General features: G+C 48.1%; 4 protein-coding genes and 9 non-coding genes across 16 annotated transcripts; 4 read left to right on the top strand and 9 right to left on the bottom strand.

Annotated features, from left to right (window-relative positions):
- The first annotated feature begins 23084 nt into the window (after nucleotides 1-23084).
- On the top strand, nucleotides 23085-23166 carry TRNAL-AAG (transfer RNA leucine (anticodon AAG)). The gene has a single exon. It is a non-coding gene; the product is annotated as a tRNA-Leu (tRNA).
- A 642-nt stretch (nucleotides 23167-23808) lies between these two features.
- On the bottom strand, nucleotides 23809-23880 carry TRNAP-UGG (transfer RNA proline (anticodon UGG)). The gene has a single exon. It is a non-coding gene; the product is annotated as a tRNA-Pro (tRNA).
- A 2351-nt stretch (nucleotides 23881-26231) lies between these two features.
- Nucleotides 26232-26304, bottom strand: TRNAT-UGU (transfer RNA threonine (anticodon UGU)). The gene has a single exon. It is a non-coding gene; the product is annotated as a tRNA-Thr (tRNA).
- Nucleotides 26305-28291: 1987 nt separating this feature from the next.
- Nucleotides 28292-38141, bottom strand: TRIM7 (tripartite motif containing 7). Its single transcript, XM_046665672.1, has 7 exons — nucleotides 37053-38141; nucleotides 36027-36122; nucleotides 32973-33203; nucleotides 32223-32245; nucleotides 31819-31934; nucleotides 31315-31350; nucleotides 28292-29896 (listed from the first exon to the last, which is right to left on the bottom strand). Exons 1-7 carry the CDS (start codon nucleotides 37557-37559, stop codon nucleotides 29385-29387), a joined length of 1521 nt encoding a protein of 506 aa, XP_046521628.1. The 5' UTR covers nucleotides 37560-38141; the 3' UTR covers nucleotides 28292-29384.
- A 1834-nt stretch (nucleotides 38142-39975) lies between these two features.
- On the top strand, nucleotides 39976-40047 carry TRNAA-UGC (transfer RNA alanine (anticodon UGC)). Its single transcript has one exon. It is a non-coding gene; the product is annotated as a tRNA-Ala (tRNA).
- A 465-nt stretch (nucleotides 40048-40512) lies between these two features.
- TRNAK-CUU (transfer RNA lysine (anticodon CUU)) lies at nucleotides 40513-40585 on the top strand. Its single transcript has one exon. It is a non-coding gene; the product is annotated as a tRNA-Lys (tRNA).
- Nucleotides 40586-46692: 6107 nt separating this feature from the next.
- On the bottom strand, nucleotides 46693-46765 carry TRNAV-AAC (transfer RNA valine (anticodon AAC)). The gene has a single exon. It is a non-coding gene; the product is annotated as a tRNA-Val (tRNA).
- Nucleotides 46766-50182: 3417 nt separating this feature from the next.
- Nucleotides 50183-50255, bottom strand: TRNAV-CAC (transfer RNA valine (anticodon CAC)). The gene has a single exon. It is a non-coding gene; the product is annotated as a tRNA-Val (tRNA).
- Nucleotides 50256-50955: 700 nt separating this feature from the next.
- TRIM41 (tripartite motif containing 41) lies at nucleotides 50956-61844 on the top strand. 4 transcript variants are annotated; one of them, XM_046665667.1, is made up of 6 exons: nucleotides 50956-53119; nucleotides 56754-56849; nucleotides 58634-58897; nucleotides 59450-59472; nucleotides 59568-59800; nucleotides 60229-61844. In XM_046665667.1, exons 1-6 carry the CDS (start codon nucleotides 52307-52309, stop codon nucleotides 60831-60833), a joined length of 2034 nt encoding a protein of 677 aa, XP_046521623.1. In that variant the 5' UTR covers nucleotides 50956-52306; the 3' UTR covers nucleotides 60834-61844. The 4 variants fall into 4 exon arrangements, with proteins under 4 accessions (XP_046521623.1, XP_046521624.1, XP_046521626.1 ...); XM_046665668.1 differs by having other exon boundaries at nucleotides 50958-53119; nucleotides 58667-58897; XM_046665670.1 differs by having other exon boundaries at nucleotides 50959-53119; nucleotides 59673-59800.
- Nucleotides 61845-63046: 1202 nt separating this feature from the next.
- Nucleotides 63047-67840, bottom strand: RACK1 (receptor for activated C kinase 1). The gene is made up of 8 exons (XM_046665673.1): nucleotides 67622-67840; nucleotides 66360-66531; nucleotides 65669-65816; nucleotides 65325-65420; nucleotides 64791-64901; nucleotides 64222-64362; nucleotides 63541-63651; nucleotides 63047-63159 (listed from the first exon to the last, which is right to left on the bottom strand). The coding sequence occupies exons 1-8, from the start codon at nucleotides 67728-67730 to the stop codon at nucleotides 63094-63096; spliced, it is 954 nt and encodes a 317-aa protein (XP_046521629.1). The 5' UTR covers nucleotides 67731-67840; the 3' UTR covers nucleotides 63047-63093.
- Nucleotides 65978-66056, bottom strand: LOC124243132 (small nucleolar RNA SNORD96 family). The gene has a single exon (XR_006889627.1). It is a non-coding gene; the product is annotated as a small nucleolar RNA SNORD96 family (small nucleolar RNA).
- Nucleotides 67309-67376, bottom strand: LOC124243138 (small nucleolar RNA SNORD95). Its single transcript, XR_006889633.1, has one exon. It is a non-coding gene; the product is annotated as a small nucleolar RNA SNORD95 (small nucleolar RNA).
- A 91-nt stretch (nucleotides 67841-67931) lies between the features above and the next one.
- On the bottom strand, nucleotides 67932-98086 carry TRIM52 (tripartite motif containing 52). Its single transcript, XM_046667757.1, is given in 8 exon segments — nucleotides 67932-68458; nucleotides 79229-79259; nucleotides 88250-88434; nucleotides 88437-88490; nucleotides 88493-88555; nucleotides 88558-89074; nucleotides 95392-95466; nucleotides 98033-98086. Coding segments are annotated over 8 exon segments (1506 nt in total).
- Between the last annotated feature and the right edge of the window lie 43130 nt (nucleotides 98087-141216).

Raw genomic sequence — 141216 nt, 5'->3', positions numbered from 1 at the left:
GGGATGCTCCAAGCACCTCATTCAACTCCTGTTTTCACAGGATAGGAGGAGATTCTAGAATAGTTCTGACCACACAAGCCTTTCTTTCTCTTCCCTACCTTTCCAAGGTCTTTCCTGCTCCCGTTTCAGGCCCATTTCCTTCAAGGAGATGAAGGTGCACTGGCTTCCCTGCACTGAGAGAGACCCCACTGCTGACCCCACTGCCTGATCAGAGCAGCCCTCCCCAGAAGGTGGAGTCTGTTCACCAAGGACACGTGGCTCCAGTTTGGGATGCGCCCTCTGACTTTCCAGCCCTTCCTGGTGTCATTGATTAGGATGTTTCTGTTAACATTCTTCCTTTCTGAATATGATCATTTACCATCTCTGTCATCAGACATTTAAAAATGTTTATTCATAATTCATTATCATGAAAAACTGGTAAATAACAGGACGAAGTGATCATACATCACTTTTCTGTATAAGCTTGTCAAAGTTTCATTTTTGAAACAGTTGAAAACACAACTCTCAGGGCAGCCCCATGGCCAAGTGCTTAAAGTTCCACAAGTGTTGCTTTGGCTGCCCAGGTTTGCAGGTTCGTATTCCGGTGCAGACCTATTCCACTCCTCAGCCATGCTGTGGAGGCATCCCACACACAAAAAAGAGAGGACGGTGTCCGCCCCGTTGTGTAGCAGTAAAGTGTGCACGTTCCACTTAGATGGCCCGGGGTTCCCTGCTTCAGATCCCGGGTGCAGACATGGCACCACTTGGCAAGCCACGCTGTGGTAGGCATCCTACATATAAAGTAGAGGAAGACGGGCATGGATGTTAGCTCAGGGCCAGTCTTGCTCAGCAAAAAGAGGAGGATTGGCAGCAGATGTCAACTCAGGGCGAATCTTCTTCTCATAAAAAAAAGCTCTCATTCAATATGGCTCATTCATTGATGAAGAAATCAGACAGTAAAGCTAGTTCTTAGAATGATAGTTTTTATATAGGCCATCAGAAAATTAATTTTTATCTTTTTTGTTTTCCAGGGAAGATTCACTCAGAGCTAACATCTGTTGCCAATCTTCCTATTTTTTTCCTCCCCAAAGCTCCACTGCATGGATGTATATCTTAGCTGAAGTCCTAGTTCTTCTATGTGAGCTGCCACCACAGCATGGCTACTGACAGACAGGTGGTGTGGTTCCGCGACTGGGAAACTAACCCAGGCCACCAAAGTGGTGAGAACACCAAAAGTTAACCACTAGGGCATCAGAGCCGGCTCCAGAAAATTTATTTTAGAAATTAAACAATGTTAGAATAAGATTTCTATGATACAAAAGTCATGTGTTCTACTGGACAGAAATCCGCAGGTGGACATGGAACTTCACAGTGCCTGGGCTCAAACCAAACAGTAAATTGCAAACTCAAACATAAAGGATAACTTTTCCCCACTATCCAGCTGACAAGCATCATTAAACAGTCAGACCATGGTTCTCAATCGCTGCTGCCACCAACGGGGATTAATTCTCTGCTGCGCGCAGCACAGAGCCAGAACCATACTTGGCCAAGAACTAGGAACACAAACAAAGGCACAAGCTCAGAACACCAAAAAACAAAATGAAGACTCAATGAAATGAAGTTCTTGGCCCTTTGAGAATCATTCTGGGGGCCAGGAGAACACGAGCTTGGTTTTGAGCAGCCATGATGTACGCTTCTTCAGCAAGGTCGACTTGCTCCCTCAGGCGAGTCCACCCAAGCAACTGGGAAGGACATCCAAAGCCATCAAAATATAATTTTCTGAAAGGTAAAAAACTGATATTCATATAAATATAAAATAAACGTGTCAAAGATCTTATTCAATTTATAGTAATTAATGAAGCAACCAGTAGGATGGTTAAACCGGTTCAAAGAGCACTTGAAGAACGAGGGTTCAGAGGGAATCTAATAAGGAATGACAGGATAAAAGTCTAGGTTTGGTACAAAGCTGGTTAATGACCTACAGGATAATACATTAAATATGTGGGATTATTTTTTCCATCGGACAGAAATTTACAAGTTAATGGTGTAACCTCAGGGTCTGAGCTCTGTTCAAACAGTAAACAGCAGAGTCAAACACAGGTGTGTTATCCTGGAGCATTTATGATCTTTGGATGAGCCTGCGAAACAATGACATGGAAAGGATATGCATTCATCCTTCAGCTTTATTTCCAAATTTTGGACAACTTTTCTTAACTCAGTGTCCAGATGAAATTTAAAGCCCTGAGACTGGATGAGACTGCTTATGAGCCTCGAGTTGCCTGGAAACAGAAATGGTTAAGAAATCTCCCCACCCTTTTGTGTTCCCAGAAAGGGCCAACGGGAGAACCAAGAAAGACCACCCTGCTCTCACACAGTCTGAGACCTGCCTCTGCCCTTGCTCAATGATTCCCTTACTTTATAACCCCCCTACTTTCCTCCTCTTCTTTGAGACTTTCCTCATTACCCAATGTTCTTCCTGCTACAAAAGCCTGAATGAAACCATCTCCTTAACTGTCTGGACATCTCGTCCTTGACAACCACCTAGAGGACAGTTTCAGAGACAGAAGAGTCTTTGGTTTGTCTATGAAACCTACCATTCTTTGCCGACTTTTCTCCAAATTAACTATTAATGCAAAATTTTAAAAGGTAATAAACGCAAAACATAGAAAGAGATACATAGTGAAAAGTATGTCTCCTTGTCACCTCCTCTTCTTGCCCCCTAGTTCGAGTTCAAAGCAACCCCTATTACGAATTTCCCTCATCCTTTTCAAAGGCTGCAGTATTCTCCATTGTGTGGATGGACCACAGTCCATTTCACTGATCCCCCAATAGTCACTTTACATGTTGCCCAATCTACCAAATTAATTTTAAGCTCCAAAATATTAAATCTCTTTCTGGTTATTTTCATTTTTTTTAATAATTTCAAACTATATTTTTTAAGGGTATGCTTTTTTTTTGGTGAGGAAGATTGGCCCTAAGCTAACATCCGTTGTCAATCTTCCTCCTTTTTTTGTCTCCCCAAAGCCCCAATACGTAGTTGTATATCCTAGTTGTAAGGATTTCTACTTCTTCCATGTGGGATGCCGCCACATGACTTGATGAGCCGTGTAAAAGTCCACGCTCAGGACTTGAACCGTGGACCCCGGGTCACTGGGGCAGAGTATGGGAACTTAACCACTACACCACTGGCCGGCCTCTATTCTCATTCTTACCCCCTCTTTTTGCCTTGTCCAAATTTCAGTTTGGTCCAAATTCTCCTCTTCCAGGAAGCATTCTGTGATTAAATCCTTGCCCACTCAGATCTCTCCAGGATTTTACTCCCCTCAACCCATAAATATCTTGAGTGCTTCAACCAGAACTCTTTATCTATAACCACTAAATTGCTGGACTGGAAGAAAATTCAGAGGAAACTTAATCCAGCCAAATCCAGGGAGGCAGGAGTTGTGCTACAATCACCCAAACACGTTTTACCAGTCTTTGCCTTCATCAGCCTAGTGACTGGGGAATTCCTATTTCATTTCATTTGCATTTTTTTGGCGTAGACTTTGTGTCCTTAATGCATTTCCTTGGACAAGGACCAGGTTTTCAATTGACAAATATCTACTGAACACCTACTAGTACCCAGAAATGTGGTGGGTGCTGGGTCACAAAAGATCCCCACAGTGTTGCCCTCATGTCCAGGCACACGATCCTCTTTGTGAAACAAGAGTTGTAATCATCTCATACCTAGTCTCACTGTGCACAGCTCCAAACTTAGAAATCTACTAAAATAAGGAAACGAGAGAGAGAGAGAATGTGCATGAGAGAGGAGGGGAATAGAAGAAACAGGAGTCTGGCCAAGGAGGACAGACATGGTGATACCGACCCTGATATCAGTTTCCCCACATTAAACCCAGGATATATGGGGTTAAAACCAAAACACTCATTGCCTGCTTACTCTCTGGCTTCCTGGCTCCAGAATCCACTATCCTCCATGGAGACAGACACCGTCAAGGACAAGCACCTGGACTATCTCCTCCCGCAAAGAGATATGGGCTGGTGGGAAAGCTGCTGACCAGCAAGGTCATAAGCTCCCTCCTCTCTGCAAGTGTCTGAAGGCCAAAGACAGGCTGGTGGGAAAGCTCCGACCAGCAAGGCCATATGTTCCCCCTCCCCTACCTAAAACCCCAAATAAAAACCCTTCCTTTTAGCTTTTAGGGGAGTTTGGGATTTCAGCGTTAGCTGCCCTCTCTACTTGCTCAGCGCTGTGCAAAAATAAAATTCCTGCTTTCTTCCACCACACCCGGTGTCAGAGATTGGCTTGCTGTGCAACGGGTAAGCGAACTCACTTCAGGTTCGGTAACAATGGGAGTTGGCAATACTTGTTTAACTTTTGTGTATGCTTGAAATTTTCTATAATAAACAACTAAAAATGCTCACAAGTCACTGGGTTTGGCTGAATACGTTACTAAATCCTTTCCTGCCAAATTTCCAGTTAAGTTCATTCAGGATTTTTGTGCATGTGGCAAATTTCCATTGTAATCCAGTAGGTCAATCTTTTTTAATGAATACGAAAAATGGCTTTACACTTGCAGCTGCAAAAACTGTGTATGTGTTTGTGTAGTTTGTTAAACAGTGGGACCGTATCTGTTGTATTCAGTGTCCTGCAGTCTGACCCTCCTAAAGCCAGCATCTGCCATTGTTCATGAGGTGACATCAGAGATCACCCTCCCCTGCCCAGGAAAACAAACAGCCACAGGAGGGCAGCAGAGAGTGTCAAGAGCCTGACCACACAGGGATGTCCCCCATAAAGGATGGACGCTGTGTGTTTGTTTTTGTTTTTTTCCTGAAGAAATGCAAGGCATGGGCCTTTTCCTTTAAAAGGTGAAGGAAAGATTAGACATAAGTAATAGAGTTGTGGGTTTTTTTTAAACTGTTATTATTAAAATGCTACAAGTGGTATCACACGGGTCTGAACTAGCCAGGGAAGGTTTCACAGCCATTTGAGCTGGGCCTGGAAGGGAGGACTAATGTTTGCTGGGACAGAGAGGAGAAAGGAGTCCAGACTCTTCCCTCCTTCCTATCTGCTGCCTTTGACAAGCATCCTGGCCCCTCTGTTCCTCGATGCCCTCATCTGTAAGACAAGGATAGTAGTACCTACTCCAGAAGGCTGCTGTGGCTGTGAACGAGTAGTCTTGAAGGTAAGCACAGGCTGGATCTGTGGCAAGATAAGGTCTCAGTTCTTATATCTAAACTATAGTTACAGTCTGTTATATTTTATAGCTTCTTGTTATTAATCTCAGCAAAGGCACACTGCAAGGACAGGCCTCGGAGGACTAGGTGGAAGGGCACTTTGGAGGGTAGTGGGAAACGCAGGCGGGCACAGAGGCAGGTCACCATTGTAGGGACCCCGAGAACCAGACTCAGGAAGGAGTCTGGCCAGGGTCCACTGGAGAGGAAGGGGCTGGAACAGGGCAGGTGCCGCAGGCTACATCTCCCAAATGCAACCCTAAGCCTCACTTCTCACACTGCGGATGAGTTTCACCTGTTTTTGAGCTCTAGGTGAATGGACTCAGGCAATATGTGGCGTTTTCGTGTGTCTGACATCTCTCCCTCAACATTATGCCCGTGAGACCTATCTATATCCTTGCGTGTAGTTTGCAGAAGTTTTTCATTCTCAATGTTGTGTCATACTGCATTGTATAAATTTACTGTCAAATAAAAAATAAATTCTGTTTTAGATAAGGAGAGGTTTTCTTCAAAAGGACCATTGTAATAAGGGGAGGTGGCTACTGCAGTAGAGGAAGAGTGAGACCGTGAGATCTGTGTCTCAAAGATGAGGCAGAAGGAAGTTCCTCTTATGAGGAGAAGTAAAGAAGGCTAGAAAGGACTGCATGTGGGAAGGGGGTTGAGCAGACGACACGATCAAGCCACTGAACAGACAATATTCTTCTCTGTAGACAGCCTGCCGCTGAGGACTTCTGCAGGGACTGCCCTGGGGGAAAGGAGCCGCCTCACGCATGGTTCTCCGGAATCCCACGTCAGACGCTGGGGCAGAAAGACCCAACCCCTCCACTCCAGCCTCACCTCAACTTGGACATTTCTGCAGCTACCTCTCAGCTCCACAGCTCTCCATGGAACTGCTGAGGCCTCAGGAGTAACTGCCTCACAGCTCAGTTTCTCCCTCTGCCCAATCCTGCCTGCCTCCCTTGTGAGTGTTGATCCCAGGTGCAGTCCTCAGTCAACTTCCTGCCACAAATCTCTACATCATGGTCTATTTGCTGGGAGCCCAACCGAAAAGTCAAGTGTAGATTTCCATCAGGCACATGCCAGGGGTGGCACGGGGTGCCACGTCTGCCTGAGGCCATCTCTAGTAGCCGCTGTGGCAGAGGTAGAGCCAGGCCTGAGTCCCAGGTTGGCCCCAACACACCTGCGGCCTGAGCAGAGTCTCTCGACTGTTGTAAGCCTCTGTATCTTCACAGTGAAACAGAACAGAAGCTCGCCAGCAATGACTGACGATCCCAGCAGTTGATGCCTGTTGACCAGCAGTCCTGATTGCTGTGTGAAACAGTTGACTGCACCATCCAGAGTGCACATGGGTCAGATCCTCTCACCACTTCCTACTTGACTTTAGCCTTTTCCTGTCCCAGTTTCCTCATCTGTAAACTGGAGCTAATAATAGGATTTACTTTTTAAGACTGGTGAGGGGTAAGTGGGATGACCCAAGTAAATGGAGATGGTAAAGAAGTGTGAGGAGGGGGCTGGCCCCGTGGCCGAGTGGTTAAGTTCACATGCTCCACTTCAGTGGCCAAGGGTTCGCAGGTTCAGATCCTGGGCGAGGACCTGCACACCGCTCATCAGGCCACACAGAGGTGGCATCACACGTAGCAGAGCTAGAACAACTTACAACTGGGATATACAACTATGTACGGGGTCTTTGGGGGGAAGGAAAAAAAAGAAAAAGAAAAGAAGAGGAAGACTGGCAATAGATGTTAGCTCAGGGCAGATCTTAAAAAAAAAAATGTGAGGAAATCAGGTGGGCCTATTGAGTCCTCGGTAAAGGGTGGCCTTTATCAGGGCCTAAGGTGTCTCCCTGGACCTGGAGGGCCTCAGAAAGGCAAACTGCCCCCTTAAATCAGGCCATATCTGGATGGACACCTGGATACACCTGTGACAATTAATAAACAGAAACCTCATTAAACAGAGTCAGGAGGCCAGAAAGGGGAACTCTGGTGCTCCACATCATAGCAAAGCAGAACCCAACAGGAAGCAGAAAGACTTCCTCTTCTTGACCGGCAAGAAACTCAGCCAATGAAAAGCCACTACACCTTGTTCAACAAACTCTTTGTTCGCAATAGCCCTCCCAACTTCCTCTTCTCCTCTATGAAAGAGGTTCTCCTCCTTTTGCTGCTCCAGGATTTGCATGTGGTATGCCATGGTTGCAGACTCTGAATTGCAATTCTTTCCTGATCCCAATTAAACCTATTTTTGGTGGAAAACAACTGGCTTTCCATTTGTTTAAGGTCTACATTTTGGTGGTCCATTTAGGGATCCAGAGAAGACCCCTGATGCCTCTGAGGCTGGTGAGCAAACAGGTGTGGCCCCACAATGGAGCCCACTGAGCACGCTGCTTTTCTCACGACCCTGGAGTTGGAGGGTGAGTCTGTCTCCAGGACCTGAGCTTCCACCCTCTTTGCATTTCAGGCCCTCCGGGCTTCATTCAAGGTGTATTTTAAGGCTTCCTCCTTTTCTGGTGAAGGTCTAATTTGTCTGTGAGTACTCAGGTGGCACTTCAGCCTGATTCTGAATCAGGTAGTTGCTTCGAACTGCTCTAGCCTTTCATCTGATTCCTTTCGGAGCTAGACCATTTCTCCTGAAACTGTGCTAGGCTTCAGTCTAACATTCAGACCGTTCATTGGACCTGTGCTGGTCCAGCTTCGATCTGATCCCTTGGGAGCAGACTCTTCCTTGGGACTGTATTGATCAACCTCAGTCTGATTTCATTTGCAACCAAACTGTTCTTTGGAACTGCGTTGATTCGACCGCTCGCTGGGAGACAAAAGCCTGTCGTCAAGAGGCAAGATGGTGGCAGAGAAAGGGCATTTTATTACAGCTTGCTAGCAAGAGGGAAGATGGCCAACTAATGTCCAAAAGAGCTATCTTAAGGGGGCACAGAATCTGGAAGCACTTACATAGGCCAGTGGGTTACAGGGGAGGGGTTAGGAATGTTGACCCGGGAGTCACCACACCAGCTCTTTCAGTTGTCATTGATGATGGTTGTCAGCACAGACTCTCTGTTTGGGGGTCATCACATTCCTAAAGAACTCAAAAAATGAAATCATTGTCTTATCGCAAACGTCTTGTCTACAGAGCAGGTCGATCTCCTGGAGGGTGCAAATCCAACCCGGCTAGTTAGTCAGAGGTCATTCAAAATTAAGACACGGTCTCTTTTCTACAATATGGCTTCCCTTATATCAGTCTTGTGTTGAGCCGGTTTCAAGTCCACCTTAATAAAATCAGACTTTCTATTGGGACTTGTTGGTATTAAGCCTGCAGGCTGTTTGAGCTGTTTGAGAATAATTCCTTTGTTCTAGAGAAAAACCTCTAATAAATGGGATCCCAGTTATCTAAATATTTTGAGAACCCCCACCACAGGGACCTGGCCGATTTTATGTTTAAAAACCTCAATCCTTCCTCATGGAAAAAATCCTTTATTTCTAACTAAATAAACCAAATTAACCAAAAGTAATTTAGAATATCAATGGCCATTATGGGGAACTTTTGAACTCCCCAAACATACTTTTCTCAAAACCACATTGGACAGCCATAACTCTGAAATTTCCGAAACTGAGTGGAACAACTACTTCACTTGGTATTTGGAGGCTTCCAAACATTATCAGGAGCCTAAAATTGCCTCTTTGTAAAATAAATTTTAAGATTAACTGAGGCAAACAGACGACTAAAGAGAGATAAAATGGCTTCTGAAGCTTCATGGTGCTCCTCCCTGGCTTCTTGGTATCGCCGCCTCCAGCACCATCCTCCTCCTTCCCTCCTGTACTGAATGGGGGTAGTCACTCACACCACCTCTCTAGCTGAACTTCCCCCTTTCCCTGACCCTCTCCCCACTCCCTCTTCCTCTGAACCCATCAGAACCTGTCCCTTCATATCCTTCTGAGGAACCAAAAGTAAACCCTTAATTTCTTATATTCCCTGGACTAAAGCTGAACTGTGAGCCAGAATTGGCTGGACCTGACCTTCCACTCACTTAAAGATTTTCCCACAGTAACCGAAGAGCCTCACAGATTTGCTGAGGAACTTAATATAGTCATTCAAACTTAGCAGCTTGGTTTCTCTCACTTATATCAGCTAATTCATATGCACGTCAGTGAAGACCAGGCTCAGCTTTGGATGAAAACTGCTAATTGGGAAAATCCTGAAAGATCTCTAGAATTACAACCAGGAGACCAACCCACTGACCTGCTGTCCAGGCTCCGGCAATCGCTAGATGATGTCATCAGGCAATTAAAGCCTGTTGCTTAGAACAAAGTGCAAGTCTGCCCACAAAAACCTGATGAACCTGTTCATGGCTATTACGACTGACTTGAATTGTTTTTAAAGAAAATTTTAGTCTTCCTTGACGTTGAGTCTACTGGGTAGCTTTTAACTCTATGTTTACTAACGGGCTGAACTGGGACATTTTCCTTTTAGTAAAAAGGACCAGGATAAAATGGAAAACTATATCCATTCCAGATTTAGCCTAATCTAATCTAATCTAGCAAACCAGCTCTCTCACACCCTTGATGAGTCACCGAAAAGAAAGACCACTAAAATTCTGAGTCTTCAAGTCCAGCAAATGAAGGTCCCTAAATGAAACCAAAATTCTCCTAGTTTAAATTATTATTGCAAACAGCCAGGACATTGAAAAAGAGACTGCTACAAATTTAAGGGCGTCAGACACCCTCAGCCCTTTAACCAGCCTTTGCAGTGTCCTCCAAATTACCAATGACAAGTCTCTGAGGAACTTCAGGGGCTCTTCACAATCTTCCCTCTTAATCTGCTTGGAGAAACATGTCTCCAAATTGGAGCTGAAGCTCTTGCCGTCCTAATTGACATCGGAGCAACACTCTTGGCGCTTAACCCCACTACGATAAAGCAGCCCCGCCTCAGAGGACTAAACCAGTTCAGAGAGTGGAGATGTCTAATAAACCTCAACAGATTTCTGTCTCTGAACCTACTCCCTTTTGTTTAGGCCCATTGAGAGACACACACCGTTTTCGTAACTGAACTCAATGGGTTTGCCTCTTGGTGAATGCAGAGCTGAAAAGCACAACCACAGCAGATAAAGGTGAAGAAAGGCATATGGCTTGCACAAGCAATGGAGAACACCAGGGAGAACTCCCAAAGCAGTGCCTTCCTGAGTTCAGTGCTTTGTGCAGACATACAGAGAGAGCAGAAGTTTGGGGTTTATTTTAACAAGTGATGAACCTGTTCACTATTTTCACGATGTAACACTGTATTCACAGTGTAACAACTGCTCTTTTAGGCGTATGCATAGCACATATACATGTTATTACATACATCAAATGATCTAAAAATGGCTGTTCAGACACTCCCAAAGGAGGAGAATTTAAGATGCTAATGAGTTAAGGTAACTTTAGGACATCAGATGCTGGAACAATTTGCAGGGATCTTTCTGCAAATGTGTGATTTCTCTGCAAAACAGCAACATCTGCAAAACAGGGACAGCAACCTCTGCAAAACAGAACACATAGTTTCTTTTTGTCTGAAAAACACTTGACAGATGATGTTAGTTGTTTAACCAGATCCTCAGTTACCCTGTCTTTGCCTCGTTCCCTGTCCACTTTTTCTCCTTAGTTCCTCCACCCCTATTCATTTATTATGCTAAGACTTCTTGGAAAAGTATCACACTGGATTTTCCTTCTCCCAAAAGGGGGAAATAATTCTAGACTGTGACAGTAGTCATCAAAACAGCCAACCAGATGAATTAAATGGCCCTTTGACATCCTTTATTTGCTCCATCTCTGGTGGTACTAGAGCTTATTCTGGAAACTCTGATCCTTTGTCGCTACTGAATCAGCTACCATCCTCCTAATGGGCAACATCTCCAATTGATATGGGTAAAATTCACACCACACCTCCCATGAAGATTCAAATAGATCCCTCAAAACCTCTCCCCAGAATTAATCAATATCCTATAAGTAAAGAAGCTCTTTAAGGTATAAAGGCCATAATAGAAGATTACGAGGCTCCAGGGCTCATTGTCCCTTGTCCTAGCCCTTGGAACACTCCCTTTTTACCCATGAGGAAAACCAAGCGCTGAGTGTGGAGGTTTGTCCAGGACCTCCGAGCAATAAACAACACTGCTATCCCTCGACACCTTGTTGTTCCTAACCCTCATAGGCTGCCAACATCCATTCCCACTGGAAGCAAATCCTTTATGGCAACTGATTCATGCCGTGCATCCGTTAGTATTCCAGTTGATGCAGCTAGTCAGTACCCTTTTGCCTTTACTTGGAAAGGAAGACAATTCACCTGGACAGCAATGCCTCTGGGTTTTACTGAGAGCCCTTCTCATTTCTCACAAGCCCTGAAGGCTGATCTGGATGATATAAAGCTGCCTAGAGGTTCTCCTTCATTGCAATATGTGGACCACTCGCTTCTTTGCTCCTATTCCCAAGCCTCCACCCAGGAAGACAGCCTCCACCTGCTAAAGCTTTTAGCCTTAAAGGGACAAATGGTCACCAAGGAGAAATTTCAGTTAGCCCAAACCCAGGTTCGATATTTAGTGCATCTGATAGAACAAGGGCTACACAAGATCCAGATAGGCTTCGTGGGGTCCTAAGTTTCCCCAAACCCCAAACTAAGTGCCAATGGGAGATTTTTCTTGGGCTACTCGGTTATTGCCAAAATTGGATTCCAAATTTCTCTCTTATGGCCAAACTCTCTTATGTTTATTTAGAAAGAACTACAACCTCAACACGGTTTTCTGGGTGGAACAGGACAACATACCTTTAAGGCCTTAAAGGAGAGTTTGATGAACCCGCCTGCCCTTGGACATCCCAGTTACCAGATTCCCGTTTTTCTTATTGTATATGAAAAGGAAGGGAACGCCCTTGGAATACTCACCCAAAAACATGGGAACCACCATGGACCTATAGAGTATTACAGCCAGCAAGTGGCCCCTGTGGCACAGGAATGTCCCCCCTTGCCTTCGACCTGTTAGTGTCTACAAACATAGGTTCTTTACCCACCACACAAGAAGGGCCAAATAAAAACTGGCACACCAGGCTAATGGCAAGGAAAGGGCTTTTATTTAGGATGACGTCAGCCAGGAGATGAGAGTGAGCCCTCAAATTTGTCTCGTTTCATCTCGTCTCCCCAAAAGAGGGGAGGCGAGGGGTTTTAAAGGTTTTTGAGGAACGTGGCTGTTTGTAGACAGATGGGGGAGTCAGTGGCCTTGGTGGTTGGAGCTTTCCCACCAGCCTGCAGTCGGCCTTGGGAGGAAAACAAGCGGATAAGGAATCCAGGTGGCTGTCCTTGGCTGTGTCTGTCTCCATGGAGGACAGCGGATTCTGGAGCCAGGGAGTAAGCAGGGAAAGAGTGCTTTGGTTTTAACCCCACATATGCTGGGTTTAATGTAGGGGAACTGATATCGGGGCTGACATCAGAGCCATTACTGCCACTACCCTTTGGTTAAGGCCACCAAGAAAATCATTATGGGATACTCTTAACCATTTTTGTACCTCAAGCAGTAGAAACCCTCCTGAATTTTCATCACACTCAACATTTTTCAGCCAGTCAGTCAGTCCCCTCACCTCCTATGAAATCCTTGTGTTCACTGCTCCTCACATAACTTTGTAATGTTGTAATAACCTTAATCCTGCTACTCTTCTCCCCTGCATTTCCAACAAAGCCCCTCACGACTGCTTAATGCTTACTGATCACCTGACTCCTCCTGATGATCTGCAGGAAGCTCCTTGGGTAACGCTGACTTCTCATGGCTCACTGATGGCTCTTATGTAAGGGTGACAATGGCAAGTGTTTGCTGGGTGTGCTATTGCCACTACTTTTGATATCATTGAGGCAGCACTTTTACCTATGGCTACTTCAGCCTAATGGGATGAATTATATGCTCTTATAGGTGCTTGTACTTCAGCCAAGGGCAGAACCACCAACATTTATACTGATGGAGATACACTTTCAGAGTAGCTCATGATTTCTGAAGGTTGTGGAAAAAACATGGCTTCCTTACTTCCAGCAAAATAAAATTAAAAATGATCCCTATATTCACGAATTATTGGATGGTACACACTTACCTGCTGCTTTAGCTATTATTAAGATCTAGGGACATTCTAAACTTGACTCTCTGGAAACTAAAGGAAATCACCTTGCTGACATTTTCGCAAGGAATGCAGACCTTAAGAGAACCAACAACAGCCAAACCTCTGCATGTCCAAAGGGATATTTCCCCAAATGATGACTTAGAAAAACTGGCTAGAGAAGCCCAACAACTGGCCTGAGAAAAGGAAAAACAAGGGTGGAAATTTAATTAGGAGGGACCTTCTTCAACCTCACTGGAAAGACCTCTATCAGGTACTATTAACTAATTCATGTGCAACAAAACTCCAAGGACCAGACTCTTAATTCACGTGACACACCTACGGAAAGCACCAAGCCCTGAGTGGACCTGCACACCGTCTGGTGACTTAAAACCAAAGATTTCCCAGAATTGAAGCAGAGGACTTCTGATGAGACAGCTTCCCCAAGATGTCCAGACCAGGCCTGTTGGAGGTTTGTCTGCAAATTTTTGATGATGACATAATGCTTCAGATGACCTCTGATGCTTACGATCTTGACAACATGTGGACTTTAGAAAAGAGAAATGCCTGAGAGTTCTCCCTCCTACCTCTCCTTGTTACTCAAATGTGACCTCAGTAGGTTTCCAATCTGTGCACTTTCACTCTGACCTGGGACACGACACCCAGGAAAGGTCCTTCCTCACGTTGAGGGGCAAAAGGCTGATGAAACTGGAAAAACCTGGCTCTTGATCAGCAATGCCTTCAGATAAAGATCTTGATCAAAAGGGAAAATGTGGAAATTAATAAACAGAAATCTCATTACATTGGAGTTGGAAGGCCAAAAGGAGTAACTTTCAAGCCCTACGTCAACAGCAGAGCCCAACAGGAGGAGAAATGCTTCCTCTTCTTGACTGCCAGGAAGCCCAACCACTGAGAGACTGTCACAGCTCAGCCAACGAAAAGCCACCACACCTGGGGCTCCCAGTCTCCTCCAGGGGACTCTTTGTTTACAAGAGCCCTCCCAACTTCCTCTTCCCTTCTATAAGAGTTTCACTTCCCTTGGTGCTTGGGGACTCACACGTGGCTCACCAGGGTTGCAGGTCCCAAATAGCAATTCTTCACTAATCCCCAATAAGCCCGTTTTTGCTGGAGAAATACTGGCTGTCTATTTGTTTAAGGTCACAAATACAACTAAGAATGCTTTTATCTAAATGAATGGTTGTATTTTACAAAAGATGTGCATTGAGATAGGAAATTATCCAGAGGGTTTGGAAGGTTTAGTCTGTCCACCCACCTGCCCCAGGCTCTGTCCAGGTAAGAGGGTGCAAAGTGCCTGCTCCCTGCTCACCTATTTCCTTCTGGTTTCCCCTTGTTGCCTAGCACAAATGTCTATTCTGGCTTATATCTCACTGCAAATCTGGGCTTTGTTCATGCATCCCTTTGAGCTTGGTTAATGAAGTGAGCACATAAGAAATGGACACCTTTCTGATGTACTGGCAGAAGGAAGTGTGACTAGAGGGTGAGCAATCCTGGAGGGAGGTGATGGCAGCAGTGGAGTTGTCTGGAACTGCCCAGTGGGCATGTGGGCATGTGCCAGGAGCACGCAGGCACCATTTCCTGAGAGAGGGGGACACACAGGAGGAGCTGGTTGGGGAATAGGGAGGGAATCGGTTCGTTTGGGGGTGGAGCTGGAGCTTGTGTGCCTAGAAAGACTTGGAATGAAAGAGGTGGGGCCGGCCCAGCGGCACAGTAGTTAAGTGCGCACATTCCGCTTCGTAGGCCCGGGGTTTGCCAGTTAGGATCACCGGTTTGGGTCCTGGTGCGGACATGGCACCGCTTGGCAAGCCATGCTGTGGCACGTGTCCCACATATAAAGTAGCAGAAGATGGGCACAGATGCTAAGGGCCAGTCCTCCTCAGCAAAAAGAGGAGGATTGGCAGCAGATGTTAGCTCAGGGCTGATCTTCCTAAAAAGAAAAAAAAAAAGAAAATGAAAGAGAAAACTAGGTGAGAGATGTGGGCTAGAGACAAAACCAAGAGGTGTTGATCATATTGGCAACCACGGCAGTGGTTGAAGAGAGTGGGCATGAGAAGGGCCTCTGGTTCAGGTCCTTCAGAAACATTTACAGCAGGTGGAGGAAGAGAAGGAGAGTCAGACCCTGAGGCTCAGGAGGTGGGAAGAGACTGGATGTGGCATCATATTTCAAATCCAGTGTGTTGATGCTTCAGAGAACTGAGAAAGATGGGGCTGAAAAGTTCTCAAGGCTTTAGCCACAGCAGGAGGTTGCTGGTAACCACAGTGAGAGCTGTGTTGGGTGATTACTCACCATCCAACAGGATGCTGCTGCTTCCACATTGCCTGAAGCTAGGTTACTGTACGATTCAGCACTCCCATGTCTCGGTATATATCCAAAGGAAATATAATAAGTATCTTGAGAGATATCTGCACCCCTAAGTTCATTGCAGCATTAGGCACAATAGCCAAGACATGGAAATAACCTAAGTGTCTATTGATGGATGAATGGGTAAAAAAAATGTGATTGACATATTTATAATGGAATATTATTCAGCCTTAAAAAATAAATAAGGAAATTCTGCCATTTGTGAAAACATGGATGAACCTGGAGGAAATTGTGCTAAATGAAATAAGCCAGACACAGAAAGACAAGTAATGCATGATCTTACTTACGTGTGGAATCTAAAAACGTTAAACTCATAGAGACAAAGCAGAATGGTGGTTACCAGGGGCTGGGGGGTGGGGAAACAGAATCTGTGGATCAAAGAATACAAACTTTCAGTTATAAGACAAATAAGTTCCTGAGACCTATGTACAGCCTGGTGATTATAGTTAATAATAACGTATTGTATACTTGAAATTTGCTGAAAGTAGATCTTAAGTGCTCTCACCACAGCAACAACGAAAAGGTAATTGTGTGAGGTGATGAAGGTGTTGATTAGCTTGATTGTGGTGATTATTTCACAGTATATATGTATATCAAAACATCGTGTGATAAACCTTGAGCATGTACCATTTTTATTTGTAAACCGTTCCTCAGTAAAGCCGGGGGAAAACCTGGGTGACAGAGCAGCGTCCTCTGCAGGGTCTGGGGACACAGGAGCTTACACCCAGGGGAGAGCCACACAATAAAAAAGGAAACAAATAAGTGACCCAGACGATTTCAGCTACTGATCAAGGCCAGGTCAGCATTTGAAAAGTCAATCAATGTAATTTGTGTAATAACAAACTAAAAAAGAAAAAGCATCGATCGTTCCAGTAGATGCAGAAGAATCATTTGACAAAATCTAATATCCATTCTTTTTTTTAGGGACAGCTAATAACAGTATAATAATAAAATAAAATAAATTTTATTTATTCCCCAATAGAAATTTACATAATGTTTATAGTTAAACAGCAAGATATAAAGATTATACAAAACATTTCCTGGATTTGTAAATTTTTATTGAAGTATAATTGACATATATATTCATATGTGTTGCAAAATGATCACCTCAGTAAATCTAGTTAACATCCGTCATCACATATAGTTACAAAAACTTTTTTTACTCTTTTTCTTTTGTCTAATTCTTAATAAAACTCTCAGTGTGAATCTCTACACCCTAGAAAGGGTAACATCACACTCAATGTTGAGAAACTGAAAGCTTTCCCCAAAAGATGAGGAACAAGGACGTCCATTCTCACTACTTCTATTCAACATTGTATTAGAGTTTCTAGCCAGCGCAGCAAGGTGAGGAAAATAATTAAACCCATCTGTACTGGAAAGGAAGAAGTAAAACTTTCATTATTTACAATGACATGATTTCTGTGAGGAAAATGCAATGGAATGTACCAAAAAAAAAAAAAAAACCCTACTAGAACTGATAAGTGAGTTTAGCAAGGTTGTAAGATACAAGATCAATATGCTAAAATAAATTGTATTTCTATATACTAACCATGAACAATTGGAAATAGCTTTGCTTTTAAGAAATAAAAGAAACTTGAATTCTGTTCTGTTGCTTTGGCTGTAGACTTGAATGAAAAACAAAAAGTTACGTGTAATTTCTGAAGAATTATTATGAGGAAAACGGTGCGGTCACAACCTGCATTTTGCAGGCATTACAGAGTCATGATATGCCTCAGCTGGGTGTTCAACATCTTTTGGTAGAAACCAGAAATAACGGATCATTTCCTGATGAGCTCAGCTAGCCCACCCAGGGCAGATGCCAGCCTTACCCTTGTGACAGCCTCCAGCCAACAGCTTACCCGTGAGAAAAAAGACTCATTGTTTCAAGACTGGCTGTGAAATTTCTCTCCTTCCTCTTCTTTTCCATTTATAAATCCCGCATTTGCTTTTACTCAGGAAAATCAGCCAGTCTGTCATGCTCACGTACGTGTGAATCTCAATAATCTCCACAAGTCAGTCTGGGAGCCCTTCCCTGACTCTTGACGCAGCCCCTCACTTTAAATGGCTGCAGCAATTCCTTAGACTGGCCGTCCACGGGTAAAAGGCTCTTGTAAAGCTGTCCGAAGTTTCTTAGGAGCTGTGGACAGCTCCCAAAAAACGTGTTTAAACAAGCTTCTTTGGTTCAGTTATTTAAAGGCTTCTCCTGCCCACCCCCATGGCCTATTGCTTTTTGTTTAAAATTCCAAAAAAGAAGGGAAAAATTATGAAGAAGGAACTTATTGGCATGAAATTATAATAATTGTATTGTTGATATTTTTACAAAACAAACACAATGCAAAGCATTTTTGTTAAAACCATGCCTATGTGCAAGTATGCATGAGAAGAATCTGAAAAGCTCTAGAACAAAACACAAACAATAGGTGTAGCATGGCCAAGGGCAATTTTCATTTTCTGTATGCTTATTTGTGCTAATTTTTCTTCTTATGCCTGTCTAATTTTCCTGTAGTGAGCATATATTAATGGAATAATTTTTAAGCGTCTAAAAATACAAAGTGGAAGTCCTAAGGAACTGAAAGAGCAGGCTGGAGAAAGCAGACTACGTACACAGCACACGCACACACAGCACACACACACACACGCACAGCACACAGGTGCACATGCACACAGCACACAAACACACACGCACGTGTGCACAGCACACACGTGCACAGCAGGGAGAAAACCAAGGTGTGCTTTGGCAGAGGTTGCCACTATTTCCCACCCATCCTGGTGCCCGCTTAGTCTGGTGTTACCAAGTGAAGACAGAAAGCTAGGGTTGCCACACAGGAGGGCAGGAAAGCCGGGACTCCCTCTTACCTCATTCAGGATCTTGTTTTTAACAAGTTACAAAAACAAAAAGGTTTAAGGAACTTGGAAAGGCTGTTCTGCTGGGAGACACTCCCGTTTCTGTTTCGCGTGTCTATAATTGTGGTAGGCAGAATTCAAAGATGCACCCCATCTGGTGTACACACCCTCTATAATCACCTCCCCTTGAGTGAATATGGTGGGATAGCATTCCCATGGACATGTTACATTTTATGGAAAAGGCAATTTTGCAGATATAGTTAAGGTCACTGGTCAGTTGACTTTGAGTTAATCAAAAGGGAAATCATCCTGGGTGGGCCTGACTTAATCAGGTGGTCCCTCTAGAAGAAGGTGAAGTGCCAGAGAGAGGCTATACTGCTGGCCTCACAGGAGAAGTGAACTGGCCTGTTGAGAGAGGGCTGATGAGCCAGCAAGGGGCTCTGAGAGCAGCCTCCAGCCAATAGCCAGCCAGGAAATGGGTATTTCAGCCCTACAACCACAGGGAACAGGATTCTGCCCACAGCTGATGAGGTTAGGAGAGAATCCTGAGCCTCAGTTGACACAGCAGCAATGACCAACACTGCGATTTCACCTGGTGAGACATGGGGGGAGGACCTTGCTAACCTGTCCCCAGACTCCTGAACCACAAAAACTGTACAATAATAAATGTGTGTTGTTTTAAACCACTAAATTTATGCTAATCTGTTATGCAGCAATAAAAACGAATACACAGCCTTTCCAACTAATGAACTCATTTTTCAAATTTTATTTTGCAAAGATATCTTTATTGTGTAGTGATGTTTATATGTGCAAAGATCTTAAGCGCACAACTGAGTACACACACACACGTGTATGTGCCCGTCACCCAGATCAAGATGGAATATTTCCAGCACCCAGAAGAGTTTTCTCACGTCCCTTTGCAGTCAGTGTCTGCACTTCCTTCCCCAGGTAACAGATTAGTTTTGCTCATGCTTGAATATCATATGTATGAAATCAGCAGAATACAGACTCTTTTATGTCTGGCTTCTTTTCATGTAAGTGTCAGTGAAATCCGTCCATTTGTTGCTTGTAGCAGTAAGCTTATCTTAGTCTGTTCTGGCTGCTGTAACAAAGTACTACAGACTGGTTGGTTTATAAACAACAGAAATTTATTTCTCACAGTCCTGGAGGGTGGAAGTCTGAGATCAGGGTGCCCATGTAGCCAGGTTCTCGTGAGGGCCCTCTTTCAGGTTGAGGACTGCCAACTTCTCTCTATGTCCTCATGTGGTGGAAGGGGCAAGGGAGCTTTCTTGGGCCTCTTTCAAAGGGCACTAATCCCATTCATGACCATCACATTGGGTGTTAGGATTCCAAAATGGGGATTTTGGAGGGGACACAAAAATTCAGACCATACAATTATCATTATTGTAACTATTCCATATATGACTATATAAGATTTTATTTATCCAGTATAGGGCTGGCCCCATAGCCAGGGGTTAAGTTCACCCACTCCACTTCAGTGGCCCTGGGCTTCGCCAGTTTGGATGTTGGGCAGACTTAGCCCCGCTCGTCAAGCCATGCTGAGGCGGTGTCCCACACAGCAGAGCCAGAAGGACCCACAGCTAGAATACACAACTATGTGCTGTGGACTTTGAGGAGAAGAAGAAACATAAAAAAAGAAGATTGGCAACAGATGTTAGCTCAGGCGCCAATCTTAAAAAAAAGTTTTATTTATCCAGTATAAAGATGGTGGAAATCTGGACTTTTTCCAGATCTGAGTTACAAGTAAAGCTGCTAGAAACATTTCTGCACGTGAGTCTTGTCATGGCTGCACTTGCATGGATGAAATCGCTCTGTCCCAGGGTGGGATGTACTTTCAGTAAGTCTAAGATTTGGCACTCCTAACATAAACTCTTATATAAACCCTTGTATAAACATGAGTGTGGAGGGTGGAAATGACAGGGAGAGAGGCAGTTTGAGATGCATTCTTCAGTAGATTCTAAGCTCTGACACACAGATAAATGGGTGGTTCTTTCAGGCATCAGGAAGGCCAGGTCGAAGATTGTTGTTTTTGCAAGACTGTCCATGATTATCTAGGTCTTTTGTTTTTACCTTAAAATCTTTTCATTCTCTTAACAGAGTCTTTCACAGAAGAGAAGTTTTCAATTGTGCTGAGGTCCAATTTATCCATTTTTCCTTTTTGGCATCAAGTCTAAGAACTCTTCACCCAGCTCTAGGAACTAAAAAGTTCTCCTATTTTTTCTACAAGTTTTATAGTTTTAATTTTACATTTAAGTCTGTGATCTCTTTTGAATTAACTTTTGTATAAACTGGGAGATTTTGGTTGAGGTTCATTCTTTTGTCTATGGATGCTCCAGCAACAACTGTTGAAAAGGCTATCCTTTCAATTCAGAGGAAATGAATTGCTATTGCACCCTTGTCAAAAATTAATTGGGGAGAAAATATTTGCAAACCACATATTCAACAAAAGACTTGTAGCTGGAGCATATAAAGAACTACAGAAATTCAACATTTAAAAAATCCTCAATACTAACAGCATAAAGTGCCGGGGGGGGGGACCACATAATCATCTCAATTGCTGCAGAAAAAGGATTTGTCAAAATTTAATACCTTTTCATGATAAAAACACTCTACAAAGTAGGAATAAAAGGAAACACATGAATGGTTAAACAAACCTTGGTTCATTTGTACCATGCAATATTACTCAGCAATAAAAAGAAATAACTTTTGATACAGGTGGAATGGATCCTAAAGGAATTATGCTGAATAAAAAAGCCAATCTCTAGAGGCTGCGTACTGTATTATTCCATTTATATAGCGTTCTTGAAGTAACAAGACTCGGGACAGACAACAGATTCGTGGTTGCCAGGGGTTGGGGATGGGGACAGGGGAAATTAGAGGGATGGTGTGGCTATAAAAGAGTAGCTCAAGGGAGGCATGTGGTAATGGCACAGTTCTGTATCTTAATTGTGGTGACAGTTACGGGAAGCTGGGCAGGTGATAAAATAGCTTTCTGGAGAAGTGGAGAAATCTGAATAAACTCTGTGGGTTATACCAGTGTCGGTTTCCAGTTTTGTCACTGTACTACATATAGTCATGCAAGATGCCTTCATTGGGGAGGGTGGGTGAAGGGTGCATGAGACCTTTCTGTACATTTCTTTGAAACTCTGTGAATCTATACTTATTTCAAAATATTGTTTTGTTTTTTTTTTAAGATCTCAGATTCTAAATCAGCATTCTCTTGTGAGAAGTTAATGTTCTAAGTTGGCGAGATGTGTAGACTGTAAGAGCTCTGCCAACTGCAGGAGCTGCGGTCAATTCATGCTTCCTTGTGGTTTTACACACACATTTGCCAATCCACACTAAGGACCTCACTGTGGGGCAAAGATAACTGAGTGAAAGTTCCTGTTATTAAAACGATTGAGTGGAAGGTGACATTATTAAAACAAGCACTCAGCTGAGGCCATCTCTGCAGGCCCATGAGGCCTGAAAGACACACACATTGTCTTAAAAACAGACGGCTACATACAGTTATAAGAACCACGCAGCAGTCTTTACAGAAGAAACCAAGCACCTGCCTGAATCTCCCAGGAGACAGCTGTGATCCCAGTGTGTTCTAGTCCAGCCTGGTTACCCTCCCCTCTTGGAATCTCCCGTTCAGAGTCAGGGCCTCAGGGACAAAAATCAGGCTACTTTCTCTCCTAGAATTTGAGCCAGACATTCAAATGAGGTTTGGGAAGATTTAATGACATAAAATCTAAGTTTAAAAAGCATGATTCAAATTTGTATCCACAGCAAGATCCCAACTAAAAATATAGACATACTGGTGCAAGGGAAAATCAGAAGAAAAACAAACTGGAGATTAGTTCACCAAACGTTGATGGTTATCTCGGAGTTTGGGGCTCCAGGATGAATTTTTTTTCGATATAATGTTTTTTCCTGGATTTTCCTATTTTTTTAATGGATTTTTATAATGGGGGGGGCTTCTCTGTATAGGGTGCAATCAAGCATGTTTTGTCAAGACCCCATACACCTGGTTGGAACACTTGTTTAAAGGATGGAAGCTCAGGCAGCGAAGCTGCACGGACGCAGGCCTCTGAGACCGCGGCCAACCGGCTCAGTAAAGAACCACTTCTGAATGTGTCGGTATTATTGCCAAGAAAATATTATGGGTTTAAAAGAAAAGAATTGGGAAAGAGTGCAGTGTTTCCCCCTCCTTTTTTAATTTGTGAAAACAATACACGCTCACAGTTTAAAAAAAAAAAAAGTGAGAGTGTAGAAGGCTTCCCCTGCGTCCACGCGCACTCCCCAAAGGCGAACGGCGAAGTGACTTCTTGAGTCTCCTTCTGAAAACCAGGGCATGGGGTCTGGGCTTCGCAAATCCTCCTGCCAGGGCGCTGGCGGAGCCCAGCTTCCACGCGCGCGGCTCTGGCTCAGCTGACCTTGGGGGCCGGGGTGCGGTTCTGCACGACCTATAGACTCGCCCCAACACTTGGTTTTCCTGAGAACCTTGGGGACACTATCTAACCTGAAAGGCGACATCTGAAATTGTGCACTGCGTGGGTAGCGTGGCCGAGCGGTCTAAGGCGCTGGATTAAGGCTCCAGTCTCTTCGGGGGCGTGGGTTCGAATCCCACCGCTGCCAACTTGTTAGCGTGCTCTGCGTTTTTTTCACCCCGTAAACCAGGGGGAATGGGACGCAGTTTGGCGGCGGCCCCGAGGTGTGTGGCCTCCTTTCGCCTGTGTCCTTGAGGGCAGGGGGCTGGTCTCAGGTCTTCACCGGTGCCCGTGGCTGAGGCGGAGAAACCAGAGGTGTAGACGCCGTTCTCTCCTCCCCGGAGTCCGCGCATCTCTGTAACCTGGACTGGGACCGAGTTTGTCTCATGGAGTTCCAGATTTACCCCAACGTAATAAATTTCAAACTGTAAGAAACAAAGGAAGCCGCGCCGGTCTCCGCCAGGGACCCTTCCGCTCGCGAGGCGAACGCGCGCCCAGCTGCCCACCGATCGCGCGCGCGACAGGCGCTGCCGACCGTCGGGGAAGCCGCCGCCCGCACGGACGCGCAGTGTCACAGCGGACGAGGACTGCCCTACCGGAGCAGAACCCGCGGAGGCTCTGCGCCCAACATCTCACCTACGACCCTTGGTTCCGGGCGGCTCACTCACTTTCCTACCTGCTTTTCTTCTCGATCCCCTGCCCTCCCGGGACTCTTGGTGATGTCCACTGCCTGCCCAGGACCAAAACTGTCCATGAAACAAAACTTTGTTCCACGGTAAAGGAAGAAGACGGGCTCGTCCGGGATTTGAACCCGGGACCTCTCGCACCCAAAGCGAGAATCATACCCCTAGACCAACGAGCCAGCTGGTAAACCCCAGCCTCGTTTACTCCGTGATCTGATTCTATATGGCGTCGCTTCATCATTGAGAAAGTCATCCTGTTTTCTGGTATGCTGGGACCACAAGCCTCCCAGCTCGCCCTACCCATCTCCGCGTCTGCGGTGAACTCTCAGCGTAAACGCTCCGCATCCCTTGGCCCCTCTGTGATCTGGCATGCGAATGAGGGCCTCATTGCTGGGGCTACTGGGGCAGCAGGCAGGGGCATCCTTCCTCTTTGGGGACCAGGAACCCCCTCCCAAAGAAGCCCAAATAAGATGCAAGCCTGGAGATCCAGGGGCAGGGGGCAGAGTCCCGGAGAACCGGAGGGCTCCTGGAGACGCCGGACGCCGGGCTTGGAGGGGACGTGGTACGGACTGGGTCGTGAACCGCGACAGGCGAGACGAACCCCGGGGAATCCCTTCATGTGGGGCCTCTGGTGAGGGGTGGGGACTTTTCTTTATTGTTTTGTTTATTTATGAAAATACTGAAAACAACATATACTTATTTGGAAATGTTCAGAAAATGTAGGGAAATGAAAGGCGGAAATGAGATGACCAGGAACCCCGCTCCCTCGAGAGTGACGGCCGCGGCGGCGGGTTCGCAGCCCCCAGGTTGGCAGCAGTGCGCGCGCCCAGCCCGTGCCCGGCCCTCCGCCCGCGCCGCGTGCTCCCGGGCCTGCCCAGAGCGGCCCCGCAGCCGGCGCCCCGGAGGCCCGGGCTGTGCGAGCGCTCTCCTCCCGCCTCGTCTCGGACCTGCCGTCTCCCGAAGGGCTTTAGTTGCACTGGGTCATTTAAAAGTAAAACAGTGATTCTGATTCCTTGCTGTAAAATGCAGGAAGATCCACTCAGAGCCGGCCTGAAGGTTTGTTTTTGTGCCACCAGCAGAGAAATTCCCTACCCGGATGGCCGTTACAAAACAGCGTGGGAGACGGGTGGTGGTTAACCTAGTCCAAGGGAAAAGTGCTGATTTCCCACTGCCGGCCTCCGCTCGCTTGCTCAGCTCTCTGCGCCGACCGCTCCACTGGCGGCTCCTCCTCTCGGCTCTTCCTCGGAGACCACGGTGCCGGCGCGCCCGCCGCCCGCCAGCGTTGTCCGGGCTCGCTGCGCGCGCGCTGAGCTTTAGGTGGGCTCTCCTCTGCGCTCGGCGCCCGTGTGTCCTCGGCCCCCGTCGCTATCGCTTCTCTATGGAATTATATAGAGAAAAATACAGACAGACGTCCACGTCTGTGACCCTGGGCTAAAAACTGTAACTTTGTCACATTCTCTTCCAGTCTTTTTTTTTAACAACCATTCAGTTTTTGTTTAAAAAAAAAATTATGCCGACCTTCTGACTTTGATTTATTTTGCTGCTAACGGAAGGCAAGTGGACCAAAGGAGCCTAAATGCTCACGAACAATGGAGGCGCTGCCCGACGAACAATGGAGGCGCTGCCACGCGAGGGTCTCGGGGCGCCCTCCGGCCGCAGCCTTGGCAGGCACGACAGGCCCGCGTGGCCGCGGCCTCGGCAGAGGCTGCCGGTGTCCCAGACCGCAGGAGCCCTCTCTCCAGGCTCTCCTCGGAGAAGCCCGAGCCCATCGCCGCGCCAAGTGGGGACGCGCTGACTGCTGGCAGTGCTCCAGCCCCGCTCGGGGCTCGAAAATAGAGCGAGGGGAGACACGCGCGCGGGGCACCTGCGGAGACGCCGGCGAAGGGGAGAACGGCGTGGGTGGGGAGCGCGGCGGAGGGGAACCGCTGCCCTCCCTCGCACAGGCCTGCTCCCGTCCAAAGAGCCAGGACTTCGTATCAAGACCGACCGCAGCGCGCTCATCCCCGTCGGCCAGGAGCTCGTGCACCTCTGTGCCGGCCCTCCCGCAAGGCCAGATTGCGGCATCAACGGCGAGTACGCGGGGACTTAAACATAGCCCCGTCCCGCCTAAAACGGTAGATTCGCAGGGTGCTTGGGTGGACGGGGTGCACAAGTAGTCCCCACGCAACGAAGAAGAAAGAACGAGAGGAGGGCGAACCCCTGGCCCAAGTCGGGAGACAGGAGGCGAACGGACAGAACCTCCACTAACTTGCCTAGAGCGCGCGCAGAAGTGAGCAAGGGATCACGGGAGAGAAGGCGCAGAGGGGCAGCCGGAGCCTGTGACCGCAAGGCCGAGGACGCGGAGGGTCTGGCTCTTTGAGAAATAAGGCAACGGGGGGGAGGGGCCGTTGGGCGGCGGGCACCTGACGGGCAAGGAACAGGAAGCTCTGCCAGGGTCTGGCCTCCCAGAATCGTGGAAATTCGTGTTGGCCTGCGCATCTTCCGCTTTTCCACCTTTCAGAAAACTGGAAAAAGTGGTAAAATGTGACACAGGCCCCAGCGAGATTTGAACTCGCGACCCCTGGTTTACAAGACCAGTGCTCTAACCCCTGAGCTATGGAGCCAGCCGCGAGTTTTCCTCCTCCGCTTGACTAGTTGATTCCGCCATTGTGACCGCGCAGCCGCAGACAACCGCGCGGAGAAGCTAAATGACAAGAGGTGAGCCGGCGTCTCTCGGCCCGTGAGGACCCCCGGACGGCACCAATAAGCGTCGGTGCCATGGGCCGAGCCTGGAATTGCGGGAGTGAGTGCAGCGGAGAGCGCGCTGGCAGGCGTCGGGAGGGAGGGGGCGAGGGCTGGCGCGCCGCGGGAGGGGCGGGGCCTCGGGTGGGCTGGGTGCGAGGAGGGCCGGGGTCCTGGGGGGGGGCGGGGGCGGGGGCGGGGGCGGGCGAGGACCTGGTGGGGAGGCCGATCTGCGGCACATTGATGAATGGATGGGGGTTGAGCCTAGAGTTGGAGGGAGGAGTTAGGGCAGGGTGTCACGAGACCTGTCGGGAGGGGAATCTGGGTCTGGGCTGGTGAAGTGGGCAGGACAGCGAGGAAGCAGTGGGGGGTCAGGAGGGAGAGGCTGACAGAGAGAGAGCGGTGGGGAAATCAGGCGGTCGGCGTGTGAGGAGGTGCCGGGCGGAGAAGGATTGTGTCAGGGCTGGGGACCCCCAGCCCCTACCGCTCCTTTAGGCAAATTACGAAAAGGCAACCATTAGGATCCGACTTGCACTTTTAGGGACCTCCTTCAGTCAGGGCCCCCAAAAGGGCCTACCGAGTAGACGGCAGACACGGAGGGTGAGTGCCCAGGTGAGGGACAGGCGCCCTAGCCCGGTGATGATCAGAAAGTGGTGGCTGTAGATGATGACTTTGGCCTGGTGGCCCAACTTGCCCTGTGATTCCTGCGAGGCCAGGGGACTTAGGTCGCTGGGTGGCAGGCCAGAAGCAGGCCATGGATGCCATCCAGCCTGGATGCTGAGGAGCCGTGTGCAGGTCTAGTGGAAGGATCCGCAGTTCACAAGGATCTGGGACTAATGGGTGGGGTCAGAAGGGCCCAAGTTAGGCCAGTCATTGCTCTCAGAGCCTTATGATGCCCAAAGGATGGGAGAGGAAAACGCACACACATGCATACTCTCACACCAACATTGTGACATCCAGAGTCACCACACTGCCCTGATGGCCAAGAGAACATCTTTTACCCTCCACGCAGGGCTGTTACTGTAGCTGTTATTATATCTCTTCGGATATACAGATAGCTATGTAGTTACTCTGCAAACACACATTCTCTGATGGACACACAGCCACATTCACAAACACAACAGTTGAAAATATGCACACCGCCACCCCTGCAGTCCCCAGTGCTGGCCCTCCAGGCACCTCCACGAGACACCCCACCTTCTGTGACCTGTAATATGTGTTGCAGTACTTCACAGTTGCTAAATGATCTGAGGGGTAGCTGTGATACTCAATCCGAAACCGCATGAGCCCAGATAACATCAGGGTTTAATGATAACACTAGGCAATTTACTTAGCAAATGGGTTTTCCTTGTGGGAATCAGTGGCATTCAAATACATGGATTGGCTATGATGTTCTAGAGCTACTCTCCATATGAACAGACAGGACTGACCCCTGGATTCTGTTGTAGGCTGGACTCTTAAATGGTCTGTCCCCAGCCTGTAGGACACTGGATTCTGATTGCCTAGTGCTATGCGCATTGGGTCTGCCTCTAGAACAGTGTCCTGTCTGTCCTACAAGGACCTTGTATGAAAAGTGTATGCAAAGATGCTTCTCCAGGGACAGCACGGAAGCTCCATGACACTTGCAGACTATTGGACTGTCACTGTTCCTGCAAGCCAACACATCTATCTAAATCACCTGTGTAGGACAGAATTATGTCTGAGACTGGCTTTCATCTAGCCAGGTAGGAGGGGAGGAAACCAGTCTGTTTGCCACACCTAAACCCTATGCATGTGCTCATAAACACCCTCTCCAAGAAACCCTTGCCCATACCTCTGCTCTTGCATTCAGACTGGGGGAGTGGAGAATGAGCCAAACCACCCTAGAAATGAACTTAACAGTCTGTATTTCCATCTCCCCACCCCCTCCTCCCGGGGGAGCACTAAGCAAGGGACAGCCCGTCCTCACCTCCCAGAAGCCCAGCCACACTGAAGGTGGGGAACAATTAGCCAAAGGGATCACACCCTCCAGGGCACAGGCTGAGCAGGCCTTGGCACCAGAGTCCTCTGCTCTTGGCATACATTTGGCGAGTTCCGGAAAGAGTCTGTGAGGGGCATGTTTGTGCTCTGTGCATTTCCATTCTGGTGGTAGTTGCATCTATAAAATTATAAGTGCTCTCGTGTTTCAAAATTCCAGAGCTTCTGGTCTCCTTACCCAAGGGAGACTGTACTTTGGCACCTGAGAGGGGTTCAGGCATCTGTGAGAATGCCTGTTGGCTGTCACTGTGGCTGAGGATGCACACCGCCCTCTGCACTGTCAGGTTAAGGAGTGTTGGAGGGCAACAACGCCTACATGCTGTTGTCCTGGACTGTTCCCTCAAGGGTCTCCTTCCAGTTCTGTCCCAGACTGTCCTCTGAGATGGCAGTGCAGTGCTCCTCCCTGTGTAGATGACTTCGTCAGGCCAGCTGGAGTCAGGTCTCTGAAGGCAGAGCTGGCAGCTGACAAGAAGGCAAAGCAGAAGTGAACCTGGCTGGCCGTTCCTGAACCTGCCCCCTTGCAAATGAGGACAGCACAGGACCTGGGGTAGTGTTGTGCAGAGGAGGCCCTGCTGAGTCTGGGCAGCAAGCCCCAGGGATAGGAAGCACCTGTCAGGAGCTGGGCTCCTGTCCTCATGTGCCTCCAGCTCCTCACAGCTCTAGCCAAATGCACATATCGCTGGACAACAGGCAGAGGACAGGCCCCAAGGGTCCAAGGCATCTCTTCTGCTCAGCTGATCCCTGAGCCCTCTTCCCTAGTTGCCCAATTTCAAGCTTCGGATATTGTGGTCTGCATAAGCCCCTCCTGGGGCAGGAGAGTGGAAGGCAGACCCAAAGTGACCAAGAGGCTCCCGTGGAGAGCAACATCCCTTCCCATGAGCAGCCAGGACATGGTGGAGTTCACCCTTGACTTACTCATGGCCTCTGGGAGGCCCGGCGAGGCCCCTCAAGGCCAGATTCGCAAATACGTGCCAGTGGAGCAGACAGAGAAAAGGGGGAACACGCGCTCGTGGAAGTTGACGCGGAAGGTGTAGAGGTGGCGCATGTCCTCCGCAGCGTAGAAGGACACGGCCCCCACCTCCAGGTCCAGGGCCACCCGCACGCGGGACAGGTGCCCACAGCTGAGGGGCGTGCGGTCGGGGCTGGTCACCGCCCAGTACTGCCCACCGTTGAGCTGCAGGGCCCAGACGCCCTCCTCGGGGGTGAAGGGGGTGAGGCCCTTGCGGCGCACGCTCTCGCGGGCCACGCCGAAGGCCCAGCCGTCCTTGGAGCCCACCTCCACCTCCCAGTGGTGCCGGCCCGAGGAGAAGCCGCAGGACGCCAGGACTCGCGTGTTGGTGTCAAAGCGGCGCGGGTGGCTGGGCAGGTCTTGGGTCCGCTGTCCCAGGCGCACGCTCTTAAGATCCAGAGAGAGGATGAGGCGGGGGTTGGCCGTATCGGGGTCCAGGGTCAGCTCCACTGCGGGCCGAGACAAGCGGAGATGTCCCAGGCAAGCGCCTTGCACAGCTTGCGCCCTGTACTTATGCCCCGCCGCCCGCTCAACAAGTAGGTATGGAAATCAAACAAATTCAATGTGTGGACCTGATTTGGATCCCAATTCAAACAGATTGACAAATTCAATTTAAAAGGCAATTGGGGAATTTCTAACACTAGAGGTTGGAAAGAATTGTTAAATTTTCTAGTTATGGTGATGCTTTTGTGGTTATCTTTTTTAAGAAGTCTACCTCTGTAGAGATAACATACTGAGATATTTATGGAAACAATACTTATTTGTGATTTGCTTCAAAATAATCCAGTGGGAAGAAGTGGGTAGGGTTGTTTATGAAAAATCTGAGTCACAAGTCAATAACTGCTGATGGTATATGATGAGAACATCGTATTTGTTATACTCTTCTCTCTAGTGTATTTTTAAATTTTCTGTAATAAAACGTTAGAATATGCATGTGTCTTCTAAGTACGGCTTGTGCTCTAGGCCTGCTCTAGGCCCTGGGAGTCACACAGTCCAGTGTCCCTGCCCTTCTGTAGCCTCCTTTCTGGGGGGAGGGGGAGGAGAGACAATAAATGATAAAGATGGAAGATAAGAGCGGCCAGGGAAACAGGCTGTAGTTCCAACTAGAGTATCGAGGGAATAACTCACTGAAAAGTTGCATTTGAGCAGACATAAAGGAGGTGAGAAGCAAGATATGCGGCTGTCTGGGGAAGCTGGATTCCAGGCCAAGGCACAGACTGTGCAATGCCAAGGCCCTGAGGTAGGTGTGTGCTTGGTGCATTCCAGGAGCAGCAAGGAGGGTGTGTGGCTTCACAGAGTGAGCCAGGGAGAGAGTGTGCAGTGAGGCCAGATCCCATGGGGCCTGGCAGGCCACAGTGAGGACTTTACTGAGTGAGAGGGGCTGTCTTGTCTGAGCAGAGGAGAGGCATGGTCTGACTCAGGTAAACTCTGACTTAGTTGGGTTGGCATCAGCATCAAGAATATGTGCCCCCCCTCCACTTCTTGGGGTTGGAGCCCACTCACCCCAGAGCTCTGCAGGAATAAGAGCCACCTCCCTCCCCATCTTCAGTCTCTCTCCTCTTGCTTCCCCTGACCCCTGCACACATCCCATGCCCAGGACAGGGCTCAGTCTGTTTGGGAGGAGGGACAGGGGAAAGAGGCTCATCCAGGTGACTGACCCACAGTTTATAGGCCTCCAGCCCCCCTGAGGCCTGCAGGAGCCAGAACTGGGAGATAAGGATGACAAGGAAATGAGAGCAGACAGAGAGTTGCTGAGGCAGGCAGGCAGAAGGAAGCAACCATGCACGAAGCCAGACAGTCACTGGCAGGGAGTAGATTCTCCAAGTGGCCAGATAATGGGTACTCATGATCACAACAACCATCGTACCTCTCTCCTCTTTCTCCAGCTCTCCCCGAAGATCCTCTGAGGAGGAAAACAAAGCAGGATGTTCATGAATGACACAGGAGATCATCTATCTGGCAATGACAGTGACACCACCTCCTCTGACATCTATAGCCCCACTGGCTCCTCACTCCCCAGACACTGAGATGATGTGCAGACCTGGGTCAAGCGTTGGGGCGGAGAAGGGGCAGTATTCCAGCTCTACCTCTCCCAGTTCCCCCTCTTTGCCTGGAGCTGGCCTGAGCTGAGCTCTCCCTCCTCATCCCTCTTTCTGTCCCCAACATCCCTCTACCCCTCCTGCTCCTGGGGCAAGTTCCATGCCCTGAGGGGGCCTGGAGAGATTTGCCCCCTCTCCACACCGGTCTGGCCTTGATGCATACCAGCTCCTGTCTTCTCACACAGTTTCTAGAAAGGCACATCCTTTCCAGACCCTCAAATACCAGAAACATACCCCCGCCACCGGCACCGCCTGGCCCAGCCCCCACACACCTTTGAACTTCTTGAGCAGGCCCTTTAAGACAAAGGTCTTCAGGGAAACATTCCAGACTTTATTCTTCATCTCAGACGAGACTGTGGTTGGCTTGGGGCCAGGCACATTGCTACACCTGCAGAACAAGGGCCCTGAGGAAAGCCCACACTGTCCCACTCCCACCAGGCTGTCACAAATAGGATGGTGAGGTCCTTTTGATGGAGAGAAGTGGAAAAAGGAGAGGGTGACCTCGTGCTGGAATACCCATGACAAGGCAGGCGGATGTTTGCCTCAGAAGGTACCCAGGTAAGGCAGCGGGGGGCTTGGGAGGTGAGAGTCGGGGTGGGGAATGGAGAGAGAGAGCTTGGTGGAAAAGGAGAAGAGCCAGCTTAGAGAGGCCCAGGGAATTGTTAGGTCTACTCACCTGCTTAGTGTGTTTTTGAATTCCTGGAAAGAAAGATGAAAGGAAACCGAATCAGCATCAGGAAACCTCCATTCACCTTTGAGAAAAAAAATCTGGCCCTTGCCCTGCTTCCAGAGGAATAAGCAATAGCAGGGGGACCACCCCCACCTCCCACATGGGTCCCAGGGGGCAGTGGCTTCCCGCTGTGGCTGGCCACTGGGTGTCTCATCAACGTGTTGGACCTCTCAACCCTGCAAATGCTCTCTTCATTACAGAATTGTCACTGGAGCCATACGCTGGGACCCACCAATGCCTCTGCTCTTGACACCACTCAAGACAAGTCACAGCCGTTATGCAACGACTGGTCACTCAAACGAGTGTCTTTTCAATGGCTGTTCTTGATCCATTTGTGACTTGTGAAGTTTATTTACTAGACTGTGACTATTTTAAAAGGAAATAAAATGGAATGGAAAACGTCAAAGTGCATCACATGTAGTAAAGGTAAGTGTTATTTTCTGAGACTTTTGTCTCAAGTGAGCATACAGTGGAACACAATGTAAGGTAGATTATAGTGGCTCATGGTCAAGAAAGTTTTAAAAATCACATCCCCTTTCGACCTCTAACCCCAGGAGAATCAGGGCACCTCTGTTCAGTCCCCTTTGGCCCCAGATGGTGTGATTCTACTAAATTCACAGGATCTGACTGTGTTCGCACTGCCATTCACAGTGCCATAGGATAAATGACTCAAACACCTGGCTGAGCCAGACTCACTTGGAGAAAGTCAAGGTCAGGCCTGCGCGCTGTCTCCTGGATCTGGCTGCTGAGCTTGGAGAGCTGGGCGATCTCACCCCCGAGGAGGGCCAGGTTCTCATTCTGCTTCTGTGTCACCTCCCGGGACAGCTCCTCCAGGCGGCCCAGGAGATGGCCCTCCTGCTCCACCAAGAAGGCCCTCAGCGCCTGAAACTCTGCTCCCACCTTCTCTCGCTCAGCTGCCATCTGCTTCTGTCCCAGGAAAGGAGAAGTTGAAGAGGTGAAGGGATGTGGGCATTGAGATGTAGCATTTGGACAGGAGGCTCTGAGCTGTCCCATGGGGCAGGGTCCCATTCCCTTCACTGCTCAGGGGTCAGAGGGTCACCCACATGTGCCTGCCATGCATATGCTCTGATTTAAATATCCCGATTCTGAGCACAAAACAGCCTCAACATGTGCTCTCGCCTCCCCTGTCACAGATGAGCCCGTGTGTCTCTGTGGACCTGGGCTCTCCCTCGAACCTAAAGCAACTTCCAACGCACCCCAGAACCAGCTGGGGCTGCAGTTCCTCCACTGGAAAAGTGGGAGGGGTAAGTCAGCGCCTCCTGTGGCCACTGTAAGGATTAAACTGAGCTCACTTTTCTTCCTCAAACACATTTATTTCGCAGTAAAAACAAGACAACAGGCCCAAAATGGAGTCACTCATGCTAACCCCTACATCATCAACCCTTGAGAATTACAGTTTCGACTCCCGCAGAAATAGAATCTTAAACCAGCCAGTTAGGAATCGCCTGCTCAGCATTAGTGAGGTAATCTGCCAGATAAACCCTGCCATCGCCTACAGGGAAAGGAACCTTGCAACAGCCAATCCGCTTTTTTGCCCAGTATAACTTCCTTGTTCCTGCTCCCTTCTGCCTAGGAACTCTCTGGTCTTGTACAGCTCTTCCGGGCTCCTTTCTCTCTGCTAGCTGGGATGCTGCCTGGTTCATTAATTGTTGGAAAAAACCAGTAAGGTCTTTAAAATTTACTCAGTTGAATTTTGTTTTTTAACATTCCTCACCCCTCCAACTTTCACTCTTCACTTTACTTCTTTTTAAAGAGCACCTTTTCCGTTTAGCAATTATAAAGGTAACACATGCTCATAATACAAAATCTAGGAAATGTAGAAAAGTAGAAAGAAGAAAAGAAAATCAATGCCAGTGACCAGAGGTAACAGCACAACCTGGGTGAGAATATTCTGTGTGCAAGCTTCATATTCTATTCTTTCTTTCACCACTATCCACAGAGCTTCACCCCTGTTTTCAGACACAGACTGGCGTTCCTGATCCTCTTCACATTACGTGAACACACGGGAGGGCCTCCATGTGATATAAGGAGCGAAGCCTTTCAAGGCCAGTGACAAGTGAGAAGGATTGTGTCCCTCCAGGACAAGCTCGACTGTCAAAGTTCCTCTTCCCTGAAAACTCTAGGGGAGAAAGGGATGGCTGGAGGAGGAGACTGTGAGTGGGTCTGGAAGTAAGGAGACCTGGGTTCAGGCCACAGCTCCCTGGGACCTTCAGCACCGGATGTCAGGCAAGCAACTGCAGCAGCCTGGGGCACTTCACAGGTGTTAACTCCATCAACGCTGACAACCCAATGACATGGGTACACTCTCATTCCATTTTACAAATGAGGAGACAGAGAGGCATGTCCCCAGTAAGTGGGAGGACAGGTTCTAACCCAAGGAGTCTGACCCCAGAGTCTGAACTTCTTGCAGCTATATCATATGACCTCCCAAGGAAATAATACAAGTGGAACATGTGCCAAAATATTCTAAGTAAGGGTTTCCCAGCCTCGGCACTATTGACATTTGGGGCGAGGTGATTCTTTGTTGTGGGCTGTCCTGTGCTTGTAGGATGCGCCAGCAGCAATCTACCTGCCCCCGTGTTAACAACCAAAAATATCTCCAGATATTGCCAAAGTCTCCTGGGGGCCAAAATGGCCCCCAGGTGAGAAGCACTCTTCTAACTGGTAAGAGCATTTCTAGATAAAAGGATTCATCTCCCTGTTGACATGTAGCAATAGCTGTCATCTGCCTCTGCTGTTTTATCAAGCAGGTGTTTTGTAATTACAAAGAGTATGTGGGGCAGGTCGGGGGTGGTGATGGGTGAGGACAGAGTGGAAGGTGCTAAGCAGTGTCATGGAACATGCAGTCTGAGACCAGGAAGCTGCTCCTGCTGCAGAAGGCCCTCTGGGGCATGGATGTACAGCAGCTGAAGAGCCGCAGGCTGACTCCCCTCTCTAGCTGAGAAGGATGGAGTCCCGAGGGGCCAGGGGTGAGCTCCCCCTTGTGGAGGGAAGTGAACGATCCGATGAGAAGGCCTGACATGCCCATCGGATGCAGGTGTGCCAGATGCAGTTAAGGGTCTTGTTTGCCCACCTTAACCAAAAGGAGCCCCATTTCACTTTCCTGTCACTGTGAGAAAGACACAGTACCATTCCAACCTGCCAGCAGGCTCCAGGCACACTCCGCTGTGCAGCATGGGCTGCTGGAAACCAAGTTCTCAGTACCTCCTTGCCTTCTAGCAGGTGGGCAGCAGCTCTGACACCTCTTGAGCCCCTTCTCCCTTGGCCCCCATTTCAAAATCTAAAAAAGTCTAAAAATGAAAAAAAAGTTTTTTCATAACCCTTTGGTGGATAAACATGCCCTGTACTGACACGAGGCTATTCACTGTATTTATGTTGCCACTCAGTAGGAATATTCAAATGTTTCTCTGAAGAAACATTAATACATTCAATTAAGAGATGTTCCATAGGCTCTAATTGGGGTGTTATGTAACATTAGGGTGACTATACATCTAGATTCATTAGGACATTTCCCGTTTAAGCCAGCTGTTCCAGAATGGTTATTTTAGCACTCCTTTTCACTCTCAAAGCTCTGGTTATATAATAAAATACAATGTGCATCCTATTATCTTTCTCAAATCCACCTCTGCTGTCCCACAGGCACACACTCCAACAGCACACTCACAGAGCCAGGGGTGGGTGGCCCTCTGTGGTCACCCAGAGGGTCCACCTGGGGGTTGCTCAGCTCACCAGGAGCTCCTTGCTCTCCTTCTCTTCATTGGAACTAAAGGCCTCATAGTCCTCCAGATCCTTCTTCAAGACCTTCAGCCTGGACTCCAGCAGCTCCTGCAGGAGGATAAGAAGCGAGGCATTGCCAGGAGAGGGCTCTGGAAACCCTCACATGTGCCTTCCTGGAGCCGTCCAGAACAAAGGGAAGGCCCTGCTCATCGGAGCAGGATGAGGAAGAGGCTGAGTTCAAGCCATCTCTGGACGTCGGGATGGATACAGCCGGCGCAGACTGCACAGAGGGGTACAGGGAAACTGCAGTGTGACTCCAAAGTCCCCAGGGTCTCACTTCCCCCAGACCGTCTGTGCACAATCCAAGATGAAATGCAAGCCCCCAGCAGCCCAACCTGCCTTCTCCTCTCCTCTGCTCTCCTCCTGGTCATCAGAAAGCCCTCTGGGTGGAGGGGTGGAGCCGAGTAAGGAGGAAAGAAAGACTAGGGACTGTGTCCCCGAGGCCTCCGCGCTCACCCCAGGAGGCAGGAAAGGGGGCGCCCAGAACCGACAGCTTTGACACAACCCAGATGGCTGTGGGCTCTCCACTCGACCCGGGAGCCACCCCCTTACCCCGACCTTTTGCGAAGGTCGTCCCACTCAACCCCCCAAGGTGGGAACGTCAAGAAAGCCACGCCCAGGGAAAGGGCTGAGAGTGGGGGCAGTGGACGTGTGGGCGTGACCGAGACGCGGCTAGAGGCCAGGGACTGACAGACCGAAAATCGCCTAGTCTGTGGGGCATCGCACAGCTGGACCAGCGGGGGCCCAGAGGGAAACCGGAAGTGGGTGGGAGAGGATAGTGCTTTTGGTGTAGGGGTGACAGAGGGAGAGCCCCGCTCAGCCTTGGCGTCAGTGCTGGGCAGCCTGGGATAGGAGAAAAGAGGCAGGGGCTCACCTGGGCCTCCTGCCTGCCCGCCTGCCTGTCGTCTGCACTGCGTGTGCGGAAAGGCAGGACGGACGGGGGCTTCCGGGGACCAGCAGGGTGGGGCCGGCGCTCACCTTGGCCTCCTGCACCGCCTCGTCGAGCGGCAACACGGCGTGCGCGCGGTGCTCGCGGGCGCGGTCGCAGACCACGCAGATGGCGCGTCCGTCGTCCTGGCAGTAGAGCTTGAGCGGCTCGCCGTGCTGCGCGCACCCAGCAGCCGCCGCCTCCGGGGGCCTGCGCTCCCCGGCCGCCGCCGCGGGCAGGCTGAAGCGCCGCAGCAGCGCGGCGACGGCGGCCAGCTGCCGGTTGGGCCGCAGCTGCCCGGGGCGTGCAGGCTCGCGGCACTGCGGGCAAGGCAGCGGGCCGGGCAGCGCGCGGGGTGCGGCGGCGGCCCCAGCGCCGGGGCGCTCCCAGCAGCGCGCGATGCAGGCGCGGCAGAAGCTGTGACCGCACTCGACAGACACGGGCTCGCGGAAGAGCTCCAGGCAGATGGAGCACGTCGCCTCGCCCTGCAGCTCTGCCGCCAGCGCCAGCGCTTCGGCCCCGGCGCCCGGCCCGGTCCGCGGCCCCACCGCCGCCATGCGCGCCCTCAGCGCACCCAAGTCGGGCGGCGCCGGGGAGGCTCCGGGACCCGACAGTGGGCGGCTCGGGGCGCCGGCAGAGAGAGGAAGGGCGGGGCGGACGCCGCGCGGCGGGGACCGGAGCTAAGCGCGCGGCGGCCGGAGGAGGCGAGGCCCGGGCGCGCGCGATGGCGGGCCGGGCGGCCCAGCGCGAGGGTATCGCAGTGCGGGCCAGCGCCCTGCGCCCCCGCTCTGGGCCCCTCAGTCCCCTGCCTTGGCCTTCTCGGTCCCGCGGGCCCTCTCTCCGTCGTCCCCCTCGCCCGGCCCCGCCGCGATCCTCTCTAGGCCACCCCAGCCCGACCCGCCACTCCCTGTCGCCGACGAGGCCGACCAGCACGCCTGCGGCAAGAGCCCGGCGCCCGGGCCGCAGTGTCAGGTTCCCGGCGTGCAGGTTTGTCCTGGCGCCGTGCTGCGCTAAATTTAGCGTCTGGAACGCGGCTCTTGCCGGCCCCCGCCCCCACCCCCCCCAAGAGTGGCCTTGTATCCACTTCTGTAGCTACCTTTCCCGCGATTGTCCTCCCCCGTTTATTCTTTATTTAACTTCTGTTTTTTACACTAAAATTTCCCGCTTTACCCGGTGTTACTCCCCTCGGCCCCCCCAAAATCCAACCTTCTATTGTCCCTCCATTTCCTCGCCACAGCCCCACTCCAGAGCTGCCAGTGTTGTTTGCTTCCACCCTCTCTCTCTTCATTCCCTCTGGAGGCCACTTCGGTCAGGCTCTTGCCCCCACCCTCCTCAGGAACCGCTCTTGTGAAGGTCACCAGTGACAGCTATCCTAACCCAAACGCAAAGGCCCCTTCTGAGGCCTTACTTCCCCTGCCCTCTCCTCTGGTGCTTCTTCCTTCCTAACACCCCTTCTCAGGGCTTTCCCGGCTCGCCTCCCACCTCCGTGGGCTCCGTTGTAGTTTCCTCCTCCTCTCCCTACCCCTGCTCAGCCTTTGGACCTCTGCCTATACTCACTCTCTTGTGGTCTCTTCCACTTTCTTGGTTAAAAAGACCTTCTCCCTGCTGACGCCACAATACATATCCCCAGCCTAGAACCCCTAGGATGCTTTGCTCCCACATCCGAATCCTGCGCAGCATCTCCACCTGCGTTTTTTAAGGGCGTCACCCGCTTACTGTGTCCACAAGTGTACTTCTGATCTGCCTCTCCATCAGCTACTCCCACAGCCTTCCCCACGGCCTCCTCATTTAACAGTAACTCCATCCCTGGGGTACTCAGGCCAAAACCAGGGAGTCCTCTGTGACTCCAAAAGGAAAAACTTGCTCACACTCCACACCACCTGTCCTCAGCATCTCCTTACTCTCTAGCCTCCTTCACTGTGGCATCTCCAATGTTCCCAACAGTCCTCTCCCCTTCTGCCCTGTTTCCCTGCCCTATGTTCTCCACCAAGAACAATCCTTTTAAAATGTTGTCAGATCATGGCCCTCCTCTGCTCAAGACCCTCCAGTAGCTCCCACCCCTCTCGGAGTAAAAAAGTCTTTACAAGGGTCTAAAGGCCTTACCTACCCCATTCTTGCTCCCCATTCCCTGCACCCTGGCTCTCTACCCACATCTCCTATCACTCTCCCCTGTTGACTCCTCTCCCGCCACGTGGACCTTCTTGGTATTCCTGCAACATGGCTGAGAGATCCTACCTCCAGGCCTTTGAACTGGCTGTTTCCTTTATTCGACCTCTGTTTTCCCAGATACCTCCCACCTCCTTGACGTCTTATTTCAAATGTGGCCTTTCTCAGTGAAGCCTGCCCCGACTACACTGTTTAAAATCACACCTTACCACACTTTGTCCCTCAACGATGGCTCCATTTCCTTTCTAGCACTCTAACTCCTCTGGGATGCAAGCTTTTAGCAGGGATGGACTGTCAGTTTTGTTCACTGCCGGACTCCCAGCTTTCTAGAGCAGTTCTTGGTACATACTAGGCGATCGGTCAACTTTTCTTGGATTAAGTTCATTTAAACCTGGTTCAAAATTCAGATATAGAGTAGTTCACAGTGAAAAGTCTACCTATCGCCTACTCCCCAGTCCCTTCCTAATCCCAAGCAATCAACTTTGCAATTCTGAATTATTTTATACAAATATTATGTATTTTACTACAATCTTCCCTCTTTTTAACAAACCTAGCATCTTGCATACAATTCATTTTGGGGATCGTGCCCAATGACTTCCCCTTCTTTTTCCACTGCTGCCTGCAAGTGTTTCTCCCTTGGTCGAGGTCCCCTCTCATGGAATCAGTAGAGGACCCTGGAATACCTCGGGACGCTGCCCATCAGGCTTTACAGCCTCTGGGTCGTCGCGCCCGATAGATGCCAGCCGCCTACCAATGCCCGGTCCCAGAAATTGGATAAGGAGGTATATGAGAGGTGATGAGGCCGCGGGGGATGTAGCTCAGTGGTAGAGCGCATGCTTTGCATGTATGAGGCCCCGGGTTCGATCCCCGGCATCTCCAGCGAAAGCGCGGGCGCCCGTTTTTTTCTTCATTTTTCTCTTCTTCCAAGTTTCGAACGCTGCGTATTTGCAGAGCCCTGGGGAACCCCCAGATCTTGAAGTTTGCGTGGGTTAAAGGAGTCGGCGGCGGCCCCCATGCACTCCGAGCCCCTGGCGCTGCCTTTAAGCTCCGGTTTAAAAATCAAGGATGAGCGCGACAGTGGCATCAAGATGCTCGTGTTTTCCCTCAGCGCCAGGTTCCCGGGGTTGGAAAAAGCCCGGGTCTGCTGGCAGAACAGAGCAAACAGAAGGCGGACGGCAGTTAGGAGGGACCGTGAGGCACGAGCGCCAGGGTTTGAATTTTCCGGGCGGCCAAAAGCTCCACCGTGGCCCGTCCTACTCCAACTGAATGCAGCGTCGCGCGTGGAGCCGGATGCAGCCAGAACCTCCCCTTGAAGTTAGAATTGTTCAAGCGGCTGGGGTAGGTGCCCGGCTAGCTCAGTCGGTAGAGCATGAGACTCTTAATCTCAGGGTCGTGGGTTCGAGCCCCACGTTGGGCGGCTGACATATTTTTGCTCCTAAAAGAACGAAAATTAACCGCATCAAGCAAGACACGGCTTCGCCCGCTCTTGGAAAAATGAAGAAACTCTATGCTGGAAACTTCCTATGTGCGATAGTTGTTAGTTTGGGCTTTTCGTGACTATGCCCTCTTTCATTGATTGATCTATCCTTTATCGGCTAACAATGAGTTTTTCTTAATTGTGTAAAATATGCGCAATAAAATTTACCATTTTAACTATTTTTAAGTGTACAGTTCTGAGGTTTTAAACACATTCACATGGTTGTGCAGTCATAACCGTAATCCATCTCCAGAACTCTTTTATCTTCCCCAACTGAAACTCTGTACCTATAAACGTTAACTCCCCTGTCTCTCCTCGTCCCAGGCCCTGGTAATAGCCCTTACTTTCTGTCTCTGAATTTGGCTACTCTAGGTACTTCATATAAGACGAATCATACAGTATCTGTCATTTTGTGACTGGTGTATTTCACTTACAATATCGTCTTCAAGGTTCATGCATGTTGTGGCATGTGTCAAAGTTCCCTTGCTTTTAAGAGTGAATAATATTGCATTGTATGTATATACCACATTCTGTTAATCTAGTCATCTGTCAATAGACACTTGATTCCTTCCACCTTTTGGCTATTGTGAATAATGCTGCTACGAACATGGGTGTACAAATGTCTATTTGAGTTCCTGCTTTCACTTCTTTTGGGTATATATCCAGAAGTGGAATTGCTGAGTGTGTCATATTTCTATGTTTAATTTTTTGAAGAATCGCCATGCCATTTTCCACAGAGGTTGCAACACAAAATGAATTTTTAAAATATTTTGAGTAAATAATATACTGTACGGTTCAAAAATTGAATAATCTAGAAAAATATTCAGTGAAAAGCATCTAGCGTTCATCCTCCTTCCTTAGGTAACATTGTTTGTGTCTGCGTACATATTATTCCAGAATTTTTTGATGCAAATGTATTTTTATTTCTTCTATTTTACACAAAAAGATAATTACAGCTCTGTTATATTTTGAAGATCTTTCCACCCCAAGACAGAAAATTTCCTCGATCTTCTTTTGCAGCTGCACAATATTCCACTGTAGATGAATCACAGTTTATTTAACATAGTTTATTTATTCACCTACTGAGGGATATTTATATTGTTTCCAATCTCTTGTTATTACAACCAATGCTGCAGTTAATAAGCATGTAGCATTGTCATTTTGGACTTTTGCACTCATATCTGCAGGGCAAAATCCTAGATGTGAGATGGCTGGGTCAAGGCAAATCATTGGTTGTGGATCTTAAAGGCTATTTCCTCCCACCAGCCATAAATGAGATTTCATGCTTCTCCACCACTTTGGTGGCAATGGGCTGCTTTAGCAATACATCTAAACACCTGACCTCTCTTCCCCCTTAAGCTGTCCTACAAGATAATACCCACTGCAGGGCCTACAGGGCCCCCTCTCAGGAGCATACTCAGAGAAAGGAATCTGAAGATGACAATGTCACTCTCATTTATGGTTTCCATTTCAATTCCACAGGACATTATTTTTTCTCTTTTCAGACCTGTTTCTGTAGAACTACCATGTTTTCATTACTTACAAAGCCATGGCCTCATTGGAAAGGCCTACTCAGTTACTCTGCCAATTTTCTCCCTCAGACAGGAAGAATCCAACCAGATATAAGAAATTAAATTTGTATGATTTTTTTATTTGGTCTTGGTGTCATATGGGGCATATATAAACCATACGGATAGTTTGTAGTCTACAATAATGATTATATATAATTTATACATAAATTATTAATCAACCATCCACTTGAATATTTTCATTTAAACACCTTATTTGAAACAGAAAATTATCCCCAGGTTTAACATATTTATGGATATTTTCCAATTAATCTAAAAATACTACAGTATCATTTATTTCTTTAACAGTCACAGGTTTCCCTTTACTAGACTTGACAAAGTCATTCTCCCAGGTCTGTGTAGCATCAGGGGAGATGGTTCACCCCTTTTATAATCGTATGACATTGGTTTAAGTGTGCGAGTCTCCCAAATAAAAGTCTCAGGGGCCTGGCCCCGTGGCCGAGTGGTTAAGTTCACACGCTCCGCTGCAGGCGGCCCAGTGTTTTGTTAGTTCGAATCCTGGGCGTGGACATGGCACTGCTCATCAGACCACGCTGAGGCAGCGTCCCACATGCCACAACTAGAAGAACTCACAACGAAGAATACACAACTATGTACCAGGGGGCTTTGGGGAGAAAAAGGAAAAAATAAAATCTTAAAAAAAAAATAAATAAATAAAAAAATAAAAGTCTCAGTCACATGCTTGTGTCTTGAGGAATGTAAATTTTGGGTAAGTAGGATGACCAAATGTCAACCAGAGCAAGCTAATTCTGGAGGACTGCCTGCAAGAGGAAGAGCGGCCAAAAGGATGACCGGGCATGACCTGCTCCTCTATTCTGTGTCAGGACCAACTGGATTAAAATCACTGGATATTTTGGGAAACCCTCTCTGCTGTCACTTGAGATGTTTAGTCTCTAAGGGCAAGGAGAAGGTTTTTGAATATGGAAAAGATTACATACTTGTTTTGTGATTAATATTCAATTTATCATAGTTGTAAATGGTAAAATCTAGTTCTTTTCAAGCTTTTAAATTCAACTTACAAATATAGTTGTTTTTCTTATGAAGCTAGACATTTTTGAAACAACAAGAACAATCCCTTTCACTTCATCAATTACAGTTACCAAAAGCTGTCATACTGAACATGTAAGCCATTGGTGATATTCTCTTAGACATTTCAAATGATGGTTACAGACACCTATCCGAACGAACCTTCAATGAGGAGGAGGGAGGCAATCACTGCGTAGGGCGCACAGCTGGAGCGCAGAGCTAGTATCTGAACCTTGGTGCTGCTGGAGACGCCCTGCTTTCACCACCAATCCACAGCACTCAGAAACCCCTGATGTATTGTTTAATTGCAATCTTCTGAATGAACCCATGTGTTCATTTGTCTGTCCTTAAAAACTCTGCATTCAGGTCCTACTGTGTCCCTCATTAGCCTAGGGGTCTTCTAGGACTGCAGATCCAGTGTCTTCCACTCATTTTTCTATCCACTGGCAAACAAAAACAGCAAACGGTGTGGATGGAATCATCAGAATGCAGAGCCAGGGAGGTCCAGCAGTGGCTTCTTACTCTCCGGCCCCTGGTCTTCCTTTCGTCCTTGAACCCACCAAGCAAGCTCCTACTTCAGGGTCTTTGAACCCTCTGCTCCCTCTCGAGAAGGTCTCTTCCCCAAGATCTTTGGAAGGCTGGCTCTTTCTTGCCTTCCTGACTCAGCCCATTGTCACCTCTTCTAATGCATGTTTCCTGGTCCGTCTCTCTAATGCTGTCCTCCGCCTGCCACTCTATTAGACCGCCTGTATTAATTTTTTTCACTGTCCTTATCAGTCTCTGAGATTATTTCTCTGTTTACTTGTTTGCTATTTTAATTGCCTATCAGAAGCTAACCTGCAGGAGGGCAGGGACCTGGCCTGTCTTTTGCACTGCAATGAAAAATGAATGAATAAATGAAGTTTCCTTTTAATAGTGGTACACCATAGGTTTGTTGCAAGGATGCAATTAGCTAGTGTATGCCCAGCACCTAGAACAGTGCCTAGTCCACAGTAATTCATGGGATTTGTAGCTATTAATATTGTTTCCTAAACCCTGAAGTTTTACAGAGACCAACCAGAGTCAAGGGGAGATGGCCAATAAAGTGATTATAGAAGGAAGATATATGAGATCTATGAGGATTGTGAAGAAAAGAGCAAGTGGAGTGGGAAGAGGTGAAGGTAGAGATTAAACAGGAATGATGGGAGAGAGAGAATTGGGGAAGCAGGCTGATGGGTACTGGGGTTTCATAATACCATTCTCTCTACCTTAAATTTCCAAATAAAAAGTTTAAAAAATAAAGCAAAAGGGAATATAATTACTTTGAGTGAGAGGTTAGACATTTAGGTAGATAATTGTGTAGAGTAATAATGTTGAGATTTAGTTGAAAAAATGTCAAGATGTAGCAAAGCTACAATTAAATAGAACCCTCAGTGTGAACTCATGTCCTTTAAACAATTTCCCTAAGGTAACTTGGAAGTAGGGGAGCCAGGGATCCTCAGTCCCATGCACTGCCCTGGCACCCAGATTTGGCTCTTTTCTTTTACTCTTCACTGGAAAAGTTTCTAGCTCCCTGAACATTCCCCTGCATCCCCCCTATAGGGTGGGAAAAATTACAGATAGGCCTGAAGTGTGAATTGCTACCAGGAAACAAGGATGCTTTCAAATTGTCAGGGCAAAGCTGAAAGGACAAAGGGCCAGTGTAAAGGGGCTCCCACTGACAAGCAGCTACAATTTAAGCATCAAGAAGAGAATAATAGTTAGTGTTAATTGAAACAAGCTGAGTGTAGGAAAGCTGTGTAGCCATAATGACAAGTTAGCATTAAATGTAACCCAAAAGAAGTATGACTCACAGGAGACGTCTTCCTGTGGAGCTTCTTGCCCAGCCCCGCCAGTTCCTTGCTGTTACTTGTGTTGCTTTAGATTTGTGTTCTGTCTCCACAAAGAGGATGGGTGAGAACTCTCAGGTCAGCTAAGGCACAGACCAAAATCAACCCAGAGAAGAGTGACAGGACTGAATGATACTCCTGGTCTCCCAAAGTCCTGGGGCCACCAAGGAGGTCAGCTTGGAGGAGGTGCAGAAACACTCTGGCAGTCCAGAGCCTGGGATGAAGGGCACATTATGGAATCACCTTAAATCAGGCAGTAAAACATGAGGGAAAAGAAGAAATTGGGTCAGCAGGGGAAGTCTGGGAGAATTCTCCCAAGTGCTTCACTGCAGTGGGGCTCTGAGTTCCATGCTGGGCCCTGGCCCTCCTCGTGGGTGAGCACATCTGTAAATTCTGGAAAGGTAAGAAAGAGCGAGGACAAAGAAATGGGCACGATATTGATATACTTTGTGTATATTATGCAGATGCAGGCGGTCTAATGAGTTTTGCCATCACTGGGCTATTTTTGGTTATGCTTTGCCTGCATTTAAGATTTATGAAACCATAAAGAGAATTTCATTTACCACTTTGATGTTTTATTTGACTTTCAAGTTTGGCAGAAGTGCCAGGAAAGAAGTTGTTTGTCACGTGTGCAAGTCGGCCCCGTCAGTTGTGCGAAAGCGTGAAGCCCCTTTTCCAGGCGTGGGAGCAGACTGTGCTGCAGGGGGCCGCGCCGTGTGCAGTCCTACTGGCCTCTCTCCCCCAAAAGCTCAGGATCAGGGGCCTGGAGCGCTGCTGGCCAGCTTCTGTGGAGCTTTCGCTGCCTTTTCCCCTTGACCTCTGGAGCCTGTCTCCCAACACACCTGTCGCGTCTCTCTGGCCCGAGGCCAATGGGCCGCAAATGAAGATAGGTGAAGAGGGTGGCTGGCCTAGACACCTTTGGCGAGACTGATGGTCCTTTTTACTGCTCTGCACCGCCGCTGAGGATATACTGGGCGGTGGGAGGGCGACAGGGTAGAGGCCGGGTGGGTCTGCACTGAGGGGCACGCGGGGAGCCGAGGTGACCCCACTGAGGACAGGCAGATGGGGGAGGTGCGGGCTGGGAGTGGAACCTGTCAGGCTGGAAAAGCTCAGACTCGCTGGCGGTGGTGCTCGCAGCGAGGAGGTTGTCATCGGCGCCGTGAGGGAGCGGCTGGCTTTCCGCCCAGTGGTCACCAACAGCGCGCGGGCAGAACCAGCGCCGCTTTCCTGGCTGAATTTCAACTCATTCCCTCTTGCATTTTTAAATATTTCATATGTCGTTGCGTGGCATTTCCGCCTTTTGTTGCCTTTTAATCGGCCAGGATTGCAAGTTCTTTGAAGGCAGGCTCTAATGACATAGACCACCTTCCTTGTACCATAGACCTAGACTAGATCTGGAACAAACTGGTTGCAATGAACTGGTAATGGATTGGAAAAGGCAGGAGTAGGGATAAAACTATAAAGGTACGGGTATAGGCTCCTACTTTCCAATGACAAATGACAGAATGAGACAAATTCACTAATCAGAAGAAACTCTTTCATTTAAGGAAAATGAGGAGGCGTTTGTTTCCGCCCGGTTTCGAACCGGGGACCTTTCGCGTGTTAGGCGAACGTGATAACCACTACACTACGGAAACCCACGGGGAAAACCGTCCTCCATAGGCTTTATAAGACTTATGATCGTGGTCCCTGCCCAGGTCTCCCCACCCCGCCTGCCGGGTCAGAGCGCTTGGAACTATTTCCTCCTGGAACACTGGTCCCTGGGTGTTTGTCCAACTACGGAGCGCGACCCGTTAGTGAGTCATGAAATGGTTCACCTCCAGCAATTAAAGAAAAAAAAAGGGGTGAATGAAAGCAATAGGCCTCGCAGGAGCGAAGCTAAATGTGGCTTCGGAGGGTTGCGACTGGATATCCTTCTCCATTATTTGTCGTTCTTCTAGGGAGACAGCTGGAGGGTTTAAATTTTCACATGATTTGTGCTCTCTTGACAGTAAAGATCTAAAAGATTAAAGAAATGCAAAGTTTACCCAAAGTATACGAGATTTAAGTATATTTTCGTCAAAATGTAAATTAACGTAAATATATATAAGGCAAAAATGAAATTAATTTTACATACGCTTTCAAAATAATTATACACTTGTTCTAAATTATGGGAAATTATCTATTAAAAATAAAAGGGAAATAGAAATTAATTAATATCAAAATTTAAGTTAATGTTATTTAAATAAAACTGAAAATTTTATTAAATTTTGAAAAGGTAATGAAATCTTTTAAGCATTTTATAAAAATAAAACTTATCAATCCTAGCATTTAATGTCCAGAATTGGGATGAGGCTTAACGAATGTTATATGTAGATGTACATATACGTAAATTTAAGAGTAGGCTCGATGGTTTAATATTGCAAAATGTTTTCCCGTCGCTGACTCTGATTTCCGAAGCCCTGGGGAGCCAGGAATTGGGACAGAGGCTGTCCTATTGCGTAGGGATCCTGGACGTGTCTGTGGCCCGAAAGGCCTCTCTGCCAGAGCGCAGGGAGGGAAGCCCTCTTGTCCAGTCTAGTTCAAGGTCACCAGGGGCCTGCAGGTGGCCGAATCCATGGACGCTTTACCACTTTCCCTTGCTAGACCGTAATTTGACTTTACCGATTTTCCCCTCTTTTTGCACATCTCGGCTCTTTTGGCCTCGGTGGCAGCTTCGCTGCTGGCTTTCCTTCTATTCCGACTTCTCCATCTACGGAGTCCATCTTCCCAAGGTCAGCGTGGCCCACCCTCTCCCCCCGCACCTGTGGCTCCAGCAAGGACCGCTCCCCCCGAGCTTCAGATTCACACGTCTTGGCCACGTCCTTTTGCACGTCTCCCAACGTGTTCAAGACAGAACTCATTACTTCTCGCTCCTCTCTCAACCCCTCACCCTCAATCCTCAGTCTCTGCTCTTGGTTATTAAACCATTTAAAGCAGAAACTCGCAAACCCCCTCTCCTGCCTGGGGAGATACCACGTGTCTAGCTCCTTCATCCGCTTCTCCGTCTGGCTGCTGCCCCGCCAGCCACCTGGCGTCTGGACCATGGCTGTGTCCTTCCAGCCCCTCTCCCTGACGCGGTCTCACTCTCCTCACACCTCCTGCTCATTATTCCAGAAGGAGTCCCTCTAAAATGTAAACCTGAGCGAGTCTTTCTGCCTCTACCATCCGCCTCTCCACCACCAAGAAGGAAGAAGACCAAAGATCCTACCAGGGTCCCATGTGTTTGCTGAACTGATGAACGCTTGACTCCTTTGTGCCACGAGTAGCGTGGGTCACTCACCCGGAGGGGGATTCCAAACCCGGCCTGGCCGGAGGGACGGTGGAGGGGGTGGGAAGGAGAGAAAAGCAAGAACGGTAGCAGAAGGCTCGGGCGGCGTTCCTCGGCTTGTTGGCAGACGGGAAAGAGAAGCCGGGCCATTTCGCTTCCCCTTAGTGGACAGCCAGAATCCTATAGGAATGTTTTCCAGGCCCAGTGAAGGTGTAAAAAAACAACCTTGAAGCCATAATCTGCAAACGAATCCGCAAGCATTTGTGCAAGACGAAATGTCAAAGTCGAAACTCTTGGAACGCCAGCTTATTTAGACTCCATAATTTCCAAGATAAGAGGATAGTAGCAGTAACTCCCCAGGGAGGCCTGAGCGGCCAGGACTGGACTACTAGCGACGCTGCCTGCTTGACAAACTGACCGATTCCTGCCACACTGCCCTCACAGGGTGTCACCCAAACTCTCCCTCATTCCGCCCCTCAATACACTTCCGTGACTGAGGCTTTGCTATCCTTTGCTTAGCGAGTTTAATAAGCCAGCTAAACGATCAACAGCCTTCTCCTGTGGTCTGGTGTGTATGTGGGGGAGACTTCCACAGACGGGAAACAGAAAACACGCTGAATTTGCAGGACTAAGGAAACAGTCAACAAAAAGGAATGAACTTCAATTGAAGTTAAGGAAGAATTTCGTGAGGAGACGGGTAAACTGAGGATGTTCACGTTAGGATGTCCCACAATAAAGGACATTTTTACATTCCTTTATGTGTGGGGGGAATGTGGATGCTGGATTGTGTGGGGCACCATTTTACTAAAGATCGACTCTTAAAATGGAGAAATAAAGAGAATATATTGAAGACGAGGGTCGCAGATTACCAGAGCGCCTCCTCCTCGACCAGAAGTCGAAACCGGGCGGCGGCGGGGAGAGCGGGGAATCCTAAACTCTAAATCACCGAGTAAGGTCGTCGCGAAATCGGGCTGCCCCGGTGTCGCCCGGACACCCTGTCGTTTGGCAAACAGAACGGCCTAACATGGGTTGAACGTGGGTAGGCAGACGTCAGCAAGCGGAAGGGTGGCCTGAGGAGCAGGCCCGCAGGAATCTCCCCGCCGGCGCCTGCCCCTCGCTCACGCCCTCGGGCCGGGGAAGGCGCAGGGCCGGACGCATTCCGATTCGAGGTCTCCGGCTCAGCTCCTGGCGCCCCCAGCTGCGCCTGCGGAGGTCTACTGGGTCTCGGTCTGTAGAGCACCTTGTGGTCTTAGCCATCTTCATTTCCAAAAAGGGTCCCACGCAACGTGGGGGTCGAGCTCACAAATTTGAGATTAAGGGTCTCAAGCTCTACAGGCTAAACTAGCCTGACCACCTCCTCGATCTTCTGTGTTGTGTCGCAGGAGACCAGGAGCCACGTGCAGGGAAGCAACTGTACAAGTATTATGGAGCGCCTACCGTACTCCTGGCTCTGTCCTAGAGACGAGAGCCTGGCATCCGAAGACTGCCCTCCGACGTGGGAGAGGTGACCGTGTGGCCTTCCGAGGAGAGCAGGACATCATCTCACGTGCGGGACCTGAATTTACAGTCAAGCACTTGCAGCGGGCATGCTGTTGGGTGCCGCTCTTCCGCGGTCCCGCTCCACTGCCGGCCCCCCGGAAATAGAGATACAGACAGACATACACCTGTCCTTCTCTTCAGGTGATAGCCCCTCTCCCGGCGACGCGAGGTGAACAGGTGACTACAGAAACTGAAGCCAGACCAAAAAAAAATGAAAAAAAAAAGCTGTTCCCGCCCGGTTTCGAACCGGGGACCTTTCGCGTGTGAGGCGAACGTGATAACCACTACACTACGGAAACCACCACGGGAGTGGGCTTTACTGATTCCCACCTGAAGTCACACCCGGCCAGGAATGGCGGGGTTGAGTAGAGCCGCGGTTCCCGGGGCCCGGGGGCGCCCCCTCGGCGGCGGCTGAGCTGTGGTCAGGACCTAGGGCCGCACTTCTCCGACACAGCACGGCCCACAGCTCCTGGCACGGCCTAGTGCAGCTGTCCACCGACGAGCACTCGTGACTTGGCGCGTTCAGACCAGCCCCTCAGGAGCACGCGCCCACTCGGAATTTCCCCCCGCAGCAGGCCGAGTTCCCGAGCCAGTCCCGCCATCGCGCAGCATCCGGCACTCGCTGGGGGTTCTGCACATGAATCACGGTCCTGTAACTTCCCCCGCATTTTTTTTTTTTTTAATTAAACGAGTCACGTTTTTAAAGCATCGAGTATTACTTCTATCGCACAAATAATCTATGTCGCAGAGATGCTCTGGATACCACAGCGGCACCTTTCCTAAGAGGGTTCTACATCCCGAGTAAGAGTCTCTCAAGGAAAATCAACCCCACAAATCCAACTTGAGCCCCTGCTGTTAGACTGGGAGTCCACGAAGACAGAACTCCAGGTTATGCGCGCAGAGCACGCGTGGTGCGCACCTCAGAAAGTGTCGAATGAATCGATGACACTTGGAAAGAGTTTGGTTTTTTTTTTTTTTAAGATAATACATTGACTTGGTTCAAAATTCAAAAGGTACAAAACGACATATACGAAAAAGCGTCCTTCCTACCCCGCACCCTCAGCCTTCCCAGAGAAACTCGGCTACTAGTATTCTTCCAGACAGATGACGATAATATTAATAAAGTCGCTAACCTTATATAGCTTTGCATGATATTAACTCTAATTTCACAAAACCCTCTGGACAGGAACTATTACCCTTACTCTACATGAGTAAAAACAGGATTGTTGACATATCAAATACATTTAACATCCTCCCCTCTTTCCACAGATGGTTGTATCCTCTACACACTGTTCAGCACCTTGCTTTTTCGCTTAAGAACACATCTTGAAGAGGAGTCCCTCTGTACAGCTCGAGTGCTCCATGTGTGAATGTGCATGTAACGATCTGCCACCCTTCCTCTACTGATGGGCACTTGGGAAAGTTCATCTAAACGATGCAACAACCACCGGACCGCAGTTTCTAAAACGAGCGTGGAAACGCCCACTAGAGCGGGAAGGAGGGAAGGTTCTCGGCCCCGCCCCCTGACCCGTCTCCGGGGGACGCTCTGAGTCCTCGAACAACAAAGTCCTCCCCTGGAAGGGCCGGAAGTACTTCAGGGAGCTCACGGGGACCCGCCCCTCCGCTTCCGGCATGGGCTGCGGGGAGTCGCTGTTGCAGGTCTCCGTGTCCGGTCGGTAGGATGGCGCGGGGCCGATGCGGTCATAGCACTGAGAGCGGACGGCCGCCAAGCGCTTCCACCGTCTCCCGAAGTTTGTCCCCAGTGGCAGGGGATGGGGGAGGCCGGTCCTTCTGTTTCGCCTGCGTTCCCCGCTCCCCCGCATCACAGAGACGTGGGCCTCCATCGTTCTAGCCCTCCGGCCCTGTTCCCAAGTGCCTGCTAGAGCGTCTCCTCGCCGCTTCCTGTCGCCCACGGTCCCGGTGGGGGCAGAGGGGGAAAAGGGGGCGTAGCGCGACCGCGGAGGGAACCCGCGAGCCTTGGTGGCTTGCAAGCGCCGGAAGTGTTGGGAGGGAGGCCGGAAGTGAGGGGGCGGAGCCAGGAAGTGGGGAGGGGCGGGGGTTTATGAGGAGGCCAAGGGAGCGTTGAGGCGGATTTGCACTCAGGGCCACCTGAGGGACTTGGCAGTAGCGCTCTGCTTTTCCCCTCCCCTCGCAGAGGCACGGTTATCGTCTGGGAGTAGGGAACTGTGTGTGGAGGGGTGGGTTGTCGAGAGGACCTCTCTCTGGCTGCGCTTGAGGCAAGGCGCGGAGAGTCAGGGCTGGGGGTGGGGCGGGGTCGTCAGGGCGTCTGAGGGGGAGACCCCCGCCCCCGCCCCCGCCGCCCATCTACACTGGCTGACTGGACACTAAGATGGCTGCCGTTGCCATGGCACCCAACCCCGTGCAGACCCTTCAGGAGGAGGCGGTGTGCGCCATCTGCCTGGATTACTTCACGGACCCCGTGTCCATCGGCTGCGGGCACAACTTCTGCCGAGTGTGTGTGACCCAGCTGTGGGGAGGGGAGGATGAGGAGGACAGGGATGAGTTAGACCGGGAGGAGGAGGAGGAGGAGGACGGCGAGGAGGAGGAAGTGGAAGCTGTGGGGGCCGGTGGGGGGTGGGACACCCCTATGCGGGATGAAGACTATGAGGGTGACATGGAGGAGGACGGCGAGGAGGAAGAGGAGGGTGTGTTCTGGACCAGTGGCATGGGCGGGTCCAACTGGGACAACATGGACTACGTGTGGGAGGAGGAGGACGAGGAGGAAGACCTGGACTACTACTTGGGGGACATGGAGGAGGACCTGAGGGGGGAGGATGAGGAGGACGAGGAGGACGTGCTGGAGGAGGAGGAGGAAGACGACCTAGACCCCGTCACCCCACTGCCCCCGCCTCCGGCCCCTCGGAGGTGCTTCACCTGCCCCCAGTGCCGGAAGAGCTTTCCGAGGCGGAGCTTCCGCCCCAACCTGCAGCTGGCCAACATGGTCCAGGTGATTCGCCAGATGCACCCAACTCCTGGTCGAGGGAGCCGGGGGACCGAGCAGGGCATTTGCCCCAAACACCAGGAAGCCCTGAAGCTCTTCTGCGAGGTGGATGAAGAAGCCATCTGTGTGGTGTGCCGAGAATCCAGGAGCCACAAACAGCACAGCGTGGTGCCTCTGGAGGAGGTGGTGCAGGAGTACAAGGTGAGAGAAGTAGAAGGGAGTTGAGTCGGGGTGGAGAGGAAGTAAGAGGAGCTGGGAAAGGAAACGTCTTCCTCCCAAAGAACCTCGTGTACTGATGAGCTGATTTTTCTTATCTAAGGACTTGTTGGCACTAAGGTGGGTTAGAGTGAGAAGGATCCTGTACACAGACAAAACACACAGTGAAGAAGACCAGGGAAGACTGGCTTCCCCAAAGGAAATTGGGCAAAGCTGGTGATGCCATATCTTTGGGGAAAAGCCACTGCTGTTTCACACTTCCACTGTCCCTAAGTGGAGGCATGCAGGTGACATGCCCCTGGGGCTTTACTACCAGTCTCTTTTTCCAGTGGGTTAGTCTTAAGTCTCTCCTTGACTGAGACCCCTGGAGATGGGGAGAACTTGGGACCTCAAAGAACAAGAAAGGGCTTAGAGTATCCAGAGCATAGAAATGACTACTAGCGTCAGACCCAAATGCTCTGCACTTGCCTTCTAATGGGTTTCCCACCCACCCCAAGATAGGGCTTGGTTCTCCCCAAGGATTTTTGTTGGATCTGCATCTGTCTGATATAATGACCAGAACTTTTACTCTTCCTGGGAATTCAGAAAAAAGGGAGAGGCTTTTAAGTCAGAACACCTGGCTCTGAATTCACTCAGGCAAGTCTCTGAGAGTCTTTGAACTTTAATTTCTACAGGATTAAAAGTTAATATTTACTAAACACTTACTATGTACACCAGGCACTTTACTAAGCACTTTTTATGGACTATCTCATTTAAAACTGAAAACAACCCTGTGAGTTTGATATGGTATCTGTGCCCGTTTTACTGATTGGGAAACAGAGTCAGAAAGATTTAAGTAATATACTTAGGGCCACACGGCTACTAGTAAGTGATGGACTTGGTTATGACCCCTTCTCCCCTGGCCCATATTGTTAACACTGTCCCCACCATTTGAATATCTGTTGTTAGTTTGACTTTTCTGACATGTGACTTTTCTTCCTGGAGTCTGATTCTAGTTTGGTTAATATCTTGTGCCCTACGTCTGATCCTGACTCTTTTTGGACATAAGTAAAGGAGATTTGTCTGTGAGACAGCCAGCATAAATAACCAGCCAGCACAAAATTCAGTGATGGCCCAGATGGGTTTGAAGCAGTGGGATCAGGAAGAGGAGAGGATAGCTTCTTCTATGTGGTCTGCACAGAGCTTTTTTTGTTTTATGACTTGTATTTCCGCACCTTCTCTTGATTACTACGGTAACCTCATTTAGGTATTATCAGTACCCAAATTTTAGAGTACCACGTCTGGATCTATGAGTGCTACAGCTAAGACAAACCTACATCCCCTCATAACAAGTAACTATTTCTTCTACACAGTGACTGCCAAAACTGGCTGATTATCCCAATAATTAGGGGAGGTTTTCAAAAGTACACTAGAGATTCTGAATCAGAGGCAGGGAGAATATCTTTAGAAAGCCTGGCCTCGCATGGGAATCACTGCATTGGTAACATCGCCTGTCTTTTAGGCCCTACATTATTAGGAGAGGTGGTGAGCTCCTTTAGTCCTCCCCTTTTATCTCCGCCAGTTCCTAATTAACTTAGTTCCTAGTTAACATCAGTGTGCAGTCAGTTTGTTAGCTGGATCCTTGGGTGGACTATTTGTGGGCATTCTACTACTCCTCCACCCTCCCCTGCAGGACTCTTCCGAATGGCTTCTGAAGTTGGATTTTAATTTATGTTAGCCACATCTATTGCATGCCACCCCAGTAGAGCCCTGCAATTTGGGGAGGCCATATGGACACAAATCATCTGACATTAACTGATCAGCAAATGTAAATACATAAATTTTATTATGTAGAACTAATGTAAGTGATTCCCTTTCCAACTTATAGGCTACTTTACAGGCAGGTAGTTTATTCCTTTCAAGTATGTACACTAACTAGCACTAGCTTGGCACAGTGTTGTTTTGTAGAAATATTTGTTTATTGAATAGGTAATAACCCACGAATGATCTATAAATGAAGCTCCTAAAAAGTTGAAGGTCTTTGAAAATTTCTTTTAAATAGTACTCTATTTGGATATGTGCTTAATGAACTTTGTGTCAACAATTTAGGAAAAATACTAAGTGGGAAATTTAAACATCATAAATTCTGAATTAATAGAGTTGAAATTATTGACACTACTGGAGAAAAGTAGGAAGTAATATCAAAAGGCAAAATTAGTTTTTGCTATTTTCATCTTACGGGTTGATTGTAATCTTATTATTACTGTAAGTTTTTTCTACAGCCACTTACCTGTGCAACAACTGCCTTTTGTACTCTGGGTCAATAACCTATTTAGGTCAAGGGTTATTATCAGGCTGTCATTGACAGCCTAGGCCTAGGTAGGAAATACTAGGTTACATTTGCTGATCTTTTGCTACATGCTGGACACTGTGCTATGCATACTGTCCATGAGGTAGATTCTCTTATTCCCAATTCGCATTTTAAGATGAGGAAACTGGAAGCATGGCTTGCTTCAGGTCTCTGTTTAGGTTCAGGTCGGAGTGCAGGTTTCAGCTCTTCTGCCCTGTGTTACCACTCAAGGAAAAGGAAGGAGAGGGCAGAAGTGGTAGAGGAGATAAAAAGAGAAAGAGCAGATAGGTCGGGCTTACCTCACCCTTACTGGTCTCTCTGCCCTTCAGAGAAAAATATTCTGCTACAGATGATTGGAACACACAGCCAAGTGCTTATTTGCTGTGAAGGTTAAAACCTTAGGAGGAGACAGTTTTTGTTTTCCATTTAGCAAGTAATTGAGTGAGAGAGAAAGCAGATGGGCAGAGAGAGGCATAGAAATTAAAAAAAGTAAAGTGAGGCCCCTGCCCCCAGGAGCCCCTGTGTCTTGGAGGAGGCACACTTGAAAATTATTACAGTGCCTGGGAAGAAGTATTGTAAAGGTTGTATTCATGTTTCTTGGGATTACAGAATAAGTTGGGGATGGGAAGGATCAGGGCTATGGTCAGGTAGCTGGGTTTTGAAGGAAAAATGCCTTGTGCCAGGAAAAGGGCTATTTCAGGCAGAAGGAACAGTGTGGATAAAGGTATGGAATTATACTCAGGAAAAGACAAGTAATTTTATGGGGCTAAAACTAAGTCTATGTAGAAGGGGTAGGTGTAGGAGAGGAGGCTAGAAATATAGGGTCAGTGAGAACCTCCTATTTTGTAGGTGGTGGAGAACTACTGAAGAATTTTTAGCAGAGGCACAAAATCATCAAAAGAGTATTTAGAGATGAAAGTTATGAGGAAGAATGCTTATGAGGGGGAAGGGACCATAGGCAGGAATATCCATATGGAAGGACTTTGTGTAGTAAGTGGCTCAAGCAAGGTCCACCCCAACTCTAAGTGTGGGGCTCCGTAGTCATCAGGCTCCTACCTTTAGAGAACACACCCAGAGCTTCTGTACCTGAGTGCAGGCGGAGGGTTGGAGGCCTTTCTCATCATCTGAAGAGAAGAAAGGGGAAGAAGGGAGTGTGATGTTCATTTAATACCTGTGATGGGGCTCAGGCTTTGAGCCCTGACCCACTGCAGGGAGGATGGGGGAGGGAGCTCTGAGGGCAAGGCCCTCTCTCAGCCCAGGCCTCCAACCTTCCTTTTTTCATTCCCTTAGGCCAAACTGCAGGGACATGTAGAACCACTGAGGAAGCACCTGGAGGCTGTGCAGAAGATGAAGGCCAAGGAGGAGAGGCGGGTGACAGAGCTGAAGGTGGGTGAATGTCCTTGGCAGGGGCTGACTGGCTCTGTGGTCAGGGCAGGGAAGATGGGCTGCCCACTTGTGCAAATGGTGACTAAATCCAAGGGAGAGGGGCAGCCAAGGCCTGGGAGAGACATTACTTTCCTAGGGTTTTGAAGAGAAAGGGACCTTAGTGGGTCAGGGGATATGTATGTTTATTTTGTTCACAATGGAGTGAAAACAGGCCTGACTTGGAGAGGTTGGGTGCTTGGCCCGAGGCTGTAGAGGCAGGCTTACCACCCTGGACACCTAACCCCAGAGCTGGTGCCCCACACTGCTGTGCCCACCACACGAGACAGCACAGAGGGAAGAAATGGGCAAAGAAGGATCCACGTGGCAACCCTCAGAGAAGCCCCAGGTTCCAGAATAGATGGCTGGTGGTGGGCAGAGCAGTCCTAGGCAAGAGAGGGAGCCAGGGTGTTTAGTGGAGGGGACCAATTAGTAAATATTAGCATAGCAGAGGCCTAATATCTTCTAGTTCATATATCTTCTAGTGTTTCTCAGCCTTTTTTCATTATTGCTTAACCCTCTCCAAGGAGTATTTTTAGATATTTTTTCCCTAATTCCCATCCGTCCCCCTCTGCCTGTTTATGTAAGGCCAGCAGGCACTGGAATGGCCTGGCACTGAGCTTCAGAGACCAGGACATCCCTCCTGTCCGACTTCTTCTGCTGTCCCTCCCATGCCTTCTGCCCTGGGCAGTGGCTGGGGCTTGCCACTTCCTAGGACCCGTACTCATTCATTGCCACCTACCCCTTAGGGACTCTGCTGCTGGCACCTGCCAGGACTGAGTGGTAGAATCTGAGTCTGGGAGTTGGGGAGTTATCTTGCTGCCAGCCAGCTGCCCAAGTTGAGACTTTTGCACTTCTGGTGTGCAGAGAGGTTGTCAGGATCTGAGTGTTACTGGGACAGAGACTAAAACTGACTGTTTCCTTCACCTTCTTGGCCAGCTGGACTTCCCTCCCCACTCTGGCCTGTTACTTTGTCCCAAGAATGTCTCTAGCTGATATCTGGGTGAAAATTGTGCCTACCATCCAGGATTGCTCAGCCCAGGCAAATGGGGTGGGAGTGGGCAGAAGTTCTCTCTCATTATATACAGAAGTACCAACATAATATCCTTGATTTTGCCTCTTGGCCCTTAAAGTGTAAAATATTATCTGGCCCTTATAGAAAAAGTTTGCCAACTCCTGATCTAAAAGGATTCACTGACTTTCCCAAGGTTACTAGTGGTGTAGTCAGGACCCTAACTTCCTATCTTGATTCCTGAATTTTTTATTCATTGGTTTCAAAAAATTCTTACCAATCACCTACTCTGGGTGGTGCTGTGCCAGGGTCGGAGGATCCTCTGGCAAACAGCTTAGGGTGCAGTGGGGGAAAGGTTAAAAGGTACCCCAATATAAACATACCATTTCAGATTGAGATAGCTGCCTTGAGGAGATGCAGTGTTATTTGTACAATGAAATCAGGATCAAGTAGTCCTGATTTAGATCTGGAGAGGGAGGCCAGGCTTCTCTCAGGAAATATTTAAGGTTAGACCTGAAGAATGAGTCAGGTAGTCAACTTAAGTAGCCCAGGTGGAGATGAGTGTTACAGGCAGAGTTTAGGACCATCGTGCCAGGAGTGTGGGAGTGGTACCTGGTAAAGCTGAGAGGTGGAGAAGGGAACAGGAGCCTCTTTCCATTTGGGATATAGGGCTTCTTTGCCTTGGATTGAGGGGCAGCAGTTGCAAAACTAGAGGTTTATGTTTCTGTGTGTTGAGGTGGTATCCACCATCCCCTTTGCATCATCCCAGAGCCAGATGAAGTCAGAGCTGGCAGCTGTGGCCTCAGAGTTTGGGCGGCTGACACGGTTTCTGGCTGAAGAACAAGCAGGGCTGGAGCGGCGCCTCCGAGAGATGCACGAAGCCCAGCTGGGGCGAGCAGGAGCAGCAGCCAACCGACTCGCGGAGCAGGCTACCCAGCTGAGCCGCCTGCTGGCCGAGGCCCAGGAACGGAGCCAGCAAGGGGGCCTGCGGCTGCTCCAGGTGAGCAGTACCTCCTTGTCTGTTTGCCCCCCAGCACCCTGTGCTTGCTCTGTCAGGCACTGCTTACCAGACACCTGTCCAGAGCTGCCTCTCTTCTCCTTGGGAGGAACCCACAATGACTTAACCTGAAGACCAAAAGGTTTTTTGAGGCTGGAGACAGAATGTGGTGTGTGTGCAATGATTATACCTAGTGAAAAGAAACAAGATTGAGCTGGAGAAGGAAAGTTTTAAATGAGAATTGAGGAAAGAATTTTTGACAATGACATCCCGAAAGATGACCAAGTCCCTTGTGAAAATTCTTTCACTGAGGTTGAAAATTCTGTTACTGGGCTCACAGGATGAGAAGAGTTAGGCGTGCTGAGGCATAGGAATGATTGAGACGGATGCGCGTTTGTTGAAGCCCTTGAGGGTGCTTTTTCTCCCTCCCTGTTCAAGTTCAGTCCTTCCTTTCTCTGGCTGGAATCAGATTGGGAGAAAGGAGCCATCCCAGTGCAGCTGACTCTCTCTTTGTCTCTTTTTCCCTCTCCCTTTTTTTGTTTCTGTTATTCCCAGGACATCAAGGAGACTTTCAATAGGTGTGTTCCTACCCTTTATCTGTTGTGACCCAGTGGCATTTGGTTCCCCATCCCTGCCTCTCTTGGATACCCCGCTCCTCTCCTTCCTTCCCCAGGACCCAAGTTTCTGCCTCCTGGATCCTCCTCTCCTTCCCCTCAGTTTCTGCTCTGCCCTCTGGGAATATCATGGTCCCACCCCCTGCCCGGTCCCCTTCCTCCAGGTGTGAAGAGGTACAGCTGCAGCCCCCCGAGATCTGGTCCCCTGACCCGTGTCAACCTCATAGCCATGACTTCCTGACAGACGCCATCGTAAGGAAAATGAGCCGGATGTTCTGTCAGGCTGCCCGAGGTAGGGAGGTCACCTGTAAGACCTTCCTTTGCCTTTCCCTTCACAGACCTGAGATTGGGTTCTGAGGGAATTTGCCCCTGGGGGAAAAGTGGGTGCTGAGATGGAGCAGGCTAAAGGCAGGCCACCTGGGGCTTCAAGGCAAGAGTAGCTTTTGTCCTAGCCCAGGTAGGTGCTGGGGGTGGGGAGGTGACCAGAATAGCCAGGGCCGAGGGAAGACCTGTCTGGTGTCCTGGAAACAAGAGTGGAGAAAGAGGTGGAGCCCGTTAAGAACTTGAGCCTGGCCTTTAGGAGGGGGTAGGGAGCTGAGAACGGTTGGATGGGCGGAAGGAGGTGAAAGGGAGGGTAGCAGGAATGGCTGAACCTTGGAATTCGCTGCTGATGGATTAAGTCGTTCCAGCCCTGGCATATCTGTTCTCTCCTCTCCCAAGTGGACCTGACACTGGACCCTGACACGGCTCACCCGGCCCTGATGCTGTCCCCTGACTGCCGAGGGGTCCGCCTGGCAGAGCGGCGGCAGGAGGTTGCTGACCATTCCAAGCGCTTCTCGGGCGACTGCTGTGTACTGGGGGCCCAGGGCTTCCGCTCTGGCCGGCACTACTGGGAGGTAGAGGTGGGCGGGCGGCGGGGCTGGGCGGTGGGCGCTGCCCGTGAATCGACCCATCATAAGGAGAAGGTGGGCTCTGGGGGGTCCTCTGTGGGCAGCGGGGATGCTAGCTCCTCCTCACGCCATCATCATCGCCGCCGCCGGCTCCACCTGCCCCAGCAGCCCCTGCTCCAGCGGGAAGTGTGGTGTGTGGGCACCAACGGTAAACGCTACCAGGCACAGAGCTCAACGGAGCAGACACTGCTGAGCCCAAGTGAGAAACCAAGACGCTTTGGCGTGTACCTGGACTATGAGGCTGGGCGCCTGGGCTTCTACAACGCCGAGACTCTGGCCCACGTGCACACATTCTCTGCTGCTTTCCTGGGCGAGCGTGTCTTCCCTTTCTTCCGCGTGCTCTCCAAGGGCACCCGCATCAAGCTCTGCCCTTGATCAGCCTGCCACCCGCAGGAGCCTCTCTAGTCAGCACTGGGGGGGTGGGGGCAGGTGGTGGTTCAAGGTGGCCCATAAGCTTGCGGGCTCAAAGGCTCCTCCCACTGTTACTGCATTGCTTCCTGCCCCCTCTTTTGACCCCAGGACCCTGCATCTCTAGGAGCCTAAAGAACCTTCCTGGCCGCCAGCTTGGCCTTCTCTTACGTACTATGTGTCAAACAGGTCTGCATGGGTCCCTGAAGAGAACAGCTGCCTGGTCATCCCTTCCTGTGGGCCTAGGGGTCTGAGTTTGAGTAGGGGCTGAGGGGAGACTGTAGTTTCATTACTAACTTCCCTTTCCCCACCCCTGCTCCTCAACCTTCACATCAGTTCTGAGACTGGAGGATTTGAGCAATACTCATGACAGCCCCCACTGCAGTTCCATTTTCTGGTGCAAATTTTAGCCAAGGGATTTGGAAGCTTTTTTGGGGAGGCAGGCTGGGCAAAGGGTACAGCTGGGAAATGTCTTACTCTCGGGGGGAAGTAGAAGGGATTCTAAACTTTCCTTCCATCCCCAATTTCTACCTCCATAGACTGGCCAGAATTTAGCCTCAGTTGAGAGGTCTAGAACAGTGGACATCATTGAAACTACATACCATTACATCACCCAATAAATTATTTTCTCCCCCTCCTTTTTCCAATGCTCAATCCGGAAGCAAAGCTCACCCATCCTCTCTCTCCAGGTGTTTTCACTGTCCAGCTCCTTGCCCTTATGCTCAGTGGAGTTTGTCAGTTTCTCTCCATGTCTTTTAGTTCCCTCCATGTGGCAAGCCTTGACTGGGGGCCTGGGCACAGGGGTTTGGATGCCCCAGGACAGCCTTGGGTATAATCTATTTTTCTAGTAACTCCTTGCCTTCTGTCACTTATCAGCTTTTGTCCTCTGCTTTGATGGCTGAGGTCGTTTTACGTTCCTGAGGGAGAGGGACAAGGAAGATGGACTGTGTTGTGGAAATAAAAGGTTTATTTGCTGCTTTTGTGGAGTCCATTCCTTTAGATGAGCAGAACCTGCTTGAGGATGTAACTTAGAAGGCATCTGATTTCTTCTGCACTAAGCCAGTCCCTTCAGTAAATGAGATGCCAGAAAACTGGTTAATTGCACCTTTCCCGAATATGTGTCCTTGGTACCTGTCACACACTTGGTGAGCACTTAGCAGGCATGATCCTGTTTCAACAGATTGAGGTACAAATCCTACCCTTCTCCCCTTATTTGACTATCCTACCAACTTTCTTTATTGCCATGCCCTTCAGAATCTACTTAAAATCATTTTCCACTTCCTTTCTATCACTGCTGTGAGGATTTAGGACAGTTTTCCCAACAATCACTACACTCATGGCTCTCAAGTCCAGGACCTGGGAACACTACATTTCCAAAGTCTTTTTTATGTGTGATTCTATCTAGTTCAAGTCCCACAAAGTTGAAGCTGAAGCCAGGGAGAGGCCTCAATACCACTGTTGAGTTGGAGGAGAAAAAGGAGGGTACATATAGACCACTCCAATACACTGTGCTTGTCATTTAGCCACTCCGTGAGAAAAAGCCAGCTGTGATCCTATTTATGAATGCTTACAGACTATTCTACAGTTTTTAATTTCCCATTATGGAAGGAGTCAAAAGTTGCTGTTATTAAGCAGCAATTCTTCTGGTGAGAGTTCCCTTGCCCTAAAGGGTTTTAAAAAAAATTCTCCATTTTTAACCAAAGCCCCAATTTGATGTAGACAATGCTAACCTGGCGAGTTTCAGAATGTTGTCTGAATTATAATCTTACCTTTCAAGGCATTACAAAATGCATGTTTTTTCAGTTCTTTCTTCTGTGTTGAGAGTTGGACCCAAGAACCTAAACCAACTGCAACCACTTTGGAATAATCACTCAAGAACTAGAAGAATTCACTCAAGAACAATTTAAGGGAAGCCCTAAAAATCTGTATCTGAAATATAGGACATTGTGATGAAGCAAGTTGGGGAACCTACCCTGTATAAGTTCCATGTCACATCTGATGCCACCCAAACCCTACAGGGAGTCTATGACATCTCTTCTCCCCTAAGTCTTGTTTACCTGCCCATTTTTTTCACCACCTTGCTTCCAGTTTGTCAGTATCTTAACTGAAGAGACTTTTTAACCTATAAGCAGCACAGCATAGGAAGTGGCTTTTTTGGCTCATCACAGAAAGACACTTTCTCAAAGTTAAAACCCAGTTTTTTATTTCTAAAGCTTGCCATGTATTTCTAGCGGGTGCCGATGGTCACCTGCCACACTCTCACCAGGTTGTCCGTGTAGCCAGCAAACAGAGTCTGCAAGGGACAAACGACAGCGTAAGTCAGGTCAGAGCCATGGAACTCTACAGTCCCACTGATGTAACAAAGATACTTTTAAGATCCTCGCTCTACCCAATTGTGGGCGATGATTATGCTAGTAACAGTTGGTAGTAAGGATTCATACATTTATAAACTGGTCAAATCAGGCAGGGTGTTAATCGAAGACAGATAACCACTGCCCTCCAGATCAATCTTCCTTCCGATGCAGGAAGACATATTGTTATGTTCACTGGCATAGCTAACTAGGTCCTCCCAAATCAACTTGGCTCATCTTGTCATTGGCACACAAGACACACTAAGAACAGAAAGGAGAGAGAGAAGGTAGAAGCTGAGGCACCCAAAGACAGACACTCTTACCTGGCCATCAGCAGACCAGGCAAGAGAAGTGCACTGGGGTGGCTCTGCCTTGCTGCTGGTACTGATAACTTCCTGCTTCAGTTCATCTACAATGATCTTGCCCTCCAAGTCCTGGGGAAAGGCAAAACGTGAGTAAGGACACGCAACACTTTACACTTTAATGCCACTGACACTTAAACCTCAAGACAAGCATGTCCCCTTTCAAAAGCCGCTTTGCACTCGGTGATTCCCAACAGAGAAAGATTTTTCATCCCCTGAAGGACATCTGGCAATGCCTAGAGTCATTTTTGGTTGTCACTAAGGGAAAGGGAGTTTGCTACAGGAATCTAGTGGGGAGCAGAGGCCAGGGATGCTGCTATACATTCTAAAATACACCTACCCACCCCTCACCCCCCCCACAAAGAATTATCCAGACCAAAATGTCAATTTTGCTGAGTGTGGGTTAAGTTGTTACAATCGGTCATCCCTTTCAAGAAGGCAAAGCTTTCCCATCATTGCAAATCCCAATCTCAGCAACTTTTAACCCGCTTCTCCTGAGTCTCCAAGGACAGTCTGACAGCTAGCAGTTGTTCAGGAAGCTCAAATCCCAGCAGTGAGTCAGATGACACACTTGGGAAATCACAATGCCACGTCTGGCAGAGTGCAGCTAGGTACTTGGTCCCAACTGTAGCCCACACTCACCCAGATCTTGATGCTGGGGCCTGTGGCAGCACAGAGCCAGTAGCGATTGGGACTGAAGCACAAGGCGTTGATGATGTCCCCACCATCTAGTGTGTAAAGGTGCTTGCCTTCATTTAAATCCCAAAGCATGGCCTGGCCATCCTGAGCAAACAGGGAAGGTGAGTCAGGGTGACGTGATCTCTTCCAGATGTGAACCCCACCTGTGTCAAGATTCTGTCTTAGTTGTTTAACTTCCCTCTCGTATGCTGAACTTGCCAAAAGCTGACAACTCAAGTACCAATACTTATCTCTGTTAACCTTTCCTTCAATGCATGACCTCACCAACCCCACCAAAGGTCTCTGACAACTTCTAAATATACCACTGAGTTCTGAAAAAACAGGATCATAAGCTCGCTAGCTTCAAGAAACAAGCTTTACAGAAGAAACTCCTGTCCCTGAAACACTGCCTCATCTATGTCATCTTCAGAAAGTGATCTTTAGAAACACTTATTCTTGGAATGCTATTGTGTTAAGTATCCTTTCTAAGACACTGTCCCCCATTGAGCAGGAGGCTCCTGGCCTCTGAATACCTTGCCTCCAGAAGCACAGAGGGATCCATCCGGAGAGACAGTGACAGTGTTCAGGTAGCCTGTGTGGCCGATGTGATTGGTCTTCAGCTTGCAGTTTGCCAAATTCCACACCTAAATTTAGGGGGTCATAGGTAAAGAACCCGGCTAATGGAGCAGCCAGGGTCAGCAGAGCTCAAGCTTAATGGAAAAGGCATGACACACTTTTTAAAAGCATTCCTGGATAGGGTAGCCATTTTTTTATTCTATCAGTAACAAAAAGGTTAAAGAATTTGTCTTGGCCACTTGAAAGCCGTTAGAAATAAAACAGGTAACAAATGCTATGTGTTTTGCCTTACAAGGGACTCTGGGTTCATCAATTAGCTACTTCAAACAAAATGTCAAACACTAATGGCCTGTAGTGAGAAAACAGCAAGAGGAAAAATGTCAACTGAGGGACAAAGCTTTCAAAGTTGGAGCCTCTGGCCTCTGACCACCTGGGAGGCAGCAGGAACATATTCCAGCTGGTAAAGGCCCACACCCCTGCTCCAAACTCACCTTGACTAGCTTGTCCCAGCCACAGGAGACAATGATGGGATTGCTACTGTTGGGTGAGAAGCGGACACAAGACACCCACTCCGAGTGGCTCTCATCCTACAGAGAACGGAAAGGACACAAGGCAAAACTGTCTTGTCTCATAAAAGTCTAGACCCCCACCCCTCCCCTACGTTACATGGGATACATGTTGACAGCCTTGCATTCATATCCCTAGAACCCAAACCTTGAAGATCAACACAACCCCTTTAGATTCCAGATGAGGCTTGAAATCACCACATAAGGCCAAGGTTAAGGAAAGTGGAAGAGAACCTTCAACGTGCTCTCTGCATGTGCCTTCACTTTACCTGGACAGTGTATTTGCATACACCCAGAGTATTCCATAGCTTGATGGTTTTATCTCGGGAGCCAGAGACAATCTGCCGGTTGTCAGAGGAGAATGCCACACTCAGCACATCCTTGGTATGGCCCACAAATCGGCGTGTGGTGGTGCCCCTGAGGAGGAGAACTTGGTCACTCTCCAGACAGTTTGCAAACATTCTTCCAGTCAGACTGTTTCCCTGGCCTTTTTCCTGTCCCAGCAGAGCTGCATTACTCACAAAACCCTAGTCATGGCTCTGATCACAGCAGGGGTTTGGCTGAGAACAATGGCAGAGAATCCCTTCAGAATTGCAGGACATGTCCTCATTCCCACGTGGGGATTGGCTGACAATGTCGTCTGTCATCACCAGGATCCTCCATTATACCCGATCATCCGAAGACTGAACTCCCAAGATAAAACAGGTTCAAACTGTCACCTGTTCCCAAGTGCAGTTATCTGACAAAACTGCTCACCAGACCACTGCTCAAGAATGCTACATCACTCCTCAAGAGCAACAAGGAGGGAGGCCAAACCACGCCAACCACTTCTCCAGGTATTCTGCACCTTACAGTGCCCTCAGCGGACCTGGTCACCGCTAGAAAACCACTTCCCAACAGCTACCTCATTTCTGCCCCGGTTTTCCCCAAGGCCCTAGAACTAAGTGAGCAGCTACTTGCGTTGTGAGATCCCAGAGGCGAAGGGTTCCATCCCAGGAGCCTGAGAGGGCAAACTGGCCATCTGAAGAGATGACCACGTCACTAACAAAGTGGGAGTGACCTCGAAGAGCACGCTGTGGGATGCCGTAGTTGGTCTCATCCCTGGTCAGCTTCCACATGATGATGGTCTTGTCTAAGGAAAAGTAAAACAGAAAAGGAAAGCCACTGAGGAACTTTGCAGCCCACTTGCTCACCTACGGGCTAATCCAGGATGCCTCCAAGTCACCAGTGGATTTACAAGACAAGTTAAGGACACTTAGGTGGGAAGGGGAAATGCAGGCTTTGTGAGCAGTTACTAGCCAAGGCCACGTGACTCACTGCTCAGGAATAAGAGGCAGGGCTGACCAGATGGCCCAGCTGTTAAGGTGCACACACTGCTTCGCAGGTTCAGATCCTGGGTGTAGACCTACCCACCGCTCAAGCCATGCTGTGGCAGCATCCCACATACAAAGTAGAGTGAGATGGGCATGGACGTTAGCTCAGGGCTAATCTTCCTCAAAACAAAAACAAAAAAAAGAATAAACAGGGGAGTAGACCTAAGCGGTACCATGAGAAGTTAAGGTGAACAGAACTTCACCCAAGCTCTTGGATTCCCCTTTCTGACATCCTGACCAATTCGACATCTATTTCGAGACTCATCTGAGGTCTGCTGCACAAGCAGCAGCTGTGGCGACCAGGGCCGAGGGCCGCCAGAGCACTCAGTTTAGAAAGTCGCTCCACACGCCGCACTCGGACGCCGTCACTGACACGTGCACCACTCAGCAAGCTCTTAAGTCCCAGGCGATCCCAGCCTCTGGCCACCGAACGCTGTGGCGCAGACGCAGTCGGTGCACCAGCCCGAGAAGGAAGAGCGGGGCAGGAGGGCTGAGGCAGACCGGCGCCCCCACGGCCCCGCCGCGACGGCGGGCGGCGGCTCAGAAACAGCCTCTGGGTCTCAGCACGGGCGCTCAGATGGCATGTTGGGTGCATCACCGCCGCGCCCGCCCGGCTTCTGGCCCACGCCGAGCCCCACCTGCACGCAGACGGGCAGAGAGCAAGGGGGCCCACGCCGCCACCCTCCCGGCAGCCACGGGCTCGCCTGGGCTGTGGGATAGGCAAGGGTGCGTGCCCCACTCAGCCCCGGACGGAGTTTTCCGGGTCGCCAACTCGCGCGCCACTAGCCCAGCCCGCGGCGCGCGCAACTCCCTTCTTCCCCGATCCTCCGCCCCACACCTCAGCCCTACCTCGCGAGGCCGACAGTATCATGTCTGGGAACTGCGGGGTGGTAGCGATCTGGGTTACCCAGCCGTTGTGGCCCTTGAGGGTGCCACGAAGGGTCATCTGTTCGGTCATGGCGGCGGCGGGTGCGGGTGTCGCCGCAGCGACGAGGATGGAACCGGATAGTCAGACACCAGCACCACGGCCGCTGCCGCCGCGGCCCCGCCGAGGAAAAGAGAGACCGCCTCCAACCGGAACCGGATATACCCGCCCGCTCGAGCAAAATGGCGACCCCTATGGGTCACTCCCGCTCAAGATGGCGCTGCCGTGTCTTGCCTAGGACGAGGCGAAATAACACGACCACAGGGTCCCCTCCGCCACGCAACAGAACTGGGCAGCGCTGTACAAATACATTCCGAAATCAACACGCCCGAGGGCTCGAAACGGCACCTCAAACGTTGATTGCAGCGCGACGTCCACGAAGCGGAGGCGGGGCCGTGCCGGCGCGCTCCCATAGGCTCGGCCGGCTGCCGCGGCCCTACGCGGCGCAGCGCGCGCCCGCCTTCCGCCGGAGCTCCGGCCACTGAGGGCGAGCTTGGCCCCGAGCCGCAGCCGCGAGTGGCGGGGTCCGCGGCGGGAAAGACGGCCTGCGGCTTTTCCAGTACACAGCGCCCGGGTGAAGTCCTCAGCCAGGACCGACGCCGCGCAGCGCTGCCGTCCCTCCCGAGGCTTCTGCCTGACACCGGCCGAGGCACGCCGTGCCCGGAGGGGCTTCGCGGGGCCGGACGGAGGCGCCTGAGTGCCGGAGCGGAAGGCCGGCGGGGGACGGGAGAGAAGGCGGCCTGTGGGCTGCGCGGAGCGCCCTCAGGGACGGAGCGGCCCGGGAGGACGTGCCTCCGCGTGCGGGGCCCCGGGCCTGAGCACCCGGGCGGCCGCGGGCCGGGAGGCCGGGAGCGCGCGAGCTCCCCGCCCGAGAGGCTGGGCCGGCAGCGCCCGCGGTGTCTGAGAGGGAGCGGCCAGATCAGGGTGACAGGCACCGCCGGCGGCCGCGCGGAATAAAGGGCGAGCCCTCGTACCCCTCAGTCCTCTGCTTGCAGGCCGTGTTGGCCCTAGGCTCTCGTCTGTGGAACGATGCCTTCGCGCGTGGCGCTGCGGAGACTGAGCGAGTTACGGGGAAGTTCGGGCGCGCCCCGGAGCAATGCCGGGCAGTAAACGCGCGCGGCTGCGGGAGCACCTGCTGCGAACAAGACAGTCGGCACCTGCGTTTTTGGAGTGTACATTCGCTGGCGGGGGGAACAAGGACTCGAAAGAGATGCGGGAGAGCGCCCCGTGGGTATGGAGAATGTTCTAGTCAGAGGGCAGGGATGGGGGATTTCACTCAGAGAGGAGGCAGTGCAGAGGTCCCGAGCTAGAGCGTTGGAGGCGCTGAGGACGGACAGTGAGAAGGAAGTGGAGGCGGTTGGCAGATGGCCTCGTAGGCTCGGGGAAGGACCTCGGCTCCTCAGGGCGCTGTCCCGGCTCTCCTCCCCAGCCTGACGCCTCCTTCAGGGGTCCCAGCAGTGGACGCCGCTTGCCTCTTTGGCAACCCCAACTGGCTGTCCTTTAGCTTTTCCAACACTGAAGTCGACTCGACCCACGTGTCTTGTTTCTCCTGTGGTCTTGGGGACCCCCTACCTTCACCCACCCCAGCATCAAGCTCGCTGCCCACGACTCTGGTCGTGCCTGAGCCCCCTGGGCTCTTGGCACAAATGGAAAGCTGAGCGACTCCGCGCGTCAGGGTGTGGACTGGAGCGGCCGCGCCAGGGCTTTCCTGGCTGGCCCTGGGTGCGCAGAGCACTTCTCTACCCTTAAGAGCTCTCCTTCCTCCATCCCCTACGTCCTCTCCCCAAAGACATCGACTTTCAGTCACATTATTACATTTCCCCCCCTCGGGAAACCTCGCCCAGCTCTGTTTCTTGAACATTGCCCAGGGAGCCCCTGTGGAATCAGCATCCGTGAGGTAGGGCCTCCGGCTCCCTCCGGATGGGACCTTCTGGACCGCCGGCCCGTTCCAGAGGCTGGCGTTCCCGGGTAGCCACGCCCCTGGCCGCCCCGCCTCCCGAGGCCGAGGCCGCGGAAGGTGCCCTTCCCCGCGACCGTCTCTTACTCTGTAAGACGGTTCTAGCAGTGCCCCCTCCTTTGGGGTGAGAATTCGAATTTTGCTCTGGAGCCCACCAGGACCGCGACGGCGATGCCAGCGGAGGGGAGGGAGACATGGAATGCAGTGGACTGCCCCGGCCACCAGACCCTGCCGGATTCAGGCTTTCCACTTCTCAGTTTTCCTCCAACCACCCCCGGTCTCCCCTGTCCTGGAGGTGATGCCGATGGGCCACAATGCCACTGAAGGACAATCTTGAGCGGAGGGAGGTGCCGCCCCGACACTGAGGACCACCTCGGGTGTAGAGAGGGGCGGGGACGGGCATGCATCCCCGAAAGGGGCCGCCTTTCCCGCTCAGCCCCAGCTGTCGTTGAGCCCCATGCACACCTGCTTCCCTCAGGGCCCCCGGCGGCTCCGTCTAGGCATACAGGTCTCCACCTGGCCCGGGTCAGGGTCCCAGCTGGACTCCTCACTCCTCCTGGGGAGGACTCTCCGTCAGCAAAGGGAGCCCGACCCCTTCTAGCGGGGTGACATCCCTAAGCTGTGGAATGCGTCTGAGAGTCAGCCGCGCGCCTCCCACAACGAAATCTACCTGTGCTGGCTGGGTCGGGCCTTCTGGCCTCTTCCTTCTCACCCAGGGCGTCTCGTCCGACCTCACAGAGGTGGAAGCCTGCTCGCGGCCCCCACCCAGCCTTAGGGTGAGACTCTCCGCAGAGCCTCCTCTTCTTTTTTTTTTTTTTTAAAGACTTTGTTTTTCTGGGCTGGCCCCGTGGCCGAGTGGTTGGGTTCGGGCGCTCCGCTGTAGGCGGCCCAGTGTTTCGTTGGTTCGAATCCTGGGCGCGGACATGGCACTGCTCGTCAGACCACGCTGAGGCGGCATCCCACATGCCACAACTAGAAGGACCCACAACGAAGAATGTACAACTATGTACCAGGGGGCTTTGGGGAGAAAAAAAGGAAAATAAAATCTTTAAAGACTTTGTTTTTCCCTTTTTCTTCCCAAAGGGGCGCCCCCCCCCCCCCCCCCCGTACATAGTTGTATATTCTTCGTTGTGGGTCCTTCTACTTGTGGCATGTGGGACGCTGTCTCAGCGTGGTTTGATGAACAGTGCCATGTCAGCACCCAGGATTGGAACAAACGAAACGCTGGGCCGCCTGCAGCCAGTGCACGAACTTAACCACTCGGCCACGGGGCCAGCCCCCGCAGAGCCTCTTCCAGCGAACTTCCCGCCCCCTCGCACCCTGTAGGCAGAACCCGCCCTGGTCTGGGACCTCTGCTCCTGACCCAGAGTTCAACTGGGTCTGACCCACTTTTCCTCTGAGCCCCTGAGCTGCCCCCTTTCCCCTCACCCCCTCATTCCACACAAGGTAAGAAGCCCAAGGAAGAAATTGGAGAGGCTCTTCTAAGGAAGTTTGTCTCACCATTCCCTTTCTGGAGGGAGCCCACAAGGACCCACCCAGCTGGAAAGATCCCCTCGGGTTTCCCTGCCAGAGCCTCATGACCCCTTCTTCTCCGGAGCAGAAGCTCCATCCCCTATTGCCAGCATTTAGGAGGTGAGACAGGTCTTCCCTTGACTGGAGGGGTGAGGGCTATTGTAGGTGGTAGTGGAGGGGCTGAGGGAAAGGTGTGTGGCCTGGACCAGAGGGCCTGCTGACTGCCAGCTCAGGGGTGGGTGAGTTCCCTTCGTTTTACTGTCCTGATGCAGATTCAGTGTGGTTGGCTCTGGCATGCTCCATACTGTGTTTTGCGGCTACACAGGCCCTCCCCTGCTCCTCCAATTCATCAGTTCTCTCCCATACAGAACACACACATTGTTGTTCTGCCTGGAAGGCCCACCACATCCTGTCTTCCTTTTCTTAGTTAAATCTAAGCTTCCTTCAGGTCTCAGCTCAGGTTGCCAAGATGGGGAAGCCCTCTGTGACCCTCAGGGGTAGGCCACGCTCCTTCATTTCAAGCTCTCAAGCTCTCCTAGCACAACTGGTCCCCTCAGGGCTCTCCTCTGAGTGCCCTAAGGACAAGAACTAGTCTGTTTCTGCTCACAGGTTGCATTCCCAGCACCTGGTAGAGGGTTTGGCATGTTGAAGATTCTAATCTTGGTGGCCAGCCTCACAGTCTAGGTAGTTAAGGGCAAGTAGTAAGAGAGGGCATTCCAGGCAGGGGTCAGCATGGGAGGAGGCGTACAAATGGTGTGCATGCACAGGTTTGGGAGGGATGGTTTCAAGAAGGAAGGTAAGAATGAAACCCAAGGTGGGCAGGGAGGCCTAGTCAGAAGGAGTTGACTGCTAAGGAATCTGGATTTTGTCCTGAAGCCTAGGGTGGTCTCTTTAGGATTATCTCATCCCTCTCCTGCCTACACTTGATTTTGCCAAAAGGCATTTATTGTCAGAGTGGAAGCTAGGTTGGAGGAGTAAGACTAGAAACAGGAAAAGCAGAAGCCGGACAGGAGGTTCTCTAGGAGGGTCATGAAAGTGCTGTGAAGAGAGGGACTGAGGACTTACCAATGTCCTTGAGTGAGGGGTTGAACACATTCCAACCCATCTCGCTGACCGCTACTCCCACCTTCTTCACTCCAGGGTCTAGAATTGAGCTCTGTGTATAGAAGCTCTCTAATGATTGAGGCCTAAAGAATTATGCTAAAAAAAGTTGGAAATGTGGGAGTATACTTGTAGGTTCTGTTCCATTCTTCCTAGTGACAGGTGGGTGTGTGGCATTCAATCAATGCTGGGAACAGATCCTACAAAGAAATCACATGCCTTTTTGTTTTAGTCTCTTGATAAAGATTCAGTGTCCATCTTAGGCAGAAATCTGAAGTCTAACAGTTCCCCAGAAAGCTGCTGAGGCATTCTGTCAGGTCTTCCTTGGCTGACTGTGGGATTCCCCAGGCCCTGGGTGCTTCGGCAGATGTGCAGAGGCTGTGGAAATGCGCAAGGTCCAGGAAGGCCTGTAAGAAGTGCCGGGAGAAGGCGAGCTTCCGGCACTCTTGTTAAAAGATTTAAAGCAGCATTAGGTGGTAGGGAAAAACAAAAGGTGACTCAGGGTGCCTTTTCCCAGCTTTATACTGGGAAGAGAATTTCATACGAACTAGGGTTGGGAGAATATGTTGAAATGGAAACGTGAGGTTGGCTAACTCACCACAAGATACAAGGGCTGAAGAGAGGGCAGTCCTTCCCGCTCACACTTGGCGTTAAATAGCCAGAGTCTGCTGAGAAATTCTATCCTTTGCTGTAGGGGGAAAGAGGGGATTCTATGTGTGTAGGAAATGGCAGACAAAAAAGGGAGTGTGACTTCCAGGGATCCTCTTCCAGGCCACCTGGATCCCCTTTTTTCTTTGGTGGGGCCCTGCTTGGTGTCAAGTGGAATTTTGTCAACCAGGCTCTGACCAACTCTGGATCTGAGTCCTTTAGGATGGGGGAAAAGGCTAGAAAGGCTTAAGCGTGAACCTCAGTAGGTGGGCTAGCTATGGAGGAGCGAGCCTTCCTGTTCTTTAAGGCTAGTTCTAATTCAAAGCCCTGAGGTATCCATTTCTGCCTTTCTTTGGGACAGGGAGAGGGGGACAGAAAAGCAGTAAGTCGGAGGACCATTTCCTTCGTTCTTTGCAGTCTCCTGATAACAGGAGTCTTGCTGCCTCTCCCCCTACACTTCTCACATGCAGAGATGAGCTATTTCTCCAAGCCCAGGATTCTCATGCTGTACCCCTGACGATTCTGGTTTGTGGACAGAGACTATAATTAAAAGTTAAATTTATCACCTTTAGCTCTCACAATCTCCTCTTTGGCCCTGTTATTTCTAGAACTTCTCTCTTCCTCTTCTCTTATTAACACTGACAGCACAAACTGCTTTCCCTTCTAGGACTCCAAGGCCTCTTTACCTCCCTGTCAGGATTTAGTGTGAAAGGAGAAAGGGAAGAACCCACTTACCTGCTTTAATAGTAGCTTTTGCCCCACATCCCATTTTCAAAGTCAAGTGCTGGGGCTGGCCCAGTGGCGCAGCGGTTAAGTGTGCATGTTTCCCTTCGGCGGCCCAGGGTTCACCGGTTTGGATCCTGGGTGCAGACATGGCACTGCTCATCAAGCCATGCTGTGGCAGGCGTCCCAAGAGGAAGATGGGCACAGATGTCAGCTCAGGGCCAGTCTTCCTCAGCAAAAGGATGAGGATTGGCAGTAGATGTTAGCTCAGGGCTAATCTTCCTAAAAAAAAAAAAGTCAAGTGCCAAATAAAACCTTATTTATACTTATCTCTCTCGTATTTTGAGGCCCCAGCCCTAGTTCTTTTTGGTAAGGGTATAATACAATTTGCTTTTAGGTACTTCCCATTAGAGTTCTCCCTTGTCACATCTCCCACCTGTGATCCTCGCGGATCACAAGTGAAACTGGCTCAAGGCCATTTTAGTCAGATTTTTAAAAATACAAGAAAGCCTTTTAAATATTTTCTCCTTTTATGCCTAAAAACGTCACCTCACGGCCTACCTCTCCTGATTGGGAAAAGAAACTTATCTAACTTCTCCTTTGTCATCTTCCCTTTGGACTAGCTTTGGACTGAGGCTCCTAGGGAAGACCAGAATGCAACCTGCCTTCTTTGTATAGAACTGTATGGTTCAGTATGATTTGCTAACCACTAGCCATATGAGACTATTTAAAATGAATGAAAATTAAATACAATTAAAAATTTGGTTTCTGAGTTGCGCTAGCCACATCTCAAGAGCTCAAAAGTCAGATGTAGCTAGTGGCACCTACCGTATTGGACAGCACAGACTTAGAACACTTCCGTTGTTTCACAAAGTCCTTTCAGGCCTGGTCTAGAGGATTAGTGTCCCTGTCTCCCCCTTTTTGTAATTCCATTTTAACAGTCAATAAATATTTGTAATAACATCAGTTATAAGATAACTCAGAGGGGGTCAGGGGCTGAAAGTGGGAAATAGCATAGAATCTATAGGTCCTATGAAGGTTTCAGGAAGCATGGCAGAGGCGCCTTAGGTTTTAAGGAAGTGCTTTAGGAGCTGATGTTACATGTATCAGCCCAGGGCCACCTGCATTCTGACAGGAGCAGACAGGCTCTGGTCTTATGTATAAGTTCTGCATAATACTTAAAAAACAAAACAAAAAACAACTGCCCTACGGCCCTGCTGAAACTGAGGAGTAGCTGAAATGAATGCCTTTTATTACTCATCGTTTCTGCATCTTGATTTCATATACTGCTTTGTCTGTCATAGTCCTTGTTTGGCCAAATGGCAGTGATGTAGGCAGCTCTACTGTTTAAAAAAGGCTTGCTGACCCTGCCACCTGCACACTGGGGGGGGGGGGTGGGGGGGTCATGTCAATTAATCTACTGATGCTAAGGCTACATTTAATAAAGTTCCAGCTAAGTGAGGCTATTCTTCCACTCAACATGTATGCCACTGGCTACAGCTTAAGTGAGGCTGGTAATGGCATGTTTGTGTATATGACCATTTTTCCTGAGTCTAGCTTAGCGGTTCTCAACCTGGGATGATTTTGCACCCCTCCCTCTCCTGACATTTGGCAAAGAGTGGAGACGTTTGTAGTTGTCACAAATGGTGGAGGGGTGCTACTTACATCTAGTGGGTACAGTCCCTGGATGCTGCTAGGCATCCTACGATGCACAGGACACCCGCCCCCAACAAAGAATTATCCCACTCAAAATGTCAATAGTGCTGAGGTGGAGAAAACCTGGTCTAGACCACAGTATGGATCAGTTCTTCATGCCAAGACTAATCTTGAGGTCCAGGCTCAGTAGGATAGTAAGTAAGGCTAGCAAGTGTCTGATGAATTGGGAAGCAAAAAAAATTAGGAGTCAATGGAACAGTGGTCTCCACAAAGCTGAAGGACAGATATAACTGGAGTGTGTTTAACTGCACTAGAAGGCTAAGTGCTTAGGTCCTAGTGCAGTTGCAGTTGAGGATGTCAGATGTGTAGCAAGTCTGTGTGAAGATGAGGTCCAGGGTATAGCCATAGGAGGAGAGAGGAGCAAGTTTAAACAGTCTGACTTGTGATACAGCAGTCAATAGCTGAACCTAGTAGGAAAGACATTCAATAAACATGAGCATCTGGAGGGTATGGATATACCAGTTTTTTTCAACGTTTTTGTAACCCACACCTCTTCTTTTCATATAGCTAAAAATCTTATGTTCTCTCTCTTTTAGTGTTATTTAAAATTTCAAAATTACGTATCATGACCAAAATTAATCAAAGCAATGGTAATTTTGGAAGGCAAAAATTTATTCAGGTGATGTGATAACCATGTCATTATTAAGCTTTAACTTTTATTTCCTGGGTAGTATAGAAGAAGCAACAGAACACAGGCAGCTTTAACAACACTCTCCCGCTGTTTTCTCCCCACAGCTAGATATACAAACAACGAAAAATAAATTAGTTAAGATGTAAGAAGAAAAGGGAATAACAAATGAAAAGCCTTCTCATCTGTATAGACGTTTTATATCCAAATTTCTGTAGAGTATTTATCTGGAAGTTTCTAATCAAAACAATCAGACTTTGAGTTCCATAAACTCCTCTCGAAGTTCTTCCAGTGAGGACGGAACATCAGCGTGAAACACACTCTTCCCCAAAGCTACCACAGCTCGTTTTAAGAACAAAGTCAAGAACATATCACCCCCAAATGGTTCTGGATATGTCACTTTTTTTCTTGAAATAACATCCATGAATCTGGTCCTTGAAAGACTAGCCAAGAAAATTAGACATTTTTGGCATGAGTTTGCTATCTGTAGCTGGATTTGGGGCAAGTTTTGCTTAAAGTATTTCATAATGAGCAGTGATGTTAGTGTTTGCCCTTTCACATTTCAGAGTCCATGTATTTTAAGCTTCAATGTATTAAAGTCTGCTGAAAGTTTTAATATTTGAAATTTTAAAGTAGTTTCTTTTTCGTTGGTGTTCCAAAATCAGAGTTGTTCTGTCCATAAATTCAGCTGCGTACAGTTCTTTGACAACTAAGGAACCTCAGTATGTAACAAAAAACTCTCTGAATGGCATTCAGATCTTCAAAAGCCAAGGCAAACTGGAATCAAATGTACTGTTTTTCACAGTGGTCTATGCTGACAGCAGGGCTGAAGATTTCCACTAGATTTCTAGCAGATAGGCGGAAGCCAATGCTTGGTGGTGACTGCTGCAGTACATCTTGAGTGCCAGTTTTCTTGAGTTTTTGCCAAAAACCCAAATCTAAAACATGCCATTGCTGTAGCACCACCAACATATACTCCTGTAATTTTTCCCCCAATTTAGTTCATTTGATACAGCTTCAAAAACATAGTCTTAGTGGTCAAGTACTAGGTTCATGAAAATAGGACATTCAGTTTTTAAAGCCTTATTTTGAACATAAGCAAAGCACAATTTTCTTCATCACTAGATTCAACTAATAGCAAAGAAGAATAAGTTGATGTGTTGTTTTTTTTTTCCTTTTTCTCCCCAAAGCCCCCCGGTACATAGTTGTATATTCTTCATTGTGGGTCCTTCTAGTTGTGGCATGTGGGATGCTGCCTCAGCATGGCTTGATGAGCGGTGGGGTGTCTGCGCCCAGGATTCAAACCAACGAAACACTGGGCCGCTGAAGTGGAGCATGCGAACCTAACCACTTGGCCACGGGGCCGGCCCCACTCCCTTTTTTTCTTTCTTCAGGTATAAGGGCCTTCTTGAGGATTTCTTGTAGGGGAGGTCTTGTGGCTACGATGTTCCTTAGCTTTTGTTTGTCTGGAAAAGATTTAATTTCTCCCTCATATCTGAAGGATATTTTTGCTGGATAGAGTATTCTTGGCTGAAGATTGTCATCTTTTAAAGTTTTGAATATGTCATTCCAATCCCTCCTAGCTGGTAAGGTTTCTGAAGACAAATCTGCTGAAAGGCTGATAGGGGTTCCTTTGTAGGTTATTTTCTTCTGCCTTGCTGCCCTGAGTATTCTTTCTTTGTCATTCACTTTTGCCAGTTTTACTACTATATGCCTTGCAGTAGGTCTTTTTACATTGACAAATCTAGGAGACCTGAAAGCTTCCTCTACACATATTTCTCTCTCATTCCCTAGATTTGGGAAGTTCTCTGCTATTGTTTCTTTGAGCACGCTTTCTGCTCCATTCTCCTTTTCTTCACCCTCGGGGATACCAATTATTCTTATGTTGCATTTCCTCATTGAGTCGGCTATTTCTCAGAGATTTTCTTCATTCCTTTTTAGTCTTAGTTCTCTCTCTTCCTCTGTCTGGAGCCATTCAACCTGTCTATCTCCAATTGTGCTGATTTGCTCTTCTATGGCGTCCACATGGGCATTCAGGGAATCTGTATTCTGTTTTATCTGATCCATTGTAGTTTTCATCCCTAGTATTTCTGATTGAGTCTTCTTTATAGTTTCAATCTCTTTTGTGAAGTAACTTCAGAACTCGTTGACTTGTTTCTCTATATTTTCCTTTACCCCATTGAGTTTTTTGATGATAGCTATTCTGAATTCATTTTCATTTAGTTTACTTATTTCTGAGTCCTCAGGACATAATTCTGGGTGTTTGATTCCCCTCTGGTCTGGAGATTTGATGAATTGACAGATGCTGGAAGATGGATGGATGCTGGAAGATGGACGGGTCTTTCCCATTGTGATATTATTTGGTTGCAGTTATAGCCTGTCGCCACTAGATGGGGGTCAAGAGCTGGGTATTCTGAGCCCTCCATCTTCAGCCCAGATGGCCGGCAGAGCGCGGGTTGGGGCAGGGAGGGCACTTTCTCTTGCCTGCAGACCTGGGTTTCCTGATCAGTTCTCACTATCTGCTCTCCTGGGGTCTTGGCTTGATGAAGTCACCCCACGAAAGCTTTCCCGCATTAGAGGGCTGCCGTCTGGGCTGCAGGGCCATGGGAGTCCTAGGTGATCCTGCTGATGCGTGGCCCCTCCCCCTCTCCCTCCCTCCCGGAGCCTCCTGTGGCAGTGATCCCAGTCTCCAGGGGAGGGAGCGAAGTTCTCTCTTACCCTGTTACAGCTCCTCTGAGAGGATCTCCAGCCTCTCCGCCCTCTGTCGTTTGGCTGCTGTGGGTCTCCGAGGATTCCTGTGCTATTAGGATAGTTTTTGTTGGAATATGGTTGCTCCTTTTTGTTGTATGTGGGAGGGGAGAGAGTCCTGGGTAAGCTGACTCTGCCATTACACTGATGTCACTCCCTAAGTTGATATTTTTTAAAACCTGAAGTTTGATATGTTCAATCATCAATTCAGAGTTAAGACTGCAGAAGATAATGAAGAAATTCTGGAATTCCTCAGTTTCCTCTCAAAGTTTTGGCAGCACTTGGAATGCAAGGTTTCACAAGTTTCTCCAGTTTTTTCTCCTTTGCAATTAAAATGGCTATTTAATATTAAGCTTTCATGGCCTTCAAAGATTATGGTTAATATTCCAACACTGTACAATCTTAAAGCTGCAGAGAATATTCCACTTGTGCTTTGCAGAATACTCCACTGTTTTTAATGGCATAAATTTAACAGTGTATGGCATGCCCAACACTTACAGATAACAACTGAAGAAGTTAACCCTATCTTCTGCATCATAACGTGAATATATACTTCATAAAAGCCTCAAAAATATTTTGGCTGCCGTCTTTAGCTACCTCAGAGAAAACAGAAAAACAAGGAGTACTGATGATGGAAGCATCTGGTCCCTCTTGCAGAGGGATGAATGATTTTATTGGTGGCAGCTGGGTAGCAGGGCAATACAGGCATCCAGTTATGCCTGAGCCTCAGTAAGTGAAATCTTTGTTCATTTTCTTTTCATACTTCCATCTGCCACATAAAACCTGACATCATTTAATGGTGCCCTTGGCCAAATCTAAATGATTTTACTTTCATAATCCCCTGATTCTAGCTTGAAGAGTCAAGGCGAACTCTAACTCATGGGATGGACAAAATAGAAGCCGTAATAAATAAGTAAGCTTTTCAGAGCTAAAAAGTCTCTTCTTATACAAAATTAAACTTTAAAAGAAGATTGACCTCAAAACAATATAACTGTTCTGGATATATGACAGAAATAGCAGTGTAAATGGCATCAGATCCACAATGAACACCTCCTGTGGCTACCCAGCCTGTATACACCTCATTAATTATAGGCCTTACTCTGAATACTTCTTGTTCTATCTTCATATTCCCACCAGCCAAGGAGTTCTTTCCAACTTTATTTCTTATATTATGAACAATTATGTATTTTTTCTTTTTAATGTTACAACACTAAACATGAATTTATAAACTATAACTCCTATATACCCTGAAATGCTGATATAATTTGTAGAGGGAGGAGGAGAGAATGCATTTCTCTTTTATTCCTGAAAATCACTGACCTATTCCTTGAGTCTAGGAGTAACAACTCCCTACTCAGAGCCCCTAAAACTAAAAAGTTTGATCATCTCTAAAGTAGATAAGAAATGTGTTGAATTAGTAGCTGATGAGAGTATTCGCTATAACTAGAACTGTGTGATGGATAGTGTACAACATATTAAATCGTTATACAAAAATAGTCCCTTATAATGTTAACTATTATGAGAGTTTTGTTCATTAAAATTCTAAATCATGCTACTGTAATGTGCATATTTACCAATGAAAGCGACAAAACTATGAACTACATAGAGTGAAAGAGAATATATGTCAATTACAATCAATTTACACATAACTTACATAAAAGTTTTTACCTCATCAATGTAATTCCTGTATGTATTCAGGAGGAGAATGGCCGAGGACTGGACCATGGGGCTCGGGGAGCTGAGAAAAGATGCGTGGAGCCAATGGCAGTGTAGACATGCTTTATTCTCTTTGGCTAACAGGGGTAGGGAGCCCCAGTAGCTTCTCCTTTGGCCGCTTTCATATGACTTCCACATAAAAGTGGCACACAGCCAGTGCATGTTACCTAAGATATGTTTACATACAAGGTTCGGTGCATGTGCTGCCTGTAGCAGACATGCTGAGTCACATCTGCCCGGAAACTGCTCCAGTCCAATTGTCCATAGTGCCTCTATTTTCCCTTCACTCCACCCCCATTAGACTGCAGTAGCAGGGGGCTTGCAGGAAGCACATGCACATGGTGCAAGCCTTGGACCCACATACCACAACAACAATACAGAGAATAGCAAACAGCCACCAAGAGACAGGCTACACCCCCGAATGTGGTGAGAACCCACTGCCATGGGGATGACAGGTTAGACCACCATTCCTGCACGGGGTCTCCTGTCAACAGACCCAGAGGCTGCCTGCAAGTCCTATGTTCATGGAGGCCATCCCCATATAGGGGCGGCCGTTCCACCCATATTTGGACCAGCTCATTGTGTAATCTTCTGACATAGCCCCTTGGGTACCCACCCTGCTGTTATACCCCCCTTCTGTTGCTGTATGCACAGGGGGACAGGTGTGCAGAGCACAACAGCTTCCCCAGGGACCCATCCATAGCCCTCCCAAAGGCTTGGGGTTGCCCAGGGCAGTTTATGCCCATGTTGTTGGTGCATTTGTTGATCCGCCTGGTGCCTCATTCAGCTCCACCGAGCATCAGATGGTCCCCAGGAATACAGCCAGGTCCAGTTCCCTTCCGAAGCAGGGTGGATATACCATGGCAAGCCTTTTGCTGCACTGGTGGGTAGCTCCGTGCACACCCAGCAGTTAGCCAGCTCAGCACAGGTGTGTGCCCAGTCCACAACACTGTTCACCACACTCCATCCATGGGCGAAAGGATAAAGCAGTGAGAGGAAGGAGAGGTAAATCACGTCCTTTGGGGAAAATGCAGGCTAGTCGCTTATCTTGGGACAGGAGCGTGGCTGCCAATGGGGGCCTTCCTGGCCATTGATACCATACCCTTTCTGCCTGCGGGGGTGCTGCAAGCGCTGGCTCCACATGCAGCAGTATAGGGGAACTCATTATCGGCCACAAAGAAGTCACATACATTCCCTTTAGGACAGAACCAACATCGGTCCGTGGCAGCCTGACAGTTACCCAAGGGGCCAAGTGCTAGTCACCTATGGGGTGACATGTAAGTCCCATTGCTCCCCAAGTCCCCATGGCACTAAAAGTGCCAACCATCTACAGTGGGGGGCTTTTATTTTCCCAGGCCATTCCCATTCTCGTACCTCTCCCATGTTGAGGCGTGTTGGGGCCGGCAAAAGAATGTTTCCATTTTGGCCATAACCAAGCTTTAGTAACTCATCCATGGTTACTACTTGCAGCTGTCTGGGAGCAACACTGCAGTGTAGCAAAGCCTCTGTGGGGGCTGACCCTCCCTTTCGAGGCCTTTCCTTTAACACCATCAGCACCTGCCACAACCAGGTTGCCCATCCTCGCAACAAGGGGGGGCTGTACGGTTGTGCATAAGCCCTGCTTCAAAAGTCCATCATACCTCTCTATCATCCCTGCAGCAGCTGGGTTGTAGGGAGTATGGAAGGTCCATTGGATGCCCATGGTGCTGGTCTACTGTTGGACTTCTTGTCCTGTAAAATGTGTCCCCTTGTCGCTTTCTACGACCAAGGGTCAGCCATAAAAGGCACAGAGAACCTGCAGGGCTTGAACCATCCACCTCTGATCCGCAGCTGCACAGGGCCATACAAAGAGCAAACCAGTGGCCGTCTCAACAGCCGTAAAGGCATGTACAGTACCCTTGGTCTTTGGTAAAGGCCCAATATAGTCCACTTGCCACTGGACCAGGGGCACATGCTCCCTAGTTATTTGCTGCTGTGTGAACACCAGTTTCCTTGTATTAGGGAAAGCCTGGGCACATACTGCACATTCTTGACATGCTGTCATTATTTGTTGCCATGTGAGGGGTAGCCCCCAGTGCTTACTCACCCTTCTCATGGTCCTGCTCTCTGCATGATTTAGGCGTCAATGTAGCCAATGTGCCACATCTGCAGACAGGGCCCTTTCTAGCCGTCTCACACGGACCAGAGCATCAGCCTCATCATTCCCAGGAGCAGTGAGAGGTGTATGACTGGGAACGTGATACACTGTCACCTCTTTTCTGTGGCCCAAAGCCCACAGTTCCTGCCACATGGCCTGCCCCTACACGGGGTGGTTTCTGGCCAACCATTGCTGAGGCCACCACACGGATAACCACAGGGTCAATCCCCGGTACACCACCTAGCTGTCTGTACAAACAGCTAAGGGCCCTGGTTCACAGGCGATAACCATCCAGACAGCCTGTAATTCTGCCCACTGGCTGCTTTGGCTGGTGCCAGTATCAAACTAAACAGTATCAGCGCTTGGCTGCACACCTATGGCTGTCCATGTAGCAGCTGGCCCTCTATTAGAACCATCAGTATACCAAACATTCTCTGGGATAGGGGCCTTCCCCTCAGTACAGGGCGTGGGCTCTATCTTTAGAGGAGCCATCGGGGCCTTTTCCCCAACAGCAAGGAACTCAACTGGCCCTAATACTTGCTACAACTCCATACTCAGGGGGCTGGAGCTCACCAAGCTCCTTTGTTCCAGATAGGCCCCCTACTTTGACAAGGTAGGGGTCTGGGCTGTACCAGACCATGGACGGGTAGACCATGACCAAAGCCATCCCTGAATAGGGTTCTAAGCTGAACAGGAGCCGTTCGTGTGATGGCATCACACACTATTAGGGCAGCTGCCAACTGTTTCTCCACTAGAGAACATTGTATTTCTGGCCCTTTCCAGAGTTGGGACCAGAACCCGACAGGGGTTGGTACCCTGTCATGCTGCTGCCATAGGCCCCAGCCAAAACCCTCTTGGGTAACATGGACGTCCAATTCATGTGGTCGTCCTGGGTCAGCCACCTGTAAGGCTTGTGCCTGCTGCACAGCACACTTGGCGGTCTTAAATGCTTGATCCGCAGCATCTGTCCAGTCCCAAGGGGCTTGCCACCTGGACTAAATGAGAGACAAACACCTGACAATACCCCAGCCGGCCCAGTAACATTTGCAGTTGGGTTACAGGCGTTGGCGGGGATATGCCTGTATTTTGTCAATGATCGCTTCAGGTGTCACCCTGTCTTACCCGACCAAATAATCCCCAAGAATTTGACAGATAAGCCAGGTCCCTGGACTTTGGTGTCGTTGACGGCCCAACCACATGTTGCCAGATGTCTCTGCAGGGAGTCAGCAGCCTGCTCTTGATCTGCAAGAGAGTCAGAGGTTAACATAACATCATCAATGTAGTGAAATACAAGCACTGCATCACTGTGAGCCCAGGCGGCCAAGTCCTAAGCAATAAGCCCATGACAAATTGTGGGGCTGTGCAGGTATCCTTGCGGCAACACGCAAAAAGTCCATTGTCTGCCGTCCCAGGTGACAGCAAACTGGTCTCAGCTCTGGGTGGCAATGTCGATGAAAAGCAGGCATTAGCAAGGTCCACAACATAGTGGTACTGTCCCAGCTGGACTGTCAGTCGATCCATTATATCGTGTACCGAGGGCACAGCAGCATGCAATGGAAGAATCACTTTTTTCAGTTCCTGGTAGTCCACAGTCATACGTCACATGCCGTCAGGGTTCCTCACGGGCCAAACCGGGGAGTTATAGGGACTGTGGGTGGGTCACATGATCCCAGCCTCTTCTAGTTTTGCAATGGTCTGTGTGATCTCCTAATGTCCACCTGGAAGGCAATACTGTCGGGTGGCCACCACATGCCGTGGCATCTGCAACACCTGCGGCGGGTGGTGTGTATGCCCCCAGATGACAGTCTAACCACGTGCACCCATAGGCAGAATTTGCCTATGGTGGTCTGTAAGCACAGTCCTTGCAAAACGTCCACCCCTAGAACACACTCGGGGATAGGGGACACATAAACTGCATACACCTGGGACAGCAAGCGACCAACACCAAGAGACAGGGACACCGGTTTCACCTTCACCGTATGGCCCACATATCCATCAACATATGCCGGCTTCCCTGGAAACTTATCCAGGTTGCTGTAAATCAAACTGCAATCGGCTCCAGTATCTACCAATGCCAGCACACGCTGCACATTGTTTGGGGATCAGTAAATCACAAGTTCCACATGTGGCCTCCGGTCCTCCGGGGATCCCCCAAGCCGGGCACCTCAGCCTTCTGCCTAGTCAAAGAGGTACGTGGGCTCTCCTCCTGAGGGCTGCACGAAGTCCTGAAGGCTTACCTTCAGGCTCTTCTCCAGGTAAGGCTGTCGACTCTTACCAGGGTTCTTCCCTGCTCCTGCTGTCTTTTGGAACTGTTGCTCAGGCTTCAACTGGTGCCACAGTGCCACCAAGACAGCGTTCAGTTGCTGGTCTATTTTTGCCTGATCAATGCCTGTAGCTAGCACGTCTATTCACATCTGCATGTGGGTGACTCGCTTGGGCCCTTTCTCCGTGGAGCCTGTTTTAGGCTTGGGCACCACCTGCCGTGTGACACGCATGGTTCTCTCCCTCCTCGGCCTTCTACGTCCCCCAAAGTGGCCATGGCAGTAGTTACCTCATGTATCTGGTGCCCACATAGGGTGCCAAAATGGCCAAGGGCCCAAAAGAATTAGACGGGGCTGTGTTAAGAACCAGGTCCTTCATCCTGGACGTAAAGCACTCATCATTGGGCCCCTGGGTATGAAGGTTAAAAATGGCTTGTCGCGTTCCCAATTCATGGATAACTTGGATCAGTTCCACATAGGTCTGCCACTGGCTTACAGTCTCCGGAAGCTCCCTGACGTTACCCCACACTGTCCGGGTGGCAGCTGTCACCCACTCAATCATGGAGTGATTCCCCTGATCTTGGCCCAGCTGGCAACTATTCTGTAGCTGCTGCCGAAAGGGAAGGATGCAACGTGATGGAGGCCAGCTTCTCCATCTCGTCAGGGGTACAGATTATACTATCTGCCCCCTCATTCCATAGCCGCAGGAGCCAGGCCAGTATGGGCTCACCTGGCCAGTGCCTGCACTGCTTACACAGGTCCCGCAGTTCTGTTGGTGTAAATGCTGTGAACTTTGTCACCACCGGGGCTCCTTGTGCGACACCTCCTGGGCCCAAAGGCTGCTCATGCTCTACCTTGTGCTGGATTACTGGCCACCCATGGAGAGGGCGAGCTTCCTCCAGGTCCTGATCCTCAGCGTCCTCCAAAGTCTTGGTACAAGGCACCATTCCAACTCCTGTTCCAACTGCCGCACCCACGCCTCCAGGGCATCCTCCTTGGCTTGCAGTTCTTGTATGCGGGCCGCATCCCACATGGCAGAATCCATGTTGCAGTGCAAGGCTGTCAAAAAAAGCCAACCTGCCCGCCCCATGGTGGGCTGGGCCTTCTCCGGCACCTGTTCCCCCAGGCTACACAGAGCCGTCTTGATGCTGACAGGGGTACCATCCACGGACTCCCACCCTTCTGCAGGGGCCCAGTTCAACAGGACTTCTGCCACCGGGAACCACATACTAGTGGGTGGCCACATGTCTGTCCCGTCAGCCTCAGGAGCTGTAGGTCCACGCGCCTCAGAATCCTGCCGACTACACTAAGTATATTCAGGAGGGGAACGGCCGAGGACTGGACCATGGGGCTCGGGGACCTAAGAAAAGATGCGCGGAGCTGATGGCAGTGTAGACATGCTTTATTCTCTTCAGCCAACAGGGGGAGGGAGCCCCGTGGCTTCTTCTTTGGCTGCTTTTATATGACTTCCACACAGAAGTGACACAGAGCCAGTATATAGGTTACATAAGGTATGCTTATATACAAGGTTCCGTGCATGCGCTGCCTGCAGCTGACATGCTGAGTCACTTCCACCTGGAAACTGCTCCAATCTAATTGTCCACAGCGCCTCCATTTTCCCTTCACTGTACTTGGCAATAGCATCTACCTAAGTTCTGGTATGCTTGAAAACAAGTTTTAATTTCTTTTAAACATTCTGTATTTCAGAAAGGGATTATCCCCAATTTGTTTAACTTGGTTTTGCCCTTTACACTGATAGGCTTTATAAGTAATCTCTCAGGTTTTAAGTGAGTGTTATCTGGCCTCCCCAGTTGAAGAGACCATCTCTTTTCTCTTGTCTAAATTGCCTTTCAATTAAAATTTTGGTTTCAAAGTCCTTTCCAGAAAATTCTAGCAGAAGAACGAAAAGTTACCTCCTTTCCTCAGCTTTAGTGTACTAAAAACCAGCAACATAGGACAGTTTCTTCTGTAGGCAAACTGAATTACCACCTTGGAGGAAAGCACACTGCTAGAGTTTGTCCTTAAAGTCAGATTAGTATGATGGAATTAGCAGTGATTTAAGTTAAGACTTGTCTTATGCATTTACCAATAGTTACTGTAAAATGGGGGGCGAGGGGTGACGATAATATCTAATATATGATGCCTGTAGGACAGTGTTCTGTCTGTATTTTGACTGCAACCCAGAGTAAGGAGTACATTTTACGTTGAGACAAAATATACACACGCACACATAAGTTAAAAGTTTCATAAAACACTAATTACCCTTACTATGCTCCTTGCACTCTGATATTTTCTCTTCTGTTTCATTTTAAAATAATGCTAGGGATGACCCATGTATTTTAAGACACACTAATTGGTCAAAATCCATAGTTTGAAAACCATAGTTTTCTGTAGGAGAACATGAGGAAAAACATTTTATAAACTGTAAAGCACTACTGAGATGTGAGCAGCTGCCCCTGAATATCCAGGTTAAGACTTTTGTGGGCCTAAAGAAAACCTTCCTTGGGTATTGCTAGCAGCACACCCACCTAGGCTTTTGGTGAGGAAGACAGTATTCACGCTGACTATCATTGAGACAATTCTCTAATGCTCAGGTTAGGACTAGAAAGCAAGGCATTAACCAAATCAATTCCCAAGGAAGGGAAGACAAATTAGATGAAAGTCAAATGAAAAACCAAACATCTGTGTAGTGCTTTATGGTTTATAAAATACTTTCACATACATGATCTCTTTTAATCTGAACAAGTCTAAGAGGTTGAGACCTGCCCAAGATTAGACAGTGGCAGAGCCAGGGCATCTGATCCTAAATCCCTCACTCTCCACTAAGATAAAATACCAGGACAGGAAAGTGATCAGGACATGAGGTTTATTCTAATCCATCAAAAGTGCATGTCTTCTGCCTTTCTCTACAGGCAAAATGGACCTTACTGAAGTCAGGAAGCAACTCCAGACTCTGGGAGGGAGGCGTGCCCGGTTGCTCTTATTAGTCCAGGGCTCACTTGGAGTTTCAGTCTGCTGATACCAGCGATCTGTTGGACACTCCTTGTGCTCTGAGGTCCCAAATATCTATTATCTGAGGTCCTGGAGTCTTTGTCCGGTATAGACTCAGGACTCACATTAGAGGGTAATTAAATACTAGGGATCTGTCACCTATACCCGTCAAACTTAGGTAGACTGAAAGGGAATAACAACAGTGGTCAGCTTCTGGTGACTGTCATATGTCTTTGCTCAGCTTCCTCTGGGGAAGAGCCAGATGTCTCCTCTGTCTACATATGCCCATTGCTCTCCACCGTGTCCCCCATCCTTTACAAAAAAGACATTCAACTAGCAAGTACCACCTCTCCCAGCTCCCTGTTTCCTCTCCACCCCCTTCTAACCCCCGTACTCCCTCCTTCTGCCTCTCACCTTGTACTCCTGCACCACCTCCTCCAGAGGCACCACGCTGTGCTGTTTGCGGCTCCTGGATTCTCGGCACACCACACAGATGGCTTCTTCATCCACCTCACAGAAGAGCTTCAGGGCTTCCTGGTGTTTGGGGCAAATGCCCTGCTCGGTCCCCCGGCTCCCTTGATAAGGAGTGGAGCACATTGGTGAATCACCTGGACCATGCTGGCCAGCTGCAGGTTGGGACAAAAGCTGCGACGTGAAAACTCTTTCGGCACTGGAGGCAGGTGAACTGCCGTGGAGGGGCCAGGGGAGGAGGCAGGTGGTGTCAGGATACAGCTCTTCATCGTACTCATCGTATTCTTCCAGTATCTCCTCCTCTTCTTCCGGGTAGACATCAATTCTCAGGTCCTGTCTCAGGCCTCCCAGGTAATAGTTCCGATCTTCCTCCTCCTCTTCTTCCTCCTGGTCCCACACATAATCCATGTTGCCCCAATTCCTTACGCCACCACCACCGACCCAGACTTCATCATCCTCTTGCTTCTGGAACAACTCCTTGTCAACATTCCCCTGGTACAAAACCTCTCCAGTGGAGTTGTCCGATCCACCGACGGCCCCCTCCGCCTCGTCATTCTACTCCTCCTGCTCCCATTCATCTTCTTCCTTGTCCCTGTCCTCCTCATCCTCCCCTCCCCACAGCTGGGTCACACACCCTCGGCAGAAGTTGTGCTCACAGCGGATGGACATGGGGTCCGTGAAGTACTCCAGGCAGATGGCGCACACTGCCTCCTCCTGAAGGGTCTGCACCAGGTTGTGGGGGGTGGTCCAGCCGGCTATCTTAATGCGCTGCCAACAGGGGAAGCATTAGCTGGGCGCCTAGGAGCAGGACAGCGCCCACAGGCCGGCCTCCGAGCTACGCGGGTGACCCACGGTTGTCCTCAACGCAGCACTAGAGTTCAACTGCAAGTGATTAACTTCCAGTTCATGGAGAGGAGGCAAGCCCTTGTCACAGAGACGCTGGGGACCACCTGTCAGAGTTACCAGAAAAGTGGTCTAGCATGGGCTGAGTTGCACAGGGGTTGGCACATCTGGCCCTCAGTTTCTTTTCTTTTCTTTTTTTTTTTTTTTGAGGAAGATTAGCCCTGAGCTAACATCTGCTGCCAATCCTCCTCTTTTTGCTGAGGAAGACTGGCCCTGAGCTAACATCCATGCCCATCTTCCTCTACTTTATATGTGGGACGCCTGCCTACCACAGCATGGCTTGCCAAGCTGTGCCATGTCAGCACCAGGATCTCAACCGGGGAACCACAGGCCTCCGAAGCGGAACGTGCAAACTTAACCACTGCGCCACCAGGCCAGCCCCTGGCCCTCAATTTCTTTAGTAAGGCCCAAGAGCAAGAACGGTTTTGAAATTTTAAAAGGGTTGTCAAAAAAGAAAACAAAGATGAATATGTGGACAGAGCCTGTATGTGGCCAGAAAAGTCTAAAGCATTTACTATCTGGCACTTTACAGAAGCAGTTTGCTGACCCCGGGGCTGAGAGGCCGGAGCGCAGGCATCCAGAGTGCCTTCTGATGCTGCGCTTCTGGCTTGCTCCTTCCTTCTGGGTGTGGGACTCAGGCTCTCCCTCACCCTCTGGCAGTCCTGCCTCGGGTCTAGTTGTGGGTTTGCGGCTGGTCTTACTGTTACAGACTCTGGGAATATTGGTGGTTCTGTCTCTCTGCTCCTCTTCAAATGTAACATGTACACAGAAAGGACAAATCATAAATTTACAGCTCCAATAAATTTTCAAAGTGTACATTCAAAACAAGAGCTCTCCCAGAAACCCCAGATCCACTTCCACGTGTTCCCCACCCCCAGGGAATCTCTCTCCCGCCTTCTTTAACCATGGATTTGTTTTTTCTCTTCCTGAACTTCACAGAAATGGATGCTTCATATCATACAGTGCGCACTTTTATGCTGGGCTCTTTTCATTTCACTTCATGTCCAGGAGATTCCTCCATGCCATTGTATATAGTAATAGATTGTTCATTCCAATTTGGTGTCAATATTCCGTTGTGTAAGTAGAGCAAGTTTGTTTGTCTGTTCTTCTGTTGATGGGCATTTGGCTTGTTCCCAGTTTTGGGCTATTATGAACAGTGCTTTGAATACTTGAATTTGTTGTTTGGTGAACGTAGGTATGCATTTCTTTCTCGGGCATAAGATTTAGGAGTGGAGTTGCTGGGTCAGAGGGATGCATATATTTAATTTTTAGTACATATCACTTGTGATTTAAACCTTGAAATTAAGATCCCCCTGCACTTTAGTCTTTTCACTGGGGCAGGGCTGGCCTGTACACTGAGGCTGAGAGTGAGAGGCTGTAAGTGGGGAGGCTGGAGTGCAGGCCAGGCCAGCCTCGGGCAGCACACAAACTTGGGGAGGTCAGGAGCAGAGTGTTCTGATCATCAGTGACTTTTGGGGAGACCTCTAGCTTGGCCTGTCACCTGATGTGTTGCTATCAAGGGGCTTTCTCTTCTTCCTGCCTCCTCCCTCCACCCTTTAGAGTAGAAGATGTAGAGTGCTGGGTGCCTCTTCTCGGGACGGGGCCAGAGCACGGGGCAGCCAGGATAGTTCCCCCGTGCCCTCTCCCCTGCTACACGGGCAAGGAAGAGCAGGGAGGTTGTGTGCTTGAGAAACAGCGGGAGAGCCCCTGAGAAGACCAGCTCCGGGCCCCTCCTCCTCTCAGTCCTGTCTGATTCCAGGGGCCCAGGCTTCAGTCTTTGGGTGTCAAGCCCTACCTGGGAACCTGTGATGATCTCTCTTATTTTCAGGCATGGGCACCTTTTTCGCCCTTGCGTGGTGGATCCAAGGAGTGAATCCTTCTAATTTTAGGGAAGAGTGTGTGGTTAGTGACACCAAATGAGGCCCTACACAAATAGGATTTAGCTGTTCTTGGAACACACTGCTTTTCCAAGTTTTAAGACAGCATGAACACTCTTAAGGAGCCTTCAAGCTGTTTGTTTGGGGACCCAGATCTTTCCTTGTGGATTTATCATCCAGCCCTTGACTATCGGGGACCACTGGTAACCTTGTGTAGTGGCTTCCCTTACTTCATCCGGGGGATAGACTGGTGTAAATTCTTAGAAGGGTAGAGTGGGAATTAATCGTAACTGGAGAAGCTCTCCAGCTGCCAAGTTATTTCCTTTTGTGGCCTCTGATTCCCCCACTGTGGTGGCCTTTACAATGGACCCCAGCTGCTTCCCTGGGGCTCTGTACCACTTCTAGCAGTTTAAGGGTCTCTGGCCCATGTTTGATTTCTTTACTGCTGCTCTGAAGAGGCCCTCTTTTGGGGCTGGCCCTGTGGCTGAGTGGTTAAGTCTGTGCGCTCCACTTTGGTGGTCCGGGGTTTTGCCGGTTGAAATCCTCACGTGGACCTAGCACCGCTCATCAAGCCATGCTGAGGTGGCGTCCCACAGAGCAGAGCTAGAAGGACCCACAACTAGAATATATAGCTATGTACTGGGGGGCTTGGGAGGGAAGGAGATAAAAAAAGAAGTCCTCTTTCTTTCCAAATGGCTCGATGAGCGTGAATTACAGAGAAAGTATGTTTAGAGTCTGTGTATATTGTTGTTATTATTATTACTTTTTTCCCAATTCCAAAGCTCTGGTTGATGCAATTATTTCTGCCTTTTGGGACGAGGTGCCTGGCGTCAGCCCCTTGGCTTCTGTGGTCTCATGCAGAGACACTACTGCATAACCTGCTCTTCCTTCTCTGTTACTCATGAAGGTGCTCCCATCTACAAGCCACACTTCCTCTGAATTAGGTGATGGTTCACTCTGGAGATCTCTGGGGCTACAGTAAACCTGATCAATCACTGCTGGGCAAGCATGGGAAATAGGCCCATTGGAATCAGGGGGCAGGGTAGCTGGGTTTAAGGTATGACAGGGTTTTAAAGAAATATGAGGGGAACCTAGCAGCATAGCTTGGTATTGGAGTACTCTATTCTGGGATAGCCAGAGGTGTCCTCGAGACTAGAGATTTGATGGTGAAACCAGCAAAGAGTTAGCTGTTGCTGATTAAGTAGCTAGGAGCTAAAGTTTTTTTTCCTTTTTGCAATTACTGATTATAGCTTTTGGCTGTTTAACTCCCCCCCCCCGCCCCCCATTGTTAACTGTGCTGTTTAGGCAACATGCTATCTGACTCCCACTAGGCTCCCACAGATAACATCTCCCTGGAGCCTGGGTCACTATGGTAATGGGTGTTTGAACTGTTTTTCAGGAATTAGGACCCCTTTGTCCATTCCAGGCTGATTGAGACCACCAACTCATCAACTGGGCCCATGCAGATGTCTGATAGGCAACATTTTGATGTCAAGAGGCTAAAAACTCTACCCTCAGATCATGCCCATGCCACCATTTTGTGAACATGGGTCCTATGAAGAGCCATGGGGTCTGACTACGCTTGTGCAGATCATCAACTACCTCACCTCTCCTCACCTCCAATCACCTATCTCCACATTTCAGACCACCTTGCCCCCTGCCCCATAAATATTCCTGAGTCCCTATTTTCAGGGAAGTGGATTTGAGACTCATGCTCTCCCTTTCTTGCATGGCTGTGTAGGAGAGGAAGACATTTCCTCTACCCACTCTGGGTCCTTCTGGCTGGACTACAAACTAAATTCACATGAGACAGAATAACAGGAGAAAATTAAACAAAGCTTTATAACATGTATACATGAGAGAGACCCAGAAAAACTGAATAACTCACCAAAATGGTTGAAGCTCTCACCTTAAATAGCTAAAGACAAAGGAGGATGTTGGGGGTGGGGGAGTCAGTTATGGGAAATTACCAGAAAAGTACAGTAAACATGAATAAGGTTATTATGCAGATTTAAGTCCTTGCCTTCCGCATTGATAAGAGTTTCTAGAGATAAGGTCATCCCCCCTTCTTCCTGGTACAGAGAGGGAGACACCTTTACAGATGGAGATTTCTCTTACAAATGTAAATGTCTCTTACAAAGTGTAACTTCTACTTCTCAGAGTTTCTCTCATGTCTGTAGTTTTTACAAGTAACTAGCCCAAAATAATCCTCATGCCAAAGACACCTATCTTGGGGTGGCCAATTCCAGTCCCTGACACTACCCACCTTCATCGTCATCTCCCACCACTCCTGCTGTCATGCTATTATTTCCAGCAATAGCAAACCATTTGCAGTATCCTCAAGTATGTCAGACTATTTATGCTTCTTAGTCCTTGCTCCGACTCTTCCCCCTTGCTCATCAGTATATCCCCAGCACCCAGCAGAGCATAAGCTCTGGATAAATATTTCCTAGGCGCACCCTCTGCCTACAATGGGGAGGACAGAACACAAGCCAAATGGCAGCATCTCCGCCTCTACATCTGGTAAGAAATTTAAAAGGACAACCTTGCCAGAGGTACTGCAGCTTAGGGAGAATGCTTATTGGAGTTACCTCGTGGACTTACATTGGTTAATAACGACAGAGAGATTACAAATCAAATGGTACATGTTGAGAAAAACATGGCAGACTGAATCAACATTGCTGTCACAAGTACTTTAAGAATTCAAAGCACAGGTAAGAAATGATGCGGGGTCGGTGAGCCGAGGAGTCGAAAGAAAGATTTCTTAGACTCTCAAGATCTGGCAGTAGTGCTCTTTTATTTAGAAAGTGGAATAGCATGGGGACAGGACCCATGGGCAGTCAGAGCTTCTGCTGCCGCTGCTTCTGCTGCCCCCGCTGGCATGGGGACAGAGCCCATGGGCAGGCAGAGCTGCTGCTGCTGCCCCCGCTGGCATGGGGACAGGACCCACGGGCAGTCAGAGCTCCTGCTGCTGCTGCCCCGAGTTGACGGTTAGGACTAAATTTAAGGCATAGGTATGTGAGTCATCTCTTTACAAGACAAAGAATATGTAAAAAAGTTAAAATGGTATCAGTGCCCGTATGGTCTGGCCATTTGGCGGTCCCACAACTTTTAGATAAGAATCAAACCGGATGGAGTAAATGGCAGAAGTCACCACTTGAATTTTATCCTCGGCTAAAGACAAAGGAGGATTTGTTGGGGGGGGGAGTCAGTTACATGAGGTTGCCAGACAGTAACCAACTTAAGTTCTTGCCTCTGGCATTGATTAAGAGCTTCTAGAGATAAGACCATCCCCCCTTCTTCCTGGCACAGAGAGGGAGGCATCTTCACAGATAGAGGTTTCCCTTAGAAATGTAAATGTTTCCCAACAAAGGGGCAAACAAATTCCACTCCTTGGAGCCTGAATCTCATCTGTAGTTTTAAAACTAACCAGCCTAAAAGTCCTCATCATAAGCCGTTTTAAAATTAAGCAGCCTAAAAATCCTCATCAATAAAGATTTTATTTTTTTTTCCTTTTTCTCCCCAAAGCCCCCAGTACATAGTTGTATATTCTTCGTTGTGGGTCCTTCTAGTTGTGGCATGTGGGACGCTGCCTCAGCGTGGTCTGACGAGCAGTGCCATGTCCGCGCCCAGGATTCAAACCAACGAAACACTGGGCCGCCTGCAGCGGAGCGCGCGAACTTAACCACTCGGCCACGGGGCCAGCCCCAAAGCACAGGTGATAAAGAAAGATTAATTAATGAGGCAATGAAGATTAAATTAGGAAATACTTATGCTGGCTGCAAGAACACAGTGGACTAAGGATTATCAACAGAGGGGAGGTTGTGGCAGGAGGTGAGCAGAGCTCTGCTTTCAGTTTATCTTGGAAAGATGTTTCCTTCCAAGCTATCACTCAAATTAATACCTGTAATCTTCAGGCATATTAATCACGCTTATAGGAAGCAGTACCTGTTAGATTATGTTTGCTCTAGAAAAGTGTGTTTAAAATTCACTTAAAGTGTTTGTTCACCTATGTTATATTATCTGCTAAAGTTATTTCTTATATTTGTCATAGGAAATTTAATTCAATTATCAGCACTGAGGAAACTAACTCACTGTCTGTGACCTCACTGGTACATAGTTAACCCAGCCTGTATAGACACCATGGAAAGTCTCCTAATCAGACACCATTTCAGGCCATAGATCTAGATTTTCTCATTGTTAGATACATGTAGTATAAAAATTGTTTTTTATGACAGATTTTTTTTCAAGTAAAATTTGAAATCCCACTCTCCACAATTGGAAGTATCACAACGTGGCTCTCACCGCTGTGGGAAGGCTTCGGTCCTCACAGTAGCAGCCCTCCTGCCCTGCATCATCTCCTTCCTTCGCTCCATTTACCTGGGGAGATTTCACCCAGGTAAACAGTGCAGTCTGAATTTGGTAGATGTATCTCAACTAGACCAAGGTGTAGAAGTTTTGGCCCATCTTCAGGCTTCTGCTCCTAGAGGAGGGTTTATCAGAGGTTATTATAAACATTCACTGAGATAGAGAGTGAAGTTAATATTGAATGGAGGTGAACCGAAAGAGACCTAGTGGAGAGGTTAAGAATCCTAAGGTTAAATCCTGGCTCCAACATGCCTTGCCATATGACCTTGGGTGATGCGGGGTCGGTGAGCTGAGGAGTCGAAAGAAAGATTTCTTAGACTCTTAAGATCTGGCAGTAGTGCTCTTTTATTTAGAGAATAGTGTAGCATGGGGACAGGACCCATGGGCAGTCAGAGCTTCTGCTGCTGCTTCTGCTGCCCCCGCTGGCATGGGGACAGGACCCACGGGCAGGCAGAGCTGGTGCGTGGGGACAAGACCCTTGGGCAGTCAGAGCTCCTGCTGCTGCCCCGAGTTGAGGGTTAGGGCCAAATTTAAGGCATAGGTATGTGAGTCATCTCTTTACAAAGACAAAGGAAAGAACATGAAAAAAGTTAAAATGGTATCAGTACAGGTGGGGTCTGGTCATTGGGTGATCCCATGACTTTTAGACAAGAATCAAATCGGATTAAGTAAAGGTCAGAAGCCACCACCCTAAATCAGTTACATGAGATTGCCAGACAGCAACCAACTTAAGTTCTTGCCTTCCCCATTAAGAGTTTCTAGGGACAAGGTCATCTCTCCTCTTCTTCCTGGTACAGAGAGGGAGCCACCTTTTACAGATAGAGATTTACCTTACAAATGTAAATGTGTCCCAACAAGGGCAAGTTCCATTCCCCAGAGCCTCCTTCCCTGTCCCAGTTTATCGAAAGCAATCAGCCCAAAACAATCCTGATGCCAAAGAGACATATCCTGGGGTGGCCAATTTCAGGTCCCTACAAGGTCATCCCCCCTTCCTTCCCAAACGCAAATGTCTCAAAAGGGCAAGCAAAATTCCAGTCCTTGGAGCCTGCTTCTCATCTGCAGTTTTAAAAGTAACCAGACTAAAAATCCTCATCATAAACCGTTTTAAAATTAAGCAGCCTAAAAATCCTCATCATTGGGCAAGTCAGTTAACCTCCCAGTGTCTCAGTTTCTCAATAGGTAAAATGGGGATAATAATATTACATCCTACATAGGATGTCCACCCAGATCCAGGTAGTGTTGTGCGGATTCAATGTGTTAAAGCACATAAAGCACCTAGAATAGGGTCCAGCATGTAATTCTGTAAATATTATCATCACTGCTCTTCATGGCTAAGAAGGAACAACATGAAGTCATCTGGAAAGGCAATGCTACCCAAAAGTGAGTGTCTTGGTCAAATTGTCCATGCAGTGGAATGAAGAAGAGTCTGGGGGGAGAGACTTGGAAGCCCTGAAGGCATAGGTGCATCTCATCCTTATTCCCATCTCAGCTGTCAAATTTCCCCTTTGGAAAGTTTAAGAAGGAGAGGACAGTCCCATGCAGAGCACTCTTCCTGCATCCTGAGAACAGTTTACTGAGAACCCCAGAGAAGGAGGGAAGAGGAGAGAATTGAGACTAGTGGTCAAAGGGTTTTGGAGGTCAGAATGGCCCTAGGTGCAGGGTTCTTACAGTAAACCCAACCCTAACCAGCCTCTCCTGGCTGCTCATGATGAGGGTGGAGAAGAGTCCACACCCACTGGAGCCTCCCATAGCTCAGCCAAGAAGAAAACCAGGTTAACTAAACCCCAGGAAGCCTGACCCCCAGGGTGGGCCTACTGGGGGTTCGGGACCACTTAGTTTACCACATAGAAAGCCAAAATATAAAAGAATTAAGAGACAAAACAGGAGAGATGATCAAATGAGACAAACCAGAAGACAAAATGAGCAGGACCTCTGATAGAGTGCTTCCTCCTCAGTGATGGGGATTTTTAGGCTGCTTAATTTTAAAACAGTTTTATGATGAGGATTTTTAGGCTGGTTACTTTTAAAACTACAGATAAGAAGCAGGCTCCAAGGAGTGGAATTTGTTTGCCCTTTGATCAGAGGCAATTGCATTTGTAAAGGAAATCTTCATGCCTCCCTCTCTGGAATTTGTTTGCCCCTTGTTGGGAAAACATTTACATTTCTAAGGGAAACCTCTATCTGTGAAGATGCCTCCCTCTCTGAGCCTGGAGGAAGGGGGGATGGCCTTATCTTTGAAGACTGTTTGGCAACCTCATGTAACTGACCCCCACCCCAAAATCCTTTGTCTTTAGCCGAGGATAATATTTGAGCAGTGACTTCTGCCATTTACTCAATCCGGTTTGATTTGTGGGACCACCAAATGGCCAGACCAAACGGGCACTAATAAAGAGATAACTCACACACCTATGCCTTAAATATTGGCCCCAACCCTCAGTTCGGGGCAGCGGCAGCAGAAAAAGCTCCGACTGCCCATGGGTCCTGTCCCCATGCTATTCCACACTATTCTCTAAATAAAAGAGCACTACTGCCAGATCTTGAGAGTCTAAGAAATCTTTCTTTCGACTCCTCGGCTCACCGATCCCGCATCATCAGTACCACATGGAATCCCAGCAGGGATGGGGCTCCGCATTTCCCAAGCAGGAATGGAACACAAAACCTTGACCTGCTCCTAGGTCAGTAGTAGGTACCTCTAAGATGGCCTCCAACATTATCTCCCATCTTCATGGCTTTGTTTAACCCCTTCCCCTTGAGTGACTAATAGAATATGGCAGCAGTCACCTTCAAAATTAGATTCTGAAAAGTCTGCAGCTTCTGTCTTTATAGTACTTTCTGTTCAATGGCTCGCACACGCTCTCTCTCTGCCTAGTAACCATAGAAAGAAATTTAGACTAACCTGCTGGAGAGGACCTAAAGAATCAGAGGCCATGTGCAGGAGAACTGAGGGAGTCAGCACCAACTGCCAGCCATGTGAGTGCACCATCTTGGGAGCAAACCCTCCAGCCCCAGGCAAGGCTTTGGAAGATGCAGCCCAGCTGACTGCTTGACTATAACCTCATGAAAGACCCTGATAGAGAACCACCTAGCTGAATGGATCCTAGATTTCTGACCCTCAGAAACTAGGAGATAATAAACCCTTGTTTTGAGCCACTAAGTTTTAGGGTAATTTGTTACACAGTGTTGAAGAACAAAAATTCAACTGAATAAATTTGAAGATCTAATTGGCTTTATTAAGTGATTCATGAGTCACGCAGCATCCCATGTAGCAAACAGAAGGGAGCACCAAGGAGTGTACAAAATGGAAAGTTTTTATAGGTAGAAAGAAGGTGGGACAAGGAAGTTAAAAGAGTGGATTATTTCAGGCAAGGCCATCTTCCCTGAGGAGGAGGCAGGGGGTCCTATCAGGCAGATTCCCTCACTAGTGCTGGCCAAGAAATTCCAGACTGATTGCTTTAAAACTCCACTCCTGGGAGAGGCTGAAACTATGGTTAGGTTAGGTATTAAGTCTTGATGGGGCTTAGGACAAGTGACTCCATCTTGGACCTGTTGTTTCTTCTTAACAACAGCAATAGATAACTAATACAGTCAAGAAGCTCTTTACAGACATGGCAGTTGTTAGGGACCTCTTCCCTTTGCGACACTCTTGAATGGATACAGCGTGAAGGAACAGCATCCTCCCCAATCACAGTCCTTCTCTTCTTGGCCTTGCTTTCTGCAAAAGCACCAGCCTCTACCACCTCTCACAGGTGATTTCATTTAGTTCAGGCCTCATGGAGTTATCCAGCTGGAGGCTCTATTTTTTTTAAATTTTTTTAATTGAGTTATTGATAGGTTACAATCTTGTGAAATTTCAATTGTACATTAATGTTTGTCAGTCCTGTTGTAGCTGCACCACTTCACCCTTTGTGCCCACCCCCAACCCCACCTTTCCCCTGGTATCCACTAAACTGTTCTTGGTCCATAGTTTTAAATTCCTCATATGAGTGGAGTCATACACAGATTATCTTTCTCTCGCTGGCTTATTTCACTTAACATAATTCTCTCAAGGTCCATCCATGTTATTGCAAATGGAATGATTTTGTTCTGTTTTGCAGCTGAGTAGTATTCCATTGTATATATGTACCACATCTTTATCCATTCGTCTGTTGCTGGACACTTAGGTTGCTTCCACGTCTTGGCTATTATAAACAGTGCTGCAATAAACATTGGGGTGCACAGGACTTTTGGGATTGCTGACTTCAGGCTCTTTGGATAAATACCCAGTAGTGGGATGGCTGGATCGTATGGTAGTTCTATTTTTAGTTTTTTGAGGAATCTCCATACTGTTTTCCATAGTGGCTGCACCAGTTTGCATTCCCACCAGCAGTGTATGAGGGTTCCTTTTTCTCCGCAACCTCTCCAACATTTGTTGCTATTAGTTTTAGATATTTTTGTCATTCTAATGGGTGTAAGGTGATATCTTAGTGTAGTTTTGATTTGCATTTCCCTGATGATCAGCGATGATGAGCATCTTTTCATGTGCCTATTGGCCATCAGTATATCTTCTTTGGAGAAATGTCTGTTCATGTCTCCAGCCCATTTTTTGATTGGGTTGTTTGATGTTTTGTGGTTGAGTTGCGAGAGTTCTTTATATATTAAGGATAATAAGCCTTTGTCAGATATATGACTTGCAAATATTTTTTCCCAGTTAGTGGGTTGTTTTTTTGTTTCAATCCTGTTTTCATTTGCCTTGAAGAAGCTCTTTAATCTGATGAAGTCCCATTTGTTTATTCTTTCTATTGTTTCCCTTCTCTGAGAAGGCATGGTGTCCGAAAAGATCCTTTTAATACTGATGTCAAAGAGTGTAGTGCCTACGTTTTCTTCCAGAAGCCTTATGGTTTCAGGTCTCACCTTTAGGTCTTTAATCCATTTTGAGTTTATTTTGGTGAATGGTGAAAAAGAATGGTCAATTTTCATTCTTTTACATGTGGCTTTCCAGTTTTCCCAGCACCATTTGTTGAAGAGACTTTCTTTTCTCCATTGTATGCCCACAGCTCCTTTGTCAAAGATAAGCTGTCCATAGATGTGTGGTTTTATTTCTGGGCTTTCAATTCTGTTCCATTGATCTGTGCACCTGTTTTTGTACCAGTACCATGCTGTTTTGATTACTGTAGCTTTGTAGTATGTTTTGAAGTCAGGGATTGTGATGCCTCCCGTTTTGTTCTTTTTTCTCAGGATTGCTTTAGAAATTCGGGGTCTTTTGTTGCCCCATATGAATTTTAGGATTCTTTGTTCTAATTCTGTAAAGAATGTCATTGGGATTCTGATTGGGATGGCGTTGAATCTGTAGATTGCTTTAGGTAGAATGGACATTTTAACTATATTTATTCTTCCAATCCATGTACATGGAATGTCTTTCCATCTCCTTATGTCGTCATCCAATTCTCTGAAAGGCCTTGTAATTTTCATTATATAGGTCCTTCCCTTCCTTAGTTACATTTACCCCAAGGTATTTTATTCTTTTTGTTGCGATTGTGAATGGTATTGTATTTTTGAGTTCTTTTTCTGTTGGTTCATTACTGGAGTATAGAAATGCTACTGATTTATGCAAATTGATTTTATACCCTGCAACTTTGCTGTAGTTGTTGATTACTTCTAACAGTTTTCCAATGGATTCTTTGGGGTTTTCTATATATAAGATCATGTCGTCTGCAAACAGTGAGAGTTTCACTTCTTCCCTCCCTATTTGGATTCCTTTTATTTCAAAAGACCAGCTCTTTGTCTCATTGATCCTTTCTACTGCCTTTTTCGTTTCAATAGTATTTATTTCTGCTCTGATTTTTATTATTTCTCTCCTTCTGCTGACTTTGGGCTTCATTTGTTCTTTTTTCTCTAGTTCAGTTAGGTGTGCTTTAAGGTTGCTTATTTGGGATTTTTCTTGTTTGTTAAGATGTGCCTGTATTGCGATGAATTTTCCTCTTAATACAGCTTTTGCTGTATCCCATATGAGTTGGTATGGCATGCTATCATTTTCGTTTGTTTCCAGGTATTTTTTCATTTCTTCTTTAATTTCTTCAATGATCCATTGCTTGTTCAGTAGTGTGTTGTTTAGTCTCTACATCTGTGTGCCTTTCTCAGCTTTTTTCTTGTAATTAATTTCTAGCCTTATAGCACTATGATCTGAGAAGATGCTTGTTATTATTTCAATTTTTTTAAATTTGTAGAGGCTGCAGGCTCTATTTTTAAAAGAAGGAGGAGGAAAACAAGGAGGAGTCAAAACAGAGCAACCGTTGCTTGTGAGAGGGTGAGTGGATGAGAGACAGTGGGGTGTGAGCAGTTCCCTAAGGAAGAGGAGGGTGGGATTCTCTCCAGGCCACCCAGAGACATGACCAGGCTATGATGTCTGTACCAGAGCCTGTGGATCCCAGTGAGAGTCATGGGCTCTGGGGTTCACACCCATCTCCCAAAGTAGCAGAGTTTCTGAAAGTTGGAGACTAACCCTGATGTATCTTTGTAGAGCTGATGAATCCATGTGTCTAGCTCCTTGCATAAAAAGAGGATATAATGAATGTTGAAAGAATAACACAAGTGTGCAGTGGTGAACCACAAGAACATAGGCAACTATGAGACTAAATGTAAAATCCTCTCACCCCATCTAAGCCCTACTTCCCCTGGGTAACCACTTTTAATTATTGGTGGGTTTGCTTTTATCTACCTTAAATAGAACATAATTAACTCATTATTGAAGGACAAAGAACTTAGTTTTAAAATACTTTTGTTTGGTATTTGAAAATAATGTGCATCCTCTCTTTACTCTTCAAAATTCTGCCTATTTATGTCTATGACTCATTAGTGAAACTATAATTTTAAGTTATTTAATATTCTTTATGTATGTTCATGTATTTGTTGTATATAAAAACAGTTGATTTCTATTATGGCTTCAATGTACCTAATATGATTGATAATGTACCAATTTGTCATTTCCCATGATCTTTGGGTTATACAGTGTTAAACTCTTAGATATTATGTCCATAAATGAGTAATGGCTTAGAATAGTGCCTAACACATTGTATGTGCTAAGTACTAGCCACTCTGATTAATCAAATTTTCTTTTGTCCATCCCATGTTCCAATTATAATATTTTGTATTTATTCTTATTAAAAATTATTTCCTGTATTATATAAAAACTAATAAAAGTAGGAGGTAGTCTCAGTGTGCCTTCTTCATAAAATCCAAAGTCAAATGGCAGGTTCACTAATTTCTCTTATATTCAGTAACTCATTTGTTTCACACAATAAATATGAGTATTCATTAAAATAGTTATAGTCATATTCTCAATCCTGCAACAGAGGAACCTGTGGTTCATTCATTCATTGGGCTAAAGCTTCGTTCTATATTATTTATTCTAGATTATTCCCTGTAAACCGCCTAGAAAATATATCACCACAGACTACTACAAATTACACATAAATATATTGATAGTCACAAATTAAAAGTAAACTCAAGAAACAGAGTTTATATACACAAGTATATCTCATTTTTATTGTTTTGCTTTATTGTGCCTTGAAGATACTGCATTTTTTATAAGATCCTCCACCAGCAAAAAGATTATGACTTGCTGAAGGCTCAGATGATGGTTAGCATTTTTTAACAACAAAGTATTGTTAAGTAACGTGCGTACATTGTTTTTTTAGACACATGCTATTGCAGACTTAATAGACTATAATATAGTGTAAACATAACTTTTATATGCACTGGGAAACCAAAAAATTCATGCGACTCACTTTATTGTGATATTTGCTTTATTGTGGTGGTCTGGAACCAAACCTGCAATATCTCCAAGGTATACCTGTGTATATATTCTAAAGAAATAGAATATATGAATAGTCATATAACATGTAAAGATGAAATGTTAACTAGAAATAGTTACACAAAAGAAAGCCCACGCTCAATAGCTTAAATGGTAAATTCTACCAACATTTAATGAAGATTTAATACCAATTCTTCACAAAATCTTCCAAAAATAGAAGAAGAGTTAACATGTCCCAATTCATTCTGCGAGGCCAGTTTTAACATGAGAGCAAAGCAAAACAAAAATAAAGAAGATTATGAACCAATATCCCATATTAATATAGGCACAGAACTCATCATAAAATACTAGCTAATTGAATACAGCAGTGTATAAAAATGATTATATACATGACCAAGTGGGTTTTTCTCACAAAAGCAATTTTGGCTTAATAGCCAAAAACCAATCAAGGTAATACACAGTATTATTTGAATAAAGTACAAGAAATTATCAATTTAGTAGACACAGAAAAACATTTGACTGATCCAAAACCCATTCAAGATAAACCACCTAAAAACTACTGATAGAAGGAAACTTCTGAGACCTGCTAAAAGACATCTTTGAAAACCTTACAGTCAACATTATACTTAATAGTGAAAGACAGGATACCTTACCTGTAAGTTTGGGAACAAGACAAGAATTTCCAGTTGTACCACTCTATTCAACATTGTACTGGAGGTATTAGCTACAGAAATCACACAAGAAAAACAAAGAAAATCCTCCAAACTGGAAAAGAAGAAGCAGATCTGTATTTTATTGCAGATGACATTGATACTGACCCTGATACCAGTTTCCCTACATTAAATCCAGCATATATGGGGTTAAAACCAAAACACTAATTCCCTGCTTACTCCCTGGCTTCCTGGCTCCAGAATCCACCATCCTCCACAGAGACAGACACCACCAAGGACAAGCACCTGGATTCATTATCTCCTCCTCGCAAAGAGATACAGGCTGGTGGGAAAGCTGCTGACCAGCAAGGTCACGGGCTCTCTCCTCTCTGCAAGTGTCTCAAGGCCAAAGACAGGCTGGTGGGAAAGCCCCGACCAGCAAGGCCATGTGCTCCTCCTCCCCTACGTAAACCCCCAAATAAAAATCCTTCCTTTCAGCTTCTCGAGGAGTTTGGGATTTCAGCGTTAGCTGCCCTCTCTCCTTGCTCAGTGCTGTACAATAATAAAATTCCCACTTTCTTCCACTACACCCCGTGTCAGAGATTGGCTTGCTGTGCCAGGGGTGAGCAAACTCACTTCAGGTTTGATATCATTATCAACTCCAAATATCCTCTTGTGGTATTTTAAATTAAAGATAAGATATTATATAATTAAGTTAGTAGAAGTTTTACTACCTATATCTAACAGATGAACAGAAAAAATAATGAAAATACCATTATCACATGTAATAAAATACAAATAATTTCTTAATACCATAATAAGCAGATATAGAATATTTTATGCTCAAAATGCTAGGTTTCTACAACCACTGAAGATTTTACATGAAATATTATAACATTTTAAGTATAATATTTCACCTGGAGACACAAAACAACAATAAATGATTATATTTGATGATGGATAATAGGCCATAGACTCTTGGCCTATAGGTTGGTGGGGAAAATTTCATCTGAATGGTCAGATATTCTAAAGCACTTCCTTGCAAAAGGAAATACAAGAAAAGAGAAAAGATATATTTAATTCATTTCTTATATAAGGAAATCTCATCACTGGAGTGCCATTGCATCACCTTTACCATATTCAATTGTCTAGAACAAGTCACAATCTGGCCAATGTCAAGGGGAGAGGATGATGAAGGGTGTAACAAAAGCAAGCAGAGATCAAGGGGCTGTTGTAGAATTCTGCCTACCACACTCACTTTTGTACAGAAACTTGACCTAACATTTCACATTAGTGGAGAATTTTTGTTGTAGTAAAATATGGTTATGTAATGACGTAGTTGAACTCAACAACAGCATCAATCAACTGGATGTAATAGAAATCTGTATTGGGGCCAGCCTGGTGGCACCGTGGTTAAGTTCGCATGTTCCACTTTGGCGGCCTGAGGTTCGCTGGTTCAGATCCCTGATGTGGACATGGCACCACTTGGCGAGTCATGCTATGGCAGGTGTCCCACATATAAAGTAGAGGAAGATGGGCATGGATGTTAGCTCAGGGCCAGTCTTCCTCAGCAAAAAGAGGAGGATTGGCAGCAGAAGTTAGCTCAGGGCTAATCTTCCTAAAAAAAAAAAATGAAAGAAATCTATAGTCTATTTCATCCAAAACCAGCAGAATACACACGCTTCTTAAGCTCATATGGAACATTCACAAGATAGACCACATTCTGGGACATAAAACACACCTGAACAAATTTAAAAGTATAGAAATCATACAATGTCTGCTCTCAGATCACCACAGAATTAAACTAGAAATCAATAATACAAAGAACTGGAAAAATGCAAAATATATTGAGATTAAACAACATACTTCTAAATAACCATGGGTCAAAAAAGAAACCTCAAGAGGAATTTAAAAATATTTGGAACTAACTAAATGAAAATGATAACATAGCTTATCAAATTTGTGGAATGCAGCAAAGGCAGTGCTTAGGGAGAAACTTATAGCACTGTTGTGTCTTTGTTAAATTAACATTTATTGAGTAGAGCCCTGGGGTTTCGGATGGTGAGCCACAGTTCAACAAAGGACCACGAGGAAATTGAAATGATGAAGTTTATTACCCACAGGTCCTGGAGGAGGTACACAACACCCCTTCAGGGGCCACACAGGAAGCTCAAGCCAGGGTGTAGGCAGAAAGCAGCAGGCCCTGGGACACATGCCTTTTTTTGGGTTCACAGTGGAGTGCTTTTGTGTTCCTGAGCTAAGGTTGGATTGGTTTATTCTGGCGAGTTTCACCAGGGTCTTATCTAAGGGACACACAGGGGGAAGACCCCACTCACCAGTCTAAGGCCCAAGAACTACACTAACCCTGCCCTATTGTCTGTTTAGGAAAAATTCATTTAAAAAGGTAAAATGTTACATTAGAAAACCTTCAAGTTAATGGAAAAGAAATCAATAAAGAAGAAGTAGGACTTAAAAAGACATGAGAACTGTTGAAAACAAAAAGGAAAATGTGGATGTAATTGGAATTATATCTAAAATACCCAATGTGATAGGTCACATAATCCAATCAAGAGTTGGAGATTATCACCATAGATTTAGCAACAACAAAAAGATCCCACTATATGCTCCCTACAGGAAATGCTTTTAGACTCAAAGATGCAAAAAGACTGAAAGTAAAAGGATGGGGAAAAGATACATATGTAAACACTACCTACCAGAAAACTGGAGGCACTATCTTAATATCAGGAAAAAAACAGACTTTAAAACAAAAAACATTACCTGAGAAACAGGGATATATCATGAAAAAGGGTAATTCATCAGGAAGCTATAATAATTATAAACATATATGCACCTAATAACAGAGTACCAAAATAAATGAAGCAAAAGTGACAGAAATGAAGGGAAAACAAATAATAATAACAATCAGAGACTCCAATATCCCACTTTGAATATTATACACAACAACTAGGCAAAAGATCAACAAGGAAATAAAAGACTTGTAAAACACTATAAACCAAGTATACCTAAGATAGCTACAGAATACTATCCAACAACAAAATATATGTTCTTCACAAATGCTCATGGAACTTTCTTCAGGGTAGAACAAATGCTAGGACATAAAACAAACTTCATTAAATTTAAAACACTACGAATAAATACAACATGGTTTGTGACAACAATGGAATGAAGTTGGACATCAACTTAGAAAAAATTGGAGAAATTCAGAAACATGAGGAAATTAAACAACATACTCCTAAACAACCAATGCGTCAAAGAAGAAATCAATACCAAAATGAGAATAATAGTTTGTGTTGAATGGAAATAAGCACAATATACAAAAGTTTATGGGCTGCATCTGAAATAGTACTCAGAGAAACATTTATAGCTATAACTGCCTATACTAACAAAGAAGAGAGATCTCAAATCAATAACCTAATCTTCCACCTTAACACACGTGAAAGGATGAGCAACCAAACCTAAACAACGAAATGAAGGAAATGATAAAGATGAGAGCAGAAATTAATGAGAGAATACAAACACCATACAGAAAATCAATGAAATCAAGTGGGTTCTATGAAAAGATCAACAAAATTGACAAATCTTTAGCTAGATTGACCTAGAGAAAAAGAGGGAAGACTCAAATTCCTAAAATCAAACGGAAAGAAGGACTATTACCATGAACCTTTCAGCAATAAAATGGATAATATAGGAATTCAACGAACGACAGTATGCCAACAAATTAGATACTTAGACAAAATGGACAAATCTCTAGAAATACACAAACTACCCAATTTAAGTCAAGACAAAACAGAAAATCTGACTAGAACAAGTGACACGGTTGAATTACTAACCAAAAACCTACCCCAAAAGAAAAGCCCAGGCCCAGATGGCTTCATCATGGAATTCTACAACATTCAAAGATTTAACATGACTCTTCACAAACCCTCCCCTAAAACAGAATCAACACAACACTTCAAACTCATTCTTTGGGACACGTATTACTCTGATTCCAAAGCCAGACAAAAGCATCACAGAAAATCAGGAGGACAATTTCTGTTGTGAAAATGGATTAAAAAAAAAAGAAAATTAACAGTACTAGAAAACCTAATCCAGCAACCTCTGAAAACAAATATATGCCATGACTAAGTTGGATTTATTCCAGGGATAGTAGGTCGAGTTAATGTCTCAAAATCAATTAATGCAATACAAAGCATTAGTAGAGTAATACACAAAAATGGCATAATCATCTCAGTAGACTCATAGAAGGTATGAGACAAAACCCAACCCTCTTTCATGATAAAAACCCTCCGCAAACCAGGTATTGATGGAAATGTCCTTAACATGAAAATGAGCATCTGTGAAAAAAATCACAGCTGATATTATATTCAATGGTGAAAGACTGAATGCTTTCGCCTGGATATCAGGAAGAAAACAAAGATGTCTGCTTTTACCACTTTTATTTGACAATATCCTAGAAGTTTTAGCTAGAACAATTACACAATAAAAGGAAATAAAATGAATCCAGATTGGATAGAAAAAGTAAAGCTATCTCTATCTGTAGATTGCATATCTTGTAAATAGACAACTCTAAGGAATTCGCTAAAAAAAACACCTTAGACCTGATCATTGAGTTTGGCGAGGTTTGGGATACAAGATCAATACATAAAAATCAACTGTATTTCGGGGCTGCCGGGGGCTCAGTGGTTACGTGTACACATTCCACTTCCGCAGCCTGGGGTTCGCCAGTTTGGATCCTGGGTGTGGACATGGCACCGCTCGGCACACCATGCTGTGGTAGGCGTCCGACACATAAAGTGGAGGAAGATGGGCACGGATGTTAGCTCAGGGCCAGTCTTCCTCAGCAAAAAGAGGAGGATTGGCAGCAGTTATCTCAGGGCTAATCTTCCTCAAAAGAAAAAAAGATCAACTGTATTTCTATACACTTGCAACAACCAATCTAAAAATGAAATTAACAAGATAAATCTATGTACAACAGCATCAAAAGAATAAAATAGTTAGGAATAAATCTGAGAAAAGGGAAACCAAACAGAAACTCTAAAACCTACAAAACATTGTTGAGTAAAATGAATAAAGGTCTAAATACATGGCATAACCTCCCATGTACATAGACCAGAAGACAATATTTTTGAGATGACAGTACTCCCCGAAATATCTACAGATTCCATGCTATCCTTATCAGAATCCCAGCTGACTTCTGTATAGAAATTGGCAAGCTGTTTCAAAAATTCATATAGAATTGCAAGTCATCCAGAATAGCTAAAACAATCTTAAGAACGAAGTAAGTAAGGGGACATATATTTCCTTATTTCAAAACTTTCTACGAACAATGGTAATGAAAGTAGTGTGGTACTGACACAAGGATAGACATATAGATCATTGGAATAGAATTGAGATTTCATAAATAAACCCATACTTCTGTGGTCAACTGATTTCTGAAAACGGTGCCAAGAATGGGTAAAAAATATTTGTTTCAAAAGTTGGTCCTGAGATGGGTGGACAGTCACATTCAAAAAAATGAAGTTGAACATTTATATCGCACCGCATAGAATAATTTACTAAAATGCATCAAAGACCTAAACATTAGAGGTAAAACTTTAATGCTCTCAGAAAAAAAGTAAGCGAAAATATTCCTGCCCTCGGATTTGGCAAAAAAAAGAATACCATTAAAGCAGTGAAAACACACATTGGGACCCAGGTGTACTGTTGTGGGAATGTAAAATGATACAGCCAATATAGAAAACAGTATGGTAGTTCCTCAGAAATTAAATACAGAGTTAGCATGTGATCCAGCAATAAACTTCTGGGTATACAACCAAAAGAAATCAATGCAGGGAGTCAAACCGATATTTCTATGCCCATGTTTATAGGAGCATTATTCATGAGAGCCAAAAGGTGGTAGCAACCCACGAGTCCATCAGAGAATGAATGGATAACAAAATTTAGTATATACATACAATAAAATATTATTCAGATTTAGAAAGAAAGGAAATTGTGACATATGCTGCAACATGGGTGAATCTTAAGGACATTATGCTAAATGAAATAAGCCCGTCAGAAAAGGACAACTATATGAATCCACTTGTATGAAGTAACTAGAATAGTGAAACTCATAGAGACAGAAAGTAGAATGGTGGTGGAACCAAAATCAGTGGGTTTGTCTCTTGGTAAGTGCAGAACCACAGAGCACAATCCAGGCTGAAGTAGGTGAAGAAAGGATTGCACAAGCCATGGAGAGCACCGGGGATAGCTCCCAAAGCAGTGTTTCCCCCACCGAGCTTAGTGCTCATAGAGACTTTATGCACCAGAGTGCAGAGGGTATGTTACAACCGTGTAAAAACGGGACTCAATCAGAGCACATGGTCAGGCCATTACATAAGGAGTTCAAGTAACGTGGCATTGCACAACAGCTCCATGGTAACTTGTGGACACTTGGAGCTGGAGCAATGTGCGGGGGTCTTGCTGCAGCTGTCTAAGTTTCACTGTAGGATGGCAACATCTGCAAAAACGAAGCCGTCAACTTCTGAAAAACAGCACATTTAATTTCTCCTTGTCTGGAAAACATTTGACAGACAATGTTACTTATTGATCAGATTCTCAGTAACCGTTCCCTTGCCTGGTTCCTGGTCACAGTGGCTGCTGGGGCCACGGGTGGGGGAATGGGGAGATGATGTTTAATGTGTATAGATTTTCAATTCTGAAAGATGAAAACAGTTCTGAGATTGGTTTCCCAATGTCAATGTACTTTTCACTATTGAACTGTACACTTAAGATGTAAATTTTATAGTATGTGCATACTACCACAATTAAAAGCGAAAATTCTAAAGCAAGAGAGGGACAATAAAACCACAGAATGGAAGAAAATTTTGCAACTCATATATCTGAGAAGGCATTTGTATCAAAAATACATAAAAAAACCTTACAACTCAATAATAAAAAAAGTCAAATAACCCAATTTTAAAACGTCAAAGGATGTAAATAGACATTTTTTCCAAAGAAGATGTACAAATGGGGCAAAAGCACATGAAAAGATGCTAGACATCATTAGTAATCAAGGAAATTCAAATTAAAACCTCAATGAGATACCACTTCACAACCACTAGGATGGCTAGAATCAAAAAGTGAGATAACTTTTGTGGAGGATACAGAGAAATTGTAACCCTCATTCACAGCTGGTAGGAATACAAAATGCTGTAGCTACTTTGGAACACAGTCTGGCAGTTCCTCAAGAATTAAACCTAGAATTACTGTGGGGCCCCTCAACTCATTCCTGGGTACATGCCCAAGAGAAATGAAAACATATTGTCAACAAAAATAATCCATAATAAATCTATAAATGAAAATTTAGGAGAGTTTATTCTGAGCTAAAAATCTGAGGACCATGGCCTGGGGCCTTTCTTCCTGAAGGAAGAAAGGGCACCGAAGAAGTGGGGTGCACAGAATGGTTATATACCCCCAAACAGGATGTTTCACATATGATTGAAATGTCCCTTTTACAATAGTCGAGAGACTGCTCTGTTAGCACAGTGATTGATGGAAACAGCAGGTAGGTCTGCTGTCTCTGTGGGCACAGCAGGGTGGCAGGTTTGCTGTCTTGAGCCGGGTGGTCACAGGTGAGCTGGCTGGTCAAAGGCGAGCACAGCAATCAGTTCCTAGCCTAAGGAAAGCTGCTTAATCCTTAAGGGAATGCCAATGTGGGGGGGTGGGGGGGGAGTTGCACCTTTATCTTAAGGCCATTTGTTCTTGCCATAGGAAATGTTTAAAGCAGATATACAATGCGTGGTTGATGGCCATGTCAGCCCCTTTCGGAAAAAACAAAGTCAGGCCGAATTAGGTTTACACCAAATGGCTTCCTCATATACTCCAATATATCCTATTGCTTGCCATTTCTATTTGTCAATACGTTCAAATAAAAACTTACACACGAAAGTTTACTGCAAAGTTATTCATAACAGCCAAAAGGTAGAAACAAACCAAATGTCCATTAAAGGATAAAGAGCTAAACAACACGTGTGTTATCCATACAATGGAATATTTTTTGGACATAGAAAGAAATGAAGTATTCATACATGCTACAACATGCGTGTTCCTTGAAAAAACTATGCTAAGCGACTGAAGTTAACTACAAAGACAACGTATTATATGATTTCATTCATGTGTAAATCCAGAGTAGGGAAATAGAGACAGGAAGAGCAGAGGTCGCCCAAGAGCGTGTCTGGGAGGAGTCCGGGAAGATGAGGAAGTGATATCTAAAGGGTGCAGGAGTTTCCTTTTGAGGTGACAAAAATGTGCAAAAATTGTGGCGCCAATTGCATATACCTGTGAACATACTGAAAACTACAGAATTGTACACATTAAAAGGATGCATTGCCTGGCGTGCATTATATTAATAAAGCTATTCAAATAAGTAAATGCACTAGGAATTTTAAACCAATGTGTTAAACATATTAAGCGTTTTCAGATATATTCCACATTTCCAAAACGTTTTCTTGTTTTTTCTTATATTGATGAAAATAGGAATCCAATTGCCTTAGGGCTATCACAGCCGTTTACATGTCAAAATCTCTGGGCACACACCAGAAGGCTCCCTAGAACAAAGCTCCTCCTGGCGCAGCACGTCTCCCTGGGAGTCTTCCCGAGCGCGGCTCCCAGCTCGGGGCGGGGCGAGGGGCCGCCGTCCGGTCTGCCCCGGCAGGTGCCCCGGCGCAGCGCCGCAGCTGCCGAGGGGACGAGGCGGGAGCCTCCGCGCCGCCGCCCAGGATCACACCGGAGCCGGGCTCTGTCGCCGGCGGCCAGGGCGCCGCTCGCGCGTCTGCACACAAGGGCGCCGGCCCAGCCCGCAGGGCAGGCCGCAGACCCGCTCGCCTCGGCCGGCCTGATCCGGGCGGCCCGCCCTCCACAACCTGACGGCAAGCGGCCCGCGCGCCCGGCGCGCCCACTCCAGGCGCCGCCACGAGCCAGCCTCGCGAGAGCAGCGGCCTCGCCCGGCGGCCCCCGCCCAGAGGGGGCCTCGCACGGCTCTGAGCTCAGGGCGATCTTCCTGCACAAATACATTTTTAAAAAGTTAAAAAATAAAAAGCAGGGTCCTCCGGGCGGCGGCCGAGTGGCGAAGTCCGCGCACTCCGCCTCGGCCGATTCGCGGTTCCGGTCAGGGGAGCTAGCGGCGCTCACTGAGCCACGCTGTGGCGGAGACCCACCTACAAAACAGAGGAAGATGGGCACGGACGTTAGCTCAGCGACAGCCTTCCGCACTAAAAACACACGAAGAAGTAGAAAGAAATGATAAAAAGCAAACGTCCCCAACGGGGACAAGTTCCCGCTCCCGGCGGAAGCTCGCTTTGCTCAGCGGCACCGCTCTGTCCGATCAGGGCCGCAGCGTGGGCAGGTGGGCGGGGCGGCACTCCGCAGCCGGCGTGCGCGCCTCCGCGGCGCTCGCCCCCGCGCCTCAGGCAAGCATGCCTGCCGGACGCCGGCGGCGGGGCGGGAGTGTGCGCGCCTGTCGTCGGCCGCAGCGTGGGGTGGGGCCGAGGACGGCGTCCGTTTGTGGCCGCGCGGCCCGTCCTCTCGCCGGCGACCGCGGGCGTGCGGGCAGGGCCGTTGGCTGGGGCGCCCGGCCCTCTTGAGTGTCCAGGGGTTTCGGGAGCATGGTCTGAAACCCACGGACCCGGCCCCGCCGCCATCAGCCGTGCGTCCTGCGCGCGGCGGACGCCCCGCGTTTCTCTGGTTCGCCGTTGTCCGCAGTCAGGGACGGCTTTTTCAAAGGTTTACGTTTGTCTGTGGCCGTTTTCCGCGAGAGGCCCGCAAGGACGCGGCCGCGGTGCGCCGTGTGGAACCTCCGCGGGAAGCCCTCCGGGGCGCCCTCTGCAGGCGGGCGCATCTCAGGGCCGGCGCCCTCGGAGCGTAATTCGTCCGCCGTGAGGAGGTCGGCGAAGGCCACTTCTGGGTCTGGGTTAAGGTTTATGCATTTGGGGTTCATTTGGGTCACAGCCTTAACCTACCTCCTGCTGAGAGCTTCCTCACTGGTGAGGGGGAGCCCCGCTCTTCCTCCCCGGGCAGGGGACGCGGTGGGAGCGCCCCGAGTTCCTTCCTGAGGCTGCCAGCTGCCCCCAGCCCTCCTGCGCCGGGGACTGCGCCGCTCCAGGCTTCCGTCCCACCGCGAGAGCCCGGGGTGTGTCCGACTCGGAGCGTGCCGGCCCTGCGGTCCCGGGGGCGGCAGGCGGCGCGTCTGCCGACTCAGTGTTTGTGTTTCTTTCTGTTGGATTCGTGTATCGACTGAACAGGGCAGCCCTGCGGCTCCGGTTTCCCTTAGCACTTTGTCATTTTATTCCCTGTGTGAGAAATAGCATTTTGAGTTTCTGGGGCTTAAAAATGTAAATTGATTGAAAGAGATAATGTCAGTAAGGCAAGAAAGTTGTGGATCTAAATGGAATTTTTGTTCCTTTTGGGCAAGAGAATCTCAAGATGTGAGATGACTAAGTCTTCAGGCACATTTTTCATTTTTACGTCAGTTTGTATGTGCGTGTCTCTAGAGAACATTGAAATTTAAAGGGTAAACAAAAGAATTCCTGTTTTAATTGATGTGAGGAAGACTAATCAAAGCTTATGTAAATCTTTGAAAATCCTATTACACTTAAGGAGGTGAGCCCAAACCCCTACTGCATTATAATTTGCTCCTCATTCCTGAAAATATCGCCGTGTGAGAAAGAGTGGAAGGAAAAACTAGGATGCTACTTGTCCTTTCAGTTAGCAGGAGATTTGAAATTTTCATTTTGTACGGCTTACTCTTCTGTAACTGTTAGTGGTTGAAAGGAATTAACATCTTAGAATGCTTTCCTGTGTACAAAAGTTAAAATTAAAGACTATCAAATAGTAAAATATGATGTGTATAAATTTCTCTGTTTATCTTAAATCTGTAAGAAAAGTCGGAAAAGACTCACTGCGGACATTTCTGGGTCCCCTCCAGCGCTGTTACTCCAGCCACCCCCAGTACAGTTTTGATCATTCCTGAGCTTCCTGTTGGTGATTTTTTTAATATAAAGGCAAGCCATTGTGAATGCATGTTTTTCTTACCCCCGTTTGTCCTTGTAAGGAGCAGTCAGACTCCGCACTTTGTGATGTGTGCTGATAGCTTGCGCCTCCCTCCTCTTTGTTCCCTCGTGTCCACACCTGTACCCGCTGAGGAGAAAGTCCTGAGGCTCCCTGCTCTGGCATTGTGAGCCATAAGACTTTTCCTATTCTGTGTGAGTGTGTGTGTGTGGGGGGGGGCAGGGAGGGGACAACAGCATCATTCTCAACAGGGGAACCCCACCACTTATTAGTGAGCAGTAATGTTTTGAAAGAAATCTTTCTGAGCAGTAAGTCTCAACAGTGGGCTTAAAATACTCAGTAAGCCATGTTGGAAACAGATGTGCTGCCATCCAGGCTTTGTTTTGTCATTTATAGAGCACAGGTGGAGTAGATTTAGCATAATTCTTTAGGGCCCTAGGATTTTCAGAATGGTAAATGAGCATTGACTTAATTTAAAGTCGTCAGCTGCATGAGCCCCATAATTAAGAGCGTAAGTCTGTATAAAGCCTGTTGCAGTTGGCCGGGGGAGGAGGGAGGCGCGCGTTGGAGAACATGACCAGTTAGAGGAACCAGAGGTTGGAGTGTGAGACAGGAGTTGGTTCCAGGGGCCAGAGCAATCAGCATCAGTACAGCAGCCAGGTCAAGGCTCCATGCACTGTGTCTGGGAGTCAGGACCTTCTCCTAAGTGCAGTCAGTGGGGGACCCCACTTCTGGTTGGATCTCTCGGGGGCAAGCAGGCAGTGTCTTACCCACCATGTTCATCTATCCACAGCTACCAGACCCTGGCCATGGAGCGTGAAGGGCTGGTGCAGAAGTACCTGCACCTGCTACAGATGGTGGAGGTGGAGAAGATAGTGGCCAAGCAGCTACGGCAGCAGGTCAAGGATGGGGAGATCGATATCCAGTGGCTGAAGGCAGAGGTGACTGCTGGCAAGGGGTGCAGAGGAAGTTGGCTGGGGGACCCTGGGCCCACGATCAATACCTCACACCCCGGGCTCCTGCAGGATCAGGGAGGCACATGATGGGCAGGGAGGACCAGCTCCCAGCCACAGCTGTGCCAGCCTCCAAACTTAAATTCAGTGATGCTGGCAGAATGGGAAGGTCCTGAGTCAGATCTGGGTTCAGATCCTTTCTCTGCAACTTAACAGTTGCAACCTGGAGCATGTCCCCCCAACTTCTCTGTGCCTCCATTCCTTCATCTATAAAGCAGCCTTTTTATACTAGCCTGACAAGATTGTGAGGATTCAGTCAGGTTATTTATGGGCAAGTACCTATTTACTCTGCTTAAGATAACATTGACTGAGCATTCCCACGGTATCAGCCCAAGACTCGGGGGACACAGGGTCCCTGGTAGGTCATTAGAGTGTGGGCTTCTGGCTCAGCTCCAAGCAGTCCCCTCCTCCTGCCTGTTGTAAGAGCTCCTACAGAGGCTCACCAGGCAGTGATCTGGAGGCCACGCTGTTGCTAGGTTGAGCCTTCTGGAACTTCAGTACTCAAAGTGTGGTCCATGAAGCAGCAGCTCACTAGAAATGCAGGATCTCAGGCCCCACCCAGACCTCCGGAATCAGAATCTGCATTTTCACAATATCCCAGGTGATTCCATTTACGTTAAAGCTTGGGAGGCACTGGCTCTCAGTCCCTTAGATGCCCTTCAGCAGCTGTCCACCCCACTACCGAATGATCTGATTGCCTTTCACCCCCTCACCTCACCAGTATACTTAGAACCATCTAGCCACATCACACAAGGACCATGGACTCTGATCTGAGGAGGAGAAAATGGGAACACAGATTCCTGCAGTCAGGGTTGGCTACGTAATTTGTAGGGCCTGATGCAAGGGGAAAATGCAAGGCCCTGGCTGGAGTGGGGAAGTCAATCTCCCCTTTCCACGACCCCAACCTATGGCAGACAGGAGACCCCCAACTTCAACCTCCAATCTCCCCTAACCTCTGTGCCATGATGCACTCAGTACCTAGATTAGGGGTGGGCACAAGGCCCTGCCGTGTCACCCATCTAATTTTTAGGCACTGCCTCCTCACCCTGCCCTGAGACAGTGTGGGGTGCGCACTGGACCTACCCTCTCTGCATCTACACCAAGGCCCCTGCAGGGGGTGGAGGGTTATGGTGAGATGAAAGTCTCTCTGGCTGACTCAACTCAATTTCTGCCCAGACAGAGGGTAGCAAAGATCGAGGGTCCCAGGGTGTGGGGAGTGAGCAGCTGAAAACCCATCCAGGGAGGCAGTAGGAGGCAGGAACAGTCATGAGCTGGGGTTCCAAGCCCCTGGGGTATACTCCATTGTCCTATCAGATATCACTTAGGAAACACAAATTCAAAGAGAAAATGATGAAGAATTTCAAGATGGCAACTGCAGAACTTGAAGCCCCAAGCACAGGGCTTTCTGAGCATAGGACCCCATCGCATGCCCATGAAGCCAGCTCTGCCTGGAATGTTCAAAGATCTGAAGTTGCCACTTCTACCTTGTCATGCCGCTGAAGCTCTGAGGTAACAGTCACATCAACTTGGAACTTGAAGTTCAAAAAAATTTCGGATTCCACGCACCTCCTCTAACCCCTCCTCACCAGGTGCCTTCAGGATTGATTCCTTAGTCTTCATAACCATCCTCATAGGATTGAACGAGGAAGCAGGCTCAGAGAGCTCAAGTCACCTGCCCCTGCTCATCTAGCTGGGAGGCGACAGAGCCAGGACTGGAACCCAGGTCTGCTTGTCTGCTTGCCAGTCCTTCCACTCTACTTGTAGCCTCTTCCCATGTGGCTCCCGGGATGGGGGGCTTTTCCAGTGTCTAAACTATCTGGTTCATTCTGGGATCTATCCTAGCCCTGCACACGTCCCTGAAACCAAGCTGAGCCCCTGTTAGAGACCAGGGAAGAGGCCTGGCCCCAGTTCCAGGTTAGTGGCTTCATGATCAAGGGTGTCCAGGTGTCATTCATTCATTCACTCACTTGTTCACTCACTGCGTGAGATCAGCTGACCACTGCCTCATCCTCTCCCCCAGGCTCCTCTTCTCCCATCACTTGGGACTCCAGCCAGTGCCCCATGGCCATGAACTGTGCACTTCTTGGCCCTTGCACATGCTGGTGCTCCTGTTTGGAATGCTCCTGTCACCCCTAAACTTCTTTGCCTGCTGGAATCCTACCGAGCGCAAATGCCTCCTCTTAGGGACTCTCAGCCCAGAGTGTGCTCCCTGCCCCCTGCTCCCACGGCTTTCCCACCCTCGGCATGCCACATCAGAGCCTGCTCCATGGGTGTCTGTTGCCCCACCCAGCCTGGTGGGGACTCCTTCAAGGCAGTGCTGTCCTTTATCACTCTGTCCCTTCTGCCTTGCACATAGTAGGTACTCAGTAGGGCTTCATGGATGAATGGACGTCAGGCTCTGGTAGGCAGTAAAGTCACGGACCTTTCCACCCTTAGGGTCTGATTGTGGTAGAGTGCGATTGATCGGTGCTATAATAGCTTGTGGTGTGACCCAGGTAGAAAATGAGTCATTTTTGGTCAGAGAAGGTGTGGGTTCATGTTGCATGTGGCCTTAAAAGGTTTCAGGGGTTGGTAGGCCAGAGAAGGGGTGGGTGCAAAGAGCAGAGCCCTGTTAGTGCTGGGGAGCACAAAACTGGTCACTTGTGAGTGAAAGTGTGTGTGTGTGAGAGAGAAAGAGTGGCAGCAGAGGCCGGTTTGGTGGGAATTTGGAGCAGTGGTTCCAATTGAGTGCATTACTCTCCAGGGCAAACAATTTTTTTTTAAAGAAGACTTTGAGGGGCCAGCCTGGTTAAGTGTGCATGTTCCACTTTGGCGGCGCAGGGTTTGCTGGTTTGGATCCCAGGTGCGGACATGGCACCACTTGGCAAGCCATGCTGTGGCAGGCGTCCCACCTATAAAGTTGAGGAAGATGGGCACGGATGTTAGCTCAGGGCCAGTCTTCCTTAGCAAAAAGAGGAGGATTGGCAGCAGATGTTAGCTCAGGGCTAATCTTCCTCAAAAAAAAAAAAAAAAAAAAAGACTTCTTTAAAGAAGACTTTGAAAGAAAATCAGCTTGGTGAAGCTTTCTGGCTGTAGTCCCTTTCTGTCTCTCACACCTACATATCCTGCAGGGTAGAAGGCAGCTGTTTGCTCTGGGTGGGCTCCAGGAAGGTAAAACAGAGCCTGTTTCCCAGAAAGTAGGTCATCCAGTAGGCAGGAGGCACCGAGGAGCCGAGTAAGTGATGAGTGACCCCCATGACAAAGACAGAGGGTCTTAGATCATCAGAGCTGGGAGGGATCTGAAGACTGAGGTCCATGGAAGAGGAAGGGACTGATCCAAGGTTACTTCCAGCACTAGGGTCCAGGCTTAAACAGGGATCTCCTGGCTCCAGATCCTGGGCCTGTGCCTGCCCTGCAACTTACTCCTTCCTGCCGAGGAGATGGGCCTGATAAAAGGGGCATGTTAGGGAACCACTGCATTGCCTGGATGGCCTCAAGCTGTCATGGTCCATCTTTCCTCTGGTAGCCCTCAGGCCCCGTCCCCCATATTCCTGAGGATTTCCAGGGTCTTACATTCTCCTGGCCACCTCTGGCTTCCAAATTCTGCTCTCCTGACTTCCTGTATTGCTTCCCACAGCAGCTGTCTTTACTCAGTCTTTTTTTTTTTTTTGAGGAAGATTAGCCCTGAGCTAACTACTGCCAATCCTCCTCTTTTTGCTGAGGAAGACTGGCCCTGAGCTAACATCCATGCCCATCTTCCCCTACTTTATACGTGGGACGCCTACCACAGCATGGCTTTTGCCAAGCGGTGCCATGTCCACAGCCAGGATCCGAACCAGTGAACCCTGGGCCACCGAGAAGTGAAAGTGCAAACTTAACCGCTGCCCCACCAGGCTGGCCCCTTTACTCAGTCTTTACTGTACTTTTCCCCCTGCTGCATGTATCTGTCAGGACGAGCTAGATTATGCTGCAGTTACAAACAGCCCCCAAGTCTTAGAGACTTAAAACAACAAAGATGGCTTTCTCACTTACACGGTGTGTCCCTTCTGGGTTCTGCTCCACAGCGTTCTCATGCAGAGTCAGGGACGCACAGGCTGACAGGGCTCCCACCATCAGGAAATTTGCCAGTCCCATGGCAGGGGAGGGAATGTGGCAAATGATGTGTGACACCTCTACTCACATTTCTTTGGACAAAGCAAGTCACATGGCCACACCTGACTTCAGGGGACTGGTAAGTACAACCCTGCCATGTCCCAGGAGGAGAACCAGAGTATCTGAGAAGGCCCTAATGACACCCAGCTGTGGCTCCTCCAGTCCCCAAGCCCCCGACACAGGCTGTTGGATGGACCAGGCTTTCCGAAAGGTTTGGATATAATAGAGGAGGTTTCCACTACTGAAACAGAAAACAGCTTAACAATGAATAGAAGACATCCCTGCTCTCAGGTCGCTCAGCCTTTCCTGCCACAAGGATTTCTCACTGACCTCCTCTCCTCACACTGACGTCTCTCTGCACACTCCCCAGTGCCATCTTGGTGGTGGTAGTGTCATTCATAATCTCTGTCTACCAAGACCCTTGCCCTGCACCCAGTGATGTGGTGGGGCCAGCTCATACCAGATTGCAAGAGCCAGTTAAATTTTCAAGAATTTTGCAAGCTCGTTATTCAACGTTTGGCAGCTTAATATGGGCTAAGGTAGGAAAGTTTACACTATGGAAATGGGCCAGTGCTAACAGTCAGAGTTTTTCTTTGAGAGAGCTGGTCGTTTATCCTTTACCAATATACTGTTGTCTACACCTTTTTTTTAGGACCAGCAACATACTTTGCTGGGCCCCGTGAAAAATGAAAATGCAGGGCCCTTAAGAATTTCAAGGCAGCAACAGCAGAGCTTTAAACCAAGCATTAGGCCCTGCTAAGCGTGGGGCTGTGCACAGGTCACATATCCAGGATGCCAGCCCTGTCTCTACTCCCTCTGTACTCTACCCCTGGAGCCCTCATCCCCAGCCATCTGTCCCTAGAAATAATGGGAGGTCACACCCAAACAAAAGTCTGCACAGAATTTATTAAGCAAAAGTATCCAGCTCTGCCTTAATCTCTTCTTTCCCATCTAAACAACCCTATCTGACCTCATCTTTCATAACCAAAAAGCTCCAAGGACCATCTAAAGGGAGCATCTACCTCTGAGAAGACGCCTCCCTTCTTGTAGAATGATCAGTTTGGCACCATTTGAATGTTTCAGTAGCCATTTTTCTCCCATTTATGACTGGAAGTGAGTTGGGAGAGCTCAGGCAGCCCTAAAGGGCGGGGTAGGAGTTTAGAAGTGGTCAAGAGGTTTCACTGGCTGGGAGCACTCAGAACCCTGGAAGGCTGACTGCAAGAACCTGCAGAGATCTTTAGTTCAGGGTATAAAGTAAAACTAGCCATGGAATCAGCTTTGCAAACCAGCTTTGACATGGAACCCCACTCTATAGAATAGGTCAGCGAGGAGACTGCTCTGGGGGAAGTAGGAGAGGGCAGCCTTGACCCCTCCCCATGCAGCGCCTCCTCATGGCCCAGCCTCCACGCCTTGAGTCCTGCTTCCCATGTCTCCTCCTGCCATACCCACCCCTGCTGCCCTGCACTCAACACCCTGTCCTACCCTGTGCCTTTGTTCACACCATCCCCTCTGCGCCAATTCCCTCCATCCCGTAGCCCACCCGTTGGACTCCTATCCTTTGAAACTACTTCTGGGTAGCCCTTGTTGCTTCCATGGTGAGACCCTCCCACTGCAGTAGGTGCACACCTCTGTTCTGGCCTTCCCTCGTTGGAGTGTAAGTTACCTGTGGGGTATCTGACCCCTTCAGAGGCTGGAAGCTCCTCCAGGGAAAGGTGCTGACTTACCCACCTCCAGCTGTGTCTCACCTGTGCCCAGCGGGGTGCCCACCACAGAGGCCCCATCAGGACGTCGTCAGGGTTGGTGCAAGGGAAGATAGAGATGGGCACCTGTCGGGCTTGGAAGAGGTCAGAGGAAATCAAGAAGGAAGGGGAGAGAACTGAGCTATGTGGCAGCTGTTTGAAAAGTAAGAAATACAGAGATCTTTAACAAAATCTGGCTGCTGACAAAAAAGAACAAAACCTGGATTAATTCCTCCATCAATTACTGCACTGACTAAACACATTCTGAATTAAAGACACTATCTCCAGAGAGGGGAGTGGGGTTGGGCAGAAGCCAATGAGGGGTGCCCCTAAGGGGTGTGGCAAACAAAGGTTTGCCTCTGATGGGCCAAGAAAGCGACTGGGGTGGCGAGTGGGCAGGGCCCAGCTGAGATGCCAGGCATTGAGCTGGGTGGGCAGCCAGATCCAGACTTTAGCTGGCAAGTGGGGGTGTGAGCCAAAGTGCCAACTTTCGATGGCCATCACTGACAAGGATCAACTGAGCAGGCCCTGGGCATCAGCTAAGCCAGCCAGGATCCAAAGCAAGTGCATCCCCAGAAGGGACCTGCAGCATTGGAGAAAGGCTGCCTCTGCAAGCTCACGGGGGCTGGGGCTCCTGCCGCCATCCTGATGCTGGCTTGTGGTAGGGATGGACCATGGCCCAACTTCTTTGGGGTCCCCAGGCTCACAGCTCTCCAGAGCTTTGTCCACCCGACCTAATCCTTAAATAAAGACTCCAGGACTGGCGGTGTTGCTTGTGCACGGAGCAGAGCACCTGACTTGACTGTACCTGTTTTTTGCCTGGTCCCTTGTCAGTAGATGTCCCGGAATGCCTCTCTCTGAGAAGAGTGCCACCGGTTTTACATACAGACTACTTATACACACACACATCGCCATCCTAAAGAGAAAAGGATACCACACACAAATCCCAGAACTGGCAGAGGAAGCAGACTGGCATGGAGGTGGTAACATCAGGGCAGTGAGGATGCTGACCTGGCATCCTTGTGTCTCTGAGCTCTCCCGGAGCCTGCAAGCGTGCGTGTGTGTGTGTGTGTGTGTGCGTGTGTGTATATTTTTCCCTTTGCCCTTTGGAGTTCAGATCAAAGAATCAGCTTTTATTTCAGTGTGCAAAGGTTCTCAGAATAAAAAAAAAAGCCTGTATTAACACTGAATATTTCTTCGTTAGATATTTCCAGCCGTTCTTCAAGCACAAGCCTGGGGTAATTTTAGCAAACTGGAAGTGGAGAGTGGGTAATGGTCCCATTTTGCTTTCAAAGTGCTCCATTCGCTCCATCGTCAGAGCTGTTCATTCTGTGGTTCAGCAAGTGGCCTTGAGGGGACAAATCCACTTGCTCTGAAAAGGGAGCAGGGAGCGGAGTTGGCTCTGTGGCATGCTTGTGATTTCCTGAGCTGCTCTCTTTAGACGTGTCCAAACAGCTCAGGGGTGTCTCTGTGCCCACTCAGCACCTTCCACTCCCTGCTCTCGTTGTACTGAGAGACTGAGCCCCCAGGGTAGGGGTTTGCTTTCAGGGCACAAACTGCTGGGAGAGGGGAGGGCCCCTATGACAGCCCCCCTAGGTGGAAAACACCGGGGGGTGGGGGGACCTCCAACAGACAAAGTGCTGGGTCATCACAGAGGGAGGGAGCAGAGAGCACCCCTGGAGAATGTAACCAGAGAGGGGCCTCTGGTGTGGCTGAGAGACAGACCATCCAGGGAGAGGGGAGACAGGCTGCCAGGCTGGGGCTGCCCCTGACTCCTGGGAGGACTCACTCTTCCTCTCTGGGCCTCAGTTTTCCTGTCCATAAATGGTGACCCCCAGAGTCCTTCTAGCTTCCCCTATGTGGTTCAAGGCCAGCCCTGGACACGTTGGGGGCACCCCCAGGTCTCCATGGTGGTAGGAGCTGGGGGTGATGACCAGGGGCAGAGGAGGAACAGCTGGGGGGCTGGGGAGGGGGGGGTGGGCGGGGAGAGGGCTGCAGGAAGTAGCAGAAGTCTCTCCGGCTTTCTCACAGCCCATCCTGGGAGAGAAGACTCGCTGTGTCTGGGAGTTGCCTGGGAAGCAGTGGGCGGGGAAGAGGGTGCTGAGAGGGGGGCCAAGGCAAATGTGGCTGCTGGGGGGCCTCAGAGGCCCTTACCCAGCCTGGTGCTAAGTGGCCAGTGAGAAGGTGTGCTCCCCAGGGCACTTTAGGTGGTGACAAAGCAGGTGCCCCGGAGAACCTGGGTTTTTTTCTTTTCCAAGTTTTCCCCAGAAAGGGGGTGGTGGAGAGCTAGCATTTACTGAGCACCTTCCATGCACCAGGCCCTCAAGTAGTCCCATTACTTCAGGGGGTGATGTCATTTCACCTTCATATTTTACAGGAAAGACCTGAGGTTCAGAGATGTTAGGCATCTTGCTTAAGGTCACACATCTGGGAAAGAGCATAAGGCAAATTTGAGCCCGCTCCTTGTGGGTCTCAAGCCCTGACTCTTCACATCATCAATGGCTTTTACTCCGAGTCCTCCAGAGAGCCCTGGATTCCTCTAAGATCCCTCAGGGGCACTCCCAGCAGGTGGGAACTGGGGGTGCAAGGAAGGCTGGCAGCCAGAGCAGTTCCTATCCTCTGCTAGCTTCCTGGGCGTGCGACCCCCGTGTTTAGAAAAGCCTGTGTTTGGTTTAATGCTCTGCCATCACCATCTTGAAATTTTGTCATTTTTTAACAAGGGGTCTTGCATATTTGTTCTGCACTGGGCCCCACAGATTACATAGTCCATCCTGCTGATGGGGTTTTCACATAAGGTCTCACTTGAGAAAGGGGTTTCCTGCTAGAGTCCCACAGGCAGTGGCAGCCCCTGCCCTCTCCCCGGGCCCCTCAGCTCTGCTGGACTTGGAGGTGGGGGCCCCTTGGAGGGGCAAGAACTCCATGGTCGGAGCCTGCCCTGTGCCTTCCCTGTCGGTGAGCCCATCATGCATTTGCACCAGATCTGTACCAAGGACCGAAGGCCCTGTCTCCTGCTGGCCCATGCTGGGCCTGGGTGAGCAGCCAGACCCTCCTGCCCACTGTCCCCGCCCTGCGACCTGAGAAGTCCCTCCTCCAGGCGGGGGGCGCTTTCATGCTCCCAGAGTATAATAGAGTGGCTCCATACAAACCCACAGAATCCCTTAGAGGGAGCAGAAGAGGAAAGACAAGTTGGCAAAAGTTGTGTTTCTAGGAGGAAGCAATATATTTTTAGTTTCTTATCTACTCCCCTCCCTTTTTTGTTGGGAAGGAAGATTGGCCCCTGAGCTAATGTCTGTGCCACTTTTCCTCTATTTTGTATGTGGGACACTGCCACCACATGGCTTGATGAGCAGTGTGTAGGTCCGTGCCCTTGATCTGAACCTGCGAACCCTGGGCTGCCAAAGCTGAGCACGGAAACTTAACTGCTATGCCACTGGGCCAGCTCCTACTTTTCCCTTTTAAAAATCATATATATGTACCGATTTGAGAAAATTTGACAATCCAGAAATGTACAAAATGCTAAAAACTATATCAACCATAGTTCTGCTTCCCAAAGATAACCACTGTAAACACTTTGGTGTGTTTTATTCCAATTTTTTTCTATGCATAGATCTTGGGTTTTTCCTTACCATTTTATTTACATAATGGCAAACATACTGCTTATAGAATTTGAATCTTGCTGTGGGTTTTTTTTTTAACTTAACATTATAGCACAAGTGTTTTCTTATGCTGAAATTGTGATTTTTGATGGCTGTATAATGCTCCAGTACCTGTGAATATGCCATCATCCACGCAGTCATCTCCCATCATTGGCTCTTAAAGCTGTTCCAGCTTTTTGTTACTAGAAACACTCATCTCTGCATGTGAAGTGTTCTCCATATGAGAGAGCGTCTCCTTGGGACAGGTTTCCAAAAGCAAAATGACTGACACAAAGGGTATAAACACGGTCAAGGCTCCCACTCCGTACACCTTGCGTCATTGCTCTCAGCTGGCTGCACCACCTTGACTGCCCCAGGGATGCATGGCAGGACCTCCTGCATCACACCTCTCTCACACTGAGTTTACCTTTTGGTTTTTCACTTTCTTAATTCAGGAGGTAAAGGTGGATGTTAGTGTCACCTCCACTATAGAGATGAGGCAACAGGCTCAGGGAGGTGAAGGGACGACTGAGGCCAGACACGGACTCTCCAGAGCTCCCCTGCCCTCCAGCCACGGAGGCTTCTAGGGTGAGCTGGACACTTGTTTTGTTTTCTTCAAGTCAAGGAGCCCTGCTTTTCTCCAAGGTCACAATAAGAAGCAGCCCTAGAGAGGCGAGGCCTGTGCTCTCTGTAGTTGCATGGTTGATGGTGCTGTCCATCGGGTAGTTTGAATGCCCTGTGTAAGAGCTCCCACTTAGAGTTTAGCGTTTTTTTTTTTTTTTTAATGGGGTTTATAAGCAGAGGGTTCAGTGGGTCCATCCCTGCCAATCAAGTATCGCAGGGCAGGTTTGGGGAGATTGGTTGGTCTTTTGGGGGTTGGAAGGCAGGAGGTTGAGATAGAGTGGGCCAACAGAAGACCCACCTTGCTGGACCTGGGGAGGCTGGAAGGATAGGGATGTGTGGACAAAGGGACAGACAGGTGAAGGGACAGTGACTCAGGAAGACATGTCATGTTGGGGGGAAGCCCTGGAATGGGGGACTTAGGCCAGCTAATGACTCACCTCATGACCTTGGATGGGTCACTTCTGTCACAGGCGGGACACTCTGGGTGGGAGGCCTCTTGGGGCAGCCAGGGCCGAGGGGAATGTGGAGCTGCCATGCAGTTACCACAGGGGCCTCAGCCAACCCCACCAAAGCTCTGGAGCTGGGGTGGCCCTTCAGACCCTTAAGGTGGTGGGGCACACTGCAGCACGCATGACAGCCCTCTCTGACCCTCCAATACACAGGTGTCAGACTAGAGAGGGCCCCATCTCTAAAAGTCTATGATTCTGATGTGGTCCCAATGCCTGGGGCCACCTATCTGGCCCTGGAGAGGGCAGTGGTGCCAGAGTTGTCCCCAAAGGCCTGGGTGTCTCTGTGGCGGGAGGTCTGAACTGGGCCTGACCTCCCTGGGTGGGGCTGGGTGAGCCAAGGGCCTGTGGGGCTTCTATCTCCCCGAGGGTGCCCCTGGCTGCCCGCTCACCTCCCCTTCTTCCAGCAGACTTGTTCCATATCCTGCTGCCCATGCTCAACATCTATCAGGAGTTGCTCCCCAGCCACCAGTACAGCCTGCAGATCCTGGCCCACTGCAAGTGAACAGCGACTGTGACAATCTGCTGAAGCACCAGGAGGCCAAACCAACTGTGAGGAGAGGATGCTGGAGACCTTCCTCACTGACCCCATGTTCCAGGTGGTGCCCAGCGCTGTTCTTGAGGGTGCATGCCTGGGGAGCCTGCTGGGGGCCTGTGGCAATGAGGGCCGCAACTGGGAGGAAGCCACAGGGCCATGGCCAGGAGGGCCCAGGCCCTAACAGCCCCCAGCCCTGGGCTGCCTGGAGAATGTGGTTGGAGCCAGGCCCTGACCCAGCTGACCGTAGGGCTGTCCAGCTCCACAGAGCAGGCAGTGTGGGAAGATGAGGGGAGCTCCTGGTCCTGAGCCCACCTCCAGGCCCTGTCTCCTGCCGGGGTAGAGCCTCAAGCTCTGGGCTCCTGTCCCACACAAGACCCTGAGGACCCTCCAAGTTAGAGTCTGGGATCAGAAGTGCTGTGGGTATCCGTCCTCAGCCCTGCTCTGGGAGTGCTGGGAGCTGAGAGAACCAGTCTCTGCCCCCTTTTTCTCTCTCTCTATGCCTCTACATCGCTGCTCTGTCTCTTTCTTGTATCATCACTGTCTCTCCTTGCCTCTGTCTCCCTGTCCCTCTGTCCTTCCCCATTCTTGCCTCTGTCCCCCTGCCTTTCCCTGCCGCAGATCCCAGGCACATCCTGACACTGCGTGAGCTCCTGGCCCACTTTTCATGAGCACATTGAGCCGACAGCCTGAATGATGCCGAGGCTAAGCTGGAGGAGCTGCGCAGGTGAGTCCGGCCCTGCGCCCCCACCAGTGCACAGGCCAGGGCTTAGGATGCTCCTCAGTGGGAGTTTGCTGAGCCCCAGATGGTAAAAGCTCCTGTTCAGGCTAGGATTCTGAGGGGTGAGGGTTGGGGGACCCCCAGCCTACCCCACCTGGAGCAGTCTGAGGAGTTTACAGCTCAAGCACAAGTGGGCACCTGGTGGGGTGGGATGGGTGGTGTGCTGTCCCTGTCACAGAGGGGGTTCAAGGAAGGGCCCTGGACACTCACGTGGGCCCGTCTGCCAGGACAGGGATCTGCCCCAGGACTCACAGCTACTCTCTGCCAAATCCTTTGTTCTCCAGTGTCAAAGTGTCAAAACCTGTGGTATAGGAGCCCCACAGGGGGTCCTGGGTGATGGGCCTTCATGTGCCCAAGGCAGTGTCATGGGTGGACAAGCCTGTGGCTTGTCCAGTGTCAGAGGCCCTAGACCTCTAGTTGAGGCCCCTCAGCTGCCCCTTTTTCAGTCCCTGAAGCCTAGGGGGACCTTCCTGTGTTGGGCAGAAGCAGAGGGACCAGGGAGGAGGCGCCGACAACAGCTCAGGCAGCAGCTGACAGTGGCCTGCACCAGGCGGTGGCAGTGGAGGCGAGGAGGAGGGCCAGATTCTGGATGTGTTTTGCAGATGGAACCGACAGGAGTTTCTGATACATTAGATGTGGGGAGGGGGAAGATTGGAGTCAAGGGTGATTCCAGAGCTTTTGGGTGAGCAACTAGAAGGTTGGAGTTGCTGCTAACCGAGATGGAGAAACCTGCAGGAGGGGCAGAAGTCTTTCTTGCTGCATTGGAGCTTTACTGGGGGATGTGGAACCTGAGATGGACAACAGTGGTGGAGATGACAAGTAGGGAGTAGGGTGTTTGAGTCTGGAGTTTAAGGGAGCCAGACATTCAAGTCATCAGCTGGGAGATGGTATTTAAAGTCACAAGCCTGGTGAGATCACCAGGGGAGTGAGTTTAGGCAGGAACGAGATGCGAACCAAGAGCTGAGCCCTGGGGCCTCCACCATATGGAGGCCAAGAGATGACAAGCAGCCTTGTACTCAGAGATGGGCTGCCAGAAGCTGCAAAGGAGGGTTGGTCTACAGCACGTGGTGTCATGTCCCCAGACCTGCCAACCACTCAGTACCCTAAATGGCTTCCCAAGTCCAGCGAGAGCAGCCATTGAGGCCACGGCTCCCAGCTGGGCAGAGGACCAGGCTGGACCAGGGCAGGACACAGGCCCTAGAGTAGAGGTCCATTCAGAGAGAGGATATAGTCAGAGTGTGATTGCAGACTAACAAAAATCATTGCAGGGTGGGGACTCCAGCCTCTCATGCCCCAAGGAGCCAAATCCTGCGCGTTTCCCCAAGGAGAAGACTGGGGGCTCCAGTGAGGCTCCTTATCACTGGGATGCCCTGCCCCGGTGCAGGCAGGGGTGAGGAAGGCACATGGGTGCCAAAGTATTTGGCATAAGACCCCAAACTGCTTTCCCCCAGTGTTTGTCCCACCTGACCACCTGTACCTGGCCTGAACCCAGCCCTAGTGGCACAGAAGAGGATTTCCTATTGCCATGACAACAGCCCTCTCATCCTCCTCTCTCCCTCCCATGGGGACTGAGGAAAGCTCCCAGCCCAGCAGGAAGCCATCAGGTAACCAACCTTCCCTGGCTGTGCTCAGAAACGCTCCTCCCCTGGGCTGGCTCTCTCCTACCTCTGGCATTTGTCCCACTTTTTCTCCTGAACCTTATCTCCTGGGTTCACTGATAACCCAGGTCATCACTTCCAGTTCCCCCAGGAGCCTGTGGCCCTGAAACCCCTGCTGCCTTCCCGGAGCCTCCCCAGCTGCATGTGCATGTGGGTCCATTGACACGAACCCCAGCCTGGGGCTGGCACTCATCCTGAGCAGCTGCAGTTTACACGTGTCTAACAGCGAAACTGGTTTTGCTACTGTGGAATCTCCCCTTTGATTTTTAGCACATACAGTCCTCCTCAGCAAAATCCCCACCCTCATCAAAAGAGGTGCTTCTGCTTACTTTTGCTTCCTTCCCAGAATGAATCCCTACCCAGGGAACTAGCATATCCTTCAAAGGTGCCTCCCTGTCCCATGTTCCTTCCAGAAGAAGGCTAGGGCCTGGGCTTCTGAGAAGAGCATTGCTGGGAGGGGGGACTGAGGCTCCTAAGGAAGAGATTCCACTCAATGCCCCAGTCTGATAACCAGAAAAAATAACGGACAATATTTTTATGATAACACCTTTGCGACCAGTGATAATAGCAACAGCGATCACTACCCTTTATTCAAGCACCTGTCATGTGCTGGGCACGAGGTCAGCATGTGAAATACGTTGTCTTTCATCCTTGCTCAGACATTCTACAATGAGGAACTCAGGCTCAGAGGGGTTGAGTAATTTGCTCAGCATCACGCTGATTTTGTTAATCACGGATCCAGCTCGACCAGTGTCATCTCTCGCTGTTGTGAGGTTTAAATTGGACAATGTCTATGAGAGAACTTTGTAAGCTACACGTAACTTTGTAACCAGCCCTCTTGGTGGTCTCGCCTTAATTGTAGAATTTGAGGCATCAGCAGACAAATAAGAGGTTTTGTGTTTTCTTGGAGTAGGTGGGGTACTTTTGCCAGATGCTCCTCCCGCCAAAATTACTAACTTCCTAAGACTCCTGAAAACTCAGCAAGGCTCTTAGCAAAGTGGGCGACTCATATCCCCTTTTTCCCACCAATGCTACTTTAAAAAAGCAGTTAAATGGCGCCACCTCCTGGAGAGGAGGGGTGTTGGCGGCAGTCAGAACAGGGACAAATAGGAATTGTCCTTATTCTCAGATTCAGGGGCAAGCTGTGTCCTGCTCCCCACGAGACGTGCTGGAGCCTGCAGAAGTAAACTGAAGTCAGTCTTTCCGTGAGCCAGCTGGATTGCCAGGCGCTCCAAAACTAAGCCATTCCAGGGCCCAAACATTAAGGAAACAACTATATAAAGTGCTTTGGGGGGTGGGGGGTGGTGATAGCAAGTGCAAAGGCCCTAAGGCAAGATGGATAGGTGGAGTTCTATGGATGGAGATAAGGCCAGTAATTGTGTTGGGGGCAGAGTAATGAAGAAAACTTGTTTCCTGTCCTCCCATCCTCCTCCCAATTTTGCCATCTCTGTTCCATGTGGTTTAGACTTTTAAATCAGACTTGCTTTCTAGCTGTTAACCTCCATTTCCTTCTCTTTGAAATAGGAACACCTGCCTCCTTGGGCTGTCAGAAGGGTGACGTGAAGTCACGCCCACAGAGTGCCTGGCACACAGTGGTGGGCATTCAGTATGTGTGCTCTCTCCCGCTCGTGACCACAGGCTCACCTGAGAGTTCTGGGCACAGCCTTTCTTCCTGGGTCTGGCCAGAGGCCAGCATCCCCTCCTCCTTGAGAGGCAGGAGCCTGTCTGATTTATCTCCCTACAGGATAATGCACAATGACGTAGAGGAGACAGAGAACACCTGGGAAAGCAAAGGCACGTGATTGTCGAAGGCTGTGAGATCTCCTGGACACCAGCCAGACTTTTGTGAGACCGGGTTTGGCACCCAACCTCCTCCCAACCTCAAGGTAGGCCCCAGCAGTGGTGGCACTCAGGGACACCACCAGCTGGTTGGGCTGCCATGTGCCAAAACCTGCCAGTGTGATTGTGGAGTATTCTGGGGCTGCTGGAGGAATGTGATGGCTAGATGTAGGTGTTGGAATCTACATACATGGATGCAGATGTTACTGGTTTCTCTCTAGATGTAAACATGATCCTTCACAGATGCCCTTGGTGTGATTCTTGTAAGTCATAGTAAACACTGACATATCCTTTGGGGAGAAAGTTGGGTGGAGGGTGAGGACAGATACTGATTGGCCCCATGAATCACAAGCATTTTCAGTGTCCGAGGGGAAGTCGGTTGGGGTCAGTCCCTCTGTCCCTTGCTTATCATCCTTGGCCTGTTGTGGGAGGCCATGATCACAGTGTTCTCACCAGGAGAAGGTTTCCTCCACCCTCAGCCTCTGCTCACCTTGGGAGCAGCGTTTGAGTGGCACAGCCCTGTGAGAGGGGCAGCTAGAGGCTCTCTGTGGCTCAGGGACTGACTTCCAACTCAGACACATTAGAGCTGTGATGCACTGGAATGTCACCTTTTCAGAATCCACGTTCTGTGGGAGCCGCAGCTTCTGCTTTCATGCCCTCGAGGTGACCTCCAACTTCTATGGACCTTCTGAGTTCCTTCTATGCAGCCCTGGGACTCTCTGAGCAGATGCAAAGCTCACCAGCACCTCCTGCCGTCTGTGCAGCTGCCTTTGGCCCCTGCTGCCCTTAGCAAGTCTATTGTGGACTTGGAGTTTTGTTCCCAGCATGTATGTGGCCCCCATGCCCTTTCCTGAGGCCCATCCTATCACTTGCTCAGCCCAGAGCCTGCCTACCTGCCTCCTGGCTCCTCCTGAGCTGCACTGGGCCCAAGATGGAAGTGACCCAAAGAATGACCTCTCCTGGGGTGGGCAGTGTCCCTACAGTCCAGGAATTGGCTCCATTGCCCTGAGCCTAAGCATTTCCTTTCCTCCTGAGCAGCTGGGCTGGACCTGGAGACCAGACAGGAGGACCTAGCCATCCCTTTCTCACTTGTTCAGTCATGCAACCAACACTGACACCTGCCCTGTTCGTGCCAGGCCAATGTGGGGCTCTAGGGACACCCACAGAATAGACCCTGCCACACCCTCCAGAAACAGACTGTGCAAGGGGGAAGAGTCATGAAGAGACAAGTGCAGGAAAGAGTTCCAGGCAGTGATGGGCATGGGAAGGAGGCAGAGTGGTGGCCCAGAGGAGGAGTGGGGAGATGGACAGTCAGGGAGGGCATCCCGAGGAGGTGCCACTGGAGTCAAGTCTTGAAGGATAAGGAGGAGTTCACACAGTGGATGGGGTGAAAGAAGGGCTTTCCAGGCCAAGGAGCGGCACTCAGGGAGCCACAGGTGACTTGACCTAGAAACAAAGGAAATGCAGGAAAACAGGACAACGAGTGACAGAATGACAGCATTAAGCCCTCATACATCAATAATCACACTAAATATAAATGGATTGAATTCTCCAGTAAAAAGATGCAGAGTGGTGAGGTGGATTAAAGAACAAGATCCAACAATATGCTGCCTCCAGGAAACACATCTCAGCTCCAATGACAAACACAGGCTCAGAGTGAAGGGGTGGAAGATACTCCAAGCTAATGGCAAACAGAAGAAAATAGGCGTGACAATACTTATATCAGACAAAGTAGACTTGAAGATAAGGTCAGGTAAAGAGAGACAAAGAGGGGCTGTATATAATGATCAAAGGGACACTCCACCAAGAAGAAATAATGCTTATAAATATCTATGCACCCAACACAGGAGCACCAAAGTTCATAAAGCAACTATTAACAAACCTAAAGAAGATATTAAAAATAACACAATAATAGTAGAGGACCTCAACACTCCACTCACATCAATGCATAGGTCATCCAGACAGAAAATCAACAAGGAAACAGTGGAATTAAATGAATAGCTAGACCAGTTGGACTAACAGACATATGTAGAACACACCATCCAAAAACAGCAGAATACACATTCTTCTCAAATGCACATGGAACATTCTCAAGGACAGACCATATGTTGGGAAACAAGGCAAACCTCAATAAATTTAAGAAAATTGAAATAACAAGCATCTTTTCTGATCATAATGCTATAAAGCTAGGAATTAATTACAAGAAAAAAGGTGAGAAAGGGACAAAGATGTGGAGACTAAACAACATGCTATTGAAGAAGCAAGGGATCATTCATGAAATTAAAGGAGAAATAAAAAAAATCTGGAGACAAATAAAAATGATAACCTGCCATACCAACTCATATGGGATGCAGCAAAAGCTGTATTAAGAGGGAAATTCAGGGGCTGGCCTGGTGGCGCAGTGGTTAAGTGCACACGTTCTGCTTTGGTGGCCCAGGGTTTGCCAGTGCGAATCCTGGGTGTGGACATGGCACTGCTTGACAAGCGATGCTGTGGTAGGCGTCCCACATATAAAATAGAGGAAGATGGGCACAGATGTTAGCTCAGGGCCAGTCTTCCTCAGCAAAAAGAGGAGGATTGGCAGATGTTAGCTCAGGGCTAGTCTTCCTCGGAAAAAAAAAAAAAAAAGAGGGAAGTTCAATACAATACAGGCACACCTTAACAAACAAGAAAAATCCAAAATAAGCAATATCAAATTACACCTAACTGAATTATAAAAGAAGAACAAACAAAGCCCAAAGTCAGCAGAAGGAGAGAAATAATAAAAATCAGAGCAGAAATAAATGCTATTGAAACAAAAAAGGCAGTAGAAAGGATCAATGAAACAAAGAGCTGGTTCTTTGAGAAGATAAATAAAATTGACAAACCCCTAGCCAGACTCACAAAGAAAAAAAGAGAAAGCTCAGATAAACAAAATCAGAAATGAAAGAGGAGAAATAACAGACTCCACAGAAATACAATGGATTTTAAGAGAATACTACAAAAGACTATATGCCACCAAAATGGATAACCTAGAGGAAATGGATAAATTCTTAGACTCTTACAACCTCCCAAAGCTGAGTCAAGAAGAAACAGACACTCTCAATAGACCGATCACAAGGAAAGAGATTGAAACTGCAATCAAAAGCATCCCAAAGAATAAAACCCCAGGACCAGATGACTTCCTTGGGAAATTCTACCAAACATTCAGAGAGGATTTAATGCCTATCCTTCTCAAGCTATTCCAAAAAATTAGGGAAGATGGAACACTTCCTAACACATTCTACAAGGCCAACATCACTCTGATACCAAAGCCTGACAAGGACAGCACAAAAAAGGAAAACTACAGGCCAATATCGTTGATGAACATAGATGCAAAAATCCTCAACAAAATTTTGGCAACCTGAATTCAGCATAGATCAAAAGGATCATACATCATGATCAAGTGGGATTCATACCAGAGACACAGGGATGGTTCAACATCCGCAACTCAATCAATGTGATACACCACATCAACAAATTGAGGAATAAAAACCACATGATCATATCAATAGATGCAGAGAAAGCATTTGACAAGATCCAACAGCCATTTATGATAAGAACTCTTAACAAAATGGGGATAGAAGGAAATTACCTCAACATAATAAAGGCCATATATGACAAACCCACAGCCAACATCATACTCAATGGGCAAAAACTGAGCGCCATCCCCCTGAGAACAGGAACGAGACAAGGATGCCCACTCTCACCACTCTTATTCAACATAGTACTGGAGGTGTTGGCCAGAGCAATTTGGCAGGAAAAAGAAATAAAAGGAATCCAAATAGGCAACGAAGAAGTAAAACTCTCGCTGTTTGCAGACGACATGATCTTATATATAGAAAACCCCTAAGAATCCTTAGGAAAACTATTAGAAACAATCAACAGCTACTGCAAAGTTGCAGGGTATAAAATCAACATACATAAATCAGTAGCATTTCTATACACTAACAATGAACTAACAGAAAAAGATCTCAAGAACTCAAATCCATTCATGATCACAACAAAAAGAATAAAATACCTTGGGATAAATTTAACCAAGTAAGTGAAAGATCTATGCAATGAAAACTACAAGACTTTCTTGAAGGAAATCGATGATGACATAAAGAGATGGAAAGACATTCCATGCACATGGATTGGAAGAATAAACATAGTTAAAATGTCCATACTACCTAAAGCAATCTACAGATTCACTGCTATCCCAATCAGAATCCGAAGAACATCCTTCACAGAAATTGAACAAAGAATCCTAAAATTCATATGGGGCAACAAAAGACCCCAAATTGCTAAAGCAATCCTGAGAAAGAAGAACAAAGCCAGAGGCATCACACACAATCGCCGACTTCAAAGCATACTGCAAAGCTAGAGTAATCAAAACAGCATGGTACTGGTACAAAAGCAGGTGCACAGATCAATGGAACAGAATTGAAAGCCCAGAAATAAAACCACACATCTATGGACAGCTTATCTTCAACAAAGGAGCTGAGGGCCTACAATGGAGAAAAGAAAGTCTCTTCAACAAATGGTGCTGGGAAAACTGGACAGCCACATGTAAAGGAATGAAAATTGACCATTCTTTTTCACCATTCACAAAAATAAACTCAAAATGGATCAAAGACCTAAAGATTAGGCCTGAAACAATAAGTCTTCTAGAAGAGAATATAGGAAGTACACTCTTTGACATCAGTTTCAAAAGAATCTTTTTGGACACCATAACCCCTCAGACAAGGGAAACCATAGAAAGAATAAACAAATGGGACCTCATCAGACTAAAGAGCTTCTTCAAGGCAAGGGAAAACAGGATTGAAACAAAAAAAGAGCCCACTAATTGGGAAAAAATATTCACAAGTTATTTATCCTACAAAGGGTTAATCTCCATAATATATAAAGAACTCACACAGCTCAACAACAAAAAATCAAACAACCCAATCAAAAAATGGGCAGGGGACATGAACAGACATTTCTCCAAAGAAGATATACGGGTGGCCAATAGACACGTGAAAAGATGCTCATCATCACTAATCATCAGGGAAATGCAAATCAAAACTACACCAAGATATCACCTTACACCTGTCAGAATGGCAAAAATATCCAAAACCAAGAGTGACAAATGTTGGAGAGGCTGTGGAGAAAAGGGAACCCTCATACACTGTTGGTGGGAATGCAAACTGGTGCAGCCACTATGGAAAACAGTATGGAGATTTCTCAAAAAGTTAAGAATAGAAATACCTTATGACCCAGCCATCGCACTACTGGGTATCTATCCTAAGAACCTGAAATCAGCAATTCCAAAAGTCCCATGCACCCCTACGTTCATCACAGCATTATTCACAATAGCCAAGTCATGGAACCAACCTAAGTGCCCAGCAACTGATGATTGAATAAAGAAGATGTGGTATATATATACAATGGAATACTACTCAGCCATAAAAAAGGACAAAGTCGTCCCATTCACAACAACATGGATAGACCTTGAGGGTATTATGTTGAGTGAAATGAGCCAGACAGAGAAAGACGAACTCTGTATGACTCCACTCATAGGTGGTAGTTAACATCTGGACAAAGAGAACTGATTGGTGGTTGCCAGGGGAAAGGGGGGTAGGGGGAGGGCACTAGGGGTGAAGTGGTGTACCTACAACATGACTAATAATGATGTACAACTGTAATTTCACAAGGATGTTAACTTTCATAACCTTAATATAAAAAAAAAAAGAAAGGAAGAAAATGCACAAGGGAAAGAATCAACCCTGCTGGCTACACATATGACTGACAAGGTAACTTATTGACTTGTCTGCTTAACAACAGTACACAGCACAGAGAGCACTGTGGTAGGAATCTGGAGACAAGCATCTCAGTATGTAGTTCCAGCTCTGCCACTGACTAGCAGTCAGACTATGGGCAACTTAACTCTAGAAACCTCACTTTCCATTTCCTGCAAGATGAAGAGCTTAGGCCCTACAATTGCTAAGATTATTTCCAACTCAATTCTATGATTCAATAACTCCATAATCAAAAATTATATTCCAAAGTAGCTATGTTGAGAGACTGTTTTTCCCAGACACCCTGAAATCAGAAACTATCAGAGAAACAGGACATCTTAATATATTGATACGTAAAATAGCCCAAATTTCTTTGTATGTCTGTGATGAGGTTTTTAATACGGATCATAACTCAGAAAGAGTGTATAAACAGCTAAACCCACTGTGTTGACTTGGGCCACCCTCAGGTAAAACTTACATATCCTCTCCCATTTTAACATTCCAAAACAAGTTCATCTTACTAATGAGTCCATCTTTACTTGTCAAGTTCAGGTCTGTCTATCCAAAAGTCATTTATGTATATGGTAAGATTTACTTGACTTTTTTTCACAAAGATAAAATGATGAATTGCTTTTCATATTTTTGCCTGTTTCATCTATAAAGATCTTACATTATAACTTAATAGCTTCAGCCTGCTACAATAGTTTAAAGAGCCTTTTAAAACTTGTATTATGCCATGTGCACAGGGATCTAGAAAAAAATCAGTAGTTCAGGGGCCCACCGGTGGCCCCGTGGTTAAGTTCGTCCTCTGCTTCTGTGGCCTAGGGTTTCACCGGTTCTGATGCCGGGCACAGACATGGCACCGCTCATCAGGCCATGTTGAGGCGCTGTCCCACATGCTACAACTAGAGGGACACACAACTAGAATATACAACTATGTAGTGGGGGATTTGGGGAGAAAAAACAGGAAAAAAAATCAGTAGTTCATAATCCAAAAAAGCTTATTTAAAAACTTCATTACCACCATACTTATACTTCAAAAACACCAATAACCAACATGTCATTTGTTCCTACTGCAGAATCTTATAGGTTAACTTCTGGTATAATCCGAAAGCATATTTAGGATGTTATCATTAAAACATTTTTTTAATCAGAAATATTAACACCTTTCACCTTGTCAGTAAAATCAAAATTCCACAATTCTTGTTCTACGGGCTTTCCAAACCTGAATTCTTAACGATTCTAAATGAGTACGGAGACAAAACACACTCTACATACTACTTCTAAAATCCTCCTAGTTATCTGATTTTAATTTTAGCGCCAACTGCCAAGAAAAACCTTTCGACTGAAACCTAAATTCCGTACACATTACTGTGTGTCAATCAACTAAATAGAAGGTGAGTCTTATTAGGAAGTTGCATAATTTGCACCAAAGAGTGTTTAAAGCTCTTTTCATTAAGTGCAGTTTACAATTCACAAGCTTCCAAGTTCGCCTTGCAAATTTAGACTAAATTATCAGAAACCATTAATGGGATTAGGCTTTTCTTTAAAAGTGGTCCCGGGAGGGCGGAACCGTTTGTTTAGAGAACGCAGGAGCGGAGTCAGGCACAGGAGCGCTGACTACGGTGGTCTTCTGGAAAACGCTAGCCTGGCGCTGTCCGGACCCGGCCTGGAGGGGGCGCCCGGGGTCGCGAGCTCCAGGGCGGGCGCAGAGGACCCGCGACTCCCCGCCCTCGCGCCGCGCCCGCCTCCTGCCCGGCGCCCCTCCCGCCGCGGAGAGGAGCGCTCCCCGGCGGCGCTTACAGGACCCGAGAGAGACGCCGGACACTTTCAGTCCCCCCTCGCACACCTTAGCGGCCGGGACTCCGCCTCGAGCCCGCGCGCGCCCGGGACCCTCACTCCGCGGTCCCTCCGCAGCTCCCAGCGCCGGCCTGCGCGCTTGCGGCCTCCGGTGCACGACGGGGACGCGGGGCTCTGCGGTGCAGTAGGGAGCGAGTGTCCCTGAGACGGGAGCGGGGGCGGCCTGACGCTCTGCAGCCCTTGACTTTGCTCTCCCCGGAGGACCCTCAGCTCCTGGAGAAAATCTGCTTTCCCTTGAGCCACTCCTGTCCTGAGGAGCACATCACAGCATCTAACATTTGTTCTTAAAAAACTATGACATCCTTGACACTCGATATGTGGTGTCCCCAGAAGAATTCTCTGCTTCCCGAAAAGACTAGACAGGAAAGAAGGACACTGAGGGCGTAGCTGTCTCCCCTCCTCCGGCCCCTTCCCCACGATGTGGGGCCTCCTGCAGGTGACAACACTCAAGCGTTTGCCCACGTTATTACATTTCTTACGGCTTGGTGGTTAAAACAGGAGGCTAGCTGACAGTTTTTCAGACGATTTAACTTACAGAAATGTCTTTGGACAAAAGTTTTTCTTCATTTCTGATTTTTAAAATCAACAACAATTAAAATATTTATTTTCTTAACCTCATTGGCATTCTAAAACGTAAACTTCAGTCACTTGTTTCTCACCAAATCTTTGTTTCTTGGCCACATTTTCAATAAAAATTTTGGAAGTATTGCTGTTTGAGATAAAAGCGTTTCGGGAAAATAATTACCCTTGGATAATGTCTTTCCAGATACATTTACAAAGACATAATTAAGAGCCATTTTAAGGGGCCTCGCGAATGCATCCAGTTTGAGTTCTACAATGCATCTTCCAAAGTAAAGGTTAAATTAGTAATTTTCTGAGGAATTTGCAAGTAACTGTTCATGTCTCCTTCACTGAACAGGTCTGGTGGTTTAAATGAAGGTTGAGCTTAATGATAAAAGTTTTCAAGAGACTGGGAAATATGAAGTAAGTGTACTTTAAAAAAGTAGGTGCAAATTGAAGCCTGCTGTTATCCTCTTTAAAACAGTCACAGTAGCACTATTGTCAAGGTATGAGAAGAAATATAAATGCTTTATAAACTCAATTCTTCACTTCCAGAGGACCTAAAGTGACATTCTAGAAGCCTCCATAGTCTTTCACTCATCTAAATTACACAATTTATATTTTAAAGACTAATGACTCTGAGGGCAAAATATTCAAGGTAATTGTTTAATTGTTTTTCATTGTTCCAAAGTACATGGTTATAAATTGTTGCTGAAGTCCATAGTCTTGGAGAAGAAAAACATATAGAACTTATTTGTCACGCTCACAGTGTGTCCTGACTTAATCCTACAAATGTCCCAGGAATAAAGCACCAGTGAATTCCATTCTGTTCTTAGTTATGACATCTTTCTTTCATAATGAACATTCTCAAGTTAGGCTCTAGCTAGTGATTATGTTCCTGATGCAAATAGGCAATGAAAGAATCCATGCTTGATTAAATTGGGCTTCAGAGCACTACTTACAACCAAAATTTGTTTTTTGCTTTGTTTTTCTTTATCTATTCCTTTCTTTCTCCTTAGTGGAGTCAGCAGATAAATGACAGAAAGCTGAGACACTGGAGGAAGGTAGGGTCTTGAAGAATGTTGGATTTGCTGATCTTCAAGATACTTTTTATCTTTAAAATTCTGTGATTTTTGCTATTTATATAGGAGTTCATTTTTCCATTATTTCTAATAGTGATCATAATAGTGAGACTAACAAAACTTAGTTCCTGCGGAACATTTTTCATTGTAAAAATTCAAGTTATTCTTACAATTGTTAATATTTTAAAAAGCCATTATGAGCTAATCTGATGCTCATGATTTTTAGGGTGGTGAGACTGTTCTGTACTTAATGGTGGATACATGTCACTATACATGTGTCAAAAGCCATGGAACTGTACAATACAAAGAGTGACCCTTAGACTAGGGACTGTAGTTCCTAATAGCGTATCAGTATTCATTCATTATAACAAATGGATCGCAGTAATCCAAGGTGTTAGTAATAGGGGAAATGGGGATGGGGGAGAGTGAGGAGCGGGCAGTGGGGTGGGTGGGTGGAGCTCTATGTACTATCTCCCAATTATTCTGTAAATCACTTTTAAAAAATAAAGTCTTATTTT

The sequence above is a fragment of the Equus quagga genome, chromosome 7 (genome assembly GCF_021613505.1).
Source record: "Equus quagga isolate Etosha38 chromosome 7, UCLA_HA_Equagga_1.0, whole genome shotgun sequence".
Taxonomy (NCBI): domain Eukaryota; kingdom Metazoa; phylum Chordata; class Mammalia; order Perissodactyla; family Equidae; genus Equus; species Equus quagga.
The sequence above is the reverse complement of the archived record's forward strand: the minus strand, read 5'-3'. Positions and strand labels throughout refer to the sequence as shown.

Excerpts from the sequence above, each read along its gene's own strand:
- RACK1 (XM_046665673.1), bottom strand. The coding sequence starts at position 67,730 with ATGACCGAACAGATGACCCTTCGTGGCACCCTCAAGGGCCACAACGGC. Across the intron at positions 63,652-64,221 it reads GCCCCAGCATCAAGATCTGG|GACTTGGAGGGCAAGATCAT; the intron begins GTGAGTGTGGGC and ends GCCTTTCCCCAG. Across the intron at positions 63,160-63,540 it reads CCTGGTCTGCTGATGGCCAG|ACTCTGTTTGCTGGCTACAC; the intron begins GTAAGAGTGTCT and ends TGTCCCTTGCAG.
- TRIM41 (XM_046665667.1), top strand. The coding sequence starts at position 52,307 with ATGGCTGCCGTTGCCATGGCACCCAACCCCGTGCAGACCCTTCAGGAG. Across the intron at positions 53,120-56,753 it reads AGGTGGTGCAGGAGTACAAG|GCCAAACTGCAGGGACATGT; the intron begins GTGAGAGAAGTA and ends TCATTCCCTTAG. Across the intron at positions 59,801-60,228 it reads GTTCTGTCAGGCTGCCCGAG|TGGACCTGACACTGGACCCT; the intron begins GTAGGGAGGTCA and ends TCCTCTCCCAAG.
- TRIM7 (XM_046665672.1), bottom strand. The coding sequence starts at position 37,559 with ATGGCGGCGGTGGGGCCGCGGACCGGGCCGGGCGCCGGGGCCGAAGCG. Across the intron at positions 31,935-32,222 it reads TTCAAAAACACACTAAGCAG|GTGTAGCAATGTGCCTGGCC; the intron begins GTGAGTAGACCT and ends CTTGTTCTGCAG. Across the intron at positions 29,897-31,314 it reads GCTGGAGAAAGAGGAGAGAG|TGGAGCTGACCCTGGACCCC; the intron begins GTACGATGGTTG and ends CTCGGCCCGCAG.